The sequence below is a fragment of the Argiope bruennichi genome, chromosome 4 (assembly GCF_947563725.1).
Source record: "Argiope bruennichi chromosome 4, qqArgBrue1.1, whole genome shotgun sequence".
Classification (NCBI taxonomy): domain Eukaryota; kingdom Metazoa; phylum Arthropoda; class Arachnida; order Araneae; family Araneidae; genus Argiope; species Argiope bruennichi.
This window is the reverse complement of record NC_079154.1, coordinates 43,552,347-43,696,525: the sequence shown is the minus strand read 5'-3', so window position 1 is coordinate 43,696,525 and position 144,179 is coordinate 43,552,347. Positions and strand designations below refer to the sequence as shown.

At 27.5% G+C, this 144,179-nt stretch overlaps 1 protein-coding gene across 4 annotated transcripts; it reads left to right on the top strand.

Moving 5' to 3' along the window:
- The first annotated feature begins 30,629 nt into the window (after window positions 1–30,629).
- LOC129967032 (F-box/LRR-repeat protein 3-like) lies at window positions 30,630–84,939 on the top strand. 4 transcript variants are annotated; one of them, XM_056081666.1, is made up of 6 exons: window positions 30,630–30,746; window positions 36,457–36,685; window positions 48,292–48,726; window positions 59,607–59,936; window positions 69,359–69,544; window positions 83,157–84,938. In XM_056081666.1, the coding sequence occupies exons 2-6, from the start codon at window positions 36,464–36,466 to the stop codon at window positions 83,454–83,456; spliced, it is 1,473 nt and encodes a 490-aa protein (XP_055937641.1). In that variant the 5' UTR covers window positions 30,630–30,746; window positions 36,457–36,463; the 3' UTR covers window positions 83,457–84,938. The 4 variants fall into 4 exon arrangements, with proteins under 4 accessions (XP_055937641.1, XP_055937640.1, XP_055937643.1 ...); XM_056081665.1 differs by having other exon boundaries at window positions 30,637–30,774; XM_056081668.1 differs by lacking the exon at window positions 83,157–84,938 and adding an exon at window positions 80,055–80,714 and having other exon boundaries at window positions 30,637–30,774.
- The last annotated feature ends 59,240 nt before the right edge of the window (window positions 84,940–144,179 follow it).

Genomic DNA, 144,179 nt, shown 5'->3' with positions numbered 1-144,179 from the left:
TTCTCAAAATTTTTATAAATTAGATTAAGATAATGCTGATATTTTTACAATTTTCAAATATTGTAAACCCATTTCGAACGTAAAACATCCCTTAATCATTTATGGATGCCGTATCATTACACATTTCATTATTAATATTGCACATTTTTACTATGAAGTATTTTGTGAGATTTTGTGAATGTTTAGTCCTATATCAAATTATTTCTAACCAATCTGAGAATAAATCATTAGAATTCCACATTACGGAACATTCACTGATTGCGGATATCTGTCTTTTAAAAATTGTCTATTAGCTTGAATTGCAGAGGTTATTGCAATTTTTATTTACAAAAATTCATTTTTTATTGTTATAAAATATTATTTAAAGTTAAAACGCATTTTAGGCTTTAGTAATTGTAAAAAAAAAAAAAAAAGTGTTTAACAAATACATGCCAATAATGAACAAGCTAGTAATGCTTTGTTAGATTATTGTTTTATGTAATAACTTACAAAATTTGAAATTTCAATTAATGATGAATTATTTCAATATATTTGCAGTTTAATTTTATGTCATTTATTCAATTTCATTTTATTTTATTTTCATTTTTTCAAAACTTTTTATTTATCAGAAAGTATCATTTAAAATCTCATTTTTAAAAATATTTTACATGCTAACTGTTTCTTTTTTTTTTATTCTTAATTTTTTAATCACTTTTCCATTATTAGAAGTTTGTTATATTCAGCCATTCCAAACGGGAATTAATCCTTTGGAATTATCTGAATTTATAATAATTAAACTAAAATACAATATTAATATATAATTTTTAAAAAAATTAAACAACTTAATTTGTTGATATCACTAATCCGTTATATCTATTTTTATCATTTTAAGGATGAATTAGTGTGAGTATGTTATTTCTTTACATAATATAACATTAGCTAAGAACTCTCAAATTTGGCACAGTTATATTTCAGATAGTGGGAATGTATACCAAGGAAAGTTTATTTTTGAAATTTTAATTAATTGAAAACTGAACAAGATGATAAATTTTTTCTTCAAAAACTCATTAAATTATCAATGCGTGAAATTAATTTTCCACTATTTTAAAAATGTCATTTTATGGCAACAATTTAATTAGCGTATAATAATTTCCTGATTCCTGATAATATTTTCAGAATATTTTTTTTTCAAAATTTCGATAATATTCGTTTGTTTAAATTATTTTAATATTATGATGCATTTAGAAATGTTTCCAAGAATTGTGAAATGTTTAATCAGTTGATTTCCATCATTGTTATAAGATGAAAAAACCCCAATTAGCTGCATTTTTTTATATGAGAAATTAGAAACAGAAATTTCTTTATCTAATATCCAATTTGAGAATTATTACTCAGAAATTTATGATTTAAATGAATTCGACTCCATTAAAATTCGACTCATTTTTGACTCCTTAGTTCATCTGTAATCGTAAACAGAACAGCATAAAAAGGTATTCACTTATTTTTACTTCCACCTCGATAAAATAGCTAAAACATTCTGAATTGATGGATGATATTTGCCAACTCGATATAATCTGAAAATCGCCAAGTAAGTCCATTATCATGACGGTCAGCACGTTTTCTCAAAATCTTCAAGCAATCCTGATGGTGGAGGGCATAAAAATAAATAAGTTTTTATTAAATTATTAAAATGATGTGGCTTTCATGCCTGCAGAAATTTAATGCTTAACAAAACTTTATTGATTTAATCAGGGATCTCAAAGTATGTAAAACAGATTTCATTGTTATTAAACGCAATCAATAAGCATGGTGAAGTAGTTGATTCCCAGAGGCAAATAGAAGGGAAAATATGAGCTTGTCAGATTGTTGATTAAGAAAAAAGTGTATAATGGTAGTTCAAATATAAATTCTCAGTGTACAGTCATCTGATGAGTAATTTATATATATGCAATGATATCTCTAAATATAAAATTAGTCCTAATTAATTTCTTAATTTTTATCTTAATTTAGACCATAATATCATCATTCTAAAAATGTTTTCTTATTTCCTGATACAATACCGCATTATTTTTTCTTTAAATAATGCTGCAGAAGCTCTGCAAAAATGCTTAAATCAGCTGTTAATACTCTCCGAGTGAAGGGTTAAAAAACTAAAAGGTTAAAAAATATAAATATATATATATATATATATATATATATATATATAATTTTGTTTTATATTACCGTTTTTGAAAAAAACAAAACATAATGCAAAATATACATTTCATTAAATGCGTTAATAATATTAACCATAAAATTAATAAATCTGTAATAATCTCGCATAATAGTAAAATAAATAGCGATAAATATGAATTGTAACCTCATATATGACAGTCTTATGTATCTAAGTTGCAATAGCGAAATCTTTTGTAACAATCTAATCGAGAAAATTCATTCCCCAGACATGCACCCCAAGTGACACGATAGGGCAACATCATCCACAAAGAAACAAAATGCTTGTGTTCAGCATAGCGAAACAATCAGCATTGCCCGCATACCTCATGAGAGCCATTCTGGACTGAAAGAAAGTGGTGAAACTATTTACCTGAAGTTATGTCCAGGCAGAAAAAAAGAATGAAAGGAAAGAAAATACCTTAACGATTTGTCTTTGCTTACTGGAAGAATAGGTCTTCATTCCTATAAGGGCTCGTAGCCTTTGGCAAGATCTCTTATATCAATACGTGAACTAGGTAACGTTAGCTATGGAAACAGCGGGGCATTTATTTTATTTAACAGACGATGAAAATGGTATCAAATCCATGTAGATAGCTATTTCAAAACCTTAAAGCTTGTCAATGGTAGTTTTCTAAATTTCAAAATCTTAAAACCTATTAGAAATTAAGTAAGTATATAATATTTATTAATAATAAAAAGGAATAGATGCATGCGGATCCTTTTTTTATTTACAGCTAGTTAGCCTGTTACCACAGAACTAAGCTGTAAATACAGGACTTATTGTGACTGATGAACCGAGTTCAGGACTTCTGACATCTAAGCCAGTGTCTTACCGGCTGTGCTGTTCAGACGCACTGCATGTGCGACTTCATGGTTAGAAGATTTATTTTAAAGTCACCGTTTTAGCAAAAAATGCATCTTAGAGATAGAGAATACTCAACCCGGTGCGATTTTATTCCATAATTTAAAAAGAAATTAATTAAAAATTAAGCGAATGTTTTGATAACTTTTAGTAGCATGCATATGCTGTACAATATTGTTTGATATTAAACAGTAATAGCAAAATTCTATATTATTTTGAATACTCAATAAATAATTTTGCCCACAATTGTATTATAATGTGGAAAATTCTGTATAACATAGGTTTGCCGAAAAAATTAATATTTCAAAAGTTTTTTATACCATTTTAAAATGTAAAAAATATGGTTTTATGGTAAAAAATATGGCTGCCATTTAATGGTATGGGTTTAATTATCATGCATTTTTTTTATCCTGAAAATCTGATAGTGAAAAAGAAGTCATTTTGTATAAAATTTTAATGATACATTCATTGTTTCAATGTAATTTAATCTTTTACCATTGTGCTGTCAAATATATCGCATGACTACTTTCCATTTTTCAAAACTAAGGAATGGAGAAAAAAAGATTGTAATTATTTTCTATGAAGTTAAGTTTAAAGAAATACTTAAAAAATTATAATTAAATTACCCCAATAATTCTATTGTGTTGTCGTGGGACTTAAAGTCATTAAGAGTATTATTTTACACACAAAGCAAAGCAACTGCATTCCAAGCAAAGCAAATGATCATTAAATGTTGAAAGTTATTAACCCAAGTAAAGCAATTTAGCTATTTCCTAATTTCTAAAATTAAAATCAGAATTATGAATAAATACAATATTCTTATGTGCGAAACAAATTAAAGTTTAAATTATTTGTACTGAAATGGAATTATCTGATTGGCATTGGACTAAACTACAAATCATGAAATTAAAGTAATATTTATAATAATGCATCTTCGTTTCAAAAGATCTCGACTCGGGAAATATTTATTTTAAATTTTAGATTCACAAATATTGCTTTAATTTTATGGACTGTAGTTTCTTACACCTTCACTTGTATGGAATTAAGCTGTGGTTTTTTGTTCATTGCTAAAGTTTAAAATAATTTAGAATTTTCTTCTCTTTTGAATTGGAACCGAGGATTCTGGGTTACTGATTTAAAAAAAAAGATTTTTTCTTTCAAGTACTGATCAAATAAAAATATGGAAAGATCTATGAAAAGAATATTCATAGTGCATAGCCCAATTGATCGGATTCACAGAGGGGGTACTGTGGATAGCGTTTTGCTTGAGGCATTCACGGATAAAAAGTTACCTACACAACACAAAGTTACTTGCACCATGTAGCTCAAGATATTATAAAAATAAAAAATATCAATTCTGCAATAACAGAAAATGTAAGCTTGCCTTTCAACTGCAAAGAACATTTGTTTTTATAATATTATAACTGTTTTATAGTGGTTTGATTTGATTTTCCTGTGATTTTTCTAGGATTTAATTTGTTTACTGAATTAATATTTGTGATTTTTATTGTCTGACTTTAATGTCATTGTTTTGTTTATGTTAATTCTTGCTTTCAAAAAGCCTCAATTTCCTGTGATTTTTAGGCCCTGAGGGGTCAATATTTAGATACATTTCAGATCCCTTAGATATAAAATCCCTGCTTAAAGGTAACCTTTGATAAATTCTTCAGGTAGGATTTATTATTTCCTTCTTTATTCCTTCCATTTTATTCTCTTTTTTGCAATTTAAGCTTAATATTTTTTCTGAATTACATTATTTTTTCTTTGTTAATTTAGCTAATTTTAGTTTTATCTACATCCAGCTAAATTGTAAATTTGAATACTACTAGTATTTAAACATACTACAATATTGTATTACATTATACAATACTCGCAATATTGTTCTATTCTGAATAATAAAATAAAAAAATAATTTTACTTAATATTGTAGAATACTGTGTAACCTCGCTGTGCTATCTGAGAAGTGCGGGAACGATCTCACATCACAATCAATTCAAAATTTAAGATATATAATATGTAAACAGAAATTATTTTACATTGATTTTAATTGTTAGAAATTGGTAATTAGAATCTGTATGCATGCGCACAAAAAGTATGCTTAAATTTGATAATTGACGCGAAATTTAAAATTTAACATCAACTTTTGATGACGTAGTAATAGATCCTAGGGAATAAGAAATATCTGTTTTCATTAATTAATATTTACATTGAGATTAAAAAAAGTGGCAAATGAATTGCCTAATTTTAAGACATATTTAATATTCAGATGAGCAAAATGATGTTTAACAGAAGGAGATTTAATAACCGAAGAATCAGATTTATTTTTACGAAGCCAAATATCTGGTTGGATTGTAACATATGAAGGTTGAACTAAGTTGCAATGAAGCAAAATCTGATCCCATTATAAAACTGAAACGACATTTCTTATATTTACACAATGATAATCTTGGAAAACTCTGAAAAATAAATTTCATTATACAGATATTTCTTTTGAGAAATTTCTTTTTGTATTTAATTTTCCAAAAAATAAATACTTCTGAGCTTTAAACAATATATAAATAACAAAAAAAAAACCTGCAAACGATATTATTTAAAAAAAAAAATTACAATAAAATTAATCATGCAAAAATGTTTCCATAATTTGATATTTATATAGTTTTTTTAATGATTTTCTTAAAATTAATTTTGTGAAAACTGTTAATAGGATATCTGGGGAATTTGACATTCATCATATGATTCCTAGCGTTTTTAAAGCGATTTAACCTCAATTTTTATCTACTTTATTTTACTTCTTTTTATTGACTTTATTATTCTTTAAATCCTTGACTATATATTATTTTCAAACATATTATGATATTTATGTGTACACATGCTTCTGTATTGGGCTTGTGCTTGTATGTGTTTTACTTTCTGTCACTTACCAGCGCCAACGATGTGCTTCGTGCACGGTGTTGGGGTGGAGTGCCGTAATGAATGTCACTTACCAGCCATTTGCTTTTTTATTTATATAATGTTTATAATTTTATAATTCTTTATTCTTTGCTGTTAATTTTTTATATGTGTTATAGTTTGCTTTATGGCTTGTATTCCTTGTGTGTGTTTTTTTCATTAAAACATTCTATAAATGGTGTCAATCTCTGTAAAGCCTATATTTCAAATAAATATATAAAATCAAAATTTAGGTAAAATTTAAATATATCGATAATGTTTAGAATTATTTTTAGTTGAATAAAATATGATAAAAAGTGTATTCATTATTCTGTTTCAAAAACCAAGCAGTTTCTTCTTTGCTGTTTGAAATGCATTTAATCTGAATTGAATTTTTATAAATCGCTTTTATGAAAATATTTTGATTCCATTTGAAATCATTTTCGATTTTTTAAGAGATGTATTCGATTAGTCTAAGCACGGTGATATATTTTTTGATTAATACATCAAAATATTTAATACATTAAAGATATAAGTACTCTTCTTCTACTACTGTTCAACAAGGCAGAAAAATTTCCACATTAGCGTGTTTAAACATTAATGTTGCAAATAAATATTTAAAATAACTAAGCAACCTGAAGGAATTTCAAATAACTGATAAAATAATAAAGTAGAAAATGTTAAGTGCCGAAAAATACCAAAACTTTGTAAATTAGTTTCTTCCTTGTTAAAGTAGTAATTATGTAGTAATTTAATTTAAAGCGTCCAAGGGATATATAATAAAAAAATGAGTATTTTTAATTGAGAAATAAACAGAAAATGTTAACGGACAATTCATCAAAAAGATAACCATTAAAGCAAATAATACCTTTTATTAACAGATAAAATTAAAAGAATCATGCATTTTAATTAATTGTATATCGGGTCTACTTACATATTTAATGAAGCCTTTAATTGCAGCTTTTTTATAAATCATTTAAAAATTAATTTTTAGAAGATGTTTTATTTTTTTTTTCTAATCGCTGCTGATTTGTCTTTATGAATGATTAATTCTTAATTAGTAGCTTAAAATACTATTTAAAAGAATAACAATTTTACTAACAAGGATGACTTATTTGTTTATTTCATACCAATTTTATTTAATATGAGCTCAATACTTTTTGTTTTAATTCTTGAATTCTATTGAAGTAAATGCGAAGGAAACGAGACTTACTAATTGAAAATTTTGTGTTATATTTATCATTAAGAAAAACTTCCCTGGATTTTTATTTTGATTTCCAACGAATATTATGATGCATATAAGGCTACAGATTTATACAAAAACTGATAAAATTGATAAAAGTTAATGAAATAATATAAGCTAAATTATTTTTATTGGTGCATGTTTCGGAAAACATATCAAAAGATCAAAAGGGATTCAGATTCATATATGTTTGGTATGTCTATTTCAAATCACTTTTTCATGGACAGGAATTTCTAATTTAATTTTTTATTCTGACAATGCATAGTTCATAGGATATTCATTAAACGAATGGGGCTGGTCTCCCCCCAAAAAATGTTAGGTTTCTCCTATTAAAATTATAACCCTTGATAAAGGCTACGAATACATTGCATCATATTAACATAAACCAGTTACGAGATATATATTTGGCTTGAATTTAACATTTTTATTGAATTTGGCGTGTGAGCCTTGGCGATTATTTTATCAATAAGTCTCTTCTATGTGGTTAATAATATCCCTAAACAGAACCGTTTGTGTTTTGAGTGTCTTTTCTCCAACCAACTAAAACAAAAATTTGACACACAATATGACTTAATTAACTGCAGTTGTAACCATAAAATTGCATTCTAAATTTCATATATTTAAGTTATTTTATTTTTTTTAAACTTATCGGATTTACATGCTTTTGAAAATATGGATTAACAGACAATAAACACCTTAATAGATTTCATTCCAAACTTGAAGGATATATCTACTCGAAGTATCAAAATGGAAATATCTGTGTACAAAATGCTTTTCTATCGAACTCACATTGATTTTAGTATCATGTTAATTTATATATAAACATCCATTCGGATAGACTTCCACTGAATGGACTTCGTTCAAAATTTAATAGAAATCTGTCGATTTAATGTAAAGACTATATGCGAAATGTTGCCCATCCAGCTCAAAGTTATCTTTGTCCCAGGAAAACATGGAACAGAAAATATGTTTTCCATTTTTCTATCGATTGCAAGAGTTTCTCTATATTTAATATATCTATGTCAGTGACCATCTATTGGATGGACATGTTTTTCTATTAAAAGTAATTATAAATATATAGAAAAATATATAGATGTCATTTCAAATTAAAAGTTTGTATATAAAGAAAAACTAGTGAATAATCATTTTCCGAAAATATTTCAATTATTTACTCGAATTAACTTACAGTCTCTATAGAAATTAATCGTATTAGAAGAATTTATATATAGGTAATATAAAAGAACAATAAAAGAATTCTGAGCTTTATATAAGACAAAAATTTTTAAATAAGACACAGACCTTTAAATAAGAGGCAACATTTAAATAAAGGCGCATGCCTTTAAATAAGATTCATAACAAATGGAATATGCAACAATTCCTAAAATAATCTTTATTTCTCTCAACAATTCATTTTTTTTTATTTTGAAATGTCAAATGCTGAAGCATCAACAACCATTTCATTTTGATTCTCCAAGCAGATAATTTTAAAATTAAATGAAAACGCGTAGCGTGAAACAAAGAATAAATATCTTAGAAATATGAGTAAAATTCTGAACAAAGGATACTCAGTTCAAGTGAAAAGATATCCAGCTATCTTCAGTAATGTCATATCTTAAATCAATTTTGCGACTCTGTTTTTGAATCATTAAACACAAACGTGAAGCGCGTTCTTATAGCGAATTTCATCCTCTCCAGAGATATTTGATAAATAGATAAAAACTGATTTTATGGCTTGAAATATTATGCTCTTATAAGGTACTTTAAAAAAAGGGAAGAAAAGAATAATATCTCGATGCTGATATTAATTTTTGAGTGTTATTTTTTCTTTCATAAAGATTTATTTTGCGCGATGCTTTTCTTATAATGACTTTGTTCAATAAATAAATTCCAATAACATTGTCTTTAGAATTCACAAAAGGTATTTTGTTATTTTTTCTGTCATTTGTTGCATACCAGTAGCCGTTGGAGACCAGGTGATTCCCCGGGAGTAAACATGCCAAAAATTTCACTTAAATACTTAGTGAAATGTGATTTTAATGAATTCCCCAACAAAATATTTTAAATTTCAAATTTTTTATACATATACTTCATGCTATTTAAAAGTCGTATTTTGTTCTTTTCACTGTTCTGTGTATCCCACTAAATCTGTGTCCATTTTTTGTATACAACCGATTATATCAAAGGAAAGAATTTCGTATTTAAAAATGGGCGGAATTGAAAAATTTTCATCGTTGCTTGATTCTGAAATTATACCTTAATTCTGAGCACAATAAAATCTCAAACATTTTATGAAATGCATAATTTATATCGAAAAATATTCAACGTGGCAAAATAAGCCAAATCCTCGAATCCAAATCATCTGCAACGGAAATGAAGTTATAATGAAATATTTATTACAACTATGAAAATGAATTATGTTCCATTTCAATAGCAAAATATACAATTGTAAAATTGTGCTATAATTATTATAGAAATAAATAAAATAAATGGAAAAATTTGTGACAAAATAATAAATATGATTAAAACAATATTTATTTTATATCTCAAGAAGACATCTTTTTTAGACGTTTTTAAAGTTTTCGCTGAAAAAATGACAAAAGTTTCTTGACTTTTAATTATTTACAAATTTAATTAAAATTTATAAAAACTTGCTCCCAGGCTCACATTTTGAATCTTCAAAAATATATGTGTCCGATTTTATAGTTCTTGTCAATTGATGTTCCGAAATACACAAACAGTCAATTTTATTATTAAAATACCTGTCTTTTGCGAAATACCGAAAACTGACATGCCCACTTCTAAATAAGCTCCTTAAATATAACGTAATACTTTCATATATATTTCGAAAAATGTATATTTCCAAACATCAAATTGTGTTAGATATCAAGGCTGAGTCATTTTAATAAACTTGTACCCCTTCTGCTTATAGTGTGGACGAACTATCCTACTAATGTCAAGTCCCATGAGATCATAACACAATTAAAAGAGCAATTATCTTCTAACTTTCGTGATACCGTCACTTCACTTTCTTATTATTCATATAAACTAAGCAGGTATTTAATTAAATCAATCTTTCTTACTTTTCACCAATAGACGAAAATAATACGATTAAATATTTGAAAAAGAAATTTAAACGATTCGGGCTTTATCTATAACAATAAAAATGTTTTTGTTAAATGTACTAGAAAACCTCTTTAAGATTTAATTAAATGTAGTAAGAAATTTATAAAAAATAAATTCTTAACATTGAAATTATAATTTTTTCATTCATCGAAATTTTTTCTTGTATGGCAATATTTTTGGAAGTTATCTAGAAAAAGCTTCAAAATCCCGCTTAGCATTTAATAAATTAAAATTTCAAAGTGTGGATTCGTGAGAATAGGAGAACCAAGTTAGGACTCCTGCTCTTTCAAGAATAATTTTTGACAAATTTGATAGCTCTAAATCAAACAGTCTGTTCTTTGCAGCGAGAGCATAAACACACTTTCTGCTTTATTATTGGTTGAAATAGGTTCTACATACTTGTCATTTAATCAAATGCTCAAATTGGCGAGGTTTGACATATAAAGCCTTAGTATTTTTTAAAATATTAAATCCAGGCACTGATATTAAATCCAAGTTTATCCAGAGTTAATCCAGTTTTAAATTTTACATAAGTATATTCAAAAAAATATATAATTTCAGGGAAAATATAAATTAAAACTAAAATTAATGTAATTTCCCCCCGTATTATTTAAACTTTATTTCAGTGTGTTTGCCAACATATATTTGCATATATACTTTTGTATTTGTATTTTGAATATTTTTTTTTATTTGATTATGCTTCTTCAATTTTTTATATTATCTACTGTATATTTTTGTTAGTATGTGGGCATTTTTTTTTTGCATTTGTATATTCTCTTGTTTTCCCCATTTTTCTTTGCATTTGGGCACATGTCCTTATATTTGAAATTTATTCTACTGCCAATTAATTGTGTACTGACTTACATCTGTAAGCCTTGTTGTAGTTTATATATCAAGAAAAAAAATCCTCAAATTTAATGTAAAAATGTTACAAAAGAAAATATAATCCCTTAGTATCCAACAGACATATTTATTCAATTCAGTTACTATATATTTAATAGTAACCAAATAAAGGCCACAAAAATAATAGTTAACAAACATAAACATCTTGAAAAAATTAGATATTTCTGTTTATAGTAATTTCCTCTTTCATCATCTATCACTATTTTTAACAATATATTTCTTAGTTTTTTTAAAAAGTATATAATATTTTTGACACATTTGATATATATATATATATATATATATATATATATATATATATATATATATATATATATATATATATATATATATATATATATATATATGTAACAGCGTAAAAACATGAATTTTATATCAAATTATTTTAATAGTTTTTAATTAATACTATCATTATATAATAAACTTCTAAGTGAACGAATAGTATCATCTTGTCCTTTTCTTTCAAAGGCATTTTGAAAAGAGGACAACTCATGTTAGTATGGATTCTTACTTAAAATTCTAAAGATAAAACGTTTTAAAGTAACAGAGATAAGATTGAATTAAAAAAAGAGTGTATTCATTTCTGAAATTAATTTTTCAGACCTTAAGTAATTATATCAGAATAATTGGGCGTTTAATATATTAAAGATTTATATTTCTTACTTGTTCGACAAATGGAACCGATTTCGACAAAAATGTATTAAATAGAATTACAATATTTGCGCAAATCAGAATGCTTCTAATTTCTTTATAAACTTAGAAAATGTAATTAATTATGTAAACTGTATTTCTTTCACAAAATATAATTTTTCTGAATTAATTTATTTCATTTATGAAACATTTATCTGAGATGACATATACTATCTTTTATTCGAATTAAAAATTTCAAAGTAAAACAAACATTTTTTAAATGAGAAAAAACATTTTTTTAAAAGTTGAATTACATTATATAAAAATTTTTTCAATAGAAAATTTAATTCATTCAACGTTTTCAGTTACAAAATAAATTTCAATATTTTTTTTCATTTAAATAAAATTAAAATGTATTATTTGGAATTAATTAATATTTGATTAATATAATTGATTTAGGCTTAGTTCCAAAAAATTTGTTTTTTGAAGAATCATTGCACTTTTGAGACAGAAGGAAATATCATCTACATATAATGTTTCTCTTGATTGCTTTTCAATATTTTTTAAGCATTAGATAATTTGAACAAAAAGTTAATAATTTAATTTCGGCATCAATATTTTTTTTTTATTTTTCAGAAATCATAAAATATTTCTTTTTTTTTGTTTAAATTATAATTTCAGCTATATTCAATAGATGCATTGAATTAATCTTGGCCTAATTTTTTTTCTTGCAAAACAATAAAAAACTTGTACGAACGTATATATAATTTTCCCTATAAAGGCACAAAATAGAATAAAATCCCTGTCCTTGAAAAGATTCGAAAAACAAATCAAAAGTCGCATATATCACACAATACTTAATCCTCCATGACAACTAAATCTATGTGAGATTAAATCCTAGGTGGTTCACCTTGAATGGTGCACTAAAAAAATTACTTTAAAAAACAATTTAAAAGAAGTTAATTAGTGCCGCAAACTGCGATATAATTAGAATAAAAAATTCTACTAATGCGAGCATGTACGAGGCTATGTTGCAAATTAAAGGATGAAAAAAAAATAAGAATTAAGGGAAAAAGGAAAAAGAAATGAACGGAACACAAAAACAGTTGCAACAAAAGGGGTAGGTGTGAAAACGCGAGGTTGCAGAGAAAGAGCTCATTAGGAGAGATTAAGTTGTGTTTTTTCCATGTAATGAAAATTTCACCGAATAGATTTAAGAATCGTTATCTGCTAAATCTGCAATTCTCTAAATTTAGAAGGTGTAAGAAGAAAAATATTAATACGAAACTTTTGTTTGGTTCAAAACATTATATGATATTTAACGGAAATTCGAATTAAAAATTTCTTTTTCACTTTTGTTTAAAATATATTTTTGGAAAATCTTCAGCATTCTTGCTTAGTTTTAGGTATTTATTTTTATAATTCATTTTCAAATTATTCCTAAAAATAAATGAAAATGCATTAAAAAAATGTATTAAATAAAAAGGAATTTATAAATTTAATAAATCAAAATGAATGAAATGAATAAATGAAATAAATCAAATTAATTTACGTTTTTGATAGCATGATTTTCCTTTAGAATCTTTAATGTAGAACATTTTAAAGTCTTCTACAGTTGTTTTCAAATTATTCATGTAATTAATTTAGTAATTATTCTCCTAAATAGCGTCTAATAAAGTTTCTTTTCCAAGAATAACATTTTTGATATATCACAAGATTCATATGAATTGTAACTATTGATTTTTTTGTAATTATTACTAACTCTACTCATTCTAATAAACACAACGGAGTTCAATCTGTTTTTAAGAAATTATTTCAAGAGGCAATAATATGCAGTAAACGATATTGGTTTAATTATATTAAGCTTGCAATGTTTTTTCTTCTTAATATATTGTGCATAGATATAATTATTGTAGACATTATTAATTGTAGACATTGTTAATTATTGTAGACAATCATAATAAGTTTTATTTGCACACGATTTTAATCTAAGAAAGATGCTTCTGTTTTAGAAAATATTTTAAAGGTAATCTAGTACACAAATCATGAATTATTTATTCTTCAAAGAAAAATTTCTATGAGATTTAATTTTAGGTGTTTGACCTTTGTGTGCATTTAAAAAATATTGAATTACTTTAAATACTCTTTTAAAAGAAGTTAATTAGGGTATTAAATTGCGGTGCAATTAGAATAAAAAAGGAACAGTTATTCAGAATTTGTAGGAAGTCATCTTACATATAAGAAAAAATCGCTATGCTAAAGAAAAAAAGAATGAAATACGGCTTGAAAATGGTTACTTCAAAAGAGATGTGTTAAATTATAGAAAAAGATCTAATTAGCAGGCGTTTTCTACTTAAAGAAAAAAATTCTTTAAAGAAAAACTAAGCGATGCTTGTACTATGAAAGTAATTATTTAAATTAAAAAATATAATAAAGATATGTTTGGAACTTAAGAATTGACACCAAATTATTATCTGCCACTTTTTAATTTTCCATACGTTATTCATCCGGTAGATATATCTTGAAAATGTATGTTACTTTTACAGGTAAAATTTTGCTTTAAGAAATGGTCCAGCAATAATTTTTACAAATACGGAAATATCCTTTCTTTAACTGTCAATAATATATAAAAATTATTGTTTACGAAACTTTAGAGCCTGCATATTGTTTAGAAAATACTATATAAAAAAACGTATTTACTAGGTTTTTTATGCTTTAAATTAACGAGAGTTTTGTTTGAAATCATTAATGTCGTTATAATGCCGTATGGTACTATGTAAAAATCCAGGTTATCTGTTGATTACAGACATAACATGCGTGTGAATAAGTATGCAACTCTAACATAAGATATTTTTTCATTTAAGGGACATTGAGTTTCAATTATGATTTCTGAAATAAGATGCAATAAATCTGTTCAAAATTTTGTGAAGTTAAAAGCATCATAAGATCATTAAAAAAGTTATACTTTAAATTAATAAAATTTTATATTTCTAATTTTAGAAAGTAATATACTTTTCCAAATCGTAAAGAATGCTGATTAGATCTTCCTAAAAAATCTGGAACGGAAAGTTTTATTTTATTGCTATAGAGAGAACATTTTCTGATAAATCTAAAACAAAGTTATAAATATATTAAGATTTTTGAACAATCAAGTATAACATCAGTTTCAATTTTTTTTTAAAATGAGTTCATTTACGCTTCAGTGAAATATGCAAGTAAAAATAATTAGTAAAGTAGATTTTTTTTAATACGAAGAGAATATTGCAAACATATCACCATCTGCATTTTTCACTTTTGAAAATTATTATTTATCGTTAATATTTTAAGAAGAAAAAACCCGGTAATATTTCTGATGAATAAGACATAGAAACAATATACGCTATTTAAAAAAGTGAACTTTCCTTAAATCTTCTATCTTATAAAGATTCAATACACTTACACATTTTTTTTCATATAAAATCAAGTAAATTATCTTTTATCAAAATTTATGGCTATGTTGAAAAATTTTAAAATAACATTCATGCATATTAAATAATTTTCAATAAATATTATAGAAAAACCTTTTTTTGTAAAATTTATTTTATTATTTAAATATTCTGTTGATCATTCCATAAGAACTCTTCGCTTATATTAAACAAAATCCTGCAAATGATCAAAAACGTTTTTGAGAAAAATAGTTATTCAGATTAAAAATATTGTCTCGAAGTTTGCTGAAAATGTTCTGCCCCTATATTCACGGACTGTCTCTTTCCCAGAATTGACAATTTTCTTAGAAAAATTATGAAAATATTTTTCAGAAACATTGCATTACAGAATAAAAATAGATAAATTCATAGCATATAAATAATAATAATTAGGAGTTTCTAACAGTTTTTTAAGGCACGAGAGAGTTATTTAATCATCCAAATGACTGATTAAATTATCTTTATTTTCCTTCATTTAAGAAAATTTACTAAACATATAACTAGGAGCTCCTAAATATTTCATATTACGCTAACGCCGCAACCATGTCAACCTTTCTTCCTATACAGTTTAGTTCTAAATATTAAACTTCTTTAGAAAAAAAAATTCGATATTCTTGTAACAATAGCGAAATACATAAGTATAATTGTTTCTATTTGCTCTCAATATAATCACTTTTATTTCCCTCACTGTATTTTCAAATTTCAGTCAAATAAGATATCTGAGTCTTATAAATGCATATATATAAGAATTTAAGGAAGGTTTGCTATATACTTACATGCGAAGTAATGTGAATTGAAATAATGTCTTTTACTAAATTAAATTTAATTATTTATGTATATTTTTGCATATATATAGACAGTATATAGCTATAAACATTTTAATCTCACATGCTGATTCATTATACATCTTACATCAAAAGTGCAATGTCTATCTACTTTCTACAATGAATACCTTATCAGGTGCAAAACATAACAACTCTCAGCCAATTCTGATCGTCTGACCTATTCTCAACAGCTTTCCCCATTTGCATCAACGAGTCGCACGAAACAACAGAGGCAATTACATTGCAACCTATAGGCGGTGGCTTCAATCCGCTTCCATTCAAAACATCGAATATTAAACGGATAGCTGATGTGCAGCATGCTAGTTTACGTTAGGAAACTATTCAACAATTCGCCGGATTCTCAGCGATACTCAAAGCCTTTCCATTGGAGGTTTTGAATTATTCGGAATGTGCAGCAGTCCCCATGTTAATATTTCAGACGTGCTTTGAAGTCGTATCACGTGATTAGTTAGCAGACGTAAAACGAAGTGCTAAGGCATATAGCATTATATACCCTCTATGTAAGTGTGTTTATTGTCAAACATCTATGAGTTAAAGTTCTGGAGAGATTTTGAGAATTATCTAAAGCAAAATCTGACTTCTTGTCACTTAGTTATCATTAAATAAATTAAAAAGTTAAATATAAACTTGTTTGACATATGTGCAGCTTTAGTGAATTTTTGGTCTATCAATTTTTGAGGATTCTGAAGATTATCTAAATTATTTCAGAAAGTGCTCTTCATTCATTTCATTAATTACAAATGAAGATACTTTCCTCGCAAAGTAAATTATTTAATTTATAATGTCAATAAAATTTCCATTTCAAAAATAATGCTGGAATTTTTGTAAATTAATTTTATGTAATGTATGGAAAAATGCTAGTTACTTTCTACCTCATGTATATTTTTAATTAATTAAATTTTTAAAGAATTTTTTGACCAGTGATAAAATGTGTAATTACTTTTATTTTGTCACCTATGGAAGTTGATAAATTTTCAATATTTCAAAAGGAAATTCACATTTTATTAAATAAACAATGGAATATAAAATACTTCCAAAGGTTGACAATTTTTCGTATCTGTAGAATAAAAATTTAAACTCATATTATAAGAATATCGAAAATACTTAAACAATCATTATGAATCTCAATATAAATAATATTCTTAAAAAATTTCAAGCCTATATTTGTAAAATATAAAAAAATAATAATAAATTTTAAAATTATGCTTTTGCATTTCCTTTGTCCATGCAAATAATAGTATATGTTTTCCATGCAAATAGTAGTATATGTTTAAAAAACATTGCTTGCAAATATAGTTTTGACAGTATCATATTTGTTGTTAACCTGAAAGGAAGCTTCTCATCGTCATCATCGTATATATATATATATATATATATATATATATATATATATATATATATATATATATATATGGATGTGTGTATGTGTATGTCGGCAGATAATTTAACTTACATTTACGAAATTCGTCGCATGCATTCTTGGAGAATAAAAATATGCATTTCAGAGAAATATTTTTAAAATTAGAATTTGAAAAATTAGAATTAGAATTTGAATTAATTAAAAATCCTCTGAATCCTAGAATATTTTAATAATTTTCTGAATATTTACTTGAATTTTGGAATATAGAATACTTTTTAAAATATTGGTATCCAATGGATGGTATATATATATGGATTGGTATATATATATGGATGTGTGTATGTGTATGTCGGCAGATAATTTAACTTACATTTACGAAATTCGTCGCATGCATTCTTGGAGAATGAGAATATGCATTTCAGAGAAATATTTTTAAAATTAGAATTTGAAAAATTAGAATTAGAATTTGAATTAATTAAAAATCCTCGGAATTCTAGAATATTTTAATACTTTTCTGAATATTTACTTGAATTTTGGAATATAGAATACTTTTAAAAATATTGGTATCCAAAAATGAATTTTATATGTTCAAATTTTTTAATAATTTAGCTATTTAAGGTTGTCAGTTTAATAGTTGAGCAAATATTTTTATCGCTTTACTTATTATAAAAAGTAACTTTTTATCTTGTTTAAAACAACTTATTATATTATAATCTTGAAATTCAAACCATTTTCATTGTTTTATCAAATATTTAATCGCATATTTTTCTTCCGTTATTGAAAGTTGAAGTGGGTATTTTCTGTTAAAAGTATGTCGTATTTACAAGATCGATACAAAACTGAAGTCACATTACAACGGAATTTAGAAGTGAAATGAACCAGACAACTTTTACATTTTGGATAATTCTGTAATATTATGGTACTGATGTCTGTAGAAAGTTTAATGAACGTAATAAATAGAAATTAAGTAAAGAAATTAAAATAACTCGGGGTTTTTTTTTTGTATTTTCAACAAATGGAAAATTTGGCTGAATCCTTACGTAAAATTATAAGTAAGCGGTTAATCTGTAATGAAATATAATCAATTTGTTATCAGTTGGTATCCAGAGCGACTACTTTACAATAAAAATAAAATGTACTTAATTAGTGCTTATAATTATTGAAAGTAAAAGTAAGTAAAAACACTAAAAGAATTATATAGGAATATGCTAAATGGATGTCAAGGAGATTTAAGTAAATAAATATTTTGAAGTGAAAATTAAAACTGTGATTTGATTGAGGTGGCAGAAGTTCTCTATTTTCTTGTGGATTAAAAAAAAATTCGAAGCCTACAAATAAATTCATGATTTAAAGTCGGGAGATTTCAGGATTTGTATTATATTTCGCCTAGCATGAATTGCCTCTGTAAACTGCTACAAAGGATATTATACCGATAGAGCTCAATGGCATGATTTTAACCTCGAATGCATAACTGAGATTTGGGTTTAGCAGCTTTACGCTCCCCAAGAATTTTCGTAGATTTGTATTCATAATATCAGTAAATCTTTTTCTCCTTAGAGTATGTATATAGTACTATATACTAATAAATAGATTATAGAATCATTTTACAAATAATGAGTACGTATTCCACATTTATTCTACAATTTTCTATGTACAAAGAAATCGATAATATATGTAATCAAATGCCTCAATTCATCTTATTTTTCTATAAACCGATTTTTGTACGCCCGTGTTAACAGTACTCAAAATGTTGATGTTATTTTTTCACCGTACAGTAAATATTTGATCCCCTCTTTGAGAGATGAAAGCTGTAAGAAATGAAAAAGTAATAAATTCAAAGTGTATCTGACAAGAATATAAAAGCAAGGAAGTGAAAGTTTCTCAGAAATCACAATCTATTGAAGTTCATATTCACCAGAGTTTTTAATTTTTGTAGTTTTAGTCAATTTATGTTCTGTTGTTGACATCGTAACAAAGCAACATACATTTGATGGCGTCGATGTTGAGGCTGTTTTTTGACAGTACTTAAATTAGAAGTACTATTAATCCACAAAACTTCAAATGTAACATATGGTTTTTGAAGTCCGTGGGAGGCAGATAAAACACGTATACTAGAGAGTTTTGTAAAAATATATAATACAAAAATTTATTAACTTACATATTTATATATAATAAACGTATGTTAATAAATTTCATAATTTTTTATAAACATATTTCATACAATCCTTGTTCTTTTTTTTTTAATTTACACAATTGAATTTTCTGATGGGTCTTTCAAACATCACGTTGTTATAAAATTTATTGGTGCCTGAATTCCCTTTATAACAATAGACAACTATTTCATTTTACGACCCTATGCCTTTAATTTTTTGCATTAAATGATTAATATTAAAATATTTTTCTGCTCTCCTTTAAGCATGTAAATGAAGATTGCTTACTTTGAATAGACAGGTAGATTAATAACTCTATTCGTATAGACTTTCTACTACTAAATCGAACGCAATGTACATATAAATCTTGCAAAGTTTTATTATAAGGATTATTTTGAGAACAGTATAATTCTTCATCATTTGCAAATTTATTAAAAAAGAAAATTTTATAATTAGAACACTATAATAAGTATTCATTTTATATTCCTTTTCAATAGCTAATATAAAAAAGATATTTATGGATGTATTATCTTCTTCAGTTGATAGCATTTAATCCGATCCTTTCATCACACAATTTCAGTTTCCGGCATCATTCTATTACATCATCTTATACAGTTTTAGTCTTTTCTAAATCTTTAAATAGGGCACAAAACATCGTTTTTAGTTTATATTAAATATTAAATGCTCATTTTTATTGTATACTAATGTCATCCATATTAGCAGAAAAATCGTCATAGCTTCTGAATTCTTAAACAGTTTTCATTATTATCATACATCTGTGTAAATTCAAAATAAATTTGAAAACAATTTGTATTTAAACATATAAAATCATTTATTAGCTAAAATTATATATTCTATCATAAGCATCTGGTCTTAGTTAAGGATCAATCTTCAACTACGAAAATTCTAGAGGAAATTTAAATTCAGTAATAAAGAATATAAGCAGATCCTAATAGCATAATGCTGGATATCTTAACTGTGTTACAGTAGAAGTTTATTTGGTATATTTATTAGTATTTTAATCTTTTCAATATTATCATGTATTTGATACGATGTCTTCATTTTGAATAAGTATTGTCAGAAGGGTAAATTAATTAATTTCCTTCAATTTGAATATTGATGTATTCTGTGAGTAAGAAAATTAATTATTTTAATTTTTAATATTTGCCATACAACAGAAATTAATAATTTTAAAACAACTATTTTTCACACCTTATTAGTTTCATTTGCTAAAAGATGAACTATAAGAATAGGAGTTAAAGAAAATTCAGTGGTTTAAAAATGATATTTTTTTCATATAAAGCTTTTTAATTTAATTTAATATCGTTTTCCGTTTATTTTTCAAATTGAACTATTTTAGAAAGAAATTTATTTATGGGAAGAAAGAAGTACAGGTATTGTGATTTATAACTTTATGAACATAAGTATAATTTTAAAAATTAGTTTATTTATATAAGGAAAAATAAAAATGTTTACATAGAAAAAAGGTTGTATTAATTTTATGCATTTGAATGATTTTGTATAGAAGTTATTGATTTAAATTATAAAAATAGAAAGATTTTTTTTAAAGCAATTCAAATCTCTTTTCTGCTTTCACTTCCAAATGCATTCTACTAATTATCTAATCTTTCCATTTTTAAGATATATTATAAACCATGTTTTTAGTGCCTGCGTAAATTATTTCTTATTTTATTTTTCTACTTCATTTTACATATAGTTATTTTTTATCTTCATTCTTTAACCGTTTGTAGAAAATAAAAAAAGCTCAGCAAATACGTATGAATATTTTAAAAATCGACTTCATAAACTTTTATTCCAAAATGTCGGTAGAGGCGCTGAAATTCGTGAAAGAATTCCAGGGCATGCAGTAGAAGAAAATTTCGTTCGCTTGATCATAAGTAAACTCGAAGAACACCATTATCATACAAGGAAAACCGAATTGCCAAACATTTTCTGAAATGTTCGGGAATAACGCTGTACATTTTCACCACAGCTTTTGAGTAAAAAAGCAACTTTGTATACATTTGTATCAACTCTACTTCTATAACGTCAGCAATTTCTGGAGCTTTAGGAAGAACGGCTTTCATATATATGTGACATGGCGCGATTCTGTAAATTGCGAAAGCGGTTTATTTTACGGTATGGCATTCTTCTTGATTTTCGTATAACATTTCTCTCAAATGCAGTTATTACTTATGAGTAAAGCTTTATAAAAATTTATTTTAACCTTTTTTATGTATAATGTGTTCATATTTTATCTAGTACTATTGAATTTATAATTTTTGAAGGCTTATGATTAAATTTTGAAGCAATGGAATTTTAAAAGTTTGATGAATTTTTTAAGGCTTAACAATTTATCATTTGTTTGAAATATGAATGTGGAGTGAATGTTTTATAATAAATATTTGAATATATTTAAGAAAAAAAAGTATAAATATTCGGAAAATTTCTTATTTATTATGAAAAAAGAAATTTACAACAACATAAATTTAAATTGTAAACCTTAATGTAGTCTTATTAAAATAATAAACATCATAGTATTAAAAATGCTCCTAAGTAAGTTCATCTAATATTTTTTTCTTGCAATCAAAATTTTTGGTGAAACATTAAATTAATAATAAAAATTTGCGTTTTCGCAAACTTTGTGCATGAGCACATTTAGTGGTATTTTGAAAGATCCAATAGTTCACCTTGACATGGTGACGTGTCGATACTGCCTCGTTCAGAGGTCGGGGTGACCGGCTGTACACAAGAAGTTCACCTTTACAAATTTTCGTCAAATATGTTATTGAAGAAATTCATCAACATTTAGTAATCATGTATATTCGCATCTAGGTGCCTAATTATGGATAAATAGCCAAATTTTTGTTTTGTAGTATAAACACATGGTCTAGAAAAAAACCCGTCAATATAATATCTGTAGTATCATTTATATCCAAATTTTAAAATTGCTAGACCCAAAGATCACCTTAAATAGTTTTAGTGCAAATTTTATCGCTATTAATAACAATAGAATCATATTAAATTCTAATGTGAATTTTGAGGAATGCACACAAACAATTATAAAGACTGAAACAAAATCGTTCAGTGTTCAAGTATTAAAATTCAACTTATTGATGTTTAAAAATTGTTTATAAGGAATCCGCTTCATAAAACTATTTTAAAAATTCAATTTATCTTCTGATATTCCGATATAATTTATATCCTGACTCTCCATCCGACCCGCCAGAAAGCACGCGGAAAAAAAGAAAAAAAAAACTGAATGACCGGACCGCCGCAACAGTAACACCGGCGGGAACTGTGATTGAACTGTGGGGGCTATTACTAGACACGGCATATCCCTTCCCGTAGGAAGTACGTCCCGTGATCGAAGAGAGGAGCCAGACCCCCTCCTTTTTGTGTACCCTCCAGGGTGACGAGATCCAATCACCATAACGGAAGCCTCTCATACTCATTTCGAGGTGTGCCCCGAGGGTGATATTCCGACATATATATATCAGATATTAACATTTTATTTTCTGATCCATATACATATTATACATATTATTTTTGCACTATAGTTTTAAGGCTTCAACATTCCCTCAAATGGAATAAGTTAATTAACATACAAGGGATATTATATTAAATAGATCTTAAAGTATTTTTTTTATTTGAGAGAATTATTCTACACATGTATACATATTACTCATCTTTTTATAAGTTTGATTATACTAACTATTTTAATAAACATAAAAGTAAGGCACATTTATGGCTCATATTTTTTTCAAAAATATTCGGTGATTAAACACGTAGTTCTGCAAATTTCATTTTAATTATAAATGTTGTTCTACATGATTTTCAAATTATTTTTGCTTAAATAATGAATATTATTTTGAATATAAAACAATTATATTATTTTTGCATTATGGTTTTTTTTAATTTCTATTTTGTAATAAAATCGATAACTACATATTTTTTTTATTTATTAATAGTACTGTACATATTTTTTATTGTTAATAGTAGATGAAATTAAATCTCACTATACGAATGCTAGTAGTAATAGCTTCGTTAAAATTAGTATTACGGCTTTTCCATATTTCTCTATTTTACAAACAGATATCATTTGTCACATTTGAACCGAGTAAAAGAAAGGGCACACATATTGCTAATATTATGTAACGTTAAAACTTAAATGAATTTATTTTGCTTTTTTAATAATAAGTTAACTTATGTATAAAATGATAATTAATTTCGGAGACAGGTTAAAATAATCAAACATTATTATAGCTTTTTTTTTAAATCGAGAATATATATATATATATATATATATATATATATAAAGATAAGTAAAGATAAAAAAAAATATTAAATTAAAAATCATTCTAATTGTCTTTAAACACATCAAAATTTTATAAATTGTTTAACAATATTTTTTTTATTATGAAATATGTTTACTAAAACAATATAAACGGTTGAATACAATTTGATATTTTACCCAGATTAATTATTTCTTAACAAATTGCAGTTTTTTGTCTCAATTAGAAGGAGAATGTTTGGTGAATTTGGAGGGAATGTATATCTTTCGAATATCTTTTGCCATACCCGAAATAAAATCATCATAGTTAATGTTTTTTATATATATATTTAATACTAAAATTTTTTCATTTTTCTTTTATTTGGTACCAGTTTCCACAATCCATAAATCTATTAAATAAAATGCGCTGCAAATAAACATTTCCCTAGGAAGTAAATTAAACGTATCATTAACTAAAAACAATCATTAAATAAATTTATTTTTCAGCTATGAAATATTTGCTCCATAATGTGCCTCCTTTTTTACCTAATATATGCTCTTTGAATGACAACATATGTCAGCAGAATATAAGATAAAAATAGATTAAATGAATAAAAATTACATTAAGTGAATACCCGAAGGAATTAGGTTTTGCAGTGTAACCAGATTACAGATTTCTTAACAAACTATCAGTTTTATCTCAGTTAGAAGCATAAAGTTTATATAATTTTGAAGAAATGCATATCTTTCAAAACTCTTTAGCCGTGTCTGAAATAATATAATGGCGGCTAATGTTTTTATATCATATCTATTTCAAACTGCAGAAAATTTCCTTTTCCTTTTTCAGTGATTTTATTAACTTAATTTGTGCCATTTTCACACTCCATGAATCTATTAAATAAAATGGATTTCAAATAAAACATTTCCTTAGGAAGTAAATTAAATGCATTATTATCTAAAAAACAATCTTTAAATAAATTTTACATATAATCTACGAAATATTTGCTGCTTAATATCCCCTCATTTCTACTCAATACATGCTTTTACAAAAATCTTTAAAATTTGGAAAGCTGCATGAAATCCTACAAAGACCTTTGAAAAAAATGTTGAACTTAAGAAATGCACCAAATAATATTTAGGAAAAGACAGGTCTGATGTTTGTTTCAAATTTTGAAAAATAATAAAAAGGAATTCTAACGTTTTATTTCACTTACAGTGAAGATATTTTAAGGTAATCTTCACTTCCGCGTAATAATGTCCTACTTCTCTTCCTGGATTTTGCAAAAAGCAAGCAAAAAAAAAAAAAATGTTTTCAACAAATGTGATAAACTTTGACTTAACATGGTACAATTCAGTTTACTGGAATCTTGCCATCTTTTCTGACGTTAAAGCGTCACCAAAACGTGTTCTGTGATTTAAAAGCAGAGTAGTTGAGTTTGCAGAGGAAGATGTAGTCAGAGAACCATTTTAAACAATGTTTGTATCTCTTGATATTTTGAACACAAACGTAGTAACGAAACAACAATTGTTTCGATTCAGTTATTTATTTTAAATTTAGGGAGCATGTGTCGCAACATCCAGTGCAATTTCCAAAAGTAAATAGGAGAAATGTGATTATGCTTACACAAAATTATTTAAATGAATGTAAAAAGAAACTAAACTATATGAAGTAATATGTGTTACAAATTATATTGAATTAAAAATGTCGTACCACATAGTTTATTTATATGCATTCCATTTCGATGCAGTAAACAATATTTTTAAGGAAACGGGAATATTTTAGACAGCAGAAAATGTATGTATTTCAATTTAAATAAAGAGATTTCTTACAGTTAAATATTATAGATAATGTAAAATTTACTAGACAAAAAAAAGAATTTTCCTTACAACATAAAATAAATGTTTTTTTTTTAATTATTTGAATTTCAATATGAAACCGAATGTATGGTATGACATATAACCCTCAAATTTATTATCACACTTATAAAAAATTATATTTGCAAAAAATTTATTCAAGAGAAAAAAAAACATGTCGGTATAAGTTCAATACTTACTGTAAATTATCTATTTTAACGAATTTAAAGTAATGAATTTTAAAATATATTGAATCGCTTACTACATGAAAATTTAAAAAATACCTAGCATTGTCCTATTTTTAATTTAAATATTTCTTAAAACAAAGATAGATACAAAGTGTGAGATACAGATACAGAGATAGATACAAAGTTTTAATAGATACAAAGTGTGTGTGAATATCGTTATACAAAATCAAAAATATCATAAAACTTTTCAAAGTCAAAAAAAATTCTTAGAGAGACATAGTGCAAAAAAATAATCTATATAAAAATTGAAATTTTAAACATACCAAAATAAACTAACTTTTTTATCATAATGACGTTATTGATAACATATTTAAAATGTAATTCATGAAATTTAGACTATTTATATTTATGTGTATTATAAATTTCCAGAATAAATTAAATGCTTCCTATTTTGGAGAAATTAATAATTTGACTTTGCGAACCTTTCCAATTCATTAAGGTAAAAATTAACACGGAGTAATTCAAGTGAAAATTCTAAAAAATTTATGGTTAATCCAAAGAAAGCGAATAAAACTAAGGAAAACGAACACAATATATTAAAGAACAATTTAGGTATGCGAAATTTTTAATATATTAATCAAGCATACATTATATATGATTAATAATAATTATCATTATCAACGAAACAATAACACAAAAAGTGAAAGTTTAACTTATGAATATAATTTTTATGAATATTTAGTGATATAACCCAATGCTATAATCTTTATATTATTAATTTAAGCATGTATTAAGTTTTCTTGATTAAAATAATTTTCTTACTAAATGTTGAATATTATCAACACAATCAAGGAACGCTATTTCCAGAAATTTGATATTTTGTAAATATTTATTAGTATAGTTACCGAATTTCTCATCTATCTAAAACTTAACTTTGATCAATGAAATTCTAGATTTTTTTTTTAACTCAAACAATAATCAATGACTGTTTCTATTTTCTCATGTAATTTACACTGCGACAGAAAACTGCATTTTGCAATTTACATAGTATATTTTAAAAGCAACACTTAAGTAAATTATTGCTCTAATAGCTATTACAGTAATGTGGTAATTTAAGTTTTACTCTCTTAAATATTAGAACACACTAGCAAAAAATACTGTATAATATATTGATATACTATAACAGACACTAATGTAGAAAATAATGCACAAGAAGGTTATTCTAGTCTCATTTAATATTTATAAAAGTTAGAGGCACTTTAAAGGAGAAGACAAAAATACTTTACGTAATCCTAAACAAATAGATGATTTTAGAGAAATACAACTAATATTTCAAAATACAAACTAAAAAGTAATGAATTATAATGAATAATAAGAAAGTATTTTTTCTCTTATCGGCGAATATAATTTTTCCATATGGTTTTAAAATTGCTGTTATGATTTCCTATGGCAAACTTTTGCAGGTATTTGCTGTTATAGTGTATAATATAAATCCCTCAGTAATTATGATGCAAATATTTTTTTAGAAAATGCAATAAATTTATTTTGAAAGAAATTATAAACTAAAGGCATTTATATTCATTACATTTAAATAAAAACGTCGGTAAATAAATTTCCCGCAGATGAATGATAATATTTTTTGTTATGAATAAAATAAATAGATAAAATATTAGTGTAAACTATATTTATTTCAGAATTAAATATGTTTTAGCCAAATAAAAATTCAGATTCCTTTTATTTACTAATGAATATAAGATTTATTTTAATTTTATAATTGTGTTATTAGTTATTTATATTGAATCAATTAATTTAGATAATCTAAAGGAAGGAGTTAGTGAACCGAACAGAAAATTTTCCGCTCACCTATATTTCATTTCTAAAGATTTAAAACTTTGAAACTAATTTGACATTGATAATTTCAAAACTATCAAATGTCAAATTCGTTAAACGAATTTTTATTATATGTGTGTTAAATCTTATTATGAATGAACAAGTTTCACAGATTATTCAGCATATTTCATAATTATTCACTGCAGAATTTTGATGAAATAAAAGTGCACTTTTTTGTTGCAGGTTTTTGAAAAAAATGTAATTAAACTATTGATTTATTGTATTTTTTCATGAAATAGAAAAGATAACTGAAATTGAAAATCGTTTAATTAATTAATATAACAAATTTTCCAAATCAGTACATTTTAATTACATAGATGCTGAGCATTGGCTAAATCTTAGTTTGTCAACATGCTGATAAAAAAAATGGCGGAAAGCGTTGTCATTATGATTATTTACTCTCAAGACAGCCTGAGTGATGAGGATTCATTTTTTTACGCCAAATGGGATCAAACCGCCAAGACAGATTAAGTCTACAGTTTCTTGGCACAAGATATGTCTTCTGGGAAGAAATTATTTCATATAATCTGATTTTTTTCCCTTAAAAAAATTATATTTTTAGATGAAAATAAAAATGAATACTTTTTTCTGATGATTTTTAATTATCTTTTGTGATTTCTTTCATATGAAGTCTGATGGTAAGTCTCAGCTTTGAGATTGAAGAGTTCTGTGATTGAACTTCGATTCTCCGGAATGTTTTCAGCGTTTCCCCCTTTTGTGTAGTAAAGGAACAGAGTGTTATCTGATCAAAGATCTTCAAGATTATAAGATCCGCCTCAAAAAACATCTTGTATTGCTGAAAAATAGAATGTCAAAACAAACTAAATTAAGTAATTTTTCAAATTTTAATAAAACCAAAGTATATGAAAATGATGAAAAACTATTTTTATTATCTGAAATGTTTTTAAAGATTTACACAACTATAGATAGAGCAGTTACTAAAAGCGTGGCATTTGCAATAATTACAGAAAAAGAACAAAATATAATACTGCTCAAATAATAATTTTAAAATATGTCATTTTTTAAATGTTATTATGATTAATTTAAAAATAATATTTATAGAACCGTCACTAAAAGTGTGTCCTTTGTCATAATCACGAAACAGATAAATCTAATCATGAACAACTAATAATTTTGAAAGCAAAAGGTTATTTTTTAATTGTTATTAAATGTCATTTAAATTAATTTTAGCATAATATTACATTGGCGTTAAACATAAAACTAAAATCGATTACATTTAAAATATTCTCTTTTTGGTTTTTATATATTTAAGTATGTACACACTTCAAAATAATGAAAAAAAAATATTATATATTATTTTGCTAAATATTACTGAATATTATTATGATTATTTTTTTAAAAAAATATATTAATAGAACCGTTATTAAAAGCGTGTCATTTGCAATAATTACCGAAACAAATCAAAATATAATTATAGCCAAATAATGATTAAAAATTAATTTGTTAAATGTTACTAATTGTTATTATGATTATTTTCAAAATAATATTACTAGAGCTGTCACTAAAAGTGTGACATTTGTAATAATCACCGAAGCAGATCAAAATATAATATAGATCAAATAATAATTTTGAAATATGTTTTTAAATGTTACTAAATGTTATTAGGGATAATTTAAAAATAATATTAATAGAAGCGTAGTTAAAATTGTAGAATTTGCAACAATCACCGAATAATCAAATAAAAATTATTATTTTTTATTTTGATAAATATTATTAAATGTCACAACACTTAATTTAAAAATAATATTAATTGGTGTTAAATAAATAAAAAAAATAACTAAAATAGGTTACTTCTAAAATATTCACTTTTTGATTCTTATATATTTAAAAATGCATGCAGTTCAAATTAGTGATAAAGTTTATTATATATATTTTTGCTAAATATTGCTAAATGTAATTAGGCTTGGTTAAAAATAATATTAATAAAATGTTACTAAAATCATGATGCAATAATAACCGAAACTGACAAAAACAGATATTGATCAAGTAATTGTATTATTTTCATATATGTTATTTTGTTAAATGTTACTAACTCTTATTATAATTAATTTAAAAATAATATAAATTTATTAAAGTGTAACATTTGAAATAATTATCGAAGTAGATAAAAATATAATAAAGATCAAATATTAATTTGGAACAAACATGCTATTTTTCTAAATGTTAAAAATAAATGGCATTAAAATTAATTAAAAATAATACTAAATTGGTTTTAAATAAAAAAAAATAAAATAGGTTACTTCTAAAATATTATCCTGTGTTTTTTATGTATTTAAATATTCGCGCACTTGAAAATACAGATAAAAGCTATTTTCAGTTATGACATGATGATGTAACAACACTCTTATGAGATATAAATTAACATTGACCTCAAAAGTTTCCGACAACCTTCAACGCAGCAGCTGGGCTTTAACAAATTTCGAAGATGATCCAGTTCAAACTCCTTACACGTTCTGCATAAGCGTTTTCTCAAGTGTTTAATTTATACGGAACAGGGTCCTTTATAGCTGAGTTGGTTTGTGTTTTAGCAGAAGGTGCTACTTGGAAGAATTCCAACGCGAAAATGAGAGCGAGGTGCTTGCTCAAGATTGAGTATTTAAATATGACGCTTCCGATGTAGATAAGTAAAATATGTTTGTATATAACAATTTCTACCAAAGAAAAAAAGGTAAATACTTTGCCGACGTGTAAGAGAGTTACGAAACAGTTTTACGATGCCAATGGACAAACGCCAAGGTTTCCGGCCGAATGTTTTTGCAGTCTAAAAGCGAATATTCGGTACCGAAGGATGCGGTTTTCTGAGCTTGCAAACTCCACAGGCAAGTGGATATATTCCTTCTATGCATGGTAAATATATACCCAATTTAATAAGCATTTGAACCTGCACTTACTAACAAAACTTCTTAAAAATTATGATTACTATCAGGAGCGATAATTATACTTAAGGAAACATGCTAATCCAATGTAACCGCTAATATGTATTCAATCTTGCTTCCGGGTTATCCAAAATTCAATTTTAAATTGCATTGAGATAATTCAGCGACCAGTGAATTTATAGTTTTGTATGCAAAGCAAATATGACAGCTTCTTCAAAAATAATATGAATTTAATTAGAAAAGAACACTTCTGCTTAACAAGATTCATTTTAGTTTCAACAAAAGTAATGATAATGATTTATTTAATTTTGTTTCTGATTATTTGCAACATATGAACAATTATAAAGTATGATTATTTGTAACACGTGATTTTTGTAACATATGAACGTTTGTAACGCATGATTATTCGTAACATATGAATATTTATAACATACTGATTATTGATAATATATTACGTGTAAATATATCATCAATTTTATAAAAAAATATATGCTATTGAAAATGATTAAAATATAAAATTTTGGTTCATATAATATTTTGTTTTATAGAAAAATAGCCAATAATGATAACAATATTTTTCATCTTGCTTCCAAGTAGATCGAAATTAAGCACTTCTGACCAAAATTATTTTTTTTTTCTTTCATATGTAGACAAAGAAATTTTTCCTTCGGGAATTAAACAGCCAGCAACTGTGATGATTCAGTGTTACAATGTCAATTAACAATTTTTTTTAACAATTAAAAAAAAAATTCTTATGCTAAGAATAAGATTTAAAAAATTGCATTTTAGTTGAAACAGTTTGGATATTGTAAGAATAGTATAACTTATATTCCAATTATATTTATCCTGTTTTATATTTTAAAATAAATTAAAAAATAACTCTGAATTTATGAAACCTTAGCGAAGACATTTTTTTAGTCTGACATTTTACGCTTTTACACTTTTCAGCTTTGTTTCCCCTTAATATCATTCAAGCTAACGTTATTTAGGTAATTTAGAAATTAATCTCTAACTTTGAAAATTCAGAATTAATTATAAATAACGTAATCCCTCATACAAGCTTGAAGCAAGACCTTAAGTACTTCTAATCATCTTTTATTTCAAAGAAAACATCAGTTACTTTAATTAAGATAACGACAAAGCACGGAGTTTTCAAAATAAAGGTTTGATAAAAAATTGTTTATTACATTTTTTGAAGTATAAGATGGCATCATACTAGCTTTTGTTTACGAATTAGACAATGTAAATACTACACAATTTATTTTACGATTGTATACATATTTAAGGTAAAAACAAATACTAAAAATGTGCAATAAAAATAAATTAGTGTGTATCGATATATGTATTATACGAAATGTTTATACAATACTTTTAAGCAAAAAACAATTTAACTAAACAATGAAGCATTTCTTTCTATGCACTAGGCTCTCAACTTTCAATTGCTTCAAACTATAAGAATTATTTTTTAAAGATAAATAAGTTTATTTCCATATCGTTATTATAAGTCTCAAAAGCTGAAACAATTATAAATCTTTTTGTTTAGATAGAGTAAAAGAAGAAGTCACAAATATTAAGTTTTTATGTAATATGGCATTATGAAATGTATTTTAATAGTTGTATTTTAACATGCCTGTGTTTTTTTCATTCAATATAAACAATACGAGTACTTTATAAAATTTTAAGATAGTTTGTTAATCGCTTAAGATAAATGGCTAGTTTTTAGAACAATTTCAGTATTCAGCAAAATTCCCATAATAATGAAAAGAAATCTTGGTATATTGATCAGCATATAGTGCTTAAGAAAACTTAAATAATATTTATATTCACTTTATATGAAAATTTTAAACGTGAAAGATATACTAAAATGACAGATTATTTTTTTATATATTTCTGCTCATTTTTTAAAAGAAAATTTTTAATTAGATAATAAGTTAAAAATAAAAAGCAACTAAGTCAAATAAATCGTGCATATAATACTCTATAAATATGTCAAAAAGTTTTAAATGATATCTGTATTTTTATGAGTTGTTGATAATTTGTAAATTTTATCATACTACTTAAGGAAAGAATTTCATTTTTAGAATAAAATTATTTGCATGAATTTTGTTTCGAACTTATATCGCAGTCAAATGCAAACCCATAAAATTTACGCAAGCGTAGTAGACTTACGAACTGAAAGTAAGAAGTTAAATTTAACTCCTTGTCTCCTCTTTACTCACCATTAGAAATAGCACAGACTTCTTAAGAACTTCTTACGGTGACATTGGCATCTCGCCAGAGTATTGTGACTTGCGATAGAACAACGGCGAAAAAGAAGTAAGAAAATAAATATAATAAAAGGCATGAATTAAACAAATGTAAATTTAACTTACTCTTACGAAAGTGTTTTCTGAGACTTTAGGGAAGACAGAGTTTCATGACTTCCAGGTCAAAAAACTCGGCAACATTTTTTTATTGTTGTTGTTGCTAACAGTAGCACTTAAATCCTTTTCCTTTAAAAGTTTAAGCTCTTTGTTAAATATTTAAGGAAACCGATAAATTTCTGCATTGATATATTGTTCTTATATGTTAAAATAATAAAAATCGTGAATGAAAATATGATTTAATTTTCTCGCTAAATTCACCTTCATTTTCCCTTGTAAGGTTTTTTTCTTGTATCATTTTTGTATTAGTTTTAATTAAAAAACTTGGTCATGAAAATATGTCAGAGTATTTTTGTTCACTTTTCAAATAATTTACTTATTTACTAGTTGAAGAATTGTAGGACTAATTGAGAAATTATTATATCAAAATTAACAAAAAATGTGTATCATAATGTAATTTATGTTGTCTTTCGTAAGAAAATTCTACCAAAAATTGGAATTTCAGAAAATATTAATTAAACATGTGTAATGACCATAAAACTTATATAAAAGTAAATAAAAAAGTATGTGGAACTTGCTAAAAAATAAAAGACACAAAATTCAAACGATTTTATTCAGAAATCTATCCAAACATTAAGAATATTAAATTTTAAAAAAAATCCTAATTTCTCAAAAAATGTGACTTTTTAACTTAGTCACTTATCACAAAATTGTATTATCAAATGAGTAACATACTTGGAATAATTTCAATGAAGAATTCGCAGTTATATAAATTTACCACCTTAAAATTTAAATTCCAAAATAATAGGAATGCTGTCTAGTTTTTTTAAGATTTAAGTTTTATCTTCATATAAGACTTCATTAATAAGCTTCGCGTATGGAATTCAGAAGTATTTATATTTAAATCTGTAGTTGAGTAAAACTTGCAATATTTTAAAAATCCAAAATTGATTGGACTCTCAAACTATCTGAAGTGCCCTCAAATTTCTTAACTGAAATAACAATAGATGTAAAATCATAATGTGTCAATAATTAATCGGCAAAATTAATTTCTAGGTTTAGGAATGATTTGCCGATTATTAAAACGGAAACAAAAGTAAAATATTGCACGAAATTTGAAATAGAAGAAAATGTTTCATACCTATGTGTATATGTATAAAGGTGAATGAATGCTTATATGAATGTAATTTTTACAAATTTATATTTTTGCCAGATGTTAATGGAAACTGTCATGCTTGCTATTTAAAACAAAAAGAAATTCTTTGACAATATTTCATCAACAGTTAATTAAAATTTAAGCAGGTTTACGGTTGTTTAGTTAAAATTATAAAATTTGTATCATCAAATTATATCTAAAAATATTTTTATTCCATTTTGGAACACAAAAGTATTCGAATTTCATTTCCGTATAATTGCTTTTTTTATTTAGTTTTAATGAATACCATAGAATCAATTTGATGTATAATGCATAAGAGTACTTTTATCATTTATTGTGAAATTTATATTAATTTCATTTCTTCATCTCACCATGTAATAGCATGCTTCTGATTTTTTTTTGTTTAAAAATTACTTCCTATAATTTCCCCTCACTCAGAAGTATGATTTTCGTTTTTTGTTATTATTTTAAAATATATGAATTCTTCAATTTGCGAGTGAAATAATTCACATAAGTTTGATTTCATTTTATTTACATTTTTGAGGATTCTAAAAAAAGGATAGAATTCAAATTACAACATTCAAAATTAATTGCCTAATTTCTTGAAAATTTAATATTCTCGGCGATAATACTGATCACCAAAATCGATACAAATATAATACAGTTAGGAATTGTTAGATTAAAGCTGTGTCTCTAACTAAAATGTTTGGACACATCTTGAAAATGTATGTAGTTGTTAGACGATAAATTGAACTAATGAATGTCTCAAAATTTGCACGTTATGTCAAAATGATGTTAGTCAACTACCAGCAATGCGACGTTTAGTATAAAGCAGAATTAATATTGTAAAATTAATTCTATAAAAGGAAATCTTAATAGCACATATCTTTAAAAACATTACCAAGTTTATATTTTGTTAATAACAATTAACGATAATTCTTCCATAATATATTAGGACATCACCCTATTGCAGTATATTACCGATACAACATGAAATGAATCAAATATTTTATATTTGTTTTAATTTCATTATTTTATTTATCCATCAGTGCGTTTGAAGTCATTATACACTAAATCTACGATTAATTGAAAATTACACTATGATCAGATTCGAAGATATGCTAAAAATTCAAATCAAATTCGTATAAATAAAAAAAAAATTGTAAGATATGTGGAAATTGTCTTTTCAGTTACAAGACGATACAAAACAATATATATCTATCATACATTATCATCACAATATTTCAAAAAACTATTTTTTTTGTTTGTCAAATGTGACTATTTGAAAATTTTGTTATAAAACAATTAGCGATTGATCTCCTAAAAACATTTCTACATCACCCTATTGCAGCAATTTTCCTATAAAATATGAAATGATTCAACGATTTTATAATCATTTTTCTATTATTTATTTATTCACTAGCGTGCTTGACGTCACTACACAGTGAATCTACGGGGTAATTTAATAATTAAACCAAGATCAAATTCGATGATAAGCTAAATATTCAAATCAAATTCAAAAAATTAAGAATATAAAATTTTCAAGATACGCAAACATTTCTTTTCGGGTACAAAACTGTGATATTAAACAATATATGTCATACAATATCACCACAGTATTATTATTATTATTTTTTTTATGAAGCATTACCAAAGTTATATTTGTTGTAAAACAATTAAAGCTCAGCAATTAATGTTTTTAGGAGAAATAATTGCAACAATAAACAATTAGCTCTCCTAAAAGCCTTTGGACATCACCCTATTGCCACAATTTTTCGATACAAAATGACACGATACAAAGATTTTATACTCATTTTTTTATTATTTATTTATTTATTCATTAATATATTTAACGTCATTATGCACTGAATCTACAGTGCAACTGAAATGTAAACACTTATCAAATTCGAAATTAAGCTGAAAATTCGAATAAATAAAAAAATAAAATTTTAAAGATACTTTCATATTTTCTTTTCGGTTACAAAACTGTAATACAAATGATGATGTTATATCTCATATAACATCACCACATTATTTTTTTTGTCAAATGTGACTATTTGAATCTCTGTCATCATTAAAAAAAATGTTAATTCAAAAATACACCCAGTACCATCATATTTTTATTTTCTTTCAGGCTCAAAATGTCCAATCGACTTCAGGCGATGATATATTCTGCTCCTGAGCAGGAAGAAATATTTGAATTAGACTTCGGTCAAAGCAAGCCAATCTCCGTTCGGAGAAAAACAAAAGCCAGATATGAAGTGGATGACGCTTGTTACTCAAAATGGAATGTTTTGCCCGACATACTTCTGGAGGATATATTTTCCAGGCTTTCCATACGAGAGCGATATTATGCCTCCCAGGTAGGTATGTGTAATTTTGAAGAGTATGGCGGAAAATATTTAAACTTTTCATATCCTAAATGGATAGCATTCTCTTATCTCTGAATATATAAAAAAATGAATTTTCAATCAAATGGTCTCTTAAATGCATGTTTCGAAAAACTAATTTTGTTATTTTTACTATATTATAAGGGTTATATTACTATTAACTTACAAGGGATGATTACTTTCTTTGTATCATTCATTTTCACTGACATTTTCAGTGGCTTGAATATACAAAAGCGCATAAGTAAACAAATGATTACTAACGATACCTGTATTCTAACTGAAATAAAATAGCCCGATAAAAATAAAAATTTTCTTAATAACATTATAATATTTTTATTTCCAAATAAATTATTGCGTTTCGTTAAGTAATTATTTCATATTTTCATATAATTTTTAATTCTATTGTGTGTTTAACAAGAATGTTTTTGTACCATGCGTTATTTCATATTGGCAAAATGCACTTTAACTAAGAAATTTAACCTGCATAAATTTAAAAACAGAGAACTTAAATTTAAAAATATTAAACTTAAACAATTCCCCAAAGGCTGATTTTCTGAACGGTAAGGAAAGGTAAGCTTTAACAATCACCAAAGAGTAAACATTAACTTCATACTCCAAAATTATTTTAAATAGGAGTGTGTATTTTGGATGCATTTTTTGGATGATTGAAACCAACATTTGACACAAAACTACAATTGTAGCTATGAAACCACTATCAAATTTCCTATATTTATTCACTGCGTTTTTGAGCTATCACATTTAATACATATGATGAACAGATTGACAAACAGTTCCTTGATGGATTTTGCTTCAACTATGATTGGAACCTACACTTTAGATGTCATGTCTATGTACCAAATTGTATCCATCAAGTTCTATTCCTTTTATTTATCTACCTTGTTTTAGTTATTTACCTATTCCTTGTTAAATCCACACGTTCTCTAAATGGATTTCCTTCAAAATGTGATAGAATTTTATAAATTTGGAGTAAAAAAATATTCCAAATTTCATTCGTTTAGCTCTTAGCTCAAGTAATGTATGAGTTATCCTGTTCTCAGATAGACAGATATAATTTCAAAATTTTTTTATTTGGCCTTAGGAAGAAAAAGAGTGATCTGAATCAGACATTCATCAAAATCCCGATACCAAACTTTTTGATGGTTACAGATTTTTTTTAGTATATATTATTTGCCCCATTCTATTTTAGTTACATAAAATTTTAAAAAAAATCATTAGCCCATTGCCACTTCACATTTTAGATTAAATTCACAGTTTTTTTTGCAATAATAAAGAAAACATTATCACTTCCTATTTATCTCCTTTTCCTCTTTAATAGAATAGATTTATTGAATTGTTCAAAAATTTGTCAAAAATCTGAGTTCAAATTTTTTGACGATTACAAATTTTAATTTTTTTTTCTTTACTTTATTCTATTACATTAGTTTTTAGTTACATAAAATGAAAAAAAAATATTTTAATTACATAAAAGTAAAAAAAAAAAATCATTAGCCTTTTTACAATCATATTTCAGATTAAAATCAAAATTTTGTGCAGTAATAAAGAAAACATTATCACTTCCTCCTTATCTCTTTTGCCTTTTTTAATAAGATACATTTACTGAATTGTTCAAAGATAGTGTATTTGCGCAATTCTTTTTAGCTCAGGATCAGCTCCGGGTATGAAATATGCATGATATCTCGGATAAATATATACACGCTAAAAATTGAATATAAATTTAGAAGAATCTCCCAGAAACATTTGAATTTATGCGAGTAAACAGAGGAGAAAAGATAAATATTGCTTTTAGTTTTCTCTCTCTGCAAACCTTCGAAACTGCTGCCGCCTCCAAAGCTTATTTAAAACTGATGTAAACATAAACATCATCTGTGAGTGATGGATGAAAGATCAAAAAATATATTCACGAAACTTACTTCCTTGTGTGAGTTCCTAAAATACTTTGCAATATCTTGAAGTTAGGAAAGTTAGTTTTATTTTTGTTGTTGTTTCATCAAACGTAAAGTAGATATGCTGATAAGACTTTTATTTTTTATTTGTCCATTTGTATTAGTAGCATTTAAAATATATAAATAAATTCAATAAAAAGTGCATAAATTAATCTGTTTCATATGAAAGTAGATTCTTGAATTTGCCCTTAATATCTTGCTGCTACACAAAATATCATTTTTATTCCAAAAAATGTCCATCCATGTTAGATACACAAGTAAGATATTTCAAAAATCTTGAAAACAAAAACAGTAACATAATTTGTGTATCAGGTATCTATAGATGCAAATATATGTATGTTCATACTATCTTACAACTAGAATCAAAGTAAAAATGTAACGTTAACATTGAATGAAAGATCAAAAAATGTATTCGCGTAACTTACTTCCTTGTGTGAGTTCCTAAAATACTTTACAATATCTTGAAGTTAGAAAAGTTTTGTTGTTGTTGTTGTTTCATCAAATGTAAAGTACTAGATATGCTGATAAAATTTTAATTTTTTATATACATTAATTATTGTTTAAAATATTTAAAAACTTCAATGAAAGTGCATAAATTAATACGATTGATATGAAAGCTGATTCTTGAATTTGCTCTTAATGTCATGTTGGTACCCATAATATTTTTATTTCAAAAAATTTTAATCCATCTTGGAAATGCAGAGATGGATATTTGAATATCAAAGAATAAAATCTGCTGCCAGTAAATTAAAATCTCTTATTCCATTAAACGATATTAAAAATCGCTTTAAATCCAGTCTACATTTGAAATGGAATGCAATAATTACAATCCAACATGGGCAATTAAAAAAGCAATTAAACTTAAAACAATTAAACATCTAATCGACTGCTGGCCTTATTTGCCTAGCAGATAACTTGACACAATTCTTACAAGTTTAAGAATTTCTTACCAGTTTGGCCATACACGGTTCAAACATAAACACTTTGTGTTGGGAGAATCTGCACCTCAATCTACATTATGTCTATGTCTCCTATGACGATTCTTCACATTTTAATAGATTGTCCATATTCGATAATCAGCGCATTCGCTTCTTTCATTCTCCCCACATCAAATTAAATTCTAATATTCCAATATAATTAATTCTAAATTCCCATTCTTAATAAAGTTCCCCATCTCCATATATTTATCTTTTTAAAAATGATTGGCTTTTAAATTTTTATATGATTCTTAATTAACTATTAGATTGTATTTTACTATACTCTCAGCATATTTTACAGGTTGATGCGTTACGGAAAATGATGCAATTTAGAAACGAACTTTTAAAACAGGATTAACTCTCACCATATGTTTGATGCAGTTTAATCATAAACATTTCGTGCGCCAATAAACTCCCTTCAAAAAAGATGAATATATTATTTATTTCAAAAATCTTGAAAAAAACCGGTATATAATTTAGTGACAGGTATAGATACAAATACATATATTTTCATAGAATCTTACTGTTAGAATCAAGATAAAAATGTTAACATTTATTTAAATATATAATTCTCTTTTCGCTACAACATTTCACTTTTCGGCACATTTTCAAAAAATAGTTTATAATTCAGCTTGCCTCTTAAAGAAAGTTTTAACAGTTGAGAACTATTGAATTAAAGGCATTTTCTTCTAGATTTTTAAAGATCAGCCGAATTGGTAAGACACATCATTTAATTCGGTGTTTCACTGACATCTTCAAATATGCTAAGATAAAACCTGATTTGTGCATCTCAACAACTGCTCAGGAGCAAGTGCCAGGAAAAATAAAAGCCGAAAGAAATACAAATTTTAATAAATTGTTTAGCAACTCAAAAAATAAATTTTTCCTAAAATATTTTCCAAATAATTTTTAGAAGATTTTTTTTTGTCTAGAAGAAATCTGAGATGCAATTTTATTTGATAAAAGTAAATTGTATTACATAACTTCATAGAAACTAAACTGTCAATTACTATAAACATAAAACAATAACGCAAGTGACACGGAAATTGTTATCATTACTTATTATCAAATAGTAATAGTCAGATACAAGCATATCTCCGTAAGAACATTGATGTTTCTTTAAGTGAATGTATAGCTGTTCTTAATTCAACGCTTCGTTTAACTATTTAATGGAATTGCAAAATATCATTAGAAATATTGGGAAGAAGGCTCACTGTGCCAACGAAGCTCCCTTTTAATCAGAGGAAATAAGTTGCAATCAAATTAACATGAATAACCGTCAAACAATAAGTTTAATTGAGCATCAAAATAAATTTAACCGTCTCCAGATAAGTAATCTCTATGATTTAGCAATAGAAATTGATATATAAGAAAGCTATTGGTGGATTTCATTTATTCCAGATAAATTTATATGATACACGACCAAATGATCAATGAAGGTGGTTAGTTTCAGAATATTACTGCTTTTTATCTGTTAACCTTCAAATAATTTACCTCTACAGTATACGTTTGTTCTATATTTAAACTAGAAAGAGTAAATCCATAAGTCTAGAATTTACAAATCTGAATTTATAGATTAAAAAACTTAGAACAATTCAAAATTTTATATATTCATCATGGCCATTGATCCATTTATATGTCCTATATTTCATTGCACAAATAATATTAGTTGTCTGATTATAAGACTTCAACATTAAGATTATATAAAAATAAAGAATATCGATAATAAAATATCTCATCCTGCAACGCATGTATTCTGTACAATATAGTATTAAAAATATTCTGAATGTTGTGTAATATTGTTGAATATTGAATAATATATTATAATGCTGCGCTGTATTGTACAACATGCTGTGATACCTGAAATAAGTTATTAGATAAGATCGCCCCCCCCCAAAAAAAATTGAGAAAATAACAACGCTTATTCATAGAATATGTGATCATTTGCAATTATTTAATGCCATACCAAGTTATGGTTTACAAGGATTCTGGCTGTTCATAAACTAGCGAGGTATATTTTACAATTCTGGATGCTGATAAGCTAACGAGGTTTGTTTTACAATTATGGATGCTGATAAGCTAACAATGTTTATTTTACAATTATGGATGCTGATAAGCTAACAATGTTTATTTTACAATTATGGATGCTGATTAGATAACGAGGTTTTGTTTTACAATTATGGATGCTGATAAGCTAATGAGGTTTATTTTACAATTCTGGATGTTGATGAGGTAACGAGGACAATACTTTAGCAGGTGTACCATCCTACGAACTTTCAAAAAGGGCATATATATCTTATTTTTGTACTAAATGGTTTACTTTTATTTTTATTTTTATAGATTTAAATTATTTAATAAATGTTTATTAAAAAGAAGGGTTTTTTCTGTTTGTTTTTTTTACTTTTTAAAATGTATCTTTAATTTCTTTAATATTTTTATAAGAAATTGAAAATGTATTAATTATATGAAGGAATTGACAAAAGTCATTATATTGTAAATCCATTGTGACTAATAGCTTGAAACGCTTAATGAATCACTTTTTGAAATTAATTTCAATCAATAAAAAATATTTAAATTTACGGTTAGTAAAAAAATTGCCCTTCAACGGATTCATTCTTCAAATACGCCCTGTATATAACTCTGGAAGGGAAATTTTCGGAGATGTCTTAATATACATTGGTTTCATAATACGGAATGTAGAAAGCATTTTCAAACACTTGCAAGTGCGGCTGAAAGAACTAACTAGTTCAAGATCAATAGAAACCATTGCAGCAAGTACGGGGAATACTAAATAGAAGTTAAAGATGATCGGCCTTTCCCCCTTCTTGTTTTTCATACATTGTAGCCATACAAAAAAAAAAAGGGGGTTTTTTTGAGAGCGTCTTTAAAATGCAAAAATCAATCATTGAAAGTTTGAAATAATAGTATGACTTAATACTTGCCGCAATTCCTTGAGCGATGTAGACACATTGTTATTTCCCAAGTAAAAGTGCTTGACGACTAATATTGATTCCGTTTCTATTAGCATTATATCTAATAAAATCATGGTTGAATGAAAAAAAATTCTTCATATTTACATTATTTCAAATTTATATCAATTAAAAGCTCCGGACCTCATTTTCTATCTTTAGCAAAAATATTTTTTTTTTTTTTTTTTTTTTTTTTTTTTACGTATGAAATCAAAGCAGGTTTGCATATTAGATCTATCACTACTAACTTTTGAACGCATGCTCAAGAGCATTTGTGTTCAGAATTTGATCATGATATATCCTGTAAATTTTGCATGATATATCCTGTAAATTTTGAACGTCAGGTGTCTAAATATCATCCGTTTAATTTCGTTAATACAGTATACTTTACATTCATATCATTTAGAAAGATAAAATAAATGCATGTCATAGGAATGGACTAATTTTTATGAAACATAATTTAATTGAAAGTTGAAAACTAGCATTTAATCAATAATAGAATCCCTTTATGTTTGTAACCCCTTAATATCTGCAAAATTCGAAATTCTTTCAACTTATTTCGAATATTTGTAAAAAAGAGAAGATATAAAAGAAAATATTTAAATATTTAAATTTATGCGTTTGAAGAAAACATATTTTTATATTATTAATTATTATTTGGACAGTTTCTGAGAAATGCATTTCATAGAAATGTTCAATTACTTTTTTAAGTTAACTATTTTAATTGAAGACGTAATACAATAACGAACTAATATGAGATTTTCTTTCACATTCCAATATTGACTTTAAATAAGGTTCAATTAAATTTTTCTAATTTTGTTATTGTTAAACAAATAGTATATATTTTAAATTAAAATCTCTTCTGTCTCGAATGTTATGCGTAATATATTATTTTCTATGTGAAATGTTCTTAGTATTAATTTTATTTCCTTTGAAAATAAGTTATATTCACAGAACTCATCATTATAATCTAGTCAAAAACATGAAGATAATAGATTATAGATGAAAGATTTGTTTATAACATGCAAGCTTCCTTCCAAATCTAATATATAAAATTCTCGTGTCACAGTTTTCGTTGCCATACTCCTCCGTAACGGCTTGACCGATTTTGATGAAATTTTTTGTGCTTATCCGGTATCTATGAGAATCGGCCAACATCTATTTTTCATCCCCCTAAATGTTAGGGGTAGTCCATTATTAATTAAAAACTAACTTTCCCTCCAAAAAAATCTTTCATTTTTCCCAACGCCAACTTTTCCGCCAAAAAAATCTTCCATTTTCTCCATCGCCAAATAAGTAAGGCATCAGTTGTTTTTTTCTCCCAACAGTAATTAGGCTAGGGTTAACATTTTTCGACGGATTATTTCAAACGATTCTGTTTATTTTCTTAATGTTTTATGCATTTAAAATTAAACATTGTTAATTAATCCATGTTTCACATTCATTCTGAAGTACTTTTGAATTAAAATAACACAGAATAAAGGAAATTAAAAATGTCTAATCTGCATAGCGTTACCCCAACTGGCGTAGAAAAATTTACGCATTTGCGTTGACGTAACTGGCGAAGAAAATCCACGCATGCGCATTGTTCTGATTGTTGGCATGACAAGCAACCTACGATTTAAATTATTTTTAGGTTAGTTGCATGCTTTTGTAAGTAAAATGTATTTATGTTAGTTATATATTTTTTGTATATGCTTATAGTTTTAAGTACATCGTTTTTTAAGTAGATTTTTTTAAACCTGTTTTCGACCGATTATTTTAAACGATTCATTTTATTTTCTTAGTGTTTGATGCATTTAAAATTAAACATTGTTAATGAATCGATCTGTTCATGATGAATCTGAGAAATTTTTGTTGACAAATTCTTGAGATATTACATAAATTAAGAAAGATATTCTTTAGTGACCATAAAGTTTAAACGCGCAGTGACTCTATTATCAGTAATCATATTATTAAAAAAAAAAATGCTTTGTTTCAGTAAAAAATATTATATTAATTGCAGATTAATCATTTACACTGTAATTTAAAGCATAATTTCTACGAGGGGTAACAGAAAATTAGAGAGATATATATCACGCAATAACTGAAGGCCTTTATAATATTATGAGTGAATTATATGACTATCAAAATTTGAAGTTTTAAAATATTTTGCTGAAGAATCTATTAAAGTTGGAATTGCGTAAAATGTTTAATGGTACGACCGAAGTTTTATCCCCTGCTTGGCGAAATTTTTAAAAATCGCAAACAACGGCCTTGCGAAATGTTCAAAAGCAAAGAAGCAGATGTTCAATTATAGTGCATAATAAAGATTGCCAGCTTTGGTGCGTTATCGCAACTTGGCGAAGAAGGGGGTTAAACTCCGGTTAAACCTATTTAATTATTAAAATTTAAACGAACATTAAGATTGGCGAACCGGCTGGTCGCCAAAGGCGGCTAGTATAATATAAATATAATACACTAAATCATCTTCAACGAAAATATTTTTTTAAAATTTCATTAAATAATTTTACACAAAAATAATGTTCTTTTACTCTTCTAAAAATTAGACTCAGTAAAATATTGGCTTTTACTACATATCTTAAAGTAACACCTTTACGTAACATTTAGGCATACTATACTGTTATTGTTCATCAGAATCACTTGACGTACTCACCACACAAGTTCTTGACACATTCTTGGAAATTTTCCGAAGTAAAGTGCTCTTTTGAACTTCTCAACACTAAATAATAATTAATTATATTAATGTGTGGTATAATGTTTGCAAAGAAAGTTCAACTATGATTTAGAATATTTTCTATATTATTACCTTATTTAATTTAGAGAAGTTATTCAATAATAATTCTGACTGATTTTTAACATATTTCTTTGGTAGACGTCAGATTGACATTTTTCATTCAATTTTATGATAAGAATTTATGCCAAAATTAATCGATTGTTTCAATTTTCTTAATTTGAGGTTAATCCAGGGTATTATCGCGACTCATTTGTTAAATTAAATACGTTCAGTTGAAGTGCAATCTATAGAAATATTGTTCATTGCATTTAACACCAGTGTGTTTATATATTAAATAACCAAACCATTCGCTAAAAAGATATAACTAATAATAAAACCTTCTGATATTCATCCAAATATTTAGTTAATGATTAATTTCCTCAAATAATGAAATACTTCAATGAAAATATTTTAAATTTAAAATTGCAACTGATAGATTTCTAAATCTAAACCTCTTTTATCAGTTTTTGAATTCACCTAGAATAATTCATATAATCACCTAGAATAGTTCTAGCTAGTTCATATAATATAGTTAATCCTTCACTAATAGGCAAATGATGAAGAGCAAGATGGCTTTAATCTTACTTGGTCTAGTATGTATGAGCAAGACAATAAATCGAAGATTCATAATAATAAAAATATATAACATCTTTAGTTGATCAAAACGATTTTAGAGACTTTAGTATTGGAGTAAAAGCCTTCACTGCCCAATGCTCCAAATAGCTTTATTGCAATTTATATTTTTCAAACCACAGCGCATTTTTCATTGCTATAGCCAAAAAAGTGCAACGCGTTTATTTTAATAATGTCACGTAAACAATAGCTGATGGAAAGAACCTTGTTTTTTAAAGGATGGAGTCATTCCTTGTTCCCTATATTTTAGTGATGGGTTCTACATTTTAACTCATAGGGTCAGTTTTTAAATGAAAAATTCATCATGAGACACTATTAAAATAATTTTGAAGTAATTTATTCAAATGTTAATGTTCAAGAAAATTCGAACATATCAGGTAATTTATTAATTCAACTTATAAATTGCTTCATCGTGTTCCTCCGTTTATATTTTTGAAATTTTTAACTATAAAGTCCTTAATATCAAAACAATTTTAAAGTTATTTATTCAAATAATGTTCAAGAAAATAGAAATATATCAAGTATTTTATTTATTCAGTTTATTGTTACGAACCTGTAATTTTGCTTCCCAGCACGAATAGTGCCATCGTAAGAAATACTATTTTAACGATCATGACATCGTTTAACTGATCGGGTGACGCGTTTATGACTTCAGTGCTTGGCGACGAATATGGCGAATTTGGCTACAAAATGGATAAAGCTGGAAACTTCAAGAATTTTCACGATCCATCCAACAGGAACAGAGATACACCCAGATACATCCTTATTGACTGAGAAGGTTCTCGGCCCGCCTCCCGGGAACTATAAAAGACCGGCACTCTCAAGCTGCAGGTCGTCGATGTCCTGCAATCCCAAGAGCCCAAATTCCAACAGAAAATTACCCCAAAAGATCCTATGCAGAAGTTACCAATAGAAGAAATCCACAAAACATTGAAACTAACCCCCCAAGAGACCAAGAAACCATCTCCCAAAGTCCAAAACCCAGACGGCCACAGCCTCCCCAAGCTACTTCAACAGGCGAAATAGACGACATTAAAGAAATGAAGAGCCACCTCAACGACCTCAGAGAGATCAGAGAACTTCTGATTGAATTCCCCAATATCCTATAGGCCATAAGACTTAGGGAAAAAACCCCAAAAAAACAGGCAAGAAAAACTTCTCATCATCATAGACGCTCTCATCCCAGAAAATTGAACACCTAACTGACCACGCCCACCGCCGAGAACAAGACTTCTGATTCGCCCGCTCCTACATCTCCTCGATACTACATAAGACGATGTTCCTTTCCACCCAACTTCATTCAAGACTTTTCCTCACTTCTGTCTAAACCATTTCGAAATGTTCCCCAGGTTTTAGTCGATCGGAGACGGTGCCCTTCGGGTGCCGGCGCCCCTATTATTTTCCTTGTGTGCTGCAGCTCGTCGCTGTCGTGAATTGAATTGCAGTCGGAGTCGTTGACAAGTAACTAGTCTTCAACAGGATAGTGAAGCAACAGTGAAGTGCCAGCGTTGTGTGGAGCGAGTGCTGTGTGCCGAGTCATGCTGTCTACTGTGGAAGCAGCGTCGTATCTTGTGTGTAGCTGCCAGTTGTGAGAAGTAGTGGGTCGGTATCTAAAGCGAGGAGACAGTGAGAAGTTCAGTCGTTGGAGAGACCGTAGAGCGAATCTCCGAGGATCCCCTCTCCTGCTGGATTCTGCCTGGCCACTTTGTGAGCTGCGGCCGATTACTACTTGCGAGCTACTATCTGTCTTAGTGTGCTGTTCTGTATTCGTCTCGGTTTTAAATATTTTTTCGTCTGTGTACTCGTGTTCTTCGTGTAAATAAACGTCGTTGTTTGCAACTGAGACCTGCTGATTGTGTTCTCACACCATACACCCACTATCAAGCGAACCCGGCGGCGAAATGCGTAACATTATAAATTGTGTCATCAGGTTTCTCAGTTTAAATGTTTGATAAACATTAGCAATAAAGTTTTTACCAAAAAACGTGATTTAATTTCATACTAGGATTCAGTCAATCATACTTCAAAATTTATTTTATGAGATATTTAGTAATTTTACAAGAATTTCAAATTCCTTTTGTTTACCTCCTTTCTCATTTTATGTCTAAAATATCTTGAATTGTATCTTCGTTTCTAAAAGCCTTATTTTTATTTTTCTATACGACCCTGATTCAAATAACACTTTCTACAGATGTATTATACTCTTTTGTTTAAAATCATAAAAAAGCCATAATCCTAATGCATATATTATTTATTTCAGGTTTGTCGAAACTGGAACAGGATATTTTATTCCAAAAGAGTTTGGGAAACCTTTGTACTAGGTGATAGGACTCTAACTAGAAGAAAGTACAATTACTATATGGGAGATCAATATGTGTTAGATCATCACAGAACACAACTTTGTCTACATAGGGTTGCGCGTGGTGTCAGAAGGCTCATCATACAGAAAATGGAAAATTTCTACAATTTATACGAGTTTATGACAATTTTATCATATTATGGTGAAAACTTCGAATCTCTGAACATGATCAGAACTTTTGAATTTACATTCGGATGTGAGTTGGATCCTGAGGTTTCACAAGGAAGGGAGAAAGTTTACGGCACAGGAGGAAAACTACTTGAAGCTTTAAAAAGGCTATTGGATGATTTAAAAGGACTAAAACATTTGACGCTGCAGGATTTGCTTTTAGAAAAGGTAACATTATTCAAATTATCAAAACTTTTAAGTGAAAAATTCGCTTAGTTATATAAAGGATTTTAATTTTATATTATTTTAATGTTTATTAACTTATTGCACAAAACATTTCTTTTTTTTTAATCTAAGTATAATCGTTTGTATAATTATATTTTAAACAATATAATAGTACGTATTTAATTTTTCTTTACATTAAGAATATCTCCCACCAGTGGAGGATCTCAGAAATGAGGATAAGAAACTACCAGAATTTCGGTTGGTTCTCGGTACCCGGGTGGGTACAGATATAGTCGGGGGGGAGGTAAGTTAACTCCTATCGATGAGAGGACGTGCGTCCCAGGGTAAGGGTTGAACTGTGGCTGGTTATGGCATTTTAGGACTCAATGCCAGTGTTATTGTCGCGGAGGTCTGGTTAATCAGATTTATCCGTGTGTCTTAGTGGCGGATCGGAGTAGTCAGTTAGTGAGTACCTTAAGAATGTGAGTTCCATTGGCGGGTGGCATTTCTAAAATGAAGATAAGAAGCATCCAGTTTTGTGTTTGGTTCTCGCTACTCTGATGGGTACAGAAAAAGGTGGGATCGACTCCTCCCATCGATGACGGAACGTACTTCCCAAGGGAAGGGTTGTACCTTGTTGAAGTCTCGTTGGTCCAGCCATTCAGAATATTACATATGCCTTCAGGTTGGTCGGAGTAGTGGATATATTGTTCAGGTTATTTTAAGAATGCCTCCCCACCTGGGGACAGAAATGGTGGGGAAAGTCTACCTCCTACAAATGACAGGACATGCTTCCCATGGGAAGGGTTGTATTGTGGCAGGGTATGGTCCTTAAGACTCAACCATAGTCCCGTCCAGTGTTGCTGTCGAGGTGGTCCGATCAAGCAGATTTATATATGTGCCTTAGTAGCGGGTCGGAGTAGCTGGTTATAGTTACCGTAAGAATCTAATTGCATTGTAACTTTTTTTGTTAACGTTATTTATTGTATTGTTATGCCATTGTCTCTTTTATTGTTTTTTTCTGTCTACTATTTCCAGGAAAACGGAGAACTTTTATGATGATTTTGTTGGCTTGGTAGCTGCTGCTCTACTTGATACATTTTGTACCTTTTCCTAGAGGGCTTTGGAATTTTCGAATTTGGTATCGACAAGTGTCGCTATTGTCTTTTAGTTCGGTGCGATTGTTTTGTGCCGATGTTATCTAATACCCCATTTTGCCGTGGCTCTGTCTGGATTTGTTTTTCTTCTTATCTTACCTTAAGAATATCAGCAAACAAGAATCATTTATTAGATTTATTGTTCTTGAAATTTTATGAATTTTAAGAATTTATTTTAATTTTCGACAAGTTGCTTTTATTAACTAGTTCTCTATTTCCCTCAAAAAATATCAACAAAATTATTTTTTTTTTTGAATTTTTAAGTATTTAATTCAAAGTTCAGGGATTTATTTTTAATTTATGTTTTGTATAATGTTTTGTAAATAAATCTTAATGCAATATATGCATGCCAAATAGTTCTAAAGATTTTGTATTACTGAATTCATTTTGCATCATTTTTATAATTAACATCATTATTACCTTTTTTCAAGATAATATATTTATACTGTTGAAAATGTGTGAAAGAAAATATTTTAATATCAAGCCTTTCACATGGATATCGAAACACAGATGAAGAAAGTATTTTCGTTTTTAATGTGCTTATAAATGAAAGATCGATATCAAAGAGTTCAAAACATAAAGAGATGTCGAAACATTCAAATACTCTATACAGCTTTCAAAATATTTAAACTACTAAACAAATACATGCTTTGGAATAAACGGTGAACTAGATAACGAATCAAAAATAGTGACATGTACCGATTTTACGTGTTCATGATTTTCTTGAATTGAGAAAATCCATCCAGAATGAATGAAATCTATTCAAACCTTCAAAACTTCCATATTTATTGCTATTAGCTTTAGATAATGCTACAACTGTAAACTGCGAATTCAATTCCAAAATTGTTTTTATGTAGTTTCAGAAAGAATACTAGAATAACTGAACTGAACAAAATTGGTTGAATCTTTTACTGCCTTTTCATTTTCTCGAATAATTAGTATTGAAAGAAAAAAGTTGCAATCGCCTAATATTCAATACAATCTTCAAATCCGAACGAAATATTTTCGGATTTGTTCGGATAGTGTAGTTCGGAAAATGTTTCGGATAGTGTTTGTAAATACGATACTTCAAAAGCATAACATAATATAATGCTTTTAAATTAGCATATTAAACCCATGTCACAATTTGGAACTGGCCTAATCTGCCTTTTATATATGAGTAGGTAAAACAATAACGCAAAAATGGGACGAGCAATTTATCTCAGTTTTTGATCCGAGTTAAATTGAATCAAATATGTCTAAAGAGTCTTACTGTTATTTACTGCACTATAAAATTAAATTTTATAACAATGGTAGTACGCTTGAAAGTGTAAAAGGGATTACTCCTTATATTTATGCTTTGAATTTGTAACTATATGTGTGTGTGTGGGGGGGGGGTGCACATGTGTGTGCGTGCGTGTAAAAAAGATTTTAACAGTTGCATGGCCTAATAGAAAAAGAAAATACTGAATTTTCAACTTTGATTTATTTCAGCACAGAAAGCCTAATTTACGTACAAAGAATAAGAGGTAAGAAAAACGTCAGTCTACATTGTAACAAAAGAGACCGAAATTTTCCCTTCAATGGTTAGGGATTTCTTTGACTCGTGTAGTCTTAGGAAAGGAAAATTTAGGTATTTTTAAAAGAATGTTACAAACATTAAGGATTTTAATTCTTTTACTTGAAGCATATGAAAATACTGAAGTGATCAGTTTTGTAGAGCGTGTATTTAATTAATTAAATAATAAAGGTGGAATTGAAGCAGAAAATGAGAGATCATTTTAGAATGAAGTTAATATGGCTAAATGATGATGAATATTTGGAAATTAATTACGCTTTAAATTAGTTCATCTGAAAATATTTTATTCAATTTTTTTTTCTCTTTAAAATCGTTTTTTGACATAAAATGTAAATCTTTTAACTTTCTCTTAGATAAGATTCATTTGCTTTGGAATGGATATTAATTATTATAAAAAAATATTCAACGCATTACACCATTCATTTGGTGGAAAATTATGAAAGAAATTGGAGCGATTTCGACAGTGAAAAAGAAAGCAGGTAATGAAAAACATCTGATGTTGCAAATTAGGCAATTTGGATATCAGATGCCGATTATTGATTTTCCTTCAGTTAACAGCAATGGAGGAATAGTTTTGGTTTTGCCATTTCCTCCGTTACTATAAAATTAGGGACTGTATTTTTTTTCTGTTTATAAAAAATATGCTTTCAATGCATTTAAAAATGCATAATACTAAAATTCAGAGGATTAAAATAACAAATTTTATATCCATTTTTACTCTTGGATTCAGGTTTGAAGCATATTAATAATTGATCCGCATGAGTACAGATCTAATTTAATCTTTGAGATGCGTTTCTAGTTTGTTCCATGAAATGCAGTTTGGAACTCATCAATATCTTGCAAATAAAAGAAAGGGGTTAAAGTCAAAGAACCTCGCACAACCGAATGTCAAGTGACTTGCATAGTTTCATTCGTTATGTAACTGATTCAATTCATCAATTAATCTACAACTGATTGTGAAATCATTAATTCAATTTTGTCTAAATTGGGTCAAAGGAAGTCAAGAGCACGATGGAAATTTCAGTATCTCACTGAATTTAAACTTGAATCTTAATGAAACTGAAGTTGAAGATAAATAATACACTCGATCTCTGTTAAGACACATTGCCAGATCTGAAGACTTTATGCAATAGGAACGTTTTTCTAAACAAATGAAAATTTTACAAATCGAATGAACATGTATATTTAATTATATAGAAATAAGATTATCATGTGAATGTCGCTAATTTGATCGAACGATTTATATTTTTCCAATGTGTTCACGTATAATTAATTATTTTTATATATTTCCATTTATACGTTTATAAATGGATTAAAACTCAATAATAAACCAGTATATCATATGAAAATAAATGCATAAATACAAAAAAAAATGAAAGATCAGAAAATAGGCATGAAAATGTTGGCAGTATGTCAAATGCTATTCATATAACGTCATGGCCATATGATAAAAAAAAACCCAGAAGTTTCAGCCTTTTTCTTTTTTTATATTTAATTCAAAAACACATCATTCGCATTTATATGCATATTTTATGAGATTATATTCATATTTATTCAATTTAATAGCTAATATTTTAATATTAAAGCCATAAGATTAAAATAATTGAAGTTTCAGAGAATTAAACAACTATTTATTTCCTAGCTATTAAACTATTGATTTAAGTTTATATATTTATTGCAATAAAATAATAACTATGTCGAAAATTAATAAATTTAATTTATTAACGTTTAGCTTTATAAATGTGGTAATTCTTTAAATAATAATTTTAATTAACCGTGTTTCTGCAATTTTTGTAATACCATAAATTGGTATAAAAATTCTGGAATATATTCAATTAGTATTATCTACCCCTTTCCAGAGAAGAATTCTTTTTTTACTGCATTATTTTAGCATAGAAAATAAGAAACTATTGACACAATATGAAAGATGCATTATGCAAATGTAAAAAGGCAGTAAATTTTCAGTCGAATTAATCGGAATGAACCTATTCCCATTGATGCAATAAATAATATGTGAATAAAATAATCATAGAAGATAGTTTGAATCAAATATCTTCCTAGACTTTCTGTGTTATATTTTGTTCTTATGTAAAATATATATTAATAATTATATTTACTGCTCTCTTTTTCAGCGAATTCAAATACATTAATCCAAAATTTAATGTATAAGAAACAGAAAATTGCATCCATGCATTCTTAAAAATAAATAATTAAGTATATATTGCGAATAGCAATCGACTCAAACTGATGAATTGTCTTTTTTTTTAAAAAATAGTTATCACTTTTGTTGCGTATAGTGATGATTAGATTTGAACATCCCATGTAATTATAGATTGACTTTTTCGACACGCCCTGAGACACAAATATGAAGGACTGGATCGCATTGTGGGGAACTAAGGTTGAATTTCTAAAGGGCATCACCGGCTACTGTAGCAACCCTTCCCATGGAAAGCATGTCCCGTCATTGGTAAGGTGCAGTCGCCCCTACACCATTTCTATACTCAAACGGTTGGCAAGAATCAACCCTTATGCCAAAAGCTTCTTATCCTCAAATCTGAGATGTATCAACATTCTGATGGCAAAGCGTATAAATTAAACAGCAAAAAAAATCAACTATTACTAAAGCATTTATTTCAGGAATTGCTTTATTTCTAGAGTCTATTTATTTTACAATGCTCAATAAGTTATATTTTGTTAATTTTATAACAGATAAATGTTGACATTTTGCGAGATGTATTGGTTAAATTTACTATATTAATGTAAAAAAAATATATATTTAAAACATTCTTAAAAATACAATTCTGTCTAATTGCTAGAATTAATATTAAAATTCAGGGCAGAATAAGTTTAAAACGTTATGGGTAAATTCTATTTAAATTTGATTTTAAAAAACTTTGGAGGAAAGAAAAAAATGGAGGTCGAAATCAATAATGTTTTAATTTTGATTTTATAAAAATTAAAAATAAGTAAATAGAAGATAAGATATCGTGTTTTCTCTCAAAAGCAAATTATCTTTCCACATTATTATCCATATTATTATTTTTATCTTTAAGATGGACACCTCGTTTATACTCTCTTGCTATACGTTAAAGACAGCTATCAATAGGTAGAATTGAATTTATTCCTTAATGCATGGAATGTTTCAATTCTTGTCTTTCCTTTCCAATAAATGTTATATATTAACATCTATTCAAGGAGAGAAAAGCCTCATTGCTAGGAAATGGAAAAAAAAATGTGTCATCTATCTGCATATCAATTTTATGTGGGAAAGCAAGATTGTTCCTGATTTTTTTCCATCAATATGTGCTGTATGGAACATTCAGTCGAGTACATTGACAAGTTTTATTGCCGTTTCTGGTACTTATAGACACATAACTTTGACATCAAGATAATTTTGACATAAAATGATTAAATTCTGTTACCATAAAAACGATGATAATATTATCTTGCTATTTTAGATGAAAAATTTCCGTTGGAACTTTAGATCCACAAAATATTAAAAAAAAAACAAAAAAAAACATGTTATTTTATGGCATGGAATAACTTTAATTTAATATCTTCCATAAGCCCGATGATACTTCCAACTGTGTCAAAGGAAGAATAGTACAAACTGATTTTACAATGGAATAGTAATGGGAAACAATAAATTCTGAGAACTAACGATTATGGAATTAAATGACATCGAAACTGAAAACTAAATATTAGTTGGCACTAGTCTTTCAATCTCAATTCAGGTTATACTGTCTCAGAAATAGTTCGATTTCATTGGTATCATTTTTAAAAATCGATTATCTTTTTATAGTTTCTTTGTAGAAATTCTTTGAATTTTGGCATGTAATACAGGCTAAGACGAACTAAATATTTGATCTGATCAAACGTTTTGCACATCATAGAAAATGGGTAAATGTAACTGAGAATGAATCTTGTAGAAGTTATTATTTTCTTCAATTCCAGAAGAAAAATAAATCCACAATCTAAGTGAATGTATAGTCATGCTTTGGAGGTCTCGATAAAACAGTTCCCTTTTATCCAAAATAATTTATTAATTAACTAGTTCTAGCAAGGGGAACGTTTATAATTGTCCCGATTATAACTATCCCCATCTCAAAATATCGGGTTATTGGGAACAATCCATTGTATGGGTTCATGTGCAATGATAAAATAGTAACGTCTAATACTTTAAAATTTAATTTTATCGCGAAAATTTACGGTTTTTCAATAAATTTATATTCTATTTCATAGAATAACGCATATAAATTTCCATAACTATTTAATATCTTCAATTCGAAAAGACTAATAATCATTCTATCCCTAATTGTGCCAAGAAAAGTCGCCAAATGAGTCGTTACAGAAACAGATATATTTGTTTAATAAGAAACAGAAGAAATATACAATATATAGAAGATTACTTTAAAATAAATTAGCGCCAGTTGTTCAAATATAAGATATAAAAGATTACTTTAAAATAAATAAGAGCCAGTTGTTCAATTTAGTAGTATATAAAAGAGTTTCCATGTTAAATAGAATGTTTAATTTTCAATTCAACTAATTTTTCTCTAGAATTTATGCTACTAAAAAAATCTAATCAGTGATAGGATTTAATAGTGCAATTCATATCCAATTCTCTGCAATAGTAGGTTATGATTAAATGCCAACCAATTTGATTAAAACAAAACAAATTTTGATTTAGTCAAATTGGTACCTTTCAAATCTAGCACATTTAACTGACTACTATCAACTCCATCAATTCCACAGACGAGCGAATAATGTTCATTTATTAAGGTACAATAAGCATAAACAATAAAAATGTGTATATTTGTGCAGAAATCAGCAATGAATGATTTGAGATATTATTTTCTCCATTTCCACTACCTACTTATCGTATTGAAGAAAAAAAAAATCCTCATCTTCATATTCCTTTTTTACCGTCAAGTTTTATTTTTCTTCTTTGAGGGCAGTTTTCTTGCTTTCTTTGATATTTGACGACATAAATTATGTCATCATATCATTAATAAAAATTCATAATTTATGCGTACTGTAGTTACTGTTTTCAATTACCCTCGCTACTTCTCATTGTGTAAATTAGTGTCCAATTGTAAACGAAGTATTGATACAGTTGTTACACTGTGCCCATTATTTACTTTTTCTCATTGAAGCCTTGCAATATGAAATATTTTTTCCCACAATTCAAGAATAATTTTTTTATATAATCTAATATAAAATAACTAATTCGGAGCATATCGTTTTTATAACTTTTACAAGTTTATTCCACGATTATAAGAAATATAAATACATTTCTTTTTTCTGTTCTAGATGAAGATATATGTTCTTCAGAATTTTTTTCGGTGTCAGTTTTTTTCATAAATATATTCAATTGAAATTCTTATTCAGTTTGAAATATGAAATTTCTCAGTATATATTGAATAAATATACAAAAGAAATTAAAAAATGCTTTCTCCGAAATCAGTTCGAAACTAGACTTATAATTCTTTGCTCCTATTGTTTTAGAACTGAGTACGCGTTATATTGCGTCAGTTATTGGATAAATATATTAACTTATCCCAACTTCGCAATCAATCGTCTGGTAGCTCATTATTGGTGGTTCGCTACAGATACATTGAATTATTTTCCAAAGGATTCATATTACTCCATTTCCATGGAAACTGATCGAGCGTTTAAAATGTCAAGGTTGCCTTATATATTTGCGAAATTTAGTTAATTTCCTGTTTCACAAGTTATACTTGAGCAATGTTTATCATCCAGTGTTGATCATTCGTTTAAATATAGTTATATATTTCAAGAATCTTTCGTATTGAATGAAAAAAGGTTTCTGAATTTCATCAATAAAAGCCAGAAGAAATGAAGCAATGTATGGCAACATCTTTCTAACTTTTTGGTGTAAGAAATATGTTTAAAATAACGATTGGAGCTTACTTATTTATTAATGCTTAATAACGCTATTTGATATATTTACTGTTTCCGAGTGCGATTTCATATTGAATTAGCGAAAGATTGGACAATATTAAACTCAAACAATTTTGATAAAGTATCGATTCTCGAAATATAAACAAAATTATGTTATGATTTAAACTACTTATTATCAATGCTAAATAACACAAATCACTGAATTGTTTTATTAGGCTATTTACTTTATTGGAAACTTTCAAACAAAATATTAGTTGCTAAAAATTTAAAGGTTTAAAACTTAAAATGTAACTCCCGTTATTAAAATTTGATTTATTATTTTAAAATCTTTTTAAACAAGCAAACTGATGAAAAAAGTTATCATAGATGCATTAAATTTTGTCTATTGATGTTTCCAGTGATTATTTTCGAAACATTTTGTTGGAATTTTTGATTCCTCATTCAACACGTTAAAGGTTTGATAAGTTTAATATCACATTTTAAGTATAGTTAGTGGAATTTATTTATTAGAACCTTTCCAAGATACTTTGTATGTCATATTGCATGGAAAAGCTGTTTATTGCTTTGCCTTCGTCAGCTGATAGAAAATAGTAGAATTTAAATGCATTTGTTACCGTAAAATCATGTATGTTTTATTTTTTAATCTTTAAATATCATTAAAAAATATTTTATTCCTCAAAATTCTCTGAATAAACTTAAGTATACATTTAAGTCTTTAATATTTCAGATGTTACCTTACATTAAATATTAGAAAATATTAAGGTAGCTATTTAAGTCATTTTATTCATTATCTACAACTCACATTTTGATTAAGTGTGAATTATTCATATTCTTTAATCATAAAAATAAGTGAAAAAATTTCAAAAATTGGATAATTTATCATTTGATAGAACATTGAATTTCATCTGTTAAGCGCTCAAACATCATATATATCAATATATTTCCTACCATTTAATTAATTTGAATAAAAAATAATTCAAAGTATAAAAAAGGAAGGAAGTACTAGTAGTCTAATGAATTTCAAGAATTAAAAAAATGAAGTTGAATTCGCATGAATTATGACCATTTATCTTAAAAAATAAAATTTCAATAAAGAAAAAAAAATAAATTATTAATTTCCATATATAATGTCTAGAACACGTTTAAAACTAATATATAGTGAATCTTATTACATCTTTACATTTCCAATGAATTTTATTCCAGTGTCTCGTGCTAATAATTAGTTCCACATAAATCTTGACTGTTCGTAATATATTTAACACAGAAAGCTAAGTCTTTCAATTCCTTTAAATTTTTAAAAAACTTCATACTAATTTTTAAGGTACCTGCTATGTATAATACTGTCATATATTAAATATCGTGCTTTAAATTAAATTTTTGCAAACACTTAATCATTGTAACGCATTTTATAACGACATGATAGAAGTTGAAAGTTTTTTTGAAATCATTAACAAATTATTTTTAACTTGAACTATTATATTACAAAAATTATAAAATATAGGATGATCATAAAGTTCTTCAATGTTTACAAAAAATATTACAAAAGAGTCATTGAATATAATACTGTGAAATTTGGAATAGTCGTGTTTGTAATTTTTAATGCAACAGTTAGAGCAATTAATAACTCAGAAATAGCGATTTTACATTCACTTGTGTTCAAATTAGCTTCAATGAAAGAAGCAGTTAAATGCATTCATTTGTTCTGTGAATTCAAATGGGTCATTACTTCTCAGTATCAATTTCGGGGTTATATAAAAGAGAAAGTATTTGTCATTCCAATTGAAGGTGTCAATACATTTGAAACCATGATTAGATATTTTATCTAGTGTAAGAGCTGAAATCTGAGACAATACTTGGCGGGAATGTGAATACTGCTTGCATGTTTTCGATTCACCATGGGAGTTCACATTGAAGCCTATTGACGTAAGTGATTTCGATCCACCAGGCCGGCTCACATTAAAGTTTACTGACGCATGTAGTTTTATTAAAAAAACTTATAAACATCTTTACAGTAAAACAATACAAGAATATGTAAAATTAAAATATTTTTTATAATACATTTCGCAACTAAGAAAAAAACATCGTGACAGCACTTTATATATAGTTACTTTTAGAAACGCATAAATATAATAAATTGATATTAATTAAGCCATTAAACCGTTTTTACACAATAAGAGATAAACATTTTTATTAAATTTTCTGTTGTCTTTTTTTTCTTTCTAAATTACAATTTTATTTTACAGGAGGAAGCAAAATACCTTTTAGACGATGTTGTCTACAATTGCGGTGAAACACTAAAAACCTTAAAGATCGTGAACTGTTCTAAAGAACCTTATGCTATGTTACATCCAGCATGTTTTGTAAATCTTCAAAAACTCACCTTATCTCCCCAACATTTGGGAGACGAAACCTTGCTGCTTCTGGCAGATACAAAACTTAAAGACTTATATTTATTACAAACAAAACTCACAGAATATGCGCTTCCAGTATCCTTCAAAGTATGGAGAGAATGCTCAAAAAAATCTCCCTTCCTCAGAATTCACCATATGTTGGATGGACAAGTAGACACACAGGTAAACACTTTGCATTTTGTATTTAGATTTTTCTTAATTGCTTTGTATTTTGTAATAAAATAAAATTAATGGATATAAGACTGCCTAATGACATACTAAACAGTATAAAAAAGTCACAGAGAAATAAATTATGGAAGATAGGTAAAGAGAGATATATTAACCCTTTCGAAACTGGAGACCTCTATCCTAGATGCACGCACGGGACGGAGCATATGCGAAAGCAATCATTGCGCAGGATGGGGTTTTTCCGTAGCTAAACCTAAATTTGAAAAAAAATCACAAAAACTAAAGTTTAATTCCTTAAGTCGTCCTTTTTGCTACATTTTAAGATTATTTCTTTATTTATAATACGAGAACGTTTTTCCTCTTACAAATCACAATTTCTTGCCAGAATAAACCGAAACTAAGGCTTTCCGTAATAAAAAGAGAAATGTGCAAAATGAATCCTAAAGCTACACAAAATATGACAGAACTGACGGTAAAACCCGAAAATATTATAGTTACACAGTAATAACAAAAAAAAAAAAAAAGGAAGAAAGAAAAATAAGAAGCGCGAGTAACTCTATCAAGTGGAAAGTTGCACAACCCTGCTCTGTTTATTTATATTACTCTTACTGCTCTCACCCTCAACAGTTGTTCTGCAAGATACCACAGCCAGGTTAAATATGATCAAACTGGTGGTCAGAATACCAAAACTATATTTATTTCAGAAGTAATGGACACAGGATGCCATCTCGTGGCGATTAAAAACTATCCTAGCTTAAAATACACATATGCATCATAACACAATGCACATATAACCCATGAGTTCGATTTCCAGAAATGCACGGATGGTACGTATCAGCTGTGAGAGACGTTCGTAGGTGATGCATACATGACACGCCCTTCGCGAAAGAGATAAATAAGAAATATTCCCCATATTTTCTAAATTGTTTTTCTGATTATTTCTAAGTCATAAAACTGAGAAAATGTAATTTTATTTATCTGTATGTGACAAAAGATTTTTTTTTTTTTAATTTTTGGAAATAGTTTAGCAGTTGTGTTGTAAAAAGAATTAGATTAAGATGTTTTCAGAAAATATTTCATATAAATCTATGAAACGACTAGTATTTCTCGATTGCTTCGTAAGTTATGTAACCATGCGTGAAGGTAATCATTACAAAAATAAGCTTTTCATTTTCATAAGAAAATTATTTGAAATATAAAGTTTTTTTAAACTGCAGAAAGAGCAGTTTATCTTTGTATTGATTATCTTTCTGCATTATTTTTATTGTTTGTGATATTTATGAAAGATCTAAAGTTTATTTGACTCTATATTATTAGTCAAATTAATTGTTTGTGTTCTAGATGAAAGATCGAAATTTTTTTGATTCTATAGTATTGGTCAAATAAATTGTTTTGTGTTGTTTTTTAAGAGTAATCATTTCAAAAATTTTCTATTTATATGCTACTAGCTAATAGTATTTTTTTAATTCTTTATATGTTATTTTTGTATTGTAAATAGAGTATAAAATTTCAAAATTTTACATTTATTAATATTTTTGTGAATCTGTCATTTATTAAATCTCAGTGGCGTGGTAAAAAATATCAAGTAATTAGTTCAGCAAACCAGAAACAATGGGTTTGATTTACAAGAGATTAAGTAGATCGAATTTTTAGATACATTCTTAAATTTGGCCACTAAAATCATTAAAATTTAGGTCTTTGATAAAGCTAAAAGTCAGAATCTTAAATATATATATATATATATAATCTTAACTATATCAACTATATCATCTTAACTATATGCACTAAAAAATCATATTAAAGCCATCGTTTGAAGTTGACGCGGCCTTTCACTGGATGACTTAGATTCTTTTCAAAAATTCAATTTCTGAGAATAAAATTAACTAAATGTTTAGAAGAGTATTGTTTCAGTCAACTATAAGGAGATAAGGAAGTTTCATATTACAGCGCGGGAAATTCTCGATCGCATTTACTTTTGCCATTAAACAATCAAGAGAATGTGCAAAAAAAAAAACATTATTATGTGAAGATTCCGAATCTTTCAAAGATGATGCTATGCAAGGAAAGAAATAATTTCATGATTGTTGATAGAAGTCATTTAATTTAAAATATTGTTTAGCAGTGGAGTATGAAATATTTACAAGCACATGATGATTTGGAGGTATCCGAAGTGTTTGATGGATACATTTTTGCTTATAAAGATCACTAAAAATATAAACCTATTTTAGCCAACATCTGATGAAAAAGTTTTAGTGAACGATGAATTGTTGCGATTATCATTGATCTCCTAATGGTTTAGATGTACCCGAAGTGTTTGATGAATACATTTCTGCTTATAAAGATCACTAAAATTATAAACCTGTTTTAACGAACATCTGATGAAATTTTTTATTGAACAATGAAATGTTACGATTATTATTGATCTCCTAATAGTTTAGATGTATCCGAAGTGTTTAATAGATATATTTCTGCTTATAAAGAACACCGAAAACATATACCTCTTTTAAAGAAATGGTGAAGAAAAATTTTTAGAGAATGGGAAAATGTTGCATTTTTCTTCGATCTCCTAAAAATATTTTGCAAAATTTTAATTTAATAATTAAATAGACAATAGAAGTTTCAAGTGCATTAATTATTTAAACTGTTGTTTTTGTTGGATTCCAGTATTAAGAATTTTAATGGTTGAAGAAGACATCGACATTTTAATCTTGGAAAGATATTGTTCTAAAAAGATCTTAGAGAATCAAGCACTCTTAATTTAAGTATTCTATGACGTCATTCAAATGCAAATACAAGATAGTGATTTTTGCCATTCTCGATTTGAGTGGGTGAGATGCAAAGATTACTATATTCGATCAAGGAGGAACAAAATTCTGGTCTTTATTCAAGAAACCTCGGCTCTTAATAAACATTTTCTCAAACGTACGCACAAAGTTTTCATAACAGACGTCATTTAAATGCAGACACATCATAATTATTTTGCTCATTCAGGCCCTTAGTAGGAATGATGCAATAATTGCTATATGTGTTCAATAAAAGGAAAAAGGGTCTTAATTTTCAGAATTAAAAAAATAAAACTTCACATTGAAACGAATATGAGTGGTTCTAAAACATAAACTATTTGCCATTTACCCAGTGGCTAAAATGGGCAAAATAGCTTTGATTTATTTATATGAAGTTAACCCTAAAATTCTGTACATAATTATTGTGGAGTATTCTGATGATGATTAACTGTATGTCAAAAGTAGTGCTATTTATATTATAGTTATATTATTATTTATGCTATAGTTTATACACTTTTAACCCTTTCACTATTAACCCGCTCCAAATGGACGTGATAAATTTTATCCACGCAGGATGGTTTATGTTTCAAAGTAGAAATGCATAATGCAAAATGTGTTACCATCAAAGATGCCCTTACTTTACGTCATGCACCCTTCATTTGGAAAAGAAATCGATCGTCAGGGGTAAAATTTTATGGCCGGTTGGGCCGGCACAGTATTGAAAGTGTTAAGATAGTTGTTAAGCATTTCCAGTATTTTCTGATTGGAAAATTTAATATATCAATGATAAAGGATGTCTGATGAAAAAATATTTAATGTATAAAAGTTGTGCTGGCTTAAGTAAGTTCTTAAATCTTTATCTTGAACAACTATCTATTTTATATGTTATTTCAAATTTTCATATCTTTAATGTTGTTAAGTATAAAATTTGCTAAAAATCTTTATTTTGTATATTATTGAACTTATTAACATTATTAAACATTTTAGTTTATAAGATACAAAAATTGATGAAAAATAACGAGTATTAAAATATCTTCAGAAATTCGAGTTTTCTTGTAGTGTTTCTCAGTCATTTTATAAGATACTCAGCTGATTTTAGGTTCAAACTGACACAATTTGATTCTAGTTTGAATTTATAATCTAATTTTTTCTATGAAACAAGTTATTAAAAGTAAATTTAGAAAAAAAAAATTTTTTCCAACATAAAGTAGTATGCGCTCGCTCACGGAAGTCAAAAATAACTTCCCCTGCTACCACGTGACAAAGCACACCAGAAGAGTTTGAGCATGGATGAATCCTCGCTTTATACTTCCTTGTTTGCATCACATCCACTCTTACAAGTTCACATGAAATTAGCATCATACACGATTATTTTTATTTGCAATTTGAAGCGCTGAACTACTATTAACAGCAAATAAAAATATCAAAACAGCACGATCTTTCACATGGAAAAATGCGTTATATAATTAGAACAAATCTTTAATTTGAAGAATTAATCAATAAATTCAAGATTTATTCATGAGAAATTATAGATCGATAATGATTATGGATAAATAAACTTATTTAATCTATTTTTTAATTCAGATATTGAAAAAAATTGTTAACAATACTTATTTATCTATTTAAATAGTACTCTTCCTTGCTTATAGTAAATTCAGTTACATGATAGATGTTGTAATTAAATTCTGAGTCATTAATGTAACGCATTTGATACCATAGGTCATCAATAACTTCTGATTTGATAATTAGTTAATTATATCGGTAATAACCCTATTAAATATCTATTCACTACCCTCTATCCGAATCTTCGATATTTAAAGTGTCAAACCCAGAATTGCTCTATTTTAACAGCTTTTAAAGTTCTTCACGAACTAAATTTTACGATTAATGGGATTATTTTTAACTGTATAAACATTTAATAGGATAATTAAATATTTTTTAACTCAATCAAGTATTGATTTTCTATATATCAAAACATATTAATTTAAAAATTACTTTGGATTTAGAAATTAAAATTTACATCGAATGGATAAACAATCATTGTAATTCAGTTATACATTTAAAAACATTTATTCATGATGAAATACGTTTTGAAATTTGGAGTTGTATTTATTATTTGTTATATAATTAAATAATTTATTTATTCTTTTAATTATAGAATTTGCATTCATGATTTTATTAAAAAAATATTGTTGATGAATAATGCTTTTTCCATTTCAAATATTATATTTAATATTGAGTATAGAAGTGATTCTTCTTCAAATCGACTTATGGCTATATAACTTTTCAATAAAAGTTAAAATCCTGTTTCATGGTTACAAACTATAGTAAAAACATATCCTACCAAAAATGTTATTCCTAAATATAGATTATTTTGTCTCTAAAGTGCTTATTAATTCTACCACTTGAGAAACCGGCGTCCTTGCTTAGGGTTAGCGCATCGTCCCCGTGATCTGGGCGTCGCGGGTTCGAATCCCGGTTCGGGCATGGTTGTTCTTCATCTGTGTTCTATCTGTGAGGTGTGTGAATGTGCCCCCCTGAGAAAAGGGGTTGTGCAAGCGAATGTGTCAGTTTCATCTTCATAGGAGCTAGAAGTCAGACTTCTGCCCTCAGCTGCTCAGGGGTCTTTACTCTCAGAAGCTACTGCACCCCATTTCCGTGGTAACGCAGACACGACATCATCGTCACTTCTTGAGAAAATTGGAAAATAAAATGATGAAATCCATTATTTTCATAATTTCTTCCGTATTATTTAAAAAATAATTCTTGAAATATACATTAATCTTCCTTTAAAACCAAATCTTAACTATATTTCACATAATTCCATATGTTATCATAAGAATGATATATTTTACATTTTAAGAAAAAAATTATAAATAGGTTATGCATATCCATAAATGTATAATAAGTAAGAACAAAAGCTACAAATGAAGGCTTTGTCACTTTCCTGATTTTTTTTCCAAGCCTTTTTGTTTTATATTAGTATGCAGAAAACCATTTAAGTTGGTTTACGCGTTTTATTAATATAATAGTGAATGTAAACTTGTAATAAAATTATACCTTCCAAATTCATAAATGCTGTTATAATTATGTTTTACATATAGAACCCATCAGAGAAACTTTGCATAGTTAATATTTTGAAAATTCCTAACATGTTCTGAGAAACGTAAAATATGTATCGACACAAAGTTGATGGATATTTACGACATAATTTCATAAAATCATACAGTTATAAGCATAATTGTATGCTTATAATTACAAGCATAATTGCATAAAATGAATAATTACAAGCATAACTGCATAAAATGCATAATTACATAAAATTAAATTCCAATATTTTAGCAATACATATTATATTTTCTTAACTTATAGCCATTTTGCTATACGTTTTAATTTCCATTTATAAACTTCATATGACCGTTCTAAGGGGCAATAATGAGTGTATCGAAAGTCTTTTTTTAAATTCTTTTTGATTTTATTTGTAGAAAAGACGGTTGTATAGCAATAGCAGTACTAGAATTCAATTTAAACTGGAAACTTTGAAAAATATCAAAATGACTGTTATATAAATAGTTTTACCATTAAAAAAATGGTATCGAAATGTTTATTTTTTATTTTTTATTTTTCTAATTTTTTTTTTATTGTAAAAACAATGTTGATCCGAAAGAACTTTTATTTTTATTGTAGAATTATTATAAAGCAGTTTATGTCCTGAGATATAGTTTAATTCATATTGTATCCATTTCGCGCCCTTTTAATTAAAAAAATATATAATAAAACTCTTTTAAACATTTTTTCCTAATTGCGTTTAGTTATTCAAATCGTATATAATCCTTTCATATAAAAAGGCATGCATTCTAGGTTTAATTTCAATATTTTGTTATCATTATTCGAATAAATATAAAAATGCACTGTCTTAAAATGTAACTAAAAAAATCATTAAATGATTTTAAAACTGACATCATAATTTGCACTGCTTTTGCAGTATTGAGTACCCTAAAATTTCACTCTTCCTACCTTACATATGGTCACTTACACAAATTGTACTTCGGAATAAAAATATTAAACTTCGTATCATTTTAACTTTCTTTGTTTCCGTCTTTCTCCCCAAACGTGCGGGAAGATAATACTCGTTGAAGTTTAAAAACATACCAACCAGCAAAATGTTCAGTCAGCTGTTGGAATATTTGCCACCAAGACCAGAGAGAATTTTTTTATTTTTTTTATTGACCTAGTCTCAACTTGTTTCTCTTCTTCGTGGCAATGAGCCATGAGCTGCAATTTTTTTTCTTTTATTCCCTTCACGTAATATCTTCATTTTCTATTTATTAGTCTTAAAGATGGGTTCCTTTCTCCTCATGTGTGAAAGCACGAGTACTTTTTATTGACAGGAGTTTCTGAACCCTGATGACTTGCCAAATCATTTAATGACTGTTTCTCTTAAAAACGAGTCAAAGTTCATGAAAGTGTAAATCAGAAACTTGAATTGAAGAAGAAAATTGCTTACTGGCTATCCCTTGGCAAAAACTGACCAGGCGTGCAATGCCAATCTGTGGGGATGTGTTCAGCATTTAAAATTTATCAACAAAAATTGGATGATTTTGAACGAAAAACCATTTAGTCTTCCGCGAATTGACATTTTCTCATTAACTGCAAATATGGCTACGATTTTTATTATCGAAGTTAGATGACAATTATAAATCTGAAGAATTAAATGAAGGAAATTGTAATATAAAATGAGACTTGATATTTTCAATATTGAATCTTTGTTCTGTAACAAACAAAAGGATAGCCCTCTAGTGGCTATAGAGAGAAAGGAGTTAAGAGCTAGCCTAATTGTTTTATGCATTAATAGTGATCTAATCAATTATGATTGTAGCTCATTAGATCTTAATTATAATTTTATTTGTATTAGCTAGCGTTTGTCTTTCTTAAATCCCACAGTCACAGCTCTTGTTTTCTTTTAAAAATCTGTCCGATTCATAGCCTTTCAACTTATCGATAAATAATTCAAAGTTTCAAAAATGGATTAATTATTTGTAGATCAATTGTCCAATGATAGTTTCAAAAATTCAATTTAGCAATGGCAAACAATTTTCAAGAAATACATCTTTTTACAAAAAAAGTATGTCAAATTATACTTAGTAAAATAAAGCATTTTTGTTCGATAACTATTCTTACGAAATGGGGAATAAATTGGCAAAATCGATCTAGTTGATATGGATGGAGACTCTTATAGCTTATATTATGTTAATTTCTTTTTTTTTCTTTCTTTTCAATACTACTCTCATTCCACTATCATTATTTTGCATAATATAATTTAAATTAGACTATGGGGACCTGTTTTCTTGTAATATTATGGATTGAAGATTCAAGGCGAAGGCCCAAGCAATATTGTTATTCTTGGTCAAATTTTTATTTGCGATATCTCCTGCGGCATTCGAGAATTAATAATTTATTTAGATTTCATATAAAATAAAAAAATCTCGACATCGATGCAATGGTTGTAACTTGAGAATACAATTAAGAAATTTCTTTATAAGGAATATGCAGTGATGTAGCATTATGGGGGTTTTTCTGAAACTTCTCAGTGTGGTTGTGTGCAAGAGACCATTGATTATTCATCTAAAATTTACGAGCTTTCATTTAAAATAAAAATCAGGGAAGTTGAATCAGGAATTGAAATTCGAAGACTGTTTTCTTTGGCTTTGTAAATCATTTTAAATGATGTCGGTTTTCTTAGATGATCTACGTGTGTGCGATTATTGAACGTTTGAGTCAAACTTAGTAAGTTACACATATACTTTTCTTGTTGATATAGTGTATCTAAATTATATCTAACATTTTTAAAGATATTTTTTGATACTACAAACATTTAGATTGTTACAAGGAAATTGATTTCTGATTAATTTCTTAGAATACAAATAGAATAATTGTTATTCTTTATCATGCTCATGATTTTTCCTTATATAGAAAATTAAATATTTTTCGTTAATCATTTAATAACAGCGCAACATTTTATTTATAAAATGCATACTTGAGAATAAATGTATTTTAAAATATCCTGCGCATTATTAAATAAATTTCATTTTATAATTTAATTTCAAATTCATATAATGAATCATTTTTTTAAAATTTTATTTTTAAACATGATAACCATTATTTTATGCTTGAAATAATACTTATTATTTTATACTTTATTATAAAGCATTGGTTGTGTTTAAATTAACTATATAGTTTATAATTTTTCAAAAAAGTGTATACATTTAAATGTTGATGTCATACTCTTAATTAAGCGCGGAAGAATAAAAATTATTTATCTTGAAGTTTATATCATTTACCGATTGCGGTATAGAATAACAGTTTTTTACAGTAAATTTGACAAATAAATTTACTAGCACAATAAAATTTTATATGTTGAAATACATTTAAAATCTGTGAAAGAAAATACTGTAAATATACTGATTTATTAATTTCATATTGACATATGAATCATGGGATTTACAAGTTATTTTATAATTATTTATGTATTTTTTATATATGTAATTTGTTTTTCCCCTTCTTTAATCACCGTAATTAATTATACTAATATTTTAAAAGAAATTAATTTAAAAAATATATATATTTTATTAGGTCATTTGGCAAGATGGTGCTCCAGTTCGATCACTGATATACAATACACCAGAAATCAAAGTTTCCATATCCTGCATTTTCACTGCGTCAAATATTTACTGCAACACGCTGGAAGTGTTGGCTTATTTAGGACTACCGGGCTATCATATGCAGGATAACTTTGAAGACAGACCTGACACTGCTTTGGTGAGAATATTTTTAGAAAACTATTGTTACGTGTTAACCTCAAATATTATCATTTATAGATATTTATTATAAATCATTTATTGACTTATTATAAAATGATAAATGAGAATATATTCCTCATTATTTCTTAAAAGAATGTATGTTATTACATATTTCTAATATTTTATAAATAATTGCAATGAAGCGCAATTAAGTTATTGAATTTGTAAAAATAACTCTGAGAATAGATAAAATCTGACATTATAAATCATATTAATAATAGTAATAATAGAGGATCATTCGGACTCTTCTTGTTCTTAATCTATACAAATTTATAGCTCTGTTATATTTCTGACTTAATTCGGTTCATATACTTTATTTAATTTTATATTTAATCATTTATTACTCATTTTATGTATTAATTAATTAATCACTTTTCTGAATTAATTCTAAATATTTTTAATATCAAATTTTCAAGCACATGATATATTACAAAATAATTATGTCATTATATGACATTTTAATATGTTTTCATTTTTCTTTTCTATATATAAACCTAGAAGAACAATATTTTTTTTCATATTAGCATTATTAATTGTGTTTAAAAATAATCTTACCGATAAAATTTGTGTTATATTAAAACACCTCTATTCCTGAAAATGCATTCCATTAATTTAAAAAAGGAGAATGTTCATAATTTTAATGAGCTACTACATTAAAATTTTAGTTGTTATTATGTTCCACTTTTTGTATTAAAAGCATAAGAAAAATGAAGTTTTAAATGTGAAAAAGGAACGAAGCAGATAAATATACATTATAGAGTCTTTCTGAAAAAATAATTCATATATGAAAAATGCAATTTATTTTAGTTGTTTCAATTTATTTTTAAATATCAATAAGTAATAATTCCTATGCTGGATAATTTAATTTAAAAGCATCACATTTAATTCCAAATTTTTAAAATATTTTTCCAAAGTATCAAATTTAATTCCATTATTTTAATTCCAAAAATGTCTGATGACTTTCTAAACCAGCCACTTTGAAACCAGTTTGTTCACACAGATTATTCATTTGTTTAAATGTTGTGATAAACATAGAATGCATCATTTTTTTAAATTTTACCTTGTTATTTTATGTGTTATTTAATTCACTGCAAAACCTGAATTCGGATGAATTAGGTTACTGCAGATTAAAAATTGCACATATGAAATACGATGAAAAAAACCTAATTCGGGATAAATAATTCCTAGATGAGTTTGAAATTCATTGAAACATTTTAAAAACATTATTATAGGTAGCGTATCAAATTGAATTAAGAAATAAAATTAAAATTATAGGAACAAATTGTATAAAAGGGAATTTATATTATTAGAGAGGCAATTTGTGAGTCTTAATATAATAAAAATACCATCTATTTAAGAAAATTGTTTGTCTGATATGAACATCGATTTCTATGAAATGTCACAGCGGCGATAATTATAATTTTTTTTTGTATTCAATTAAACTTTAAATTTCTTTTACATCTTCATTCTTCTAATTGAAAAGATTTTTTAATGACACCACGAACCGTCTGTAAAACATTTCTAATGAAATTTTGCTGATCTGCTCATAGTGTTGGATTTAATATAGAGTAAATTTGTTCAATGAATCATCATATATATATATATATATATATATATATATATATATATATATATATATATATATATATATATATATATATATATATATATATATATATATACGCATGTCTATCTATTATTATATAAAATAAAATATATAAACATCGCGTTTTATTTGCTATATGATTGGCACATAACGAGTCACCTGACCGCTGCGTATTGTTTTAAGTAAATATTTCATAAAATTTATTATACATTTATATTGGAATTATTTATATTGGAAGGAAAGGTAAATCTTTAATTAACACTAAATTGAGAGCAAATGGGCTTAAAACAATTCTACTTTTAGAAACACTATTTGTGGCAACACAACTGAATGACAATCCGCTTTGTTTACCTTTTTCAAAAAAAAGAAATTTTTCTAGCTATTGGCTAGCAATGGGAAAGAAATTGGCTATCAATCGTCTGAATATCTAAACAATACACGTGTTAACACTGCATTGTCTTTTGAATATTAATTTGGCATTTATCTTTAACGGCTGAAGGGGGAAAAATTGAAAGAAAGATCGAACGTGAATCTGCCGATTTGTAAAGAAGAACTAATCATAAAACAACTACTTTGGCAGCAAAATATTAAAAATTGATTAAAAATTTAGATATTGGTGATGCTCTCATTGTGAGTTTCCAATCCGAAACAGGCCGATCGGAAAATGCATGTTCTCACCATGGATAGATTAAGTTTTCAGTATTGATTGAATAGCCAATGGAGTTTGAAAACTTGCTGACAGTAACTGACGAATATCTCATACAGTATAAGACAACATAGGGGTTAATGAGCGGCAGTGCGCATGGAGTGAAGGCCCTTAGTAATTTAAGAAAATTGTTCCTCATTTTAGTTATTTTTTTTAAACATTTTGATAGTTTATATAGCATTGATTATCAGATGTGAAATATAAAAACCGATAAGAGTATATCTTTAAAACTTTCTTGCATTTCCTCTAATAAATGTATTATCTTAAAGAGCACTTTGCATAGCATTGGTGTATAATAGTTACGAAATAAACCTTTAAATTTAGGACTTTTACTGAATCTATCGTGTAATCAATCTTTGGCGAGTTATTTGGCAATTAATCCCTGGCTTGCAGTTGTTAGTACCCGAAAATACTGTCTATTTTTTAGACGCGCTTTTCCCACTCGATGAAATAAAAAATTCACACAGAATTAAACTTGTAGTCATAAAATCACATACTAAACTTGAAATAAGTGTCTGGATTATAGATGTAAGTACTTTGTATTGAATATTATGTGTATTTTATCTATCTAGCTCTCTTCGTTATGTAGCTATCGTTTTAAATTATATTCGAATATCCGGACAGACCGACTTCCTCTAAGCGGATTTTGCTCAACATTTGATAAAAATCTACAAATTAGGTACAAAGATCGTGTACGAAATTTCAATCGTCTAGATCAAAGCGTTTTTGAGTCATGTTTGTTACAGACAGATGGACATTTTCCAAAAAATATGCTTTTCCGATTTAAGGGAAGTTTAAAAAGGGAAAATTTGTCATATTTTCGAAGTCAATTTTTTGACGATTACTATAGCGTCGGTATGCGTCGTTTACTAGAAAGTAAAGAAGTTGCTAGGCAACCTTTATTTTTTTAACAAAGCATACAAAGAAAAAAGGGTCTGAAAAAAGTTGCCTGGCACCCAGAGCCAACGTAATATTTGTTTTGTCACCGGCCTTGCTAAAACAATGCGAGGTTATGCAATGGGAAAAAGTGTTACAAGGTTGTATTTAAGCTTACTTCACCTTTAAGTTTCAGTTTTGCGCAATAAACGTTGGAAAAAAAACGAAGTTAAAAATAAAATAAAAAAGATAAAAAAGAACGCTTACCGCCAAATTTTCTTTTAAAAAATTCTCCTTGGGTCTAAATATAACTTGGCAAAGCTAATTTGCTTTTTCTATTGACTTTTTCTTCCACCATCTGGCCTTTGAAGAGTTGCCAACCGGATTATTTTTTAAAGTAGGAATAATGTTTTTATGCAGTTCACGTCTCCCCGAATTAAGGGAGAAAAAAGGGAAAGGCCGAAAGAATGTGGTTAAAAAACCTGGGGCAAAGCAAACATGAATTGTTTGGCTGAATGAAAAAGTCAATTTGATTCCATAGCTCCCCTGTACACGAAACAAAAAATAAAGATTGAAACAAAACTGTTTCCCTTTTTTAACGAAATATTTGCTTTCGAGTGATTAAAAAGAATTTTTAAATGAGTTAATGCGAAAATGACTGTACAGAAGTTCCTTTGGGTGACCGATTTCACCTGCAAATAATTTCCAAAACTAGAAACTATTTGCAAATTTTTGTTCTTTTCTAATGCCTTTTTTCCTGTGTAGGTGTGGGAGTGGGTGTGTAGGTGTGCGTGTGGGTGTGGATTGGAATATATAATAAATATTGCAAAAGACTTTTATTATCTATGCAATCTTATTTCATCTATGCAAAATATGCAAAGAACTTGAAATTTTAATTTGCTGCTCATAGCATAGGAACTCGAGATCTCGCCTATTTCGAGAAACCCAATTTTTTTTAATCATGTCTGCTTATTCTTCTATCTGTCTGACTATGAATATTATGACATAAAAACGTTTTAAACTTGACTGGTGAAATTCCATATATGATCTTAACAAAAACTTTGCAAATTTCTATCAAATTCTGAACGAAATTCATTCGATGTCTACCCGGCTATTCGAAAATAAGTTAACACAGTATCTACAATGAGATAGATGAATAAAATTTGTCTCATAAATTTAGCATCTAAATTGTATGTATGCAACTAATTAAGAAACAAAATCAGCCTTGAAATTGACTGCCTATTGGTCTGTATTTTCGCATGCATGTAAATATTATTACACAAATCTGCAGTGACTTAAATATATGGAATTTAATATCTGTTTGCATAATTAAAATTCATCACTGGGATCTAAAATCTGCATTCAATTTTCTGGAGTTTGTGCACTACCCGCGCCCCAGTTTTTAATCCTACTTTATGTAATCACCAATAGTTCCAATATGTTCTTTCATTATTTCTCTTTATCAATGACACACTGTTAAGGATTCACAATCACATTTATGAAAGAATATGTGAGAAAGTCTAGGGAAGACCCCTCCCATTGGTTTTTTATTTGATAAGTCAGTTTTATTGCAATATATATCATCGATATATATATATATATATATATATATATATATATATTATTGCATATTCATCAGATATGTTTGAAATTTCTTTCAAGCATAGTCAATAGAAACTTTTATACTGCTTATCTGGATTAACTATATATTGTTTTCGATGACTCAAGCTGATAATTTACTTCTTGCGTGATCTGAAAATTGTTTTTTACACAAATTTTCGTTTTTTACACCCTTACTATCGTTTACACTATTCTTTTTTACACCCTTTTATTTACCTTTCATATTTATTTACCCTCATAACATATGTTTTATATTTTTATAGATTGAATCATGCAGTCTATTTTTCACTTACATCATATGTCCAATATCTGTCAAATTTGTTAATTTTTAATAAAATATTACAGTTTTAAAATTTCATTATTAATCGATCGATTAAATTAATTGAATCAATGTCATTCGAAGATTTGTACGTAGTAGCAAATTGGGAAAATTTAGAGACTATATTACTAATACATAAAATACATTTTATTGTACTGTGTTTGGTTATCTAATAATCTATATTCACGATAGAAAACGTCTGAAATGAATTGGTTTCAATCTGGAACTTTAATTTGATTCCGTAGTTTTTAATAACAAAATGAAGAAAATAAATTATTTATGTTTAATAAAATATGTGGCTTCGATTTATTGAAAAGTATTGATTTACAAACTAATTCGAAAAATACGTACAACTAAATTCTAAAAGGAATCCATTTTCATTTGAGAAAAATTCAAAAAACGCTAACAAGCTGTAAAACTAATTTTTCCCATAACTGAATTTCAACTTTTGTTAATTAAAAGACTAGGGCTGCATATAATTTGTAGAAGCATTTTAAATTTATTTATACAATGAAAATAGTCACGGAACTGTTTTCACTCTCTCTCTCTCTCTCACACACAAACACACACACACACACGCACACACACACACACACACACACACACACACACACACACACACACACACACACACACACACACACACACACACACACACACACACACACACACACACACACACACACACACATATATATATATATATATATATATATATATATATATATATATATATATATAATTTAAAATACGGATACATTTTATTACTTTTCATTCTCTGAAATGAATGAGCTTGCATTCTTATTGCTCAATTGTCTTATAGTTTACTAGAAAATTTTCAGATTAAAATCCAAAAACTGTAGTCAAACAATAGTTGTTAGTTTGCTCGAAGTATTTTTGTAACAACTTTGATGCAAACTTTTATGTCATAAATGAAAATATTTCAACTTAAACTAGTTGAGATCTATAATCCTAAAAAAGAAAATTTATGACATTATTTTATCTTTAGTTTATGACATCAAAAGACCCATCTTGTCAGTTTTTAACAATTGTCAAGTTCGATTACAATTTTAAACTAGACAATCCTTTTCACTTTTCAGATAAAATTATGTTTAAAGTTCAGTTTACACAATATAGACGACTTTTTAAAACGAGTTTTGAAGAATATTTAAAATGAAAGGAATCTTTGAGATTCTAAGATAAAAATTAGTAAATGAATAAAATCACGAAGAAATATTTTAGAGAAAGTATATATTTAATTTGATACGTAATAATTACATATCACATAGCAAGTAAAATTAGTCTTAGAAGTAAAATAAAAATGTAAAAAGTTTCAAGATATATTTGAAGAAAATTATAATTTCTTTCGGATCTTATGAATGTCATAGTATTACTTATTTTCGAATGTCAAAATTTTACTCAATTTTCAGTTTCTATGGAATTTTATTAAAGAAAGAGGCAAATATTTTTACAGATACTAATAAAAGCAATCCAATTCTAGAACTAAATTAATAGAAATCAGGAAAAAACGGAAATTTGAATTTCTATCCATTTTTAAATGTTAAATCTCATGACAAAATATATGTCTAATTCTCTTCATTGAATAATTATGTTAGCAAAGAAAGTTCATTCTTAGGAATTCATTCGAAAGAAGGGAATCTAAGAAATTAACTTTGATTGATCTTTTAAATTATTTTTTCAAAGTAGTTTTCATTAAAATAATATAATACAATTTTCACATTTTTCAACTTTTGGCTTGAAGATATAAGTAGGTTATGCAGAATCGGGAAATTTTTTGTGGCATATGATATATCTTACTATTTAATTAAAATTATTTGATCCTGTAATCGAACTTCTGGGAGATAAGAACAATTAAATTTTCATTTATGTTTCCCTAAAAGATGTATTTTTTGTCTAATAGTCATATCATTTTTCAATTTTTTTTTGATGTAGCTTATAGTATTGATAACATGGACGAGAAAAACATAAAAGAAAAGATAACTCATTAAAGTCTTTTTTAATTATCGGAAGACTAGTGATACAGTATTTCAGCCATGCTAAATATGACATAAAATTTTTTTTATCAGGTAGTACATAGGGTACGTCAGGTTTACGTAGTAAAAAAACACTTCAGCATGTAAGAGTTTTTACGTAGTGTAGTACATAAGCTGACATAGTATTTATAAAGTACGATAAGCAGGAGGGAAAAAATAGTTCAAAATATTAAGTGGAACTGAGATTTATCTTAAAGAGACAGAATTTGGTCAATAGTTGCTTTTAGGTAATAGGTGTGAACCAACTCCAAAAGATTTTTTTCCCTCAAAGTTAGATTTTAATTTAAAAGTATCCAAATTTTAAAGTCCTCCTCAATAATTTCAATGCATACATTCGCAAAAAAAAAAAAAAACACTTTTTTTTTATATTTCTTGAAAAATTTTAAGTTATGCTTTACTTAAAATTTCATTTTTTTTTCTTTTATCTATTTTTTTAAATCTTCTTTCCTTATTTTTTGTATTTTTTTAAAATATTGTATTATATTTTACAACCATATTTGCTATTTTTTAGTCCGTGTGTATAAACATACACATTGTTACAATACTAAGTGAATTATTATTTGTACACTATCGCTGCTATATTATTAGCTGTAAATTTTAGAAATAAAATAAAAATGATTGAATCAAGCCTATGTCCTTCTCACATTATAAAATTAAGTACTACAAGTTCCATTTACATTTCCGCCGCGTCTTGGCATAGGGATAGCTTGTCTTCCCCGTGATCTGGGCATCCCGAGTTCGAGTTCCGGTTCGGGCATGGTTGTTTTTCATCTGTGAGATGTCCATGACAAGTGTCATAAGAAACAACAGCAACCATTTGCATTTTCCTGCATTTAGAGAGTAATTTGTCTTTAAAAGGCAACAAAATCAAACATAAAAACATTTCCTTTTTTTTCTTTCTTTCATGGACAGCTATTCCATATGAGAATTATATGGAAATATTTATATAATATTTAATACTAGGTTCTGAGATTATAACATAGGTATGTTAACTGGAGATGCCTTTATATTATATATTAAATACATATTTTATGCTTCAAAATGAATTTTAATAATAATTGATAGATAAACACGTGCAAGCTAATCTGACAATAAAAATAGTTAATAAATAGATTAATAAAAGTATATGAATTTATTTAGAAATGATAAAAACATACGGCTAATTACAGAAAAAAAATAATTACTAGAATAAGAAAATAAAATAAAGGCATTTGTATCCCTTTATAATAAAAACATTATTGAGAAATATTTATATTTCACGCACCCTTTAAGCTGCAATTTTGTCTCCACTCTTAATTTAAGTTAACTGTAAATGAAAGAGAAATCACCAGTACTAATTTTTCATAGCCAGAAGGAATAATCTACTGTTTCTAAACAAAAAGATAAGCTAAAACATCTGACATTTAAATTTTATAATGAAACGTCGTATACCGGGACCATATATAAATGGTTCTAGATTAATTGTTGGCAATTTCACTCTATAAGATTGAGTAACAGGCGTTGCAATAAAAGAGTTGAAATTCATCTCAAAATTATTATTATTAATAGTCGAAGCACTAGCGTTATTCGTAGTTGGCGCTATTTTATTTTGAATTATTTTTTGAGCTTTTAAAATTGCGAATACAGCATTATCCGTATAAAATATTGTTTTCATATTCTTCGTCAGAAAATTAATTGGGAATTTCGTTATCTGCTATTTTCATTTCATTTAAAGCAGTCGTTAAGTGATTACCAATTTATTCAACATCTTCAACTCAAAAGTCATCTTTTACGTTACTTATTATAGCTGAAAAACGAGTAATATTACCTCGAAAGGTCCATGGTTCATTTCCAAGTTTTGACACCAAATATTGGGAAAAGTTACTATAATAGATATTTATTTTCTTAAAGATACGTAGATATTATTAATAAAAAAATAATTAATAGAATAACAGCACAAGCTCAAAGTTATTGTGCCAAAATGTAGGCTTGCTTGTTGCAGAACCATCGTTTGCTTATTGTTAAGTATTTTAATGTAACTATATATCTAATCTTGACTATATAGCTAAGCTAATAAATTTATTCATTGTGAATGCATTGTTATACGAAGATATAAGCATAGTAAGCAGACAACGTGCGACCCTCTTAGTAATAACTAAAACATATAGAATGATTTTAAAAAATTAAACGTCGCAATGTACTCATTACTTCAATAACTCACGCGTTTCTACTCATGACTAGAAAATATTTTTTTAAAATTATTTATAATATAAAATTTAAAAAAAGTCGCAGCTTTAAAGGTAGTTTTCTGTACCCACTAAAGAAATTTGATTCTAATTATAATATTTCTATTAGAATTTTCTAATTTGTGTTTCAAAAATCGATCATTTCCTTTCCGAAAAATCACTGTTAATGGCTATTATTAACCTTTTACGGTACAAAGTTTAGGGCTGGAATTCTTCATCCTCAAGAAAAAAGAACTATATTGATTATGTCATTTATCTCCTCTTTCTAAGCTTTGTGTGAAAAACGAAAGAAAGCGAAAAAATGCTCTTAAATCGAAATAAATTGAGCGGCTGCGTAGAGAACTAAAGAGGTCCAACCCATAACGTTAATGCATCAACTTAAAAATAAAATAGCGTGTTCTCGAAATAGCAGCAGTGACGTTCTTAATGTGCAGGAAAATTACACATTATATGTTATTGATTGTTGAAATAAAATATTGTATAACTTATTTTTGATAAATATCTTGTTGTTGATTAAACAGTTTATCTTTCCCTGTGTTTGTTGATGTTATAATCGTTATCGATATCGTCTATATGCAATTAGGAAACCTCGCCTTCATCAGAAATAAACCCATGAGCTTTATGGAATGTCAATGAAGTAAGCAGATACATAATGAATGAATATCGGAAAGATGTATACAAGCAAATAATTTATAGGAATTATAGGAATTTAATTTTTTTCAAAATATAAGCAATTTAATTCAGATTTTCATTGAATAACAACTTATTTACACTGAACTCAGTAATTTATCATCTTGCATAGTCTAAACCGACAACAAACGTTTGAATCATTAATATGTTGCAGGTATATATAGCTGCAAATATATACCTGAAGGTATATATAGGTGAAAATGGGGATTCCGAATATTATTATGACAACATGAAAATAAATCTGAATTTATGTGGGTCTCAAAAATAAAATATTTTATTTTTATAAATAAATAAATTTCATTTTTAATTTAAATTTATTTTTAAAACACAGTATCTATGTATGTTGTTACAAACCTCTAATTATGCTTCCCAGTACAAATAGTGTCATCATAAGAAAGACCGTTTTACAGTCATCTGTATTGGATGCTGTCGGATGCCGAGCCAGTGATCCCAGTGCGTGGCAACAAACTTGGTGACATTTTGACTTTGGCTACAAAATGGATAATGCTCGCAACTTCGAGAATTTTGTCGATCCGTCATTAGTAATTGAGATACGCCTATATGTTCTAGAAGATTCTAAGCTCGCCTCCCGAGAACTATAAAAGGCCTGCACTCTCAAGCTGTGGGTGTCGTCGATTGTGGTCGTCGTGAATTGTAGTCGGAGTCGCCTACAAGTGACGAGTCTTCGAGAGGATAGCAAAGAAGCAGCGGAGTGCCAGTGTGGTGTGGAGCGAGTGCTGAGCTGTGAGCATCGAGTCCTGTTATCTACTGTGGAAGCAGCGACGTATCTTTTGTGTAGCAGCCAGTTGTGAGAAGTAGTGATTCGGCTGAGAAAGCGAGGAGACCGTTTCGGCTAGACAGTAGAGAAAAGCTCCAAAAATTTCTCCTCCTGGATTCTGTCTGGCCGCTTTGTGTGCTGTGGTCGATTACCACTTGTAGGCTATTGTTTACTGTAATGTGCTGCTGTGTGCAATCCTGTGCTCGTCTCGGCTGTAAATATTTGTCGTCCGTGTATTCGTCGTCTTTGTATTAGTGTCTTTGGGTAAATAAACGTCGTTATTTTCTACTGAGGCCTGCTGATTGTGTTTTCACACTATACACCCACTATCAAAAGAACCCGGTGGTGAAATCCGTAACAATATTATATAAGATCAGCAGGAGTGATATCTCCCAAATATGTTTTCCTACTATCTACACACTTATCATGCCGGAGAACGCCTTATATGGTATTGGTGGACAATAGTTATGAAATATTCATTTTTGTCATGAGTTTAGCATTTTAACTGAGTCTATCGTGTCAATATTGGCGAGTTATATGGTAATTAATTCCCAGCATGTGTTAATAGCATCAAAAAATCAAATTTTGTTTTATACACGTTTTTCTCAACCTGTTTAAAAAAAAATTTGACACAAAACTGCACTAATAGTAATAAAATCCCACATCAAATTTGATATATCTGAGTCACTGGATTTTGAATAATCGCTTTTACAATTTTCGGAAAGTACAGATCGATAGACAGCCAACCCTTTGTTGGATTTGGCTCAAAAGTTGATACGTTTCTACAATATAGACTTTAAATATCTCTACAGAATGTTATTCATCTAGATCTCTTTGTTTTGTAATTATCGTGTTAACCTATATTGGAATAACCGGGAAGACGGACTTCCTCTGAACAGATTTTGTACCAACTTTAATAGAAATCTGAAAATTTGATGCAAAGACCATATACCAAATTTCAACCATTTAGTCCAAAGTTTTTTTGAGTTATCTCAATCAAAGTCATAGAGCCGGACATTTTCCAAAAATATATTTTTTGAATTCAGGAAGCTCTAATATTTGAAGATTAGTGAGATTCTCGGAATTCGATTTTTTTTGTCGATTATTATACTTTCTCTGCACTACATATATGAGAAATGGAACAAAAATAATCTTAATGCTTTTTTCTGAGATTTGTCGTCATTTTACCTAATTGTTTTATTTTGAGGGCTTAGTATTATTAATATGAAATTAATCTAAGTTTAACACCATATCATAACTAGTAAAATGTAATTTGATATTAGAAATTCTTTTGAGAAAATTCTTATTTCAATTTGTATCATAGATACTCTTAAATCTTTCAATATTTTTATAAATTTTAATGAATTCTTCTATATTAAGACTTTTATTTAGAAAATATCTCTTTCTCTAATATGTCCTTTCAGAAAATTGTTTTAGACAAAGTTTAGTAATATATTCATTTTATCATGAAAATTGAATTTCTGAAAATTTTGATTTAAATATATTGCAATTACTTCTATTGTTGCTAATGGATTTACTACTCATCCGATCGGTTAAAGCAAGAAGAAATTCAAGAAATACTTTTGATATTTCAATTTTAACGTTAAATTCGAAAATTATTTCCTTTTTTACAAATAACTTGTAGAGAGATTATGTGCTTTATTAATTATTTTGAAGATTTTTTTTCCTTCTTGAATTAATATGAATGATATCCATCACATGTAGGGAGTTAAGGATGACAGTTGGATTCTAATATCATTAATATTCCTATCCATTCTTCTCGAAACATTTTGTGAATACATAAACACACGATAATATAAATTTAGGTTTAAAATATTGTAAATTATTTACAGTATAATCGTTTTAATAAATATGGTTAAAAGGATTGAAAGCAAATAAAATACAATGAAATCAATCATAATTATAGATTGCATAAAACCAGTAGATAGCAAACTATAAAAGACATTAGGGCATGGACCTCTCTCCAATATATTCTTAAAAGATTATTGTGTAGCATCAAAAATTGTTTCTCATTAGAAATTAAAAAATGAGCAGTCCCTTAAAGTATCAATACAGTGTTTCGCATGAACTGTATATAACTGGGATTTCACCAATATGTGCTTATAAGTAAAACATGTACCCAACATGGAGACAAATCGCTTATTAAGAAAAAAACTGTCTACATTGTTATTTGAACTTATTTAAAATTCTATGTAAATGTGAGAATGAATCTCGTGAAAGTTCTCGTCTTAATAAATCTTTATCAGCTACTATGGAAGGGGGAAAATGTGATATGACATCTGTTGATCATAATTAATTAATTGACAATTATGATTTCACAAAATTCTATTTATAAACGACATTCTTAAGATTAAATAAATATTCTGTAAAATCTATCGCATTTAAAAAATAATGCCTACAGATATATGCTGATAAAAACATTATACATTTCACAATTCATTTATATTCATTTTTTTCATATTTTATTCTCCACTTATTTTCATTTTTTTATATTTATTCACATTTCATTTATTTTCATTTTTTTTAATATTTTATTCACATTTCATTTATTTTCATTTTTATTGTCATATTTTATTCACATTTCATTTATTTTCATTTTTATTTTCATATTTTATTCACATTTCATTTATTTTCATTTTTATTTTCATATTTTATTCACATTTCATTTATTTTCAGATCCTCTTAGCACGCTGCTGTCCATTTCTCGATACACTTGTGATACGTGATAGGATTTCTACAGCTACAGTTTTAATTTTGGCCTCACAATGCAGGAATCTAAGGCGTCTAATAGTGCGCCGAAATGCCCTGATTAAGAAATGCGACTGGCCGCACAATCCTGAATGGACTGATTCCTTCTACAACTGGCTCCGAATGACTTCAGTATCATTAGAAAAGACAACAGAAGAAGTCAGGAGAATGCTTGAAATCAAATGGCATCCATTAGATGATGACGAATTCAAATGGTTCAAATTATAATTTGTAAAGTTTCATGTGATTCATTTTTTTAAAACGTTGTATATTGTTCCTATGGACAGAATGTAAAGGATTTGTACTTTCTAGAAATGATGGAGTTTGAGGTGGTTTTTATAATTTAGGTATATCCTTTCCAGCATCCTGTGCGAAAAAGTTTTAAGAATCAAGACACCTTAAGATCTGGGACGGAGATTCGAAATACCAAGAGTTGTTATAAAACTGGTTGGTTAAAATGGTTCAAATTATAACATGTAAAGTTTCATATGATAATTTTTTTAAAGTTGAATATGGTTACAGGATGTAAAGGATTTGTATTTTCTAGACAAGATGGAATTTGAGGTAGTTTTTATAATATAGATACATCCTTTCCTGTAGAGTAATGAAACATCCTGTGCGAAGATGTTTTAGGAAAAAAGGTAACTTAAGCTTTGGAACGGAGATTTTAAACAACAAGTTTTGTTATAAAATATTTATAAAAAGATGTGATTTTATAAGATTTTAAATTATTTTAACAGATTTTTATCATACAAATAAAGCATTTCATGTGTTCTAATCATGATTAAATCTGATAGTTTTAATCGATTATCTTTTAACCTCACATCGTTTAAGATATGCATTTAATGCTTAACACTTAACATATATTAGTTAAAAATATATCAGATTCGAAATATATTTCAAAAAATTCATTATAATATTATTTCATTCAATCCCCATTCATAATCCATTAATTATTTAAATAAGGTAATGGGATTTTTAGATAATTTTTATTCTGGTCTCCAATATTGTAAATGTCCAATTTTACATCACATATCTAAATAAGTATATGATCTTCTGTTATCAAAATTTTTCTTGTATTAATGAAGAATAACTGATTCTCTTGAGTGACTTCTAGCATTACTTCACAACTTGCTTTAATGTGAAATAACTTATGATTTCACTTGAAACATACACATTGCATTCATTAATATTTGCCGCCCAGCAAATAATTTCTGAGAATGATGGAGTAGTTTAATGAAATATATTTGTACTCATTAAAATTTACAAATTATCTCGAAGTAATCCTTAAATATAAACGAGTTAAAATATGCCATGTAAATATTAAATTCATAATGTGTTATATGTTACATTCATTATATACTACATATAATGCATTTATTATATGTAACATAAAATAAATTCTTATAAATTGGGTCCCAATTCATTTTCAACTTTAGGAAATCTATTTCAAAAGAATTAGGACATATTTTATATTCTGTTTGATAAATTAAAAAAAAATAATTAACAAAGTTATAATTATTATGAATAATTAAGAAATCTTAATCTCATTGAGAAGCGAATATAACAATCTTTACCCAATTTTACAAATATTATGATAAAACTTTTATGAATTATATGAAAATTTTAAGTTATTTGCTTAAAGACAGGGAGACTACGTATTATTATAAAATAACTTGTACTTTATATAATTGTACTTTATTACCCATATTTTCCCGCATGAGTACCATTTCCATTCCTAATTTTTTCCATTGTTTTGATAGAATTTACTTCGTAATGAACTTGTTTTTACAGTTATGTTTGTTAGTATGATGTAATGTATTGTTTATTGTTGAAATATATATAATTTTCAGAAAACATAGTTATTTTTGTATTGTTTCTTCAACAATAATATCGGATTTAACAGAAATAGTATCTGTCTTCGTCTACATTATTCTCATCTGTTTCTAAAATAGAATAAATAAAATCAATATTTTAAATAGCAGACATTAATTCTAAAAAAATAATTCAATAATATTACTAGATAATATTTACATGTTCTTTTCTAATTTAGGTGATCGAAGTAACTCAAAATTCTAGTTCTAATACATAAGAAATATTTTTACACATTTATTACTTATTTGAGATTTTCTGTATACTTATAAATATTCGACCTGTTTTATCATATGCCTTTTGTTGCATTACTCAAGAATAAGCATCCAGTCAATTAAAGAACTAACCAATATTTGCTAATGAATTTGATTAATTAATACAGGCGATGCAGTGATTAACACGAATCCATGAAGGGGATTTGTATTTTGTATTGAAATAATGAAAGTAGGTGTAAATCTTAATGATAAAATATAGCACAGTTTGACATCAGTCTTGTACAGGAAAAGTTGTTAAACTGTCATAAAATAGTGATAAAATTAAACTATATGGTAGATAGGTCATGGTATCGATTTTAAACTATGAAAACATTTTACACATAAGTTTTAACTCTTATATCAAAGAAAGTTATGCAGAAATGTTCGATGTATAAAAATTCAAATCCTTAAAATTCATAAACCTTAAAGTCTAAAATAACTGCTTACAATTTCCTCAGAAGAGGTAAATTTTCCATGATTTACATTGTAGGAATTGTTAATTATACACACAATATTCTGTGAATTCTCTAAAGTTGCATTTTACATTATTGGGATATAATTTTTAATTCTGTCATTCATACGAACATATACCTTAGCAGATGAGCATATATATCAAAATAATTTTTCACGCTCTTTTATTTTTCCTCATGTTCAAGGCATTTCCCCATGTAAATTGCAAATGTTCCCATTTTTATCAAAATTTCTGGAGGAACTCTCAAGACATAGTATTAAACCAAAGTAAAAAAAAAAAAAAAAAAAAAATGAAATTCAAATCTAAAAATGATTCAGAAACAAAGTTAATAGCCGATTTAAGTAAAAAAAGTAATTTTTGCTTAAGGTTGAATGAATGTGTTGTTTAAATCCCATAATGTGACTATACAAGAAGTTGTTAAGAATGTTGAAATAAAAGCATTAATTAAACTTGTAAATACCGCATAAGGATTAAAAGTACAAGAATTATATCTTTAAAGGCCTTCTCTGTGTGATGAAAAATTATGACTAGGTTCAAAATTAGTTGGAATCAAACATTTTTGCTCTCAAAACTGGATAAGTCACCGACATGACAAATTTTTCTATTGTCACCATCCTAGAGCGCACCCAAATCTTAGCTCACACATATCAATTGTCGCATCTATGTACCTAAGTTTCGTAACTTAAATGGATCTCAGATATCGATTATTTCACCAGGCATGGAGTGAAAGATATGTCTTTCCTACTGTTTTTTTCCTTTTCGATATTTTTTTCCCCTTTAATTTCTTCGTTTGTTATCTCCAATGTGTTTCTATATTTGATTTACATTCATGTTATTCACCTTACATTTCAATGATTTATTTTGTATCTCAGCTTTGCATCGCTTTATCTATTTGTTCACATTGGACTACTATAGCATTTGGGATGAAGACAGTACTTCCCCCTTAAGTTTTTGATTCCCTTCACAAAAAATGCTACAATTTGTTTTTCAGGTCATTTTAATTTGATGCATGATGTGTTTAAGGTGTATGTACACACTTGAAACTTCGAAAATCGTTCAAAATATCGAATATTTTTTTATTACTTAATAATGTTGTCTGATCTTTTAGCTTTCAAATGATACCAAGATGTTGTCAATATTTGAAACATTTCTCGAGTTATAATTATTTTTCTTGACGTGCTTTCATTAAAAACTCTAGTTACGGTTTTTTAATACTCATTTTATGAAGAATGATATTTTTCTAATATGTTGTTTCATTCAAACAATCATAACTTAACAAGACTTTAATCCATACAATTATTTATATATCAAAATAATCTTTATGAAATAGCGTATGTTTTATGCCTCAATCAAAGTTATATTTATAGAACTAAATTTTTAATAGCAATTTAAAAGTTAAAATTACAGAAAAAATCTCACTTTTTCTATTCATCTTTGATGAAAAATTTGTTAAAAAAATCTATATATTTTTATAACTTGATTGAGGCAGACAACATGAAGACTAATATTAGGCATAATTTCGAACAAGAATCGTGTGTCTGTACAAATTAGAATTTAATATATCATGTTTCAAAAATATGCTAAATAGCTCATTAAATATTAATTAATTAATTAATAATTGGTGTAATATGGTTTTTTCTCACTGAAATGAGTATAACCATATATTATTGACCTACTATGAAAAAACTGGAGTTTTAAAGTTAAAATTTTAAAAAAAAATCTTCTAGTGTGTACGTACACCTTAAATATGTTTATCATTTCCTGAATCGTACTTTTCTGTGTATTCACTTAGCAGGATTATTTTTAATTCGTTTATTTTCTGCATGTCTTTTAAACCTTTTTATTTTTTTACTCTGATTTTTCGACTTTCACTTTGTTATTTATTTTTTCAATATTTTTATTTTCTCTTTTGTTTATATATTATAATATTGCGCAGCATGATACATTACGTCCTTATATACAGGAATTTCTTCAAAAGTACAAATTATTCATTCCGAATTTTTGCTTTAGTGAGTTAAAAAGTTAAGGTTTGTATAATTTAGTTTCTTTTCACACTTTTAGAAATTTTATCTCATTTCCAACAAAATAAGTTCACCTACATGTATTATGATTTTTAAAACATATCTGATAAATGCACCTACTGTTATTTAAAATTTAAATACCCCATTTATAAACTGAGATATAACGGATACAAAGGTTCACAAATAAAAATTGTATTAATAAACCATATGAGCATCTTAGGTAACAAATTGATAACCACTCAGAGTTACATCCATCCTGCCTAAGCGTCCCATATATTATCAGTGGCCTTCATTGTGACAGTTCAAAGGAGAAAATTATGACTGTGTCCTAAGGAGCATCACGAGCTTCAGTATATCAAATTCCATAAATGGTACATTCCCTCATAAAAATGGAAATACTTCAATTCCACAGCCTTAATGTGTATAATCTAGGAAGCGAGAACCAGACTCAAAATCAGAAAATTCGTATTCCCATATCGAAAGTGCTGCACCGATGAGATTCTTCGATTTGTTAATGAAAAATCCCTTATAGAATATTTTGCACAATTGTATATGAATTTCTCTGGTATAATTCGATGCTGCTACTTACAGGCCAAAACCTTTAAAACCAATGATGATTAAATTTCCACTGAATCAAAGTTCCTAAAAAACATGATCTAATAATGTTAAGAACTCCATTGCTTATTAAAAACTTCCATCCTAAACAGCACCATTTTCTGGAAAGTAAATTAGGATCTCTGCCAACGTTTTCAAGAGATGAATTTTCATTCAAATGTTCTAAAAATTCGGCCTATGCATTCTATGGAAACAAGACTGATGCAGCGTTGGCAAATCTGGGCTTTGGATCTAAATTCCAATACAATTTTTACTTCTGATGGAAGATCACAAAAAGATTCCATTACGAAGATGTAAATACATGCATATGGTTTACAGTTGGAATCGTTCCACTATTGTTTTAAAACATCAACATCAAAGAAAAAAAATTCAGACGCTTTTGACACAATCATAAGCCACGCAAAAGTTCTTTGTACGTTTGATTGCTGCATAACAGGAAACAATTTTGGAAGGGGGAAATAACTTGTAATTGAGGGCTTTATCCTGAAACTTCGTCTGCTCAAACATCTCATTTAATAAATGAGATTTTGTTTTCGTTTTCTTTGGGCTAGCTTATAACATAAATACTTATTGCATTATACTTATGATGAACAAGGGTAATCTCCTGCCAACTCTACACTAGAAATGTGACATAAGTGTATCTACTTGCGCATAGAACAAAATCAAGGTTATTTAAATAAATCTGAAGTATTGTGTTATTAAAAGCTATAAATCATCGCATTACGAATGGCAATTCTTGGTCACCTAGCGTCAGCGACCTTTCTCTTTCGGTCTTCTGGAATAAATGGATTTTTAATAAACCATATATGCTGAGCATAATTTTTAATTATAAGAACTACATTAATAGTTAAATAGATACATTAATTGTCCCGACTATAATACATTCAGGATTATATAATATTTTCCTGACATTAACAGACAGGAAAACATATTTTATTCTACCAATTTGAATGGAAAAAACCCTAAAGAGGAGAAAAATATATTTATAATTATGCTTTAATTTTATATTATTCGTCCTAAAAAGTGCTGTCACTACAAAATCCAGAAAATGTGTTCATAACCAATTTAATGAAATGCAACGATGAATATTCAATCTAATCAACTGCTGAAAATCATATGAAGCCTTTTGGTTTTTAGACTATAGACTTTTTTTCGTTTCATAAGATTACATGAAAATTAATTATGCGTCCTTCTAATGTGGGAAATAAGTATAGCTTGTACATATTTAAAATTTTATCTGTATTTCTAGTTTTCAGATGATTTAACTTTATTTTGTTCTTTATATATCTAGATGCAAAAAAAAAAAAAAAAAAGAATGATATAAATTCTTGCAGTCAGTGAATTTTAGGAGACTATGAATCTTGTAATTAATATATCACTGATTAGCCCTAGACAAAAAAATTTTTAATTAATTTATATTATTTTTTCTTACATTTTAGAACTATTTTATTATGAGGAAAGAATGTCATTACTATGATATTTAATTGCACGCCTCATCAAGGACCCTTTCTTAAAAAAGATAAGGCTTCATCACCAAAGAAAAAATTTTTAATGCATCAATTGCTCTCATTATTAAACATATTTAACTACATGGTAATTAGCATGTATCATATGAAACTACATGATGCATGGGACTACTCATCTTATCATAATAATAACAGAAAGTTAATAATCCATTGCTAGATTTTTGGATATGATTCAATATTTTTACAATGCAACCAAAATTCATTATTAAAAAAATCGTAAATGTGAGTGATTTTCATATGAAAATTATGTATCATCATAATTACACAATAAATATGATTATTATTTTTATTTTTTTGTGAAAATATATTTTTTGGCAAATAGAAACGTGACCTACTACAAACAGAAGATGTAGATAGATATATTAATGAATGAAGAAAACTCCAAATGAACCAAAAAAGGCTAGAAAAAATTATTTCGATGTTGAAAAAATGGGGAAAATAAATAAACAATATAATAATTGGTGCTAGGGTCTTGTTTTAATAGTTTGCTTTCTTTTAATATTGAACACTATTGTTTGTCCAGTTTGTCAAACAGCAGTTGAAACTCTTCTCTCACCTTTCAACACCAAACAGAAGAAAGCTAAACTAAGTGCAAAGTTGACTGTCACATGGATTCCATAATTTTAATTTTAAGCGCGAGTTCAGATTTTGAAAATTGTATAACTGAGAGGAACAGATTCCATTAAACCATTTTTTTCCCTCCAACCTTGTAAAGTCTATTTTACAATTACTTCAATTTTTGGCATGCACATACAAAGTATGTATGGATCAGAATTTCAGTGAGTTGTTTATTCTTTAATATATTTACCTATAAGCAATTCCTCTCATTTTAATATGTAAAGTACTTTTTGAGACAATCGAACAAAAGTGAACATTACCTGAATTTTGTCACCAGTACATTTAATTTAACTGTAATCTTTTTTAAATCAATATGCTGAAACAAATATATCACTTGATATATAAAATATTAACCAAAAGCATTTTTAGAATAGGCTTTACAAATTTCATTACTACTCGATATTTCTACATTTTTATTATAGAGAAGAAAGAGAACTGCTTTTATCTTACTAAATTAAAGGAAATAAAAGTATCTTAAATTAAGTTAAAATGAAAAAAATAACTTAAATTTGTTGTAACGTAAATTTATAAAGCGACTTAAAATAGTATATAAATACTCTCAGATAATTAAATACTACTCCTGAGTCATTTATTATTCCTCAAACAGTTTCTAAATGCTCCTCTGATATATTTTTCCAAAATTCCAAAAGATAAAATAAGGATCAAGCATTTTATTATGATAAATCTTTTATCTTAATACATTAATCACAGTTATGACTCTTTTGTCAAATAGCATGCTCTTTTGTATTTGATTCATAACTATTAATCATCATATAGTTCAAAACACAAATACAAAAATTATTTGCAAATATAACAAGCATATGTATTTTGCATGAATATATTCATATGTATATGTAACAAGCATATTTTCAAATTCAGATGTTTCATCATCTCTGATGAATGTGTTAAAGTAGAATGCACTATCTGATGAGGTATCAAAAATTTATTTTTCTTTCGTAAATGAAATAAAATTGTGGGCTTAGATTAATATGTTCCTCATTCTAACATCTGTAAATCTCAGTTGTTCGAAAAGAAACTTAGATAAATTTCTATTTTAATAATACCTAAAGTTTATTTTTCTCCAAAAAATCCTGAAAAGTGGATCAATGAACAATATACGAATCAAGTCATTTTGGTGCAAAGTCATCCTGGAGGGCTTCCCGGAGGGAATCCAAAGTATAAATGAATGAAAGAAGAAGTAACCCTTGGAAGTGTCACCGTGCCACACTAAAATTGCCCAACTTTAGAAAAGGTTCCGAAAGTGTTCTAAGCGGCATTTTATGACTGAAGAACGGTTATCGCTCCCATTATAAGAGTACATTCCACCCTCCACTGATGGAGAGTTTCCTCGACTTTTATGGCTGAACTCCTCGTCTTATCGTTAAAGTAAAAGCTGGAATGAGATGAAAGATTCTCGATTTCTTGTGTGAAGTGTCTACAAAGGGAAGTAGTTGTATTTTGTGGGAGAGGTATAATCCCGGTTAATTCTGAGGTGTTAGTGCACGATCCGCTTAGAAGTTCAGGGCATTAAATGGGAATGGGTAAGTTTCGCTCCTAAATAAAGAATATGTGCTTCAGGAGGATTCTTCGGTGGTCTTAGAGTAGTTATGCCAATGGCCAAGAAGGATAGCAAAATACTCATTTTCGGGGCTTTTAAAAAATAATTATGTTGTCTTTTCAAAGGGTGTTGGACCAAGTAGGCTCGTAACTTTTGAAGCATACTGTAAACGTTCATATATTTATTTACTTTGCTGCAACTCGTTTTAATAGGTGTTTCAGATCCAGGATTAGTATCAAATCCTATTTCAAGTTACTATCAGGTATAGTGAATGTATAAAGTTGTGGAATTAAAAAAAAACTATTAAAATGAAACATGGACATAATAAATTCAAATTATTTCTCATCTCTTTTTTACTGGCTTGATATTTTGCGTAGTTTAAAAAATAATTTTTAAATAAAAAGATGCTTTGGAATGTAATACTTGATTTAGTATTCAGCCTTTCTTTATCTAAGAGTGTTTCTTCGTAATTTCCTTTCTTATATAAAGGTGTGCAAGTTGGAATTTTTTTTTAACTGCATGGATTTTCAAATATTCCTTCTAGAATGATAAAGAATTTTTTTTTCTATTAAAAATGTTTAAAGATAAAAAATTGCTTATGAAGATATATGAGCCGTTTAATTTCTGTCTTTTATTACAATATAAGTTTACAGTTAATTTCCAGTTACGAATAGCATAAATAAAAAAGGCTTATTTTTATCCTCTTATTAAGCAAGCTTTCAGATAAAGCCATTTTAATTATCTTTATGCTAGTTTTCAGATAAAGCCATTTTAATTATCTTTATGCTAGTTTTCAGATAAAGCCAATAATATATTCTAATTCCATACAGAAATGGCCAAGACTTTTATGTATGTAATTCAAAATGTATGAAGATTAAAATCAAATTTTGTGCAGTAATGAATAGAAGAGTTTTCTTCTTTCATTACCTTCTTAACCCTCTCATTCCTAAGATATTATCCTTTTTCTTTACCTGAACTTGAACGAAATTCAGTTACCTCAGATCATTGGATCGTTCAAGTTTTCAAAGATAAAATATATTATCCAACTTTCAAAATTCGTAACGACAGACCATGTAATTAAAAGGTTTATATATAAAATTCCTGTTTAGCTGATGGCTATTAAGCAAATACGTGCTCAAACATCTCTGGGAATTCTCAGAATAACTTTCTGAGCACTAAATTCATCTCTGTGGGAGTCTCTAAGGAACAAAGCATGTGCCACGAGTATTCAATCAATCATATTTATTGATATGTGATGAAATCAGAGCATCCTGAAGATGCTGTAATTTCGTTTTGAACCTTTCAATGAACGGAAGTCTTGATATTGATAACGTTAATATAGTTCTATTTGAGATATTTTGGGATAATATTAAAAATAAACAATCTTAATCAAGCTCCAAATGATATCCTTTCCAGTAATATCAAGTAGAAGAATTCCATACAATTGCATGGAATTCAGCATGCCGAGACTTTTAAGCTAAGAGTTATAAATATTTCCGATGCTTTTCTATATATTTTGTATCTTACTGTATCCAGATCATGATATATTCTGATTTACAAGAACCTTGCATAGACGTTTCACACCCTCATCACTAGTGCTAGGATGATCGCATCTAATTTAAAATTAATATTTCCCTTCGTTTTTTTCTTTATATTACTACTAATGGATGTTTCAAAAAGATATTGGTCTTTATTTGTGCTTCGTTCAATAAATTCTTTCAGATTGTATTTTAGATTTTGTCTCGATAAACTACAAGAGTATTGCCTTTTCCTTTCAGCCCATTTTAATTCACTATCTTTGATCGGTCTTAATATGTCATACAGCGCCATCTATGATTAAAAATATATAGTAAATAAACTTTTTTTTCATTTATAATTACAAATAGTTTTGTGGAAGACTTATTATTTTTTAAACAGAAATTTGAAGTCGTATGGATCTTGTTCTGGAAATATCTGGTATTATTTAGCAAGCATCTATTCGAAAATCTATGTTTTTCTGAGGTTTTTTAATTATACTAAGCAAATGGCAGTAACCAAAAGAAAGTTGTAAAAAGACAGTGAAACATTTTTAAGAACAAAACATAAGCATTTTTGTTATTTTTATACACTTAAATTAATTATAATGGCACTATTTATTTGTATAAACCTTAAAATTAAATGCAGTATTTTAGTTTAATAACCTTTGAAGCTAATGGATTGATGTTTTTAAACGAACCTCAAAATCTAAACCGTGCTTCAAAAAAGAAAGCGATATCTAACCTCTCGAAGGATTCTTCTAATATCAGATGGTGGATAATAAACTAAGAAGGGATAAAATGCATTTCATGTTCTCAATTAAAAAAAAAAAATATTGATAGAAAAGAATATCGGACCAAGAACTGTCGTTCCCGAAATCTTGATGCTGTAAGAAATAATTCAGTAAAAGACAACATTAAATGAATTCAATCTTGAAATTATCTGAAAAAATTTATTTTTACTTTTATTCATTTGATGTGAGTTTAGGAATTAATATATTTAATTTAATTAATATAAGTATCATCCTCGTTTTTCGGCTTAAAATTACGAGAATATTTCCCCAAACAGCCTTTGTGCTGCTTCAAAAATAGGATTTTAATCTAACTGAACCCGAATTAATTAATTATCTAATTAAACTAAATTTCTAAATTTCAATGTCTGGCATATGAAACCTGAAAAGGAAACATTTTTTTTTCCAGTGGCGAAATACAGTTATATTTCTCTAGAGACAGTAATAGAATGCTTGATTATGCTATTGACATTCGAATTGCATCATTATATCATTTCATTTGGTTAGATATCCTTTGAAGTGAAATTCAATAATATACGTTGTAAGTTAATAAAATCTAATTAAAAGAGTAAACTATTGTGAAGAATTTGTAACAGTATATTTTGATGTAGCCCTGTTAGCTTTCAACTAGTTTAAAATAGGAGGATATATGGCGCATGCATACATGCTAATGATTCTACTTCAGTGATTGATATGCATAGCATCTTAATAGAATTTAATTTTTATAAGTCGTTTTAAATGCTTTACTGGTTTAAATAATTAATTTAAAATCTGAAAATTTTTAAAAAATGCATTGTAATTTGAAAGAAATACTGCCATATCAAAACAATTGTTTCGAAAACAGAGGGGGCCTCGTTGGCCTGGTGGTAAGGTCTCGGCTTCGGAACCGGAGGGTTTCAGGTTCGTGACCCGATTCCACCAAAGAACAGTCGTGTAAGGGGATCTGTTGCACGTTAAATCCGTCATGACCAAACGTTCTCCCGCTGGTGTGGTGTGGTGTGGAGAGGGGGGTGCCAGCTCAGGTGTAGTCTTCGTCATCTGACCGTGGTTCAAAATTACGAGGTCCGTCCCAAAATAGCCCTAGTGTTGCTTCAAACGGGACGTTAATATAACCAAACCAAACCAAATCGAAAACAGAGAGCAAGAAAAAGACAGTGAGAGGATTATGTTTAAAAAGAGGCAGTGGTAAACGTGCGGCATTACAACGACTTAGCAGTACTGTAAAGGAAACTTATAAAACTCAAGAATGTATGTTGGAAAAAAATTGTGAAGGCATTCTTATAAATGGCATTTAATTTAATAATGTATCCCAGATGGCTTCTTAACTTTGAAATGAAAGTGAAAGGAATGTTTCCAAGCCATCATGACTTCCTAAATTTCAGTTAATTCTTCGGTTTATAAGACAGAATCATACAATTATAAATTTATTCATTAAATATTTACGAATTATTACAATAGTATTTTGAATATTACGATGCTGTTATTCTTTCTACTCGACAACACAATCAGCATAGTGGTTAACGAATTTTATTGAAAACAATTTTAAACTCGATTCTTTAATCCTACAAATTAAGAAGCTTAGTTCTCTTAACAATTCTGAACTTTATATAAACATTATTCCACAACAACTCTGGTTAAAGGGCAGATTTTAATTAACTAGAGTTAAAGCAGAGGGATAATCGTTTCGGAATGTTTGCGAATGTTATTCGAATCAACGAACACGCAAAATGGTCATCCTCATTCCACCACTCTGACCACTGACCGCTTATCTGAACCAAATAAATGTAAATCGGAGCTTTATCGAATACACGAAATTCAATTGTAAGCTATTCAATGATAACTGCTGCGACCACTATCATTTAGTTAACAATCTCATAGTGTTTGGCTATTTGATTTTGCGTTTATTAAGGGGAAATGGAATTTCATATTAAGTAAGCACTGTTTTTTATTTAATTTAGGAATGTAATTAAGGATTTTTTATTTAATTGTTTTGTTAGAATTTTCTTTTAAATGATTTTATGATAAATCTTAAAATATGTGCCACTTATCTCATGAATATGATATGAACGTAAGTAAGAAAGTAAATTTAATACATATATATATATATATATATATATTTTGAGTTATAAGCAATGTTAAAAATGTATTTCAGATTACGATAATTCGTTAGTTAGAAAATCAACAACGTGACGATTATTTTAATTAGGATTAATATTTCATTGAAAAATCCATTTATTAAAGATCGTCTGAGCGAATGCAATGAATGTTTTATTGTATTCAATTAAATTCATTTCCTTCAGGTCTTAAAATGTTTATTTCATTTTTCATGATAGTAATCTGGAACATAATAGTGCTATTTTTTATTTATTGTTATCGTTCTAATAAAAATAGAATTTTTTAATGAATATTTCTCATAATTTAATGGCTAGCAGGCAACTAAAGTTATCTACATAGAATAAAATTTATTACTTAAGGCATTTCTTTCATCAATAAACGCTTTTATGAGTTCTTATATAAATTCAGAATATAATGATTTCATCTGTTAAATTCACATTTTTAGTATATATAATTATAAATACATTTTACATTTTTAAATAATTTCATAAGTAAAATTTCTCGATGGAATAAATTTTCAATATATGTTATTTCATGCAAAATATTTCTCTTCAAAGGTATAAATAGTTATTTATTTATTTGAAAATCAACGTGACTATTAAAAAAAAGTAACTTTTTTATTTGTATTCTTAATGCCATATTTTTTTAATAATTAGGTATTAATACAATCTCAAAATGTTATGTTGTCTTCTATTAAATGCACCATGAAATATTCAGAAAAATGCAGCACACATATTCATGATAGATTGAAATGTTGACATCATTTTAAATGTAAACAATTATGATGAGTAAGAAAACTGATGAATCATCAAGACGGCCATGATAGTTGTGTTAGCTTTCATGACTTCTGCATGAGAATTTCATGAATCTACAAGTGATCCACTAACTACATAGGAATGCTTTATTTCGTTGTTGTAACCTCGCTATAATAAGGCCAATTTTCATATGCCATTCGTTTTAGCATCTTATTAGCACACTGTATCCGCTGTGTAAATGATAAATATACGTTAACAAAGTTAGTTGGTGTGCTAATATCGCAAAGTTAAACATCATTAATGGGTAAAATGTTCTCTCTTGATTACAGAGAGAAATATTAGCAAAAGTCGCCAATGTTTATTAACTAATTGCGGTGGAATGGCATGTCACGCATGTCGACGTGTTTTTTGTCAGAGAATCGCCAACGACCTTCTATACACGCCAGCAAACAATTGTCAAAGAAGTAAAAATGATGTTCTTGACCCGTCGACTTAGATTGTGCGTCGGAATTCATCTTACAGGAGCACTGCTTTAGATCGATTTTTATTTAAAATATATTTTTCCCCCGAATTCTATAAGGTACCGGATACTTTGTGTAGCCTGGCTGCGAGTTACTGTGAATTTTTTTGACACGCGCATCTGTGAATTTCTTGTCACCTGAAGTGGTTAAGAGGATAGTTATTAAGCTGCTGTTCCATTGCTTTCAAATTGGACATGTTTATTATTAAACTAAAAAAAAGTAATCCTAATTTGCATAGATTCATTCACAGATAGCATGTATTGAAGGAGATACTTGAATATATCTCAATTTCTTGAGTAATTCCTACTGAAAATGTTACTTTTTATTCGAGTTTCTTCTTTAATATATGGGGTTAGTATTACTATCTCGGTTCTTTGAGAGATAGTGGTTACAGAAGTACTTGAAAAGGAAATCCCCTTTTTAAAAGATCATAATCCACATTTGTGTTCCGCATTCGCAAAGGACTGGGCATTGATGATCCATATGAACTTAAAGTGATGTGTGAATGTATGCGTGTGCTTTTTTTCTGACATTAGTATTAAATTTATACCTCAATAAGAAAATAGTCCTTCTGATGTTTAAAAATAGGGTGTTAATGTAAATAAAATGAGCTTTATAGTATCTGAGGCAGGTAATTCTACTCCTTATGCATATTAAAACACATTTTAAATTATTGCACTCAAGAAGAAATGACGAGAATGAACACAATTTTATCAGTAATAACCCAGGAAATGCTGCGAAAATTTATAAAACTTTTGATACGGTTAATTTAGATAGGTATTGTATTGTTACGAATTTATAATATTTGACTCAGCAATAAGCCACCGGGTAATTAATAGAACTTTTCATAGAATGTAATGTTTGTTGATTAGATGCAGGCATCTTAAACAACAAACATGACGACAAATTTGGTGACAAAAAAAGGTCTAAAAATACTTTAGTTTTTTCCGATATAATCTTTAAACTCGAGTTCCTATATTTATTCTGATGGTAAGGTCCCGGCTTCGGAACTGGAAGATTTCAGGTTCAAGACCCGATTCGGCAGAAGAACCGTCGTGTAAGCGGATCTGGTATAAGTTAATTCTGTCGGGTCCAAACGTTCTCCCACTGGTGTGGTGTGGAAGTTTAGAGAAGGGATGCCAGCTCACGTGTCGTCCTCGGAATCTGACGGCAGTTCAAAATTACGAGAAAAATTCAAAAACGTTCTAGTGCTGCTTTAAAACTGGGCGTTAATATAACTAAACTAAACTCCGCCATTTGTCCTCGATGCATTAATGCAGAGGGTCATATATCGAAGGTATGTTCGAGTCGAAGGTGATAGATGAGCAAAGTCTCTTTTGATTTCTTTCTAGTTTTTTCTTATGCCTTTGTGCTTTTGCAGCAATTTTAAAGGGATTAGCAGTTTGTGGGTTATTGTTCATTACTATTCTTTATTTGTTATTTTATATTCGTACAGAATAAAGGGTCATTATGCCTTAATGAACTTGTTGGATTTTTTCGTTGTTCATCCACCGGATGGACTTTTTTTTCATATTATATAATATACTTCAAACTGAGATTCCCATTATTTTTTTAACAATCTTGTGACCAAATTAAAACAGCGTAAATCAAGTGTTAAATGAATGCATGTTGTTGGTGATAATAAATAAGGAGTTTTAATATATTTTCCAAAATCTTGCTTCATGATTGCAAAAAATAAAATGCTTTAATCTATGAAATATATTTTATAAATGCCATCGTTATTATTGTGTATGTTATTCAGTCTCTTCTTTTTCATTAAGATGCTCTTTGAATCAAATCCAACCGCAAAGGATTTAAGAATCGATAACTTATTAAAAATACAAATGCATTAAATATTGTTTATTTTCATAAGGAAATTATTCAAAACCCTTTATTGTTAAACCTAAACCGCTGCTGTTTATTCGCATATTCTTTTTATCTTTTATGAGAATAAACTATCTCCCATGTAATCAAGGCTGTCCTCTTTTCAAATATATTAAAGGCATCAGAATTCTTATTTAAGGTATTCACTCTACAAATCAATTCATCCGAAGCGCGCTGAGATCACAGCAACAGCTATGTAACTTGATCTACCAAGCACTTGATTCCAATTTATATGCGCTTCTCGCTAATCTGAATATTAATGTGGACGTTGAACTGAATAAAGATATCTCCCATTTTTTCCCTGTTGAAAATTCTTTTGCAAGATGAATCGCTACAGCTCCAATGATTTGAGTAAAATGTTTTGCGATGTAAAGAAGAGGGTGGAAAGACACCTTCCTTATCCTGAAGGAACCCCTTTCGAATTTGCATATCTCATTTATAATCGTGTTCTTTTTCATGTCACACTTTCGCCTAAGGAATTTATTTTTAGACTTCCTCTCGTAATTTTAAGTATTCAGTTGAGTGAAAAACTGTAGAAATGGATGGCAGTCTCGTCTACTTGATTTTATTATATGTCATCGTTTTTCTTATTTTTTTTATTATGTTTCTGCTGATGTGAAGGATTTCGGTTCTGTCGTTCGAGAATGTAATGCAGAGTACAAGAAATTTCATTTTTAGGTAATTTATATTACTGAACTGGTGACAGGAATAAATGCGTTGATTTATTGTGAAGTTTAGGGAGATCTCAAATTTGAATAGATTTCGAGAACAAAAAGGGTAACATTGAATAACAGAAAAATATGGAATAAAATAAAATTATAGAAAATAAAGGCTAAAAACTGATTTTTACTTTTTCGTATACGAAATATAGAGAAAGTATTAAATCTGTCAAAAAAATTCGAACTTGAGATATTGACGGAACTCCACATTTCAGACAGATCTGTATTCGTAAAACACATGTTTGAGAATATTTAAAACTGCCTAAATTCAGAAGAAAAAAATACTTCTATACTAATAAGTGTGTAAGTGAGAGAGAGAGACGGATATAGCTCACCATAATTTAAAAATGCTTTGAGTTAGACGGAAGAAATATGGTATATGGTATAAAGATCAAATTGTAGATTGTTATGGAATTTTGAACGAAATCCATATACGAGTAGTATGTCAAATTGTATATTGCTGTTAAATTTTGCACGAAATCCATATACAAGTAGTAGTTCTGCCTATTCGAGTAAAAATGCACTCTATAAGTCCAAAATGCTACCATCTACAGAGATAAAAATTAGTGCACTGGTTTAGCACTTAAAATATAGATTCTTATCAAATTTTTAAACAAAATGTGTGAAACTCTTGACGATGTGTCGGTCTGTACATACGAATGAATGCAAACACATAAGCATAATGACTTTATGAAATTCGTTATGGTACCTTGCGACAACTTTAATTGTATGTCAAATTTTAGTTTTATTTGGTTGGCAACAAGGCGTTTAAAATACATATTCGCATGATAGATTAAGTAAAGATGCTATATTTATTAATTATCGTTCGATAATATCAATACATGGAATTTTCTACCTAATCGAAGGTTCATAATTTTTTGTAGGGGGGGGATAAGTTATTAATAGGAGTGTTACAAGTATATGCTTAAAAAGACCACTCCCGCTAATTTATTAAATATTAAAATTTAATGAAGTCGCAAAAGAGGTATTCTATGGAATTCCCATATCATATCTTCGGTTTCTTCAAATAATTTTGTAATTTTAACTACAAATTTAATATGTTTATCAGCTTAGATATCGGAATATATTTTTAATTGTATTTACGAATAGTCTTGAGCCATTTTAACGAAAAAAAAATCATTTAAATAAATTTTTTAAATTATTTGCGCTTTTAATTTAGCTCTAAAAATGCTGATTTTATCCTTTATCTTTAAAAAAATCGTAAATGATTTTAAACTTTACATTATATTAAACACAGCTTTCAACAACAACATATCCGCCTTGTGAGTTACTGAGTCTGATCTAAAAGTACACATATTGCTTTAAGAACTTGCACGAAGTATTGGATATTTCTATACTACAGTAGCAGGAGAGAACATTAATCCATAATAGTTTCCAAGTCATAAAATATTTAATTCTTTGAAGCAAAATTGATTTAATTTCAGTCTTGCCAATATTCATACATTAAAACAATAAAAAATTATAGCACAAGCATTTTTGAACGTATAATGCTATGTAATAAACACAAATAAATTAGGGAGATGTATTCTTTACACAATCAAATGCTCATTTATGTAAATTTTAACTTTCAGGGAAACTGATTTATTGCTCATTTTCTTGCCACTTCCTAAACGCATTATTTACTTTACAATTAAATTTCGTCCTGGTTTGTTTTCTACGAATGTAATATCGAAATGAAAGATCAGTTCAATATTGGTTAATTGTGGATAAAATAGCAAAATGGAAACAAAATATAATTTACTTCGTTAATGATATTTGAGACGCTCTGATGAAGCCTTAATTCAATAGTACCTCAACCTGCAGTTACTGGAAATCTCAGATTTGCTTGCATCCAACATATAAAAAAAAATGAAAACATTCCTGGTCTTCTAGCTAAGAGGTTTATATGGAAGTTAAAATATTTCCATTTAGAACTGTAAAATTTGTCGTAAATCGAAATTTAATGTGAAAAAGCATGAAAGAGTGTTATAAGTAAATGTCATTGAAAAAAAAGTGTTATAACCATATCTTATTTTTAAAAACAATGGTTAGAACTTTTAAGGGAGACTAAAAAAATCAATAAAAATTGATATTAAATACGCAGTGGAGTAAGTGAAGAATAATTGGCACATGTTTCAGGTTATGACATCACTCTTGAGGCATTGGCTGCCGGCCAAATACACTTCGTTTCACTTTTACCAACTCCAGAGAAATGGATATGACACGCGAGAATACATTGAAAATTTGTTTTCTCCTTAAAACAAAGGTCAGATGAAGCCTATATAATCTTACAGGAAGCTTAAGACAAATAAAATATATCAAAATCTTTTAAAGGGAAGACAATCGAATGGAGAGGAAGGTGGACTTAGCGCTGCTATGACTATTCAAAAAGAAATAAACATTAATACTTTTACTATGATAATGATGGAAATTTGTTGAATCAATTTTAAATGACTTATTAGAACAATTGAAGATTTAATTTATTGTTATCCTTAAGTTCCTCACAGAAAAATTGCATAATTGCACATCATTATCTTTCAAAATTCAACGACAAATATGTTCCCCATTTTTATGCCCTTTATTTTGCAGTACCAATTTTTTATCCAATATTTGAAGGGACCTCTTGGAGTAGCCTTCCAAAGATTATAGCAATATATATATATATATATACATGATGGCGACTTTGAAAGAGCTATTTTAAAAGGCCTTTTAGAAAATGTTGGATTTATGTTTTGTGTATAAATTAGATTATTTTGAGAAAACTATAAAAATTTGGAGGATAAGTTTAAGTATTTATTTTTTATTAATTTGTGTTTTTTCTTCACTGAGCGACTTACTTAATCTTATTTCTAATTTGAGTTTATCAATTATCATAATTGTTTATATAAGGGAAATTGAAGCTTGAGATCAATTAATCTTAACTACGTAATTGTATCCAACTTGTAAATTGTATCCAAAATTTATTAGTTTATTGTGTGTGTGTATTTGTTAGTCTTAGTTTTCAAAATAATATCTCAAAAATAGCATACGTTTTAGTAAAATTCTATTTTTTACGGTATTTAGTAAGAAATATATTAAACATTTTTTTTCTTGAAATTACAAGGCACCATTCATATGTTATTATTAATAAATAATATTTCGAAAATCGGTATCACAGTAAGGTGGAAATATGGCAACAATAAAAAAAACCGAAAAATTATTAAAAACATAAAAATAAAAGTTCATTGTAGGAGAAATATCCTTTCTAAAACAGTTTCGTTGAAGCAATCTTATTTACGGTAATTACTATTATGATGTAATTGAATTTAAATACCATGAAGAAGAATGGCATACATGCCAAATAAATATTGTTGACTTCAGAAATATTCGGTATACAGAATATTTCTGTGTACCGAAATATGAATATTGTAGAATATGAATCTTGACAATGGAGGTCATATAATCCTCCAAATTGCTTTAGAGATCTTTCATAGCAGCTGCAATAATATTATTTTCCAAGTACTTTAGCGTATGAATGAAATTTTATCATAGTAATAAATCTGTTGATTTTTAAAATGCCTTTTTTTACTAATGTAGTAAAGGTTATCATATTTACGGCAAAGTAGTTGGTTAAAAAGGAAAAGGAATGTTGTGGTTATATATAAAATCTGCGATAAATACAGTATCTATCACTTAATTTATTCGCCTAGTGATTTAATAATTTTAATAACATTAACTGATTGATAACAATAACGGAATTTGGTAAAACTCATTATATTTTTATCACATCAGAAGAAAAGATATAAATCTTTATCCCAGGGCTATCTATAAAATGATTTCAAAAATAACAAATTCATTTAAGTTTTGCTTGTCGACAATTATTATTTAACAATCTACTTAAATAATGTTCAGCATGCACTGTTGTTTATAATGATTGTTGAATCGTTTCAAATATCAAGATATGGGCGTTCATTGAAGTGCTTTCTTCAATGCATTCCAATTTGGAATCATAGGAGTTTATGGAATGTTTATTGCTAAATCTTTTTTATGAAATAATAATGATTTTTTTAAAAAATTTGCAGAGAAGACACCGAAAACTTTTCTGCACGGAGTTGCGTTTGCTTATTTTGGGTAAACTTCAATACTTGTTAAGAATTTCAGTTTTGCCTTTTATAGATAAATTGGTTCTTCTTCCATATTGCTTCAGCAATTCAATCGTAGATTGCAGTTATTTATGGCTGTATATATTCCAAACCCTACTTAGCATCATAGCGTTGTTTTTTCTCCAAATCACTTTAGTCCAGATAAAAGAATATGATTCTTGTATCATAGGAAAAATAGTCCTGGTGCTTTTCTTGGAAGCTGAATGTAAAACTTTATGAACGTCAATCATTAACGCTGAAAATGAAGGATTAATCAGAGATTTATATCAAAATTGATAACACTGACATATGTAGTGATCGCATAACTAAATATTTATGAGTAAATTTGAATGCATACATTTAACTATTGGAAAATTTTGATTACATAAGAAGAATGGTAACATTAACTGTGATCACATTCAATGCCCTCCACTGTAAAGAATGAAGGAAATGTCCATCAGCCATACCTTCAGTAGGAATAATATTTTTATTTAAAAAAAAATTGCCAACTAATTTCCTGCACATCGTCAAATTATTGATAAGGTTGAAAATCATAACATAAATCGTGAAATTATTGATAAGGTTGTAAATCATAACATAAAGATTAAAAACTTTTAAAATACGTTTTTATTAATTTTTATAAGTTTTTAATCTAGCATATTTAAGTTTTAGCAAAATTGTGAATTTAAAATAAAAATATTGTGAGTTTTAGTGTATGTTATATTATTTATTATGAGCATATAAATAGTAAATCAATGCATTAATTCATACAATTTGAAATTCAATGATCAATATGTATATTTGATTCTTATAGATTTTCTTAAAGTTTTGTACTATATATAGCATTAATTTCCATTAGGAACTTTTTAAAAAGAAATATATTTGCAGAAAGCGAAACCATGCTAGAATGGCCCTGAGGTTATATTTCTTAGCCACTACAAATGATAAACAAGATCTTTTGGAACTCCAGAATGCTGTTTTAGTTCCTAACATACATCCATGTCCTCTACGTTGATAAGTAACTGATACACATCTAATGTTTGTTTTGGCTCTTCTAAAAGTCGTAAACTTTTCAGGGCTAGGCTATTCGAGGACAAAACAAGCATTGTATTACAAGGCTTCTGATAACAAAAGGTATCTTAATGGATTTAGGCTTATGGATGTCCAATGTTTGGAGCAAAATAAATATAACTTCTCGCAACCGTTTGATGTCGCAAAAAGTTTTATGATCATAACAAAAGCAAACAGTCTCGAGAACTGACTATTGGGCAAAAAGAAAAAAAAAAAATTTTCTTTAATGTTTTCAGAGATTTCCACGAAATTCTTGAAATGATATTGATATGCTATTTTTCTTAACTAGGTATGAGTTTTAAGGATATTAACTAAAAATATTAAAGCGAAGTAATTCCATTTATCTTTTTACAAACCAGATATTGCTAATACAGACAAACTATTCATTTTTGTTTTAAAAAAAAGATGGTTTCGGTTTAAGTTTAAAACTGAATTAATGCGATTGGACCATTCCGATTGAAAAAGAAAAAAAAAGTGATAATTTTGGGGGCCGTGGTGGCCTGGTGGCAAGGTCTCTGCCTCGGATCCGGAGGGCTTCATCCTCGAGACTCGTTTCTAAGAAAGAACCGTCATGTAGGTGGATCTGGTGCACACTAAATTCGTTGGGAAAAAACATCCTCCCGCTGGTGTGGTGTGGAAGCTTATAGAGGGGGAATACCAGCTCAGGTGTCGTCCTCTTTATCTGGCAAAGGTTCAAAATTACGAGGTTTACCCCAAAATAGTTCTAGTGTTACTTTGAAACGCGATGTTAATATTATTAAACTAAACTAAACATTGTGATAATTTGGCAATTATTTATATCACATAAAAATTCATTTCTTAATTTTATTATTATTAGATTTTATTAACTGATACTATTAGTATCTTCTATTCAGTATTAGAGACTATTAGATACTCATATAAATAATCGTTCATTTTTTTTGAAATTTTGGATTAATAAAATTCAGTTAGGCGGATGAATTTTAAAAAAATTCAGCATTCGAAAATGATGTACCTGCAGTATTTGCAATTTGTTTGTTTTAATACATTGATTTTTGATCTCGCTTGAATCTATACAAATAATAAATTTGTACGATAAAAATGGTGACATAATATAACTATATATTTTGGCGATGCATTTAATTCACATCTAAGAAATTCATTTTATGCTTATTCACAAAGTTTTCATGTATTTCTTATTTTGAATTTTTTAAATTTAGAAAATATATTAAATATTTATTTATAAATAATTTATTTAAGATTGTATGTGATTGTACACATTACTAAAAGACTGATTCAAAACTGGATTGAAAAAATTTGGGCAGAGATTATAATTTTTACATTGCTATTTAAATTTCTAATAATTTTTCCGAAAAGATTAATCGTTCATCACTATAGCACATTTCCGACAATTTTACCGATGTTTCGTTGACAATGAAATAGCCTAATAAAAGAAGAAAATTCAGCGGATTTTTTTTTTCTGTTTAAAAGTTTGCAAATGCAGCCTGGTCACTCATTCGTGGCGTAGTCAATATAATGCAAAAAAAAAAAATGGTTTTATTAATGTGGTAAAATATTTTGTTAAAGATGACTGACAGGAACGGCCGATTGTTGAATTTTATTTTGGGTATTTTTTGTCAGTACATTTTTTTTATAAAACGACATAAAATATAATTTTTGCTCCCTTATTTTTTTTCTTTTAGAATTTTACATATAGCGAAGTAGAAATGAGCTATCAAGTAGACTTACAACATATATAATCTATATTGCATTTTGATTTAAGAATAATTTCTGTGATTTGAATCAGAGATAAATAAGGTAATTAGTTTATTTTTGCCTCATTTCCAAAAAGTAGTTAATGTTATATGTTAAACACGTGCATATGTTCTTCCTACGAAAAAGAATAAGTAATTGATATACATAGCCGAAATGCATCTCTCATCAAAGTTCATGTTATGTTTCTCTTTCCATCACAATATTTAGACCATAACTTTGCAATGGAAAAAGAACGAGGAATGGCTCGATATTTCAATTTCAGTTATTACCATTATTGCTTAGCAAATAAGTACAGTTTTCTCTACTAGTTCAAGAAAATTTTTGTAGGAATTGTGTCATACACAAGTCACATACTAAATCCGTAAATTTGCCTGGAAAACGAGCTTGATTTGAGGACAGCTTTTTCTCACAGGATTAATAGCATATATCTCACTAATAGAAAAAAAAGTATTGTATCTGTGCGCAACGTTCTACCTGATAAAATTTAAAAAAAAATAGATAAAAAAATTATCCTCAATCAGTTTGAATATTGCTAAAGTTATATGGAGTGACTAATTTTGAATATCATTAATGAGCGAAATATTAAATAATTCATCAAAATTCTTTTTTTTATTACACACAGACTAATCTTATTGAATTAGATTGAAATAAGATTGAAATCATTTTGAAATGTGTGTACACAGAATCCATCTCAAAGTTTGCTTTCTAGAATGTATTGGATGTAATTTTAATTATAATTATCTTTATTTTATTAGTTCTGTTCTCGTGTTTTTTACCTCTGTGTTGTCTTTGTGTTTTTTTTTTTATCATTTGAATTTGACATTGTATCTGGCAACCAATTTAATGTTCAATTTGTATTATGTTCTTGGCAACGGCTGTTATGTTGATTTTTATTGGCTTGAACCGTACTCTGCTGCAGGCGTTCTGTAAAACTTTTATTCTAAGTGGAAATTAAACGTGTTTGGACTTTAAGAAACTTTTAATTTGATCTGTAACGATCACAATGTATTTTTGTAAATGGGAAATTTTTGAATGAAATAATTAATCAAGAATTTTATCTTTAGTATTGACATCAAAAATGTCATGTTCAAATATACAAAAGCGCAAGTTATCTTTTTATCTCCATTTTGTATTAATAAAAATGAATGTAGCGCGTATGTGAGAAGACTTTGTATAATCCAAACTATTTAGCTTATAACTGCCACATTTCCTCATACACACCTTGGAGAGTAAGAAACTGCACCTTGGAGCTACTGTTTTGAAATGTTAATTAAATAATAATATGCTGGAATTTGAGGATTACCACGATGAATTTCGATTATTATAGAAAAATCATTTTTGCATCATTTCGAATTTTTTTTAAATGTCTTTTTAATGATACCGATTTCAAATCTGCAATTTTCTGAATTTAGAATTTTTTTTCCTAATTTCTAACAGTTTGTTGCATTTTTCATCCAAATATTTAATTATTAAATATTCAGTGACCTCATTTTCTTCCATTAGTGAAATTTCAAAACGGATTTTTCTTAATATCTGTTCTTTTCAAGGCGAATAAAAGAGAAAAGATGCAACCCCGTGACAGTTAGATGATCTGGACATTTATGTTTTTAATTGCACTAAGATGTCATGGGATTGTTTCTTATAGAAGGATTCATATATAAAATAAAAGAAATATAATTAAAACAATTGAAATACCCCAGCTTTAATATTTAATAATTTGGATTTACCATGGATATAAAGTTTTATTGAAAAGATTTATCTGAAATCAACTATAATCAATATTTCTAGTGAACCAGCTAGTCGATAGAACCGGTTAATATATTAATATAATCAGCAAATGACTGATGTCTTGAATTTTCCACTAAATTAAATTTACAAGCATTTCTGTAAAAATTCGGTGATTTTTTTTTTTTCATTCTTTTACCCTGGAAATTATTTACTGAAGTTTTTATTTAACACTAATTGACTTGCATTTATTCATTTACTGAGTGAAGTATAAGGTGACTTGCATTTATTCATTTACTGAGTGATAGATGAATGACATAAAAGCAATTACGGTTTAACTATTCAACAGTTTCTCAAAGCCTACGCAGAGTTTTCAAATTGAATGAAGCTTGCTGATGTCACGTTTTCAAAATTATTGTTCCCCATTAATCTTAAAAGCATCTGCAGGATAAGTTGATTTAATGTCCCGGAATAAATTAATGATTTGTTTGTCAAAATATATTGATAAGCAAACCATAAATTTATTAAGCACTTTTAGCCTCTTCAGATATTTTGTTTCAGCACTGAACCTTTTAATGGATATTAATTTTTAAACAACTTCAGGTAATGTTCCACCGAATTAACCTTAATCAAAATAAAGGGATTATTATTGTAAAATAGCTTATTTATGACTTCTTTTCAGTACGCCTGTGAGCTTATTATAGAAAATGAAATACATGAAATATTAGAATTTCTGTTGTTTAGAAACTGAAATGAATACATTCAGGGTTAAACCATAGTTGTCGTTTCAATAAAGCTAAGTTTAGTTCTGAAATAACTTGGTTGCATTAACTTAGAAAAATTTGTAATAAAAAAGAAACAAAGCTCTTTTTTTAATCGTTAGTGCAATTTCCTTCTTTTATTATGTGATCACGTTGGCCTGTAGCTTTTATCAGCACATATACTAATTTTCTCAGCTCTAAAAATAAGTTATAGACATAACATATAAAGGGTGTCCCAAAATTAGCGCTAGATGTGAATTTGCCACTATTCGTGCAGTAAAATACTATGAACGATATTGAAAAAAAATTGACAGCTGACAGTTTAGGATTAGTAAAAATAGAGCATTACACGATAGAAAAATGTGTTAACGCAAAATTTGAATTACAGTTTTTTTTCTTTAAATTGTTATGTTTTTATTGAATCGTAATTATACAGATAGGATTATGTATGGAATAACGCATAGAGCAAATAGTCTCCACGGCTTTGCGAGCGCATGCACACTATTTTGTTGAAATTTTCCATGACAATTTTGCACAAATGTGGCTGCATTTCGTTGATGCAGCGTTGAATGTCCTCCTTCAATGCACGCGTGTTTGTGCGGTTCTTTGCATAGACATTTGACTTTAAATAATCCCATAAAAATATTTTTACAATTTTCGATCTGTGGATGCCAGACTTTCATTGTTTTTGAAATATTGTTCAACAATTAAAACACGTTCTATCGTGTAACGCTCCTTTTTCTATTAACCCTAAATTATCAGTTGTTAAAAGTTTTTGTAATAGTGTTGCCAACACTTTATTGCAGGAATGGTGGCAAATTCGTATCTTGTGTTAATTTTGGGACGCCCTTTATAATAAAGGGTAACTCATTAAGTTGATAGGTAACTGCAGAGTATAATATATATATATATATATATTGATAGATTCTGGGTTTTCTTTTTTTTTATCGTACTTTTAAAAAATAACTTATTATTGTTCAACTCATAAAATAAAATATTGTTTAACTTTTCAGATTGGTTGGTTTTAGCTTCTCAAAATATAATAACATTAATATAGTTTTAAACTACTGCTCAAAGAATTTAGATTTACTTTCAAAGCATAGAGGGATTCTAAACTCAGTTGATAATACGTTTACTAACTTTTGTTAGCTGTCTCTTTTAGCTTTGAATTTCTACCAGTGAAGTTTACTTATCACGTGGACTTCAATCGTTTGAAATAATTTCTGCAGAGAATACATCTGAAAATTATTTACTAATTCTGATTCTGAAAAATTGTTTGCTTTTATAATGATTGATTTTTTTGGCGTGATTAGAATAATTTTGGCTTGATTTTAAATGAAAGTTTGTTATGGTTTGTGCAAATTTGGAATGGGTGAATTCCAAGAATTGAAGTATTGAATTTTCGCTCTAAAATGAGGATCTAATTTTGTATAAAACGTAAATAAATGCGATGCAGAAATTATACAATACACAATCATTTACTAAGTTCAATTCAACTCAAATATGGATAAAAATATATTATACAGATCAAAACCAATAACACAGCTAATTTTAAAGAAATACTCTCCCATTTTTCCTAGTAAACTCACCCACATATTCGAGGAGTAAAAAAAAGAAAAGCACATGCGTATGATAAAATTGGAAATAATTTAAAAAAAAATCTTTTATACAAATGAGAAACCTCACTGACAGAAAATTTTGTTTTTCTATGATTATTCTGCTGAAAATAGAGTGGTTGATGTGCTTGTTTGAACAAGAAAATAATTTATGTATTTTATGTATGGCCCGGACTTGGTTGATTTGTCCTTTACAATGTAAGATATCGTTTCAATGCTTTCCTATTTAAATGCAAATGTAATTCATGGAAAATTTATAAATATATTCTATTTCAAATGCTTCTTGAAAGTCAGTAAGAGGAGAACATTTATGTAAATAATTAGTTTTATTCTTCCATAAAATGTTTTCCAAATATGCAATCTTTCTTCTATGTTTTTTAACAACAATCAAGTTTCTCGCTTTTCAGATACTATTTTAAATAAATTCATTGAAGTTCATTTAAATAAATTGAATCTGTAAATCTGTCTTATTCAGTGATGAATTCATGTCTTCATTCATTCAGTATGTAGGCAAATGCGTTAAAAAGTAAATATTTAGTGGAAATATTGAATATATTTTATTCAGTTTTCTTAATTTTTGAACAGTTCTCTTTGTAAAATCATTTGAATTTTCTGTCTTACTTTTTTGAGATCTGAACTTCTTTTAAAATTCTTATAATATTCTTTCTGATGCTATTTTATATTTTTAAATATTTTAATCTAGATAAAATCTTCTGATGAAAACATCATTAACTAGTCTAATGAATAACTTTTGTTGCAATTTTTAAAATAAATTTTCAATATGTTTTGCAGATTCTAATCTATGAATTAAGAAATCTGTTAATTAAAACTAATAAAATTGTTTCCATGTTTGCAATGTGAAAACAATTGAAAATTCGATATCAATTCTATTTGAACTCCAGTATTTAAGAATTGGGTGAAAATGCAACTTGTTTGTTAATTTAGAACTAGACAAAAAATTTCTTAATTTACACCAATTATTTTTAAAAATCATTTTATAAATTATTCAAATACATGTTTAACTTTTTATCTCTTTATAGCATAGAAAAACGCCCCATGAATTTTTCAATTATGAAGCACTTTTGGATTAAATATATATTTTTACTTCATAGATGTTTCTTTTAAGTTTTTGGTGAAATAACTTAAATATAATTCATAAAATTTTACAAAGTAATTATATACTTAATAACACCATATACTCAATGACGTATATCATAAAAAAAGTAACATTTCCTGGAAGAGAGGGCAAAACGGGTAATGTACAAAACTAATTGTCCCACATTTTTTTTAAACTACATGTACATTATGGCTGATTCAGCTTGCAGATGATTAGTCAGCTACGCATAAAGATTCAAATTCGCTTTCAGATAATATACTTATTTTGTTTGCCTACTGTATTCTCAAATGATGAACAACTAGATATTTTATTAATGGAAAGGCAGATGAGGTAAAAAAAAATGTAGATCTCTAGCTTTAAGTCTAAACATTGCAATCGTCACAAATCGGTATACTATTTTACAAGTTTGAAATATGAAGTAATCAATACTTTTTAATGCTTAAAGTGAGAAAAGGATAATTGCACGAATGTTGTAATTAGTAATTTAATAAATATCCTGAATATCGTACAAAATGGAGATATCAAAACGATATTACTGGTCATTTCGTGGTTAAAGAAAAAATGAACATTAATTTCAAATCATAATGGAAATTATTTGCTACAAAAGAACAAGTTTGCATTAAGCTTTTTACTAGATATTGGGACTTGTTGATTCTCTGCATGGAGTGGAAGAAATCCAGATTTATCCATTTCTCGAATAAGGATGCAGAATTTTCCGTTTATTTCTTCCGCAATTAATCTATAAAAAAAAACTTTCGTTTTTTTTTTTAATTCTTTTATTATCGTATTAAAATAAAAATAAAATTTTATTAAAAGCAATCTGTAAGTTAGAGGGATAATTTAAAAAAACTTTCGGCACAGGAAACGATAATTTGGTTGTAAGAGAATAACATGGATTCTAATTAATGCAAGATTTGTTTTCATTGGCTATGCGAACTACAGTCGTATTAACAGTTGTTGCGCAGTTTCGTCTTCCATATCTTTACATGATTTGGAACTTCCATCTCGCCAATATAATACACAGCGATATACAATACGCTTGGATCTGAATTCATAGTTACCAGCATATATTTTGTGTTCTAACCTATAATGTTTTAATACATTCTAGGTATCAGAGCATATATGTGTTACGCTTAGAATTCCTCTATGAAATGAAAACGAGAAGTGGAGTGATGTTAGCATAACTTGTTTTACGATTCAATAAACAACATTAGTTTCCACCGTGCTTCATTCCTTTGCGCGAGGCATTAAAGAAAATGTAAAGATTTAAAAACAATGGCAACAATTTATTAAAACCATCTCTTTACCTAATAAATGTGACAGCTGTGAAAATTTGATAATTTTAAAATTCAGAGATTCATATTGATGATCTAGCATCTTTGAAGTACCGTGTGCAAGCGTGTCTTGGGATGTTAAATTTGTGGTGTCCAAAAAACCTTCCGCTTGTGTGGTTTAGAATTTAGAAGATGGGATGGATGCGATTCGAAAGTCGCATTAGTTATCTAACTGACCACTGCTCAAAATTACTACCGTGCCAACATAGTAGGATTTGACCTGGAGTTAATAAATATAAATTAAATTTGAAAAATTATTACTGTAGAAAGTTTGTTCTTGTCTAGTCATTTATTTTTAGGACAGAATGTTGTGTTAATCAGCGATTTATTTGAAAACTCTTACTAAAGTAGATGAGTTTTAAATTATCATGGTTGAATACACCATCTTTTTTGATTCAAGTGAAAAATATTAAATAATATTCTCATAAATATAATTTGAATTGTGTAAATGATATTTTTCAGTTATATTCACTTTTATATTAATATATAAACATACAAGCATTGATATACTTAACTGTCTTGGAATGAAAATATTTTCAGATTTAATATTTACAGAGTAAAATCTTATTTTGTAAAAATTATTATAATAACATTTATTTTATTAAACTTTATATCTTGAATAAAAATCAATGATCATTTGAAGCTAAGAGGAATATCAAAACTTTCTTTCAGTTATTTTGATTCCAGTCAGGTACAGAGCGACATTAATACAGGGTGTCCCAAAAAAATGTATACACATTTTAGCAGCTGATAATTAAGTTATTTCTTCTTTCTTTACAAACTGAACCCATTGAACCGAGTCGCCAACCCCCGAACAGATTTGAATTTGAAGAAAGGAAATTTATTCTAAAATGCTACTGGAAGTATGAAAATGCAGTAGAAGTGCAAAGGCAATTTAAGAGGGAGTTTAACAAAGAACCACCTACACGAGTTACCATCACTCGAATTAGAGATAAGTTTGAAGCTGATGGAACTGTTCAGGACGTCCATAAACCTGCAACAGTTGTTCAATTGATGGCAACCATTGAACATGAATGTACGAATATCTCAAGGGAATTGTTCCATCATGTGTGCTATTCCATCGCTTCGCGTTGTCAGCAGTGTCTGGAGCAGAATGGACATCAGTTTGAGAACATGCGATAACAAGACAATAGAATGATATTTGTAGAATCTTTTACATGTTGAAAATTATTCGAATTATAATAAACCCCGAATTTACAATTATTTAAAGTGTGTATACATTTTTTTGGGACACCCTGTATATTAGAAAAATTTTCAAAAGTCACGTAACAAAAGTTTCAAAAAATAATGGGGAAAAAAACAATTATTGTTACTGTTACCATCTTTCAAACGCTTCTATTTTAAATTTTAAGCTAATTAATAATAGTTCAAGAAAAAATTGTCCAGAAAAAAATTTAGCATCACTGGAAAAAGTAAAGGATCAATTACAAGTGAGTATTAGAATAAACCCTATTAAATAAGTATATAAAGTCATAAAATATTTATATTTTTCGTAATAAATTTTTTAATCACTTCGGCTAAGTTATAATTGATTTTTTTTTTAATTTTTACAATTTGAAATTTTCTTTTATCCTAGAGAAAAATTCTGCAAAGCTGGATTAAAATCAGCCAAGTCGTTTAAGAGAAAGTAGGGATAGTGATTTGTATTAAAATTACGGCATGTGTGCTCTAATAAGAATTGCTATGAGTTGAAAAACGTTGCTATACGTTAAAATACTATATGTTACGTTATGTATAGGTTATTTAGCATCAATAAAATCATTTAAATTTTTTCTTGCTGTTATATCAATTCAGAATCAGAGAACAGAATTCTTGATTACTAAATAAGGAATATTGATATATTTTTTAACATCCATATCCTTTAGTGATTTCATTTGAGAGTTGCACATATAATCCATAAAAAAGAAGCCCATTTTTCTTTACCATCCTGGTTTGATTTCATGTGCCATCGACTACAGGACGAAACAAATTGCAACGATAACCATTGGAAACAGCGCATTCATTTTTAATCTTCACAGGTGCCTCTCTGAAATAGAAAATCTTTATGAATAAAACATACACCGGCATGAATAATACATTGCCTTTTTCTCTACAACCGCATTATGAGCGAATATCAGATCGGGAGGATAGCTATAAATTCCTTCATCGTCTAACTTCTCTCTTGAGCCATGATGTTGGATTCATTCTGAATATAATCCATAACTCGTAGGTATAAAGGTGCCAGCGCTGTTACTTATTTTTTGATGCTGAGTTCACTGCTGAAATCGTTAAATGAGATTTATACCTGAAATCGTTTAAAGTCTTATCATAAATGTCCTTCTAAAACTGAAAAAAATGAGTAGTTTTGTCAAATGTATTTTCTCAATCTTGTGTAAACGAGAATTCTCCATTAATTTAGTGGAACTTTCTTTTATTTTATAGATGAAATGCTTTAAATTGCCTTTGTTATAACTGGAACAAAATAATGCCTGCGTTTCGTGGATATTTGTTTGATGATGGGAATTGGAATATAATTCCTTATTTGATCAGATTGCGATATCTATTATCAAAGCGGCAAAGAACATAAATTTATCGTTCAGTTTTCATAACTGAAAATTATAAAATTTGATCTGAAGATAACCATTAAATATTAAAGATACTGACTCTTAATATTTAGGCTTTTGCTGCTTTTGTTTAAAAATTTCAACTGATAGTTTCAGAATCAAACATAACTCTGAAATGAAGGCACCCAACGCGAGTAAAATATTTTTTTTTTATAATAAACATTTCTCATCAATATACAGGAAAATATATCGAATAAAATTTTGATAATCGTCACATAAAAAAAAAAAAACTACCCTCTCGAAATTCTTGACACGATTCAAAATGTTTAACATGTAAATATATATGTCAATTATCATAACTTACCATTTAGTTGTGTCCCACAACTAATGATATCTCAGTGTAAAGTTATGATTTCAATTCTAAGAGCTAACAAAATATAATTTATTAAGAATCAAGCGTCTCATTAATTAACAATCATTATGTATACTTATTTGTAATAATATATTTCGTTTAGTTTATCGTTTAATATAAAATTAATGATTTCAATATATAGAAACGGTAAATATAAGTAATTGATATAAAATTCATCTATTAAATTAGTTAAAAAAATAACAAAGATTTTTTATCAAATTTAATTATAAAATCGATAACCTATCAATTATGAAATATTAAATCTATCACCCCCCCAGTGCTCAAGAAGGGAAAGGGTATCTAATGATGCAAAGAGAATCTGAGAATGTTGAGTAAATCCAGGGTTTTCATTTTTGGGTGAAATAAATGCATTATTAAAGGTCATATTCTTTGAGAATTATTGCATTAATTAGATTTTTAGGGACATATTGAAACAAATAGTATTGTGAAGTCTTTTGTCAAAAGTCTGCTTGTTTGAACCTGAAGGAAGGAAGGGCGTGACCCTTTCCATTGACTTATGTGAAGGTTACTTTGAATTACTCGCAAACTTAACGGTAATGATTAAAATGTGTTCAAAATATATAAATATAACCAAAAGTTTAATTTGTTTTATAAAAATTATATTTCTTTAATTTCATCACTGAAAAATTCATATATTTACTGTATCCTTAGTGCTTTAATCATTGGCTTACCTTTTTATATATTTTATATACGTATGAGCTTTAAAACTTAACGCTTGATACTTCCCACCATTAGATTCTTTGATAGTGTTCAGTATTCCTTGTTTAACAAATTATCTATATTATATTGGTTAGCAACATATCTTTGGAAAGAATATTTTAAAACATTTCTAAGTTACTTCTATCGTATTATTACAATTTCGGATAGTTCATGGCAGTAATTGATATTTTTGTGAATGTGCCTTAAAATAAATCAGCATTAGCTATATTCCATTTTGAAATCAATCGGAGTTTTAAAGTAGATGGCTACGTTAAAATGCCGATTTTTTTAAAAAAAATATATAAACATTTTTTTTTATTTAATGTTTCATTAGAATGTTTGCATTGGCATACATTTTAATGCTATTTTACATCTTTAGATGATATTTTCTGAATTTATATTCTTTAATAAACATGTTCTTATTAAAAGCCTCATAAATTAAAGTCTAATGTCTATTTTTGTTAAAATTAAATATAATAATTTCTCAATATGTTCTGCAGTTCATGAAATAGATAGTAAGTAATATATTCGTTTAGAAATATTTTATAACTCTTTTAGTGCTTCGCAATGTGAAAAAAAATTCTTGTTCTTTATAAAACGAACCACAATATTCAAAGAATGGATATAAATACATCTTGATTTATAGTTTAGGAATTAGATAATATCTTTCTTAAGTTGTCTGCAGACTTTTAAGCAAATTATTTGATAAACCTCTAAATAATTTTGCTTTATGTCTTTATAACTAAAATAAAGTGCTTTATTCAAGTTTCGAAACGAAACATTTACTAATTAAATGATATATGTTGATTTCACAGATGTTTCTTCAATATTTTATATAATTTCAAAATAAAATATGTATTCAAAATATTTTTTTTAAATAAAATTATTTTCAAACGTTTTAAAAAGAAATTCATCCCGAAAGTAATCAAGCACCTTGAAGGTATTAAATAATTTAATTAGATTTTGGAAAAACAAAATTGAATAATTTATTTATATGACTGCATTTCATTTCTCTACAACTTTGAAAATTTTTAATTAAATTGATTATTTTAACTTGATAAAATAGAAATTTTATAATTAAGAAAACAGAATTAACTTTTTTATAGTTCACTTTTCTTTATAATATTAGACGCTTTTAAGCCGGCAACTTTAATAGCTGCAATATATGCTATTTACTCTCTAAGGAAATGTAGTAAACATGGTTGTCACTTTTGAGCAAATTTGATTTGAAAGAGTTGTATTTCTAGAAAATTTTTAAAGATAGCGTTGATGGAAATATTAGACATTTATTTTTTTTCACAACATATTTCTGCTTACAATATTTTGTAATAATGCAACAAACGTGAACAGTATCACACATTTCTGAGTTAAGCATTTTTAATGAAGTTCTAATGCCTTGGAAACAAGTTAAACTTATTTAAATAATATCAATACATTTTGTATGCAAGATCTTTGTCTTAAGAAAATCATGTTTCTAGCTCGCATCATTAGGTCAAATTATATATTTTGATTCAAAAGTTTTCTAGTGACATAATAAATTATATCTACTTTGTAAAATTTCTACTCTTAACTATCTTCCCTGAGGACTTCCCAAACATGTCTAAAATATTCGCAATGAAGTATATAAATTATTTATTCAACAAACTATCGATACAAGGATTTTATTAACTATTCGATACTCTATTCGAAAATATGTGTATTTGTATACATATATTTATTTTCTTCAATGTATATATACTAGAAAGGGGCCTTTTAACTTTGTAATAAGGTTTTGACTTTCGAACTTGAGAGCTTCAAGGTAGAAATTCAGTCACACTGTTGCTACTATGCAATGCTATTCTTTATGAAGTATATAAATTATTTATTCAACAAACTATCGATACAAGCATTTTATTAACTATTCGATACTCTTTTCAGAAATTAATAATACAAGATGTATATTTGTTAGAAGAGGTCCTTTAACTTTGTAATAAAGTTTTGACTTTAGAACTGGAGAACTCCAAGATTGAAATTCAGTCACACTGTTGATACTATGCAATGTTATGCCGGCTTAGTGCGCATTAAATCTGAAATTTTGGACTACACATCCTTCTTCTGGTGTGATCGGAAGTTCAGAGAAGAGATGGCAGCTCAAGTATCGTTTCTGCCATCTAATTATTAAACATTATAAACTTCTTCATGCATTCACCTCATGTTGCTTTCATACATGACTTTATTTAAATAAATGTACGCCTTTATTAGAACAAAAAATTATAAATTTTGAAGAAGTTGACTATAATGAAGATCCAATTTTTAAAGAAAATATTTTTATTTTATGATTTTAATCGCTGAAAAGCTTTCCTATAAAAGACGTTTGTTTCATTTTTTTTTTTTTTTTTTTTTTTGGAAATTTTACTGAATTCTATATCTTTATATGTTACATTTCAAACGCATAAACCAATACAAATCAATTTTTTATAAAAATTTATTGAACCATTTTCGGAATATATTTTTGTTCCTTTATTTTCTATACAAAAACTTTCTCAATGTATCTAATTGCTAAGAAATGATCAATCGCCAATTCTATGATCTAATCGACATGTTGATGATTAGATGAAGTGGTTAGTAGATCAGAATATGATTCATCGATAGCAGATTCTTTCCATTTAAGATATATTTTATTCCATTCAAATGTTCTTGTTTTTGATAGCAGTTGTCTTTAAAGACTTTTTCACAGATTGAAGTAAATATTCCAGGAATTGCTTAGAGGAAGCAAATTTGAATGCAATTACATTCGCCCTTTTAGAAAATTGTCAAAATATAATTTTTTAAATTCCAAATTTCATTAAAAATATATTTATTTTTGAATGATTAAAAGAAATTGTTTCCCGACTGTTGCCAGATAATTGGAGAAATTGCGAAAATGTTTGATAAATATTTGCAGCTGAAATCATTTATAAATGTATTTTAAATGAAGCATTCCGAATGTTTACAATAGTATAATTCTTTGTAAAGTTTAAAACATTTTAATTGAAAATATGTCAGTGTTAAATTCTTTAAAATTTGCTGATTGATACAATTATAATGAAGGCTGTGTTTATCAAGTAGATAAATATTTGCTCAAAATAACGTTTCTTTAAATGCAATTTTATTAAATATGCATTGATAATGGTAAAAAAAAATATTTTCGGATCACAGAAAATAAAATAAATTCTTACTAAAAAGGATGGATGTGCAAATGTATGCTCGTGCAATACAGCTCAAACTATTAGACTTGCAATTATTAAATACGGTAATGATACGCTTTGGAATAACTGAATATCCACATATGTGCAACAATTCTAAAATTTCAATTATAATACTAATTAACAAAAAATTTAGAGAAATTTTCTTTCCTTTACCATAATTCCCATAAATATTACAGTTTAAAAATTTTATATATATTTAGTTTTCAAAACGTTATAAATTAAATTAAATTGTTCAATTAAATAGACGTGCAATTTTTTTTCTTCTGAATTTTGGTTTTGATAATACAAAGTTCTTAAAGCATATTTATTAAACCTTTACTGGGGACGCGTGGTCTGTCAGACCGCTAGCGATTGATTTTCGGTCACCCCTATTCTATTTTTAGCTCAATTGAATGGATCCACCCTGTAGCTTCCGTTTTGTGACCTTCAATACATGTGCATTTTTTTCAACCGATTTCAGCGGATGTTTTTTAAAATAATTCAGTTATTTCTTTGAGCGCGGTCTCTAAGACCGCACCTCCCTGTTAGTGTCCCAATGATAAACAAGGCTTAGCAGACGGCGCTAAAACTTGGGCCCCGAAATATCATTCAATGTACTGATCCTATTATGAAGCAGTGCTCCAGACACTTTTAAATGAAGCAGAAAGTCATTTTAGTGATAAGGATAACTGTATAGAAGAGTTTTTCGATGACAGTACTCGCATTCAACGGATTCTGATATGTATGTTCAAACATAATTAATTTTTCTAGTGATAATGTATTTTGGAAAATTTATAAAATATATTAACACGCCAAGAGATATATATACAGAATTTATAGGTTGATTTTTATACTAGTTCTTAACCTGTAGGTTTAAAATGACCTAGAAAACCATACTATGAAAGTCAAAAATCCGATAAAAAAAAGGCCAATTTTACCCATTGTCAATTTTTATTTTTCATATAATTGTTAAATTTTCCATTATATTGCCTTATATACACCTCCATATATTGTAAAAATAAATATGATTTAAGAAGTATAAAGTAATGTTTTTTCAAGAATATTATTAATTGTAACATGTAGTTTGAGAAGAAAATGTATGCTCCGACGCATTTACTTTTTTCAATGATAATATATTTTGAAAAATTCCTAAAACATATCTATAGATCAAAAATATCTGCAAAATATATTAGCAGATTTTCATACTTATATATTCATTATAAAATTTAATTTGAGTGTAAATGAAATGCGGTCTCTTAGACCACAACTCCCCAGTTAAGTCATACATTTCATCTCCCCAGTTAAGGGTCAATATTTGATTTTACTTCATCAAATATCTAATCTCATGATATTCCTTCTTCCCCAATTGAAAGCTGAAAAAGAAATCTGTTTTTTTAACCGAACAGACTGCAATTTTTAATTGTCATGCAAATAATACAGTTTGTGATCCCAGAAAATTAGAAAGTAGTTAATCCTGACAGTAACTGTACAAAGAATGCTTTGATATCACGAGGAGGCTGCGATTTCCATTAGGAAGGTAGATATGCAGAATGAACAGAACTGTTTAATGCTATTAAATCAACATGTTTTAATGCCCATGGTAATTTGATGCTTAAAGGTATATTTTGAATTATATCATAATAGGTTTCTAATATAAATCTTCATATTATCATACTCTTCTAATATAAATGTATTCCAAGTATAAACAAACATTGTTCATTTTTGGATTCGAAAACCTTGCGAGTTTTTGTGCATGAGTGAAGGCATGGTTATTTCCTACAAAATGGGTGTGAGTAAAGATGAAAAATTGACATTTTTAGGTTAACAATAGGGTTAATTCAGATTATTCCCGAAAATAGGAGGTGTAATAACTGTATCTTTCTTCGTATTCCCCTTAGCGAAGTACAATCATCGAAAAGTGTGGACGAAGTAATTATATATAAGCAGTTTAACTGAAATAATATACAATCAATATCTTTAGCAAAATGTAGAAACTATTTTTGTGTATATTATTATGCCATTTGCTATCAATAAAATGCCATCTTTAATGCTCGAACTCCATTTTCAGAACCTCAAAAAAGAACTTTAGATTTTGAACTGAAGTTGGATCCATGATCTTAACTTAATCTATCCAAAACTGAATATTTTCTGCAAAGAAATTTAAAGAATTTATTCGATTATGAACGAAACAATAGAAATTTGAATCCTGCCTCCAAAAAGAACGGAAAACATACAAACATCTGATCAAAGGAGTACATAATGTCAGGCATATTGTTTTTATGCACGATTCATCAGTTTTACCTGAATAATATGTTTCAAAAAGCAGAAAAGGGTTGAATCTTGCAGAAGAGGTCATAAACAGAAAGAGAACTCGAGCATAAAAAGCAGACTGATATCGCTTTCTTTCAGAGTAAAAGCCGTTTACGAGCATGAATCCGATCGTTTCCTTTCTTATCTAACTATAGTACAGCTTAGGTAAACTTCAAATTCTGGCATAATGATATCATTCCAAAATACTCTAATGCATGCATGTTTTGCTTCTTTATTCTTCCATGTTTTTTATTCTTCGATCTCAAATGTTTTTTTTTCTTTATTTTACCTCTATTGCAACTAAAGTATCGTGCACGCAAAGGAATGCAAGATATAAACAGGAAAATATCCTGTTTTTTCCCCGAAATACTAAGCAAGGGAAGAATTGGCTACGTATTTCAGTTCTGTAAAGGCTTTATGCAATTTACATAAAATAACCGTGATAACCAGGTTATTTTGAGGTTTATTTCGAATACTCTCTTCTCGACGGAAGTATAGAGCTCGTATCTGAGTATGTATTTTTAGATATTTGTTAGAAATTCGTAAACAATAGAAGAATTTTGTTCTAAATAGGATTCGCAGAAGGTTTAGTGAATTTAGCCATAAATGCATAAATTTATTTTTTTACATATCAATATGCGCTTTGAATAGCGCATATAATCTAGGAAAAATATAAAATTCTCAAATTATTTCTTTCTGTGAACTTTAAAAAAAATTCCAAATGTGCCAAATGATTACATTATGAATTAAATAACATCCCAGTCACATAAATCACATAAAAAACTTGCAATAAAAATAATTTTTTTTTACCATTGTATTTTTCCTGGTGGCAAAAATATTTTGATGGTATTTTTATTGCTGAAACTATTCATACAATTGTCATCTTGGTGTTTTTCTAAGTTTTCAATTTAAATCTAATTCTAGTAACGCTATTCCCATATATCTGTCTTATCTACAAATATTTATTAAAAAGTATTTAAAAATGAATTCCAAACGCTAATTGCCATCTGGAACAATACAGCAACGCTCATGCATGAAAATAAAAACTTGTAATCAAATAGCTCCGCTATGTGTACTGTAGTGTTAAAATGGTTTAAATGGTTCATTGCTATATGTCTAGCATTTGAGTTTTGAAAGGTTTGAATTTTTTGGCTAAAATTTCAATGGGTTTGATTTTTAAACTTTATTGCAACCTTTTTTAAAGAAAATATTATAAAAAAAACATTTGTTTGTTGTATTTATCAGAAAAAGGATATTCTTTATTTTTAAAAGTTACAGATTATTGAATTGTAGAATATCAAATTATTAAATTTTCCCTTTTGTTTAGTTAAAAAAAATCTAAAGTGGAATTAAAAGTTCCATAATAGATGTAGTTAAGTGAAACTATATTAATTTTGAATAAAATTATTTTATATTTCATTTACCTGAATTAAGGCTTTTTCTATTAATCTCCGATACATTTGAAAGTTTATTAACATGGATAAAAAATGTTTTTCCATTGAAATTGAATGATATATTTTCTGGAAATGAACACTTATAAAATGCTATAATTCTCTTTAAAAATAAACCACATTTCCTTGTGTCTAAGAACCAATTTTTTAAAAGCATGAGGCATACTTCTATCTGGAATTTGTAAACCATAAGCAAGCAATTTTGATTGAAAATTCTTTAAACACCGTATGCAGATGTACAGATTTATAATATACATTTTACATTGTATTTCAAATGGACTTAAAATGTATATTTAACTACAAGTAATCAGTCAAAGAAATAAATCTGATATTTACCAAAAATATTTTCCTTGGTTTTTATTTAAGCTGCGTTCTGCTTTATTACGAGATTACAAGTTTTTACCAAGTTATTACTAAGTAATATTCTCTAAACCTATTGTATCAAATTTTCTTCGATTCCTTTAGCAATATTCAATGTATTCAGATCCATATTATCTAAAATGAAAACCGAAATCAGCTGTTATGCTCTCATAGAAATGTTTCTATTTTGTACGTAAACATTTTTATTGGTCTTTTGCTCGTTTCAATGAACATTTAAAGAGTATACGATACAACGCATTTTAGAATTTAAAACATTGCTCTATTCACAAAAAAAATATATATATCTATGTCAGTGTCTCTATTAATTAATTGATAATCAAATTAAATGAACGTAAACGAAATATCAAAAGATTTTGCTTAAATCGAAAAGATCTGAATATTATCTATAATAACTTTTTATTGAAAATTACTTTTAAAATAAGGTATTTCAGGATAAGTGGTAATGTCAGTAAAATAATTCTGAGTCAACAACCAGTGATATTTTATCATTTGAAAAGTATTCTTTTTATATCACTACAATACTGTTAACAGAAGTCAAAACACGCTTCCCATTTTTTTTTCCATTTTCTCTGAGGTAATTGGGAACAAGCAAGGATTATTGCGAACTTCAATGTAACTTAGAAGATATGATTAATTAATTTGGATAAATATGTATTCGTACATGACCGCCCCCCCCCCCTTAGAAAAAAGTTATGCATTCCCATAATTTTTTTCTCTGTAACATAGGATAATTTTAAACGTAGAAAATGGTAAAGTCTGCCATATTCCTTCCCGTTTATTACAATTTACTCAACTGTTTTTTAAAGTATAAATAAAGTACTGATAGTTAATGAAATAGACTAAATAGCCAAAACTAATATATTGAATCAGTTTTTGAATAACATTTCTTTTATTTTTACATAAAATTTTCTAAATTACAGTATATTTATTAAATTGGTCTTAAAGTTATTGTGAGATTCGAGTATTGAGGTGAGGCGTTAAAAGAATATAAGTATTCAATTGGTTCTTATTTCCCGAGGAAGTACATAGGGATGAGGGTACCTCACTTTCTATGACGACACAATTTTTATTTCAAGGGTTATACTATGAAATCGAATGGCGATCTTTTATGGCTTGCGTTCCTAGCCCTAAGTCCTAAAACAAGAAAAAGTTCTGAAGGCTTTGCATAATTATTTCCCCGTAGAAAGGTGTCATTCTTTGTTCAAAAGAAATTATGTATTTAAAGCATGATTTCTTTTGATTCAAAATCATCTCATTAATAATTCAGCTTAAGTGTAATTTTGTAGACTTTAAACATGGATGTATACGAATATATATAATATGTAATGATATTTTAATTCTTATTTGAATTTAATTAATTTCCAAGATTTTATCTTAATTTAGCCCGTCATAACTACATTCTAAAATATTCTCTTATTTCGTGATCCAATTCTACTCTCGGTTAACAATTCTACTTTCGGTTTTTATCCCTTGGTAAAAATAACGCGCCATCAGTTCTACGTATCAAATGAAAGTGATACTTTTGCCCTTTTCCGAGGTCAAAATATGTATTTCATCTGCACGTGGCCGGAAATCCTATGTTATATAAGACTAGTGATCATTTGTTTCGTCCCTTTTCGCTTCTTTCTTTCTTTTGCTTTTGGGCCGCGCTGTGCCTGCTTGTAAATAAATTGCTTTCCCGACATGGACATTAAAAAGAATTAAAAATACAACGTCTCGTCTATGTCTTCAAACCTGCACTCTGCTTCAACCAAAATAATGTTACATATATAATATAGAAAAACTGAAATATGATTTCTTATCTATTGACTCTTTAACTACAATAAATATTTTACAAGGAGTTTGATACAATTTTAAAATTAAAATAGCTTACAATTATTGTCATGCTTTGAAAGTCACGGTTTATGTTTCCAATTAGAGATTTTATAAGCGTTTAGGTAAACACCTGGTCATGCTATGATAGTGCACAATTAAATACAAGATACATTGTAATGAAAAATACATCACAATACGCAGAATTAGTTAAAATGTTTTTAATAAATTGTTAAAGTGTGCTGCAGGAAAAAATCCACCTTTTCTTTTATCGTCATTAAATATTGTGAAATTCGAAAATAGTATCAGACTTATGTGAATTATAATTTGTCAGCTGGGAAAAATAACTGATGATGTGGGAATTACTTTTAAACTATTATAATTTTTGAAAAAATGTATTTAAAATTATATTAACATCGCGATTATAATTGATTTTGTTTTATATTCTTATGTGAAAAGATTTGCACTTTAGTTTCAATATTTTTTTTTTACAAATATATTGAAGTGATGGCTTAATCAATTTAAAAAATCGATATGTCTGAACTTACGAGCAATTTTCTTTCTTTTAATTATTTTGCTTTGAGATTTTAAGAAATACTCAATGTGCTAAATCTAAGGCAAAGCAAAATTACTGTCATGATTAAAGCCAAAGAAATTTCTGATGAGAAAGCAGGTAATACGCATAATTAAATGCATGGTATAGAACAGTTTCGCCAGCTCAAGAAAATTACTACATAATAGAGCAAACACTGTAATTAAAGAAGGAAGAGCAGTCAAAGTAGAGAAAAGGCTTTTCTTTGCTTCCGTTTTTAAGAAATTAAGAAGTTTGCCGCCGAAACCTAATCCTCTTTTCTCTTTCTGAGATGCATCGAGAATAATTTGATTAAAAATAAAAATATATATAACGTCTTCTCATCTTTCTACTTTTAATCAAATCTGTTTATAATTTACAATATTTTTCAACATTTTCTTTCTTTCTTTTTATTTGCTTGAATATCCTCTTTTTTTTCTTCGTTTTTTTTTCTTTTCACGCTTGGAAAATATCTTTGCTGAGTTTTTGTTTTATATATGGCAACGGATTTTGTTTATTGATATTATTTCCGAAAGCTACATAACAAATTTGAAAATTGGGATAAGATATATTAATCATTAGGGAGCGAATATTTAAATTATTTTATTAACAAAATTGTGGACTCTTTAATCTTTAAATGTTTATACATAGAAGGTATAAATTTTAAGTAAATCGATGAAAGGCTTTAATTTAAAACTCTGTTTAATTCTCACTAATTTGGTAAATTGAAAATAATCTGATTATTTTCGAAAATTCAAAAACTGGATTATTAGTATCTATTAAACTTCCGACTCTATGATATTTCTTGAACACGGAATAAGTGAAATGAACTCTTGTTATTTTAAAAAGACAGACTATCCAGCTTATTTGCACTTTTAGGAGTCATACTTCAGAAAATATTAATCTCTACTTATAATAAAGATAAGTATGTGATGTATACATGCGTCCTTGTGAAAGGCATGTCCTATTAGCTTGGCCATGGGGCCTATTGCCTTTAAATTTGGAACATACATACTTAGGAGATTGAAAGTATTCACGCCCGAGAACTATTTATATATTTTATATTATTTTATCTTTAAATTAGAATTTTAATTAAAGATTAATTTGAATTTAGGAGCTTTCCTGACGTAACATCTGAAACCATTATTACACAAAACTCAATTTCCCACATTTCTAAAAATAAAAACATAACCTTTTTATCATTATCAATATAATGTGCATTATTTTCAGAATTTTGAAATTTTTTTTAAACAATTGGCTTGATTTTTAATAATTTACTACATTGCTACCATGAAATTCTATTTTCATGGCTTCATTAAATATTCTGACTTGTTTTTCCTACAATTTTTGAAAGCTATAAAATAATACTGTTTGACGTCTATATAGCTTATAAGCATACAGAACAGAACGCCGTCTCATACCCCCGTATCCGTGACCATTCTGGTCACTGAATGGTTTGGTGGGCATGTTACGGGAATTCTACTTAAGTAACAAAATATTTACAGTAGGAAAACGAAACAAAAATAACTTTTTACAGAATTTACAATTGTATAAGAAATTATATTGAGATGAGACCGTTTACATGATTTTTTAACTTAGAAATATAATTTGTAGTAATAAACTTAGAAATATAATGCTGAGAGATAAAATGTGTAAATATATATATATAATCTGTGTTCACTTATATTTTATGATATAGTAGCTTATAAGCATACAAAAAGGGTAGTTACCATAACGCGAGATTCAGATGATATATGCACATTTGTGTATTTAATAATGCTGTGATGTTATGGGACTGGTCCCCATTAAAAAAATCATATGGGCAATATACATAACATATTTATTATAATGCAATAAATATTAGTTTCTTTTTTTTGTGCAATTAATGTAATATGAGATTAATATTTGAATGTTTGGATGAATCATGGACATGTTATACATGAATCATGGACGTGTTTATACGTAAAGACAAATTAATCTTTACGTTTAAACGATTTACCTGAAATTAAATATAAGACATATTCCTAATAAACGAATTAGTCGAGTGACGAATAATCTTTGATAAGTGTGCATTCCTATACAAAATGTATAAATTTATATTTATGTAAGCCATTTCATGATGGATACCCTTTTTATCTATAAATCATCATAAAAGATTTTTAGGTGTCATTAAATTACATTTGAAATAGTTTTTCCATATAATACTATTTTCTTTAAGAATAGAAAAATATTTACTATCGTACATATGATACCATGTGTTATCATGTATTACTTGGAAAAACTTCATTTATCATCAAATGTTTTTATTTAAAAAAAAGATGAATATAAAAGAATATTACCAAGAATATATAATACAAAAGGCCTACAAAAGTTTTTGAAATGCATTTACTTTTATCATTTTTACATTATAAAATGAATAGTAAAGTTGAAAAATCTAGTACAATCGCAGTGAAAATATAAATATTTGTATAGATTTTTTTTTCTCCCAAAAGAAATGTCAGATAAATTTGAAGGATATTAATGTTCTTTCTTTATTCAAGCCCCCCCCCCCGCCTCTTAATTTTGATTTATAACAATATTTTTTCAGAAAATACATTAAATCCATTGCATTATTTTTTTCTATTTTTCGTTTTATATGATGAAAAGCTTTGGAGTGAACAAAAAAGGATCGCAATAGGAAGTTTCATATAATTTTTAAATCTAAAAAAATTGGTTTATATGCGAATAAGTTAATATTAAATCATTTACTACAAAATATAATGAATAATCAAATCTGCAGAGTAATTATATTTTTAAAGATTTTTTTTGTATTTAAATGTACTTAAAATGCTCCATTTTTTTTTGGGGGGGGGGGCATGTATGAAATAAATAATTTGCATTTTACTTTAAAATAAGCGAGAGAAATCTTATTAGATTTCGTCTTTTTTGACGATAAAAACTTAATTTTATTTCGGAAAAAACAAAAACTTCTGTGCATATTTAGTTCCAATACATAAATATAATTCCATGAAATTTATTTTTAGACGAATTTACGGAATTACATCAAATTTTGCTCCAAATAATTTTTTTATGAAAATAATGATGAGTAATAATAATAATAATAAAAAAATAAGTAAATTGAACATTAATTAAATTTAATATTTTTTTAGAATAATATATTAAATTCAAGGATTTCTTATAGATATTTGGCGGATTTATATTGCATTCCTCACGAATAATGTTGTTATATTCTAATATATAAATACGAAATTTTATAAATTATTTAAAAGGATGCCTAAATATCTACCGTTCCCTTAAATCACCTTTAATTCATAAGATTCTCAAATTATTATAAAGGTGTGTGGTATTTGGAAGATATTTCATTTTCTTGTAGAATTTATCCATTTTAAAATTTTAAATTACTCGGTAATTTATTAGTGATTTGGTAGAATTTGTAGAAGACAAATGATGAATGTAAAATCATTTTTATTTTAATAATTAATTAAAATTAAAATAAATTCTATGAAATCAAGCACAACAGTCAAGATATACAGATTACAAATACAAATGGTTTGTATTTTTTCATCCATAAATATTTTGCAAGTCCAGCTTAAAAATTGGATTAAATCAAAACTCAATATTGAAAACAAACAAGAATTTAATTGGATTGGAACAAGACGCTTCTATATTTTTAGTTGGTTAGAATATCATAAAATACTTTCAGTTAGTAATAATATAATTCATTAAAACGAACCGTCTGAAAATATTTATGAAGGGGAAATAATTTCTACATATCAAATTAGTTTATATTTCTATGAAACTTCATCCACAGCTTCATATAAAACTTAACAGTTTATATTTTTATTTATAAAAATTCATATTTAAAAAATAAGACAGTTTGTAAACCTTGTATGAAATACCTTTTTTTTTTGGTTACTAAAAATTCAATAAATTCAAAAGTTTCCAATTTTGTTGGCTCTATCTATAATTCCATAAATTGTCATTTGGGTAAAATTATTTATTTTCTATTCAATTTTGACTATTTACTATTTTGCTACAGTGTATTGTGAATTTAAATAGAAAATATAATAATCTAAGATAAAAGGCAGGCCATAAATTTATTTTGAAAATTAGGATTAAACTTCTTAGGATTTTGAAGATTAGGATCTACTATTCAATACTATGATCTTAATTTTCTGTTTGCTCTTTTTTATTGCTATTGTTTTTAAGGTAAAAATCAAATTTGATAGATAAATTACTTGTATCAAGAAAGGAATATTATGCCAGAACTAGAGAGTTACATAAATTAGATTTATTCAAACAAAAAAAGTCAAAAATGAGTATGCAATATTTTTGAAAACTTCTTTTATCTCGTTCGTAAGTTTTTGACATATTTATTGGCTGAATGAGATATGTGAAAGAGGAAAAAAAAAAGCTGATATTTAAAAAGTGCGCAGCTTATTTTCACCTTTTCCGCCACGCGTTAGATTATAATTTCTGTTTATAAATGATATACTTTTGTACAGTAGCGTTAATGTACATTATTGTTTTGATAGAAAGATAATTAATTTATTTAACTTATAATATTCAACTGAGACTAACCCCATAAAAATGGAGATAACTTGCGATAATATTTTGATGATCTCTTCAATTTCGTACATAAGAAATCAGTGAACACAATTGCCTCAAAACATTTTTTTTTGTCCATAGTCGAAGGCCAGAATTGCTTTAATATGAAAATTGTGTTTCCTTTGACGTCAGTTATTTGTAGTCTTTGAATCATTGTTTTCCAAATAAATTGATATTTTCATTTTGCTTTCAATTATCATCTCATATAATATGAAGCAAAAAAATAAAGTTAATACATTAATCATGCCTCATAAAACATTGGATATAACATAAAGATATTTCATAAGATATAACATAACATATAAGATATAACATAAAGATATTTCATAAGATATAACATAACATATAAGATATAACAAAGATATTTCAAAGATGTTCATAAAGATATGAACACAAAGATATTTCGAAATGATATCATATACGTATACTCTGAGCCCCCCCCTTTTTTTTTTTTTTTCCTCTTTCTTTCTTCTCAAGCAAGTTTTTCCCCTTCTTTTACTCGTTTCTACAATATCTTAAGTTGCATAAACGAAAAGAAATGCTAGAAGATAAAAAAGGAAACAACCCCGTTTCTGAAAGAGCTCGGAATTTACAAAAAAAAAGTTTGCTGCCGATTCCAAATCTGCAAAGGTTCTATAATGTGTAATGGTAATATTTATATAATGCAGCAGTATCGTCGAAGATCTGGGAATTCAAATCTGTATCTCTATTTCTGAATATTTGAAAAGGATTCGAATGGCATTTCAGTCGTAGAAAGTTATGATAAATACATATCGTTGTGGTATAAGAATGCTGAAATTTAGCTTTAAATGTCGTTATATTTATTATTAGTTGTAGCTAAAAAGCATCAACATTTTATTATTGTTATGTGGCAAAGTATTCAACATATTTTAATCTTATAAATTTCAAAATTTATTTTATAAAGAAAAAAATATGGAAACCTGCATGCATATTCAAAACGAATTTAACGATATTTTATTGTTAAATATCTGGAATATCATTTTATATCATTGCTAACTAGGCACTATGTCTGATGGAAATCAATTTAGAAATATTTTAGAATGTTCGAAACATTAGATTTTAGAAACTGTTAATTAATTAAAAAAATAGGTAATGGCGAAGATTTTTATCCTTTCATTTTGAAGTGATGAATATAAAAAATATTTACTTGAAATTTTATTGAATATAATGAGAAAGTAATTAAAGAAAGGTTCGGTTATTTAACCTTTTTTATTCTATTTTCGCAGATATTTATTTTAATTTAAGGTTTAAAAAATATATAAATTATGTATAGATTATTATTATTGCTTATTATCATTAAACATATATAATATACAATGATATTTTAAAATCTAATTTAAATCTTAATTAATTTTCAAATTTATATCTTGATTGAATACATACTAACTTCATTCTAAAATGTTCTATTTCCTGATCCAATTTCCACTTTTTTATTTAATTCATTTAACACATGCTCTGTAAAACTGCTAAAATCAAAAGGTTTTCACACTCCGAGTAAAGGGATAAAAATCCTTGATGTTTGCAATATTCCTTTAAAGATACTTAAATTTTCCTTTTCTTAGACTACATGCGTCAAAAAAATCCCTATATCAAAATCTCATAGTAATAAACCACTAAACGGAAAAATTTTGATCTCTTTTGTCGAGGTGCAGACTCTTGTGTCTGCTTCTTCCTTTTACAATATATGTATCCCGTGATGAAATAAATAGAAGTTAAAGTTTCAAAAACTTCTGTTCAGCCACAGAACTACTAAAATAGGTTTACATTTTCAATATGATGTTATTACATTTATAACATAATTATAATTACATGTTAATTATTAATTTTGTTATATTTATTACATGGTAATTCCATTTTGATTGTAATTTCTAAACACATCAATTACTCATTTATTTGATTAAAAGGAATATAATGCTTGAACATTTCCAGACAAATTGTTGACTTCAGAATTATAAACAAATGGGCATGCAATTGTGATACCACAACAATTTAATATCTCCCTTAACTACAGAATTAAACTATTTTTGATTGAAGAAAACTGAAATTCCTTATAACCAAAACACATTTAAAATTGAATATATTGAAGCATACAAAACAATAAAAGGATTAAAGATCTATGAGTCTAAACATTTCCTGAAAGAACTGAATAGGCCTCAACTGCTGTTTTCAGAAGGTATTTAATTTTCATAATTTTTTTTAAAGTAAGGAAAAGATTTGATTCGCATGCAATTCTAGCATAAAAATAAACGCTGATACAACTTTTAAAGAAAAAGGCTTTTTACTTTTCAAATCCTATTGTTTTCCATTCTTATCGAACAATACAGAAAGTTCTTCAAACTTCGCTTTCGAAAATAAGGATATCATTCCGTTATATTCTATTGCCTAAACACTCAACATCCTTATTTTTCTATCTCCTTAATGTTTCTTCTAGAACGGTATTTTTTCAATACCTTCCTTTCAGCTTAAGTTGCATATAAACACTGAAATATAACGATATAAATATCAAAATATGTTGTTTTCTGTAGAAGTTCTTGGAAGCCAGGAAAAGAAGGAAAAAAATAGGTTCCATATACCACCAATTCTAAAAATATTCCGCAGTATTTGCATCACTTCCTTATCAGTTATTTCATGTTAGATTTTATTCAGTATAACCTTTTCTCGGGGAAGATATGGAAATTCATTCATGTGGGTTTCCGGTTATAGATAGTAAATGTGGAATAACATAGAAAGAGTTCTATTTTCTATTCATGCCATAAGTAAGAGCTTTTAGAAATCGCTGAAAATTAGCATTTTTTTAGAGCAATGGTATCTGGAAACATTTTTAACGGCTCTATTTTATTTTTGTGTACGTATGTATATATTCATAAATTCATGTTTTATAATATGAATTTAGGGACTTATTTCTTGAAAAATATTTTTAGTATTGCATATTTAAAGATAAAGTTTCTGATTTCCTTCGGTGATTAGCTAGTGCGTCAGATATATTGTTTGCTCTCAGTTAGATTTCTTGCATTATTCGATGCCAGGATACTCCGAAGAAAATATTTTAAACCATCAAACTTCGACAGATATTAAAACTTCATTATTCTAATAGTCTTTCTCTACTACTTTGTACTTAGTATTCTAATAGACTTTCTCTACTACTCTTTCCTTATCATTCCAATAGTTTTTCTCTACTTCTCTATCCATCTCCTGATATCTGCTCTGTGAGGTTTGAGTATCTGTAGAGATGGTGTCTTCTCTGTGTCACTACTTTATATATATATAAGCCATCTTAACAGTCAAGTACACTGATATGTTAGAAGACTCTAGAAATATAAATGTCATGTAAAATTAACTTTCGCTATATTTAAACGTTCTTATTTCTGGCAAAAACCATACAGATGCATAATAAAATTCTTTACTTTTATTTTTTATTTTCAACAAGTGAATAAATTTAGATGATTGAATAAGTGATGAAATAATGAAATCGGATTAAATTTCTGAACAGTAATATAGTGTTTTAATAAACCATTTAATTTTCTTAAACGACTGTTGGAATTTGGAAGACTTTCCCGGCAGCTAAATATTGTTACAAGCATGTAAAGTTGCTTCCTAGCTCGGTTAGTTGAATCACTGAAAAGACCGTTTTATGATCAGCCCTGTGGGTGCTGCTAGGGTGTCGCGTCAGTGATCTTAGAGGTTGGCGACAAACTTTGCGACCATCTGGCGGCTTGACAACAAATTTGCTGACTTTGTTGACAAAATAGATATTACTGGAAACTTCGAGAATTTTAGCGATCCACCCAATTGGAACCAAGATACGCCTGATTGGGCCCGAACCTTCTCGGCTCGCCTCCCGGGAACTATAAAAGGCCGGCATTCTCCAGCTGCAATGTATCGTAGGCGGGGTCGTAGACAAGTAACGAGTCATCGAGAGGATAACGAAGCAACGGCGGAATAGTCCGACGTTGTGCAGAGCTCAGGCGAGTTCTGAACTGCTGTGTGCCGAGTCCTGGCGTTTATTGTAGAAGCAGCGTCAAAAATCGCTTTTTATTTTTAGTTGACGAAATTCTGATGAAACTTTAGAAAATCGCTATTACATGTATAATTCAATGCACAACTCTGAGTCAATATGTTCTGTAAATCATCATCATACGCACTCATCTTTATTAGTAATAATGATTATTCTCATCAATAGATACATGCATTTCAGCTTTGTCTTTAGAGTAGAAAAACCTAAATGATCCATAATTATTAATTTTTCATTAATCTTTATATAAATTCTTTTTTGAGTGGAATTGAATCTGAATCAATAGATATCCCATTTCTCAGCAATTTTTAACATTTCATTTTTAGCTATAACCCGATTTCTATATTTTAATCTCAGTTCATGATCTAAGTCGATCATCACATTTAAACCAATTTATTTATGTATCCATTGTTTTTATTCAACATTTTGTCTAATACCTTCATAGAAATTCAGCAGGTTACTATGCAATTTATGTGTTTATTATCAAAGAAAGTTGGAGTATCTTTATATGAGTTCTAACAATCTCTTTCAATCTCAAGAAAATTTCACTATCAATGCTTCTTACAGATACACTTTTAGCTACTATTTCCATTTTTCAAAAAACGTTTAAAGCTACCTAATTCGCTTTTCTCGTTCTAAAGTGCATAAAAAAATTTGATTGAAATTTACTTCTCATATTCCTATTAATAATAAATATAGTTTTCAATTTATAATATATTTTAATTACTTTGATTTGAAGAATCTTTTGTTTCCAGTCATAAAAGTTGATACTCAACCTTTTTTTTGAATGCATTTTTGATGAGTTATTTTGTAATTCAAGGTGAATTCTCCGATTATTATTGGCTTAGATTGAATATAATAATTGTTAATCGTTCATTTAACTCTAAAAGCATACTTTTGGGATATCACCAAATTATTACTTTCTAATTCGTTAATATGTTTTACACATTTTTCATTTTTTTTCGATTGATAGAAAGTAGATACAATTCTTTTCTTAATACGCAAAGATTTATCTGTACTCTTGGACCCCCAACATCAAATTTCTAAAGAATTCAAGGTACCACATTTTATAATGATGTAAAGATTATACATATTCCCGAAGTTCTACTTTTATGAAACCAAAGTTGACCAAATTATGAAGCTTGGGATATCAGTATTTATATAGTTTTAGGCCTTTGAAGGACTTTTTCGAAGTGTCATGGAAATATATTCTGAAAATTCGAAACTGGTTCCAGGAAACAGTTAACTCAAGTTCTGTATTCTTTCTTAAACCCTACTAGGTGGATTTTATTCTTAAAAGTGTGGGTTTTTTTTTTTGCCAAAAATGTTAGCTTTACAAAAATAATTTACTGATTATACTAATTCCATCGGGGGACTTTATGAAAATTTAAAATTCCTATTTTTTAGATTAGAAATTTAGATTACAATTTTTTTTATCAATATGTATTATATATTGTACATACATATTAATTGTAAAATCAATGAATATAATTATTTCCGTCCATTTTTCCAATGTCTGTGTAACAATTGACCTATGAATTTTTATATTTGCCTATTTCTAGAGATTTAAATGTTCACTATTTGACCAAGATTAGAATGAATATTTAGTATGACATGATATCTCGAACGGAAAAACGAAAAATCATATCATAGCTTTAAATCTGACTTTTATAAATCTAAAAGCTGTCTTTAACAATCAATAAAAACAAGAATATTTTAACATGTATTTCAGATATAAGCTGTTTTTTTGTTAAAAACTCGGATGATATGAACTAATCATAATGCATTTATAGTAGAACAAAGGGACTCAAAATCAAAAATCATGAACTAAAACATGCAAAAATTATTCACCTTGATGCATCTGTTTAAATTTAATATTTTATTTTAAAACAAGAGTGAAATTCAATGTCACAAAATAGAAAAAAAAAACTTGAAAACATATGCTTCTTATTCGTTTGGCTAAAAATCCATTTAAGGGCATAAATCCAATCGTTTCTTATCTGAATACACTCTAGCGTAAACTTCGAATATTTATCTATAATTTTTATACATGCTTGTCCAAACGCTTTTTTTTTCTTTAACGTGTTTTATATAACTAAAATCTAAACCGTGCAGAGAAATATAAGATATAAATACGGAAATAGCCTCTTCTATGCAGAAAATAACCTATAATTTTTTTCGAGCCGTAGGCAAAAATTTGCTTCATATTTCAGTTCTGAAAATGTTCTGTAATATTTACATAAAGTATCTCTGATAAGCTGACGATACATGATTTTATTCTGAATACTTTTTTTCCCGGTGAAGATTTTGAAACTTATATGTTTATGTTTATTTCAAAGATTCTGCTAGTTTTGAAGATTGCATTGAAATATTGCACTAAACAGATGTCGCAAGTAGACAGCAATTCTAAATAACTGTACATTTTTACTACGTCTTGCATCAGTTACACGTTTGAATTTTTATATTTAGAAATATTCCCTCAGAAATGATACTTCTTAAAATTCTTAAAGCATATGATAAATGGAATATCTTCTGTAGTTAAAAAATAATTTTGCAAATATATATCGAAACTTCTCACCAAAAATCAAATATGGGAAATTGAAATGAGTATTTATTCTAAAGTTTCTGAAATTACCAAAAATAATGCGCATAAGAAAAAAATTTTAATTCGACAATTTATTAAAAAACTAGTCTCCTTAGGCGACCACCTGTCTCGCCGTGCATATTGTTGCATTTAATTTCAGTTAAATATAACCAATCTTAACTGCTTATAATTTCAATTAAATATAACCATGATACCACTTTTTTGTTAGACATGAAAGCCATGATATTTTAATTGGCTTACTATGTTCTCTTACTTGTGTACATGAACTCATTTAATATAGCCACGCCCCATGAATATATGGTGCTATTTTAAATGAAAATATACGGTTCATCTACATTCTAATTTATGTGGTGTCGCAACTTCGCTTTTTTATTCGTCTTGGCAAATACACATAAGAATTCTTCTTTATCCTTCACCAATGGGAGAAAATCACGTTTTTAAATAATGGAGGAAACAATGGAAATGACTTGAATTTCAAACAATAATGTAATCTAAATTTGAAAATTTACCAAAAAAAATAAAAATTTACAAACTTTAGCAAGATTATGTACGACTTTTAAATTTGTATCATTGAAAAAATAATTTTTAGATGCGGTGTGAAATCTATTTTTATGTAGTAATATTTTCGATTGTTATCGCTGATAAACATCAACAATTAGCTTGATTTCAATAATTTAAAATTTCAAAAACTCGCTATGTGGTGATATATATAATATGTAATGATATTTTAATTCTAATTTCTATTAAATTAATTTCCAAGATTTTATCTTAATTTAGCCCATAGTAAAATTTTCTTATTTCTAGATCTAATTCCACTTTAGGTTTAATTAATTCCTTTGTAAAAAAAAAAAAATGATGCTTCATCCGTTGCCCTTCTCAAGGTCAACACATGTATTGAATTGGCGCGTGGCCGCAAATCCCATCTTATATAAGACTAGTGATCCTTTGTTCGTCCCTTCCTTCTCTTCTTTACTTCTGCTTTTGTGTCACGCTGTGGTGGACGTGCCTTCTCCGCATCTCTGCTTGTAAATAATTATTCTTTCACGAAATTGATATTAAAATTAATTTAAAAATATAACATGTCTCTTCGACGTCTTCGAACCTGTGTTCTGCTTCAATCACACACACACACACACACACACACACACACACACACACACACACACACAATGTATGTTTGTATATATGTAAAATTTGCAAATTCAAATGATTTAGCCTGTGGAGAGTCAACACGCATACCGTGTTCACCTTTAGTATAAGTAGAAATAAATAATAAATTAATAATTCTTAAAAATGATTTTCAAGTTTTGATTTCCTTGACGTTATTCGACACATCAATTTCTGAGCACATTTAACCTGTTCGAATATTAACCTACATCAATTGTTTGCAATTCGAAAACGATCTATCTTGTTAAATGACTCTTTCATTGCTATTTCTTAATCATACAAAAGAATAAATCATCTAATTAGAATATAGGCATGAATCGCAGGTAGTTCACTTGGCACCCAGTGTGTTAAGATTTGCATTGCCTAAGTCATGTTCCGTGTAAATACAGTCTTCTTTGTCATATTATCTAAAAATACATTACATCTCTGCTTCTCTAATTCTTAATTGGGTCACATATGAATTTTTCTATTCACTCTCATTTCTTAGTTATGTTAATAAAATTCATTATACAGAATTTATTCTGATATGACTTTTGTAAAGCAATTTTCCTAAAGCCAAAAAAAAAAAAAAAACGCTCAGAAGAACAGAAGAAGAAATTTTAAAACGAACTTTTCTTCTCCTGTTTGCTATTTGCTACTAGATGCATTGCAAAGCAAAGAAATCATAGTTTTTATTTATAATTGCCTTCTTAATTACAATTTATAAGATAGATTAATTTAAATAAATGGATTCACAATATTTGATATGAGGATGCACGATAGCTGGGGTCCTTGAAAGATGTCGGGTTACTTTTTTTGTCCTCGCTGATTGACTAAATAAAACATCGAATACATATTCGAAAGTTGCCTCATTCTAATTTCTAGTTGAGTTTCAAAAGAATAGATAAAAAAAAATAGATTAACGTAATCTAACAAATATCAATGAGAGAATAGTAAAGGCCATATACAAAAAAGAATAATTTGATCATTTAACATGTTCTATTAGGTAATTAAATTTAGGTAATTCATATAATAGATAACTGTCAAATATTTTATGCTATAATGGAACTTAATATTAGATAATATGACAAATCTTGTATTTTACATCTCATTAACATTGTTTACAATATACATTGTATATTGTACAATATTATTTCTTACCAAATTTTAGAAGAATTTTGTAAATAATGGCACTTGGATAAGAAAAGAACTTAGTACCTGGTAAAGGAAAGAAATCGTGGCCCTTGGATATTTCTGAATTGGTATTCTAGTTTCTCAAAAGAATTCAAAGATGAATTATTTCAGGGTCTTGAAATGAATAATAGTTTTATTCAAATGTACTTCCATTTGGAAATTCCTATTGATAAATATTCAAGGATATAAGATGTGCTATTTTACTTTTGTGAGCCGAAATTAGCATTAGTTTTCTAATTGATAATTGTTATCCTTAGCCGGTAAAATTTTGTTTTAAAAATTATTTTGTTAAAGTCCTCAAAAACCGCGGGTAAAGTTTTAAAGATTTAGAAGGTTTTCTTATTAACTGTATATGTGTGCGCAATTGTAAAAATGGATAAAACTGAATATCAGTTTGAAATGTTGTTGCCCAATATAATGAAAATAAGAAAGCAAACATAAAATGAAAGAAAACTTCTGTTTTAAAATTCTCTTTCGCAAGTATACATTCAAATGTGATTGTATACTATATCTATTTCTAAAGAATGATTAAGAGGAATTAGGTTTTTCAAATATTATAAAAACAAACTTCAATTAGATGATTATTTCTGAAGAAATATTAATAAGAAATATTTATTAAGTCCAGTGCCAAAAGTAAATAATGCATATAGTTTTATCTCGAAATTGTATAAGACACTGTTTAACATGTTAACATCGAAATTCATTTTTAGGTCCCCTTTTTTTGAAGTCAAAAATGGTGCACACACACGTCGAACGTCATACACGTGGTTGAATAGTAAATTTTATAATAAAAATAGTAGTAAAGCGCATAAGATTTTATTTTTGTTAGATAAACAAATAAAATATAGACTGCGACAAAATAAAGATTTAGATTGACGTGTATACAGATCGAACCCACTTAGCTGGTTAAACAAATTTAAATGGTAGCAATGTTATAGCCACTATCTTTAGAATTATTTTCATTAATGAGAAAACCAAAGACGCTAGAATATTTTTGCTTAATAAGATGTTGACATTCGTTAATTTCAATGCAGATTATAAAATTTAAAATAAGAATTAGATATTTATTTGATTTTTTTTAATCTTTGCTTTGTTTTTTAATGTTTGAAAAAATGCAAAAGTTTTTATCTAAAATAATCCCTTAAATATTTTCATTTCTTCTTTAATGCAGCTTTATCACACATTGAGCTTTCTAGATATATTTGGATAAATGGTTTAAGATCACGATTTCCTTCGTAATGGTTTAAACGGTTTAAGATTCACGAAGTTCCTTCGTAAAAATGATGCTTAAATAATTTTTTAAAATATGGTAGCTCTGAATAATATATATTTTTTGAAATTTTACTGACACATATTTTTTTAATATCTTTTTAATTGCATAAAGATTATTTTTTATTCATATGATTCACAATATTACTACAACAATCTCTTGGATGTTCGAATTAAAGTTAGATTATTTCGATTTTTTTGTGATTAAATTCTGATGTATCTTTTTTTTTCCTGACTGTTAGAATAATTTTCCTATTTATATGATAAACTTAATGGTAACCATAATATTTAATTATCTGATCAAATAACAATGAAGGCGTTCCTTATATCTGTGCTCTCTGCATTATGAAATTTCCTTAATCTTGTGCATTCTTCCGAGCACATTGTTTTTAATCAATCTTCATGGCCTATTCTTAATGTCACAGAAAGTGAAACAGAGAATCTAGCAGTGAATGCTGAATAATTCATGCTGTTTTACCCAGAACAACGATCGAGTTCTTAGTAATTTAGGAGAGGAAGAAATACCCCAAAATAAAGAAAATTGAATACCAGCACAGAAATTGCAGTCACTGATACGTTTTCCGATATATGTATGAGATTCAACATCTGGAAGTTCTAAAAAATTGCATATGTGGAGGTTTTCTGAATTTTTGTTTCTGCATTCTGTTAAATGTTTGTCTGTTAACATCTGCATATAACTTACTTGAATAAAAATTTGATTTTTTTTCATTAAGTGCACGGTTTTAATTTGGTATATATGAATAGGTATTTTGGTATCTAAACATTTTGAAATTCTTCAAAATATAAGTAATATATCATGATGATAAAGTCGTTTTTATTATTCTTAAATTCAAAAAAGGTACAGCTGAGGAAGTAAAGTGATTATGTTGAATTTATTAAATAAAATTATTGCGCCCCCAACTTCAAAGTAAGGAAATTACATAAAATAACTAAAAAAATTAATTATTTCGACAAAAAGTCGATTTAGAAAAATACACTTAATACCATAATAAAAAAACAAAGTTTATTGAAGTTTCATGGATGATTTCATTAAGATATCTGGGATTAAAATTGTATACTCACCGAGATTTAAAAAATCATTTGTCTTAAAAATGAAAAAAAAAAAAAAAAAGTCAGATTAATACCTAGAGTGCATTTTTTTAAACATTTTTATTATTACTTTTGTATAATTTCTTCTTTGCTTAAATATCACTTTATTAATGCTTATTTCTGAAAAGCTGTATGTTAATGCTGAAGACATTTTTCACTTTTAGGACGAACCCTTTATGTGACGGAAAGCAATATTACTAATTCGAAATATCTCCGTCAATTTTATAGATAACACCATGAAACATTTTCATGTGTTTTTGTTATGGTATAGAAAAACACATGGAACTGGAACTTTTGGTTGATATCCTTTATTTTTTTGAGTTTTTTTCTTCTTTTTTGTGATTACCTTGTTTAACCACTAAAGGCGCAGAAACATATCCCGAGCATAAGTACTTTACTATAGATACATATTACTATTCAAAGTGCTGTTTTGAATTTAAAGGGGGTAAAAAGACTTTACAGATCAACCTGTATGTTTCACATGTTATTAAATTGCGCATTAAAAGATGAATTAAAACTCCGCGTTTAGGCTTTGATTGATTATTTGTTGTAAATTCAAAATATTTAAAAGAAATTAAACAAATATTTCAAAAATTGGGAGTTAGCTAAGCGTTATGAACCAAAATTAGAAAAAAATATAAAGTTAATAGCCAAAGAATCAAAAAGAAAGATTAACTGAATCCGGCCCGAAGACTTTCTCAAGGGTCACCCTCAGGCAAGGATTCAAACCAGGGATTTTTTCTGTGAGGGGTCTGACTTTCGTCCAACAAACTGACCCCTCGTGACCCGAAAATCCCAGAAAATTGAGGTTTTAGAGATAAATT

Bases quoted from the DNA above. Each gene is read 5' to 3' on its own strand.
- LOC129967032 (XM_056081665.1), top strand. From the start codon at position 30,716: ATGCGGTTTTCTGAGCTTGCAAACTCCACAGGCAAGTGGATATATTCC. The intron at 30,775-36,456 runs GTAAATATATAC...ATTTTCTTTCAG, and splicing joins ATATATTCCTTCTATGCATG to GCTCAAAATGTCCAATCGAC. The intron at 48,727-59,606 runs GTAACATTATTC...TTTATTTTACAG, and splicing joins AGGATTTGCTTTTAGAAAAG to GAGGAAGCAAAATACCTTTT.